This window comes from Oncorhynchus mykiss, chromosome 17 (genome assembly GCF_057628025.1).
Source record: "Oncorhynchus mykiss isolate SJ-2025 chromosome 17, ASM5762802v1, whole genome shotgun sequence".
In the NCBI taxonomy this organism is placed as follows: Eukaryota; Metazoa; Chordata; class Actinopteri; order Salmoniformes; family Salmonidae; genus Oncorhynchus; species Oncorhynchus mykiss.
This window is the reverse complement of record NC_143038.1, coordinates 5698983-5843161: the sequence shown is the minus strand read 5'-3', so window position 1 is coordinate 5843161 and position 144179 is coordinate 5698983. Positions and strand designations below refer to the sequence as shown.

General features: G+C 42.4%; 2 protein-coding genes across 7 annotated transcripts in view; one reads left to right on the top strand and one right to left on the bottom strand.

Annotated features, from left to right (window-relative positions):
* The first annotated feature begins 53971 nt into the window (after nucleotides 1-53971).
* On the top strand, nucleotides 53972-117129 carry LOC110493538 (E3 ubiquitin-protein ligase NEURL1). The gene is made up of 6 exons (XM_021567875.3): nucleotides 53972-54249; nucleotides 71287-71552; nucleotides 74120-74441; nucleotides 100444-101166; nucleotides 110822-111001; nucleotides 113124-117129. Exons 1-6 carry the CDS (start codon nucleotides 54216-54218, stop codon nucleotides 113378-113380), a joined length of 1782 nt encoding a protein of 593 aa, XP_021423550.1. The 5' UTR covers nucleotides 53972-54215; the 3' UTR covers nucleotides 113381-117129.
* Nucleotides 117130-120388: 3259 nt separating this feature from the next.
* LOC110493536 (SH3 and PX domain-containing protein 2A) overlaps nucleotides 120389-144179 on the bottom strand; it is a 122180-nt gene continuing 98389 nt past the window's right edge. For 4 of the 6 annotated variants that reach the window (XM_036949458.2, XM_036949460.2, XM_090204634.1 and 1 more), the window contains 8 exons: nucleotides 143305-143418; nucleotides 140552-140635; nucleotides 133625-133742; nucleotides 131614-131776; nucleotides 131158-131437; nucleotides 130612-130661; nucleotides 130385-130504; nucleotides 120389-129407 (listed from right to left, as the gene is read on the bottom strand). In XM_036949458.2, the coding sequence (XP_036805353.2) occupies nucleotides 127329-129407; nucleotides 130385-130504; nucleotides 130612-130661; nucleotides 131158-131437; nucleotides 131614-131776; nucleotides 133625-133742; nucleotides 140552-140635; nucleotides 143305-143418 (3008 nt within the window). In that variant the 3' untranslated portion in view covers nucleotides 120389-127328. Of the gene's footprint in view, nucleotides 129408-130384; nucleotides 130505-130611; nucleotides 130662-131054; nucleotides 131070-131157; nucleotides 131438-131613; nucleotides 131777-133624; nucleotides 133743-140551; nucleotides 140636-143304; nucleotides 143419-144179 lie in introns of all 6 variants that reach the window. The other 2 variants (XM_036949459.2, XM_036949457.2) reach the window with 1 other exon arrangement.

Genomic DNA, 144179 nt, shown 5'->3' with positions numbered 1-144179 from the left:
AGACTGGTTTAAAGACAGGTATACAGACAGGAACAAAGTGTGTGCACCAAACGCTGATTTGACTCGTGCACCAAACGCTGCTTTGACTCGTGCACCAAACGCTTCTGATTTGACTCGTGCACCAAACGCTGCTTTGACTCGTGCACCAAACGCTTCTGATTTGACTCGTGCACCAAACGCTGCTTTGACTCGTGCACCAAACACTTCTGATTTGACTCGTGCACCAAATGCTTCTGATTTGACTCGTGCACCAAACGCTGCTTTGACTCGTGCACCAAACACTTCTGATTTGACTCGTGCACCAAACGCTTCTGATTTGACTCGTGCACCAAACGCTGCTTTGACTCGTGCACCAAATGCTTCTGATTTGACTCGTGCACCAAACGCTTCTGATTTGACTCGTGCACCAAACGCTTCTGATTTGACTCGTGCACCAAACGCTTCTGATTTGACTCGTGCACCAAACGCTGCATTGACTCGTGCACCAAACGCTTCTGATTTGACTCGTGCACCAAACGCTGCTTTGACTCGTGCACCAAACGCTTCTGAATGAGATAGACACATTATGCCAATGTGACAGGGATATTACTAGACAGAATAACAGTCTCTGTCAAACCAAAACCTAGACACAATACTGACGTTTTGTAGTCACAAATTATCAGTGGTGGGAAAAGTTCCTAAGATACCTTCAGAGAGCTGGACTCAAGTAAAAGTGAAAGTCGCCCAGTAAAATTTACTTGAGTAAAAGTCAAATGTAATTAGTTTTAAATATACTGAAGTATAAAAAGTAAATGTAATTACTAAAATATACTCAAGTGTCAAAAGTAATAATAGTATAAATAATTTCATATTCCTTATATTAGGCAAACCAGGCATGATTTTCCTCTTTTTTTATTTACTGATAGCCAGGGGCACACTCCAACACTCAGACATAATTTACAAATGAATAGTTTGTTTTTAGTGAGTCCGCCAGATCAGAGGCAGTAGGGATGCCTATTGATGTTCTCTTGATAAGTGCGTGAATTTGACCATTTTCCTGTCCTGCTAAGCATTCGAAATGTAATATGTACTTTTTTGTGTCAGGGAAAATGTATGGAGTAAAAAGTACATTATTTTATTCAGGAATGTAGTGAAGTAAAAGTAGTCAAAAATATTGCGGCTTGGCAGGGTTGTGTTTCAGAGGACGCATGGCTCTCGCCCTTCGCCTTTACCAAATCTGTAGCGGAGTTGCAGCGATGGGACAAGACTGTAACTACCAATTGGATTTCACGAAAAAGGGGTAAAAATAAAAAATAGTACTTTCAAGTAGTTTTACTTAAGTACTTTACACCACTGTAAATTATACATGATTAAATTGAGCTCCGTCACGTTCTTTCCGCCTCATAAACCAATGTAAAGAAGTTACATATATAGGACTGCATGTTGCATGTTATTTATAGCATGTTGCAACATGTATCATGGTACGTTAATACTGTAGCTAGTTTCTCCTCCCTGTGTTGTAGTCATAAATGATAAACTACAGTACAATGTCAACGGCGTTCATGTGTCGAGATACGGTACTGTACATTCCTGCATGTCATGGTACATAAATAACACAATTGTGTAGCTAAGGCTAAATCCCTATTTCCTCCACCCAACCTAGTGTCAACCTTGCCTTGTTGAGGTCACACTCTTTCTCCAGCTGGTATGATCTGGGCGCTGCTTCTGGGTCTTGTCACAGTAGTTCGTGATCTTCTAGTCCTGGTTCTTCTTGGAGAAGCTTGTGGAGCTTCACCGCAAACAGCTGTACCCTAAGACAGATGTTTGCATAATGGATTATGAGCGGATGAGAGGGTTTGGTGTTGTGCACATTGTTCCCATTGAGAAAGTCCAATTAAAGTAATCAAGCAAGACCTGCAAACAACAAAACAGGAAAGCATGGTCAATAGAGGATGTCATGGAGCAGGAGGCTAAGACAAGGAGAAACAAGTACAAAGAAATCACTGGTCACTTTAAATGGAACACTAGTCACTCTCATAATGTTTACATATTGTTTCATTCATTTCATACGTGTAGTTCTTGTCCAAATATTGATATATTTCTTAATTCCATTCTTTTACTTTTAGATGTGTGTGTGTGTGTGTTGTTGTGAATTGTCAGTTACTACTGCACTGTCGGAGCTAGGAACACAAGCATTTCGCTGCACCCGCGATAACATCTGCTAAATACGTGTATGCGAGCCAATACAATTTGATTTGATTTGATATGTATCCTACTTTAAACTACAATGATGTCATGAAATACATTTTCCCACGTCATTCTTTCCCCTCAAATCCTTAGATTTTTCCTCTTATAAGAAATATCTTTCCATGACAAATCAGTTCAGAAGGGGCCTCTGTCTCGCTCTTAGCATGAGAGTGCGTAGTGCAGCGTATCCTCAACATATTAAAAATGAATACTCTCCTAATTTCCTCATAAACAATAACAATGCAATATTCAGGAGATCCTCATCAGTCAGAACACTCTCCTATTCCCTCCTCATATTAACCAATGAAAAGGCAATGATAGTTAATATTATTAGAATTATAGAGGGTAGAAGGCTTGAAATGGCCACCACAAGTATGCTAGCGTTATATTCAAACTCAAAGTACAGGTTTGTGAATGACATTTTCTAACAACACAAAATAGGTCATATAGCCTTACTAAGTGGAAAGCCATGGTACATGTTCACACATGAGGCTTCGGAAGTATCGTCGGAGGCGCGTTTAACATTGATGAGACTGTGTGTGTGCGATACATTATCCGATCTGACACGAGACCCCATCAGGTGTGTTATAACACGTCAGGAACAACCCGTTAGACTGTAACAGTTCTGTCATGGAGCGATGCGGGAAGCCAACGACCATCTCAGATCTGACAGGAACAGGCGAAGAGGTGTGACATGGTTCGCACACTCCTCCACCAGTTCTCGATAGTCAATGCATTGTTCAGTGTTGTGTTCGGTATGCACGAAATGGTGGAAATAGGGTCCAAAACAGAGAGGGTACTGTGTGAACTTGTCCAATTAGATTGTGATTCGTGGGGGTAACTGGCACATCCACAGGGGGTACTTGAGAAGACCAATGAGACCATAGGCCTACTGGTAAAATGCACGTGAGGGTGTACTTCAGGAGTACTCCGGGCAGAGCTAAATTCAGTAAGTGGTAGAGTAAGCGAAAAAGGTTGGGAACCACTGCAATAACATTTTGTTACGTTGTGCCCCAATGAGCATCACCCATTTTGTCTCTTTCCTCTGATTTCCCGCATCAGTTTGTCAATGGCTTTTGTGTTGATCTCTGTCTACCTTTTGGGTAAGTGCATTTATGGTAAAAACACATTTCATATTCATATTCAAAGCCAGGTTATTTTGATAATTGTTACTTTTTTATCTGTTTGAAATGGGAGGCACAATATGCAGATGTTCACCGCTTTGCGGCAGAGCACCAAACCCATACTCAATAATCACACAAGTGAGGAGACTGTACTTTTCTGGTCTTGAGGTGAAAGAGTCCAAGCGGAGGAGAGAGAGAGAGAGAGAGAGAGAGAGAGAGAGAGAGAAAAAGGAGAAGAAAAGGCATATGAAGAGAGAGGAGAGAAAAGGGGAGACCGAGAGAGATGGAAAGAGAGAGAGAGATAAATACATAGAAACAGGAAGAGGGGCATGCAGACACATAGAGAGAAATGGAAAAGTAGGATAGAGAGAAAAAGGGAAAGTACTGAGCATTGCTAAGTGCATACAGTGTCAGTAAGCATGAGCGTCAGTTTTGTCCAGAGGAGGCTGGTGGGGGGAGTTATAGGAGGACGGGCTCGTTCTAATTGCTGGAGTGGAATAAATGGAACAGAGTCAAACGTGGTTTCCATAGGTTTGATGTGTTTAATACTGTTCCATTTATTCCATTACAGTCATTACAATGAGCCCGTCCTGATATAGCTCCTCCCACCAGCCTCCTCTGGTGTTGTCAAAGCAAATGCACATTCCATGTTCTCCCATCCTGTGGTCCCTGTGTGGTGACTGAGATCTCCCACCCCTCTGTGAGTTCCTTTTCAATCCATCACTCCGAAGGTAAATGATTAATGTGACACCAGCTTTTTAAAACATCATCCATCACATGTCAAACAAGCCAGCCCCCACACACGACTTAGTGTGGGGACCCCAACAGTCCCACCTGATTAATCACATAGTCGTCTCTTCCTTAAATCATAATCACTAGCTATCATCATGTCAGTAATGAGTCATCATCACAGAATTATTGTTGTTAGTCTCATGTCAGATGCCATGTTTTGGGTTACTGTAAAAGTACTTTGTGACGACTGCTGATGTAAAAAGGGCTTTTTAAGTAAATGTTATTGACTTATTGATGTTTCTGTTTCTCTTTTTCAAGTGCGACAGAGTGAAATTCTGTACTTTGTTCTTAGAAGGGCCCTGAAACATGCACGCCAACACTCAACAACCAACGAACATAGTCGCTGAATGAAGATGTCAGAATGGTGTCTCACTGTCAAAAGGAGTGCTTCTGACAGAACAGAGTGAAACAGACACAGAGGATACGTTTAACTGTCAACCCAACCGTGTGCGTGTGCGGGTGTGCGTGTGTGTGTGCGTGTGTGTGTGTCCTTGTCTCTCCAGGCCAGGTACTTGGTTTTTAAAATGTCCTTTTGCTGCTTGGTTCCTCTTCCAGCTCCAAATCCCCTTTTGTATGTTTGCCTGTCTGTCAAATCAAATCTAATTGTATTTGTCACATACACATGGTTAGCAGATGTTAATGCGAGTGTAGCAAAATACTTGTGCTTCTAGTTCTGACAATGCAGTAATAACCAACGAGTAATCTAACCTAACAATTTCACCACAACTACCGTACACACAAGTGTAAAGGGATGAAGAATATGTACATAAAGATATATGAATGAGTGATGGTACAGAACGGCATAGGCAAGATGCAGTAGATGGTATCGAGTACAGTATATACATATGAGAAGAGTAATGTAGGGTATGTAAACATTATATTAAGTGGCATTGTTTAAAGTGGCTAGTGATACATTTTTTACGTCCATTTTTCCATCATTAAAGTGGCTGGAGTTGAGTCAGTATGTTGGCAGCAGCAACTCAATGTTAGTGATGGCTGTTCAACATTCTGATGGATAGATAGAAGCTGTTTTTCAGTCTCTCGGTCCCTGCTTTGATGCACCTGTACTGACCTCGCCTTCTGGATGATAGCGGGGTGAACAGGCAGTGGCTCGGATGGTTGTTGTCCTTGATGATCTTTATGGCCTTCCTGTGACATCGGGTCGTGTAGTTGTCTTGGAGGGCAGGTAGTTTGCCCCCGGTGATGCGTTGTGCAGACCTCACTACCCTCTGGAGAGCCTTACGGTTGAGGGCGGAGCAGTTGCCATACCAGGCGGTGATACAGCCCGACAGGATGCTCTCGATTGTGCATCTGTAATAGTTTGTGAGTGATTTTGGTGACAAGCCGAATTTATTCAGCCTCCTGAGGTTGAAGAGGCGCTGCTGTGCCTTCTTCACCACGCTGTCTGTGTGGGTGGACCAATTCAGTTCGTCAGTGATGTGTACACCGAGGAACTTAAAACTTAGTACCCTCTCCACTACTGTTCCGTAGATGTGGATAGGGGGGTGCTCCCTCTGCTGTTTCTTGAAGTCCACGATCATCTCCTTTGTTTTGTTGACGTTGAGTGTGAGGTTATTTTCCTGACACCACACTCCGAGGGCCTTCACCTCCTCCCTGTAGGCTATCTTGTTGTTGTTGGTAATGAAGCCTACTACTGTAGTGTCGTCTGCAAACTTGCTGATTGAGTTGGAGGCGTGCATGGCCATGCAGTCGTGGGTGAACAGGGAGTACAGGAGAGGGCTCAGAACACGCCCTTGTGGGGCCCCAGTGTTGAGGATCAGTGGGGTGGAGATGTTGTTACCTACCCTCACCATCTGGGGGTGGCCCGTCAGGAAGTCCAGTACCCAGTTGCACAGGGCAGGGTCGAGACCCAGGGTCTCGAGCTTGATGACAAGTTTGGAGGGTATTATAGTGTTTAATGCTGAGCTGTAGTCGATGAACAGCATTCTCACATAGATATTCCTCTTGTCCAGATGGGTTAGGGCAGTGTGCAATGTGGTTGCGATTGCGTCATCTGTGGACCTGTTGGGGCGTTAAGCAAATTGGAGTGGGTCTAGGGTGTCAGGTAGGGTGGAGGTGATATGGTCCTTGACTAGTCTCTCAAAGCTTCCTGTTTTAGTCTCTGTCTATGGGCTGGAAGCAGCCCAATGGAGTCGTGGTCAGCTTTTCTGAAAGGAGGACGGGGGAGGGCCATATATGCGTCGCGGAAGTTAGAATAACAGTGATCCAATGTTTTACCAGCCCTGGTAGAACAATCGATATGCTGATACAATTTAGGGAGTCTTGTTTTCAGATTAGCCTTGTTAAAATCCCCAGCTACAATGAATGCAGCCTCAGGATATGTGGTTTCCAGTTTACATAGAGTCAAATAAAGTTTGTTCAGGGCCATCGATGTGTCTGCTTGGGGGGAAATATATGCGGCTATGATTATAATCGAAGAGAATTCTCTTGGTGTATAATGATTGTGAGGAATTCTAAGTCAGGTGAACAGAAGGACTTGAGTTCATGTATGTTGTTATGATCACACCACGTCTCATTAATCATAAGGCATACCCCCCCCCCCCCCCCCCCCCCACTCCTCTTCTTACCAGGAAGATGCTTGTTTCTGTCGGCGCGATGCGTGAAGAAACCAGCTGGCTGCACCGATTCTGTTAGCGTCTCTCGAGTGAGCCATGTTTCCATGAAGCAAAGAACGTTACCGTCTCTGATGTCCCTCTGGAATGCTACCCTTGCTCGGATTTCATCAACCTTGTTGTCAAGATACTGGACATTGGCAAATAGTATGCTCGGGAGCGGTGCGCGATGTGCCCGTCTCCGGAGCCTGACCAGAAGATCGCTTCGTCTGCCCCTTTTACGGCGTAGTTGTTTTGGTTCGCCGGCTGGGATCCGATCCATGGTCCTGGGTGGTGGGCAAAACAGAGGATCCACTTCGGGAAAGTCGTATTCCTGGTCGTAATGATGGTGAGTTGACTTTGCTCCTACATCCAGTAGTTCCTCCTGACTGTATGTAATAAAACCTAAGACTACCTGGGGTACCAATTTAAGAAATAATAATAATAACACATAAAAAAAAATACTGCATAGTTTCCTAGGAACGCGAAGCGAGGCGGCCATCTCTGTCGGCGCCGGAAGTTTGTCTGTCTGTCTGTCTGTCTGTCTGTCTGTCTGTCTGTCTGTCTGTCTGTCTGCCTGTCTGTCTGTCTGTCTGTCTGTGTAACTACATCTGGGTGGCCACTCTCATCTTCCTTGGCCAGGCAATCTCCTGACACATCCGATTCACCTCTTTCTCTTTCCTCTAGGGACGGGGGAAAGAGGGTAGGTAGGGAGGGAGAGAGAGACAGAGGGAGAGAGACCGGGGGAAGAGGGTGAATAAGAGGGAGAGTGGAAGAGAACAGAGGGCAAGAGAGAGAAATCATTTGAGGGAAAGAGAGTCAGAGAGAGAGGGGGAGTGAGGGGGAGTGAATAAGAGGTATTTATTGTGTTGCTGGCATTAGGGCTCTTGTTCAATTTTCTTTGTCTCAACTCAAGGAGAGACCTTTCCATTCTCAGGAGGATTTGATAGAGGAAGACAAGTATTTTACAGTGGTTTGGGGAACTATTCCGTCCCTTCTTTTTTACATCCCTCCCTTATCTCTGTCTCTCACCCCTGTCTCTCCCTCCCTCCTCTTGTTCCCCAATCTCTCTCCCTCTCTGTCCCCCTGTCCCTCCTCTCTCTTGTCTTTCTCTCCCTCTCTCTCTAAGCCTGGGAAATCACATCTCCACGACAGCGAAAATGACAATGATTCTTCAAGCAAGAGGAGAACTGTTTATCTGAAATCAGGATGCATCTCGTGGTGTCAACATGACAAAGGCTTTGCCATGTGAGAATGCTATGCCGATGTCCGTCTGCTATAGTTTTCACTTAGTTGCATATGTCTCATTTTAAACCTAAGAAGAGTCAGAATGTTCATGGCATGGATAATGTCATGCTTCAACATCGTGTATGTTTCATTTCAAATGGCTGCATCTTTGTAGCCTGATAATGCTGGCAAAGGGGGGGGGGGGGGGGTATATAAGTGGAAACTTTCGAAGTTTACCAGTAAACCACCAGAATGGTGGTATCTTTCAAGTATTTTATGTGATCTTTCACAAGACATCTAGTGGCCCTTTTGGGTTCTTCTGATTTTTCCAGGTGTCTGTAATTATCTCTGCCCTCTGTGTGACCTAATCTCAAGTCAAAAATATGAAATAATTCAAGAAAATTATTTTCTAATAAAGAAATGTATGGAATAATTGGAAGGCAGAGTTAATTGAAAATAATGCCATTGTTGATTAGATGCTTTTTTCATTAATTCAGCTATTTTCTCTTGAACCAAATGGTCTATCCATTAGAAACTCATGGACAATATCAGATATAAAAAATGTATACTATTTATGAATACATTATTTTCAATTATTACCAAAGTTACTGGTAACTTGGTAAAATACCAGTAGCTTTGCAACCCTAAGCCTGATGGATGGAGATTAAAAGTGTTTCAGTGCTGATGTGCTTGACGTGATGAATTGTGTCTAGCCAGTGCCCCCTTGTGCTTGTGTTAATATGTGCATCCCATTCCTATGATAAATAACAATTTGATTGAATATCACATCAAGAAAGATACTGAACATTTAGGACCAAAATCACAGTCTCTAGACTGACGTCCAACTGTAGGTGCTATCTTTATAGACATGTCAAAGAATAGACAGATAGTCATTTCTAGTTCAGTAGGACAGACAGATAGACATGTCTAGTTCAGTAGGACAGACATGTCTAGTTCAAGAGGACAGACAGATAAACATGTCTAGTTCAGTAGGACTGACAGATATACATGTCTAGTTCAGTAGGACAGACAGATAGACATGTCTAGTTCAGTAGGACAGACAAATAGACATGTCAAGTTCAGTAGGACAGACAGATAGACATGTCTAGTTCAGTAGGACAGACAGATAGACATGTCTAGTTCAGTAGGACAGACAGATAGACATGTCTAGTTCAGTAGGACAGACAGAGAGACATGTCTAGTTCAGTAGGACAGACAGATAGACATGTCTAGTTCAGTAGGACTGACAGATAGACATGTCTAGTTCAAGAGGACAGACAGATAGACATGTCTAGTTCAGTAGGACAGACAGAGAGACATGTCTAGTTCAGTAGGACTGACAGATAGACATGTCTAGTTCAGTAGGACAGACAGATAGACATGTCTAGTTCAGTAGGACAAACAGATATACATGTCTAGTTCAGTAGAACAGACATGTCTAGTTCAGTAGGACAGACAGAGAGACATGTCTAGTTCAGTAGGACAGACAGAGAGACATGTCTAGTTCAGTAGGACAGACATGTCTAGTTCAGTAGGACAGACAGAGATACATGTCTAGTTCAGTAGGACTGACAAAGAGACATGTCTAGTTCAGTAGAACAGACATGTCTAGTTCAGTAGGACAGACAGATAGACATGTCTAGTTCAGTAGGACAGACAAATAGACATGTCAAGTTCAGTAGGACAGACAGATAGACATGTCTAGTTCAGTAGGACAGACAGAGAGACATGTCTAGTTCAGTAGGACAGACATGTCTAGTTCAAGAGGACAGACAGGTAGACATGTCTAGTTCAGTAGGACAGACATGTCTAGTTCAAGAGGACAGACAGATAGACTTGTCTAGTTCAGTAGGACTGACAGATATACATGTCTAGTTCAGTAGAACAGACATGTCTAGTTCAAGAGGACAGACAGATAGACATGTCTAGTTCAGTAGAACTTACAGAGAGACATGTCTAGTTCAGTAGGACAGACATGTCTAGTTCAAGAGGACAGACAGATAGACATGTCTAGTTCAGTAGGACTGACAGATAGACATGTCTAGTTCAGTAGGACAGACAGATAGACATGTCTAGTTCAGTAGGACTGACAGATAGACATGTCTAGTTCAAGAGGACAGACAGATAGACATGTCTAGTTCAGTAGGACAGACAGAGAGACATGTCTAGTTCAGTAGGACTGACAGATAGACATGTCTAGTTCAGTAGGACAGACAGATAGACATGTCTAGTTCAGTAGGACAGACAGATAGACATGTCTAGTTCAGTAGGACTGACAGATAGACATGTCTAGTTCAGTAGGACAGACAGATAGACATGTCTAGTTCAGTAGGACTGACAGATAGACATGTCTAGTTCAAGAGGACAGACAGATAGACATGTCTAGTTCAGTAGGACAGACAGAGAGACATGTCTAGTTCAGTAGGACAGACAGATATACATGTCTAGTTCAGTAGAACAGACATGTCTAGTTCAGTAGGACAGACAGAGAGACATGTCTAGTTCAGTAGGACAGACAGAGAGACATGTCTAGTTCAGTAGGACAGACATGTCTAGTTCAGTAGGACAGACAGAGATACATGTCTAGTTCAGTAGGACTGACAAAGAGACATGTCTAGTTCAGTAGAACAGACATGTCTAGTTCAGTAGGACAGACAGATAGACATGTCTAGTTCAGTAGGACAGACAAATAGACATGTCAAGTTCAGTAGGACAGACAGATAGACATGTCTAGTTCAGTAGGACAGACAGAGAGACATGTCTAGTTCAGTAGGACAGACATGTCTAGTTCAAGAGGACAGACAGATAGACTTGTCTAGTTCAGTAGGACTGACAGATATACATGTCTAGTTCAGTAGAACAGACATGTCTAGTTCAAGAGGACAGACAGATAGACATGTCTAGTTCAGTAGAACTTACAGAGAGACATGTCTAGTTCAGTAGGACAGACATGTCTAGTTCAAGAGGACAGACAGATAGACATGTCTAGTTCAGTAGGACTGACAGATAGACATGTCTAGTTCAGTAGGACAGACAGAAAGACATGTCTAGTTCAGTAGGACAGACATGTCTAATTCAGTAGGACAGACAGATAGACATGTCTAGTTCAGTAGGACTGACAGATAAACATGTCTAGTTCAGTAGGACAGACAGATATACATGTCTAGTTCAGTAGGACAGACAGATATACATGTCTGGTTCAGTAGGACAGACATGTCTAGTTCAAGAGGACAGACAGATAGACATGTCTGGTTCAGTAAGACAGACATGTCTAGTTCAGTAGGACTGACAGATAGACATGTCTAGTTCAGTAGGACAGACAGATAGACATGTCTAGTTCAGTAGAACAGACAGAGAGACATGTCTAGTTCAGTAGGACAGACAGAGAGACATGTCAAGTTCAGTAGAACAGACAGATAGACATGTCTAGTTCAGTAGAACAGACAGAGAGACATGTCTAGCTCAGTAGAACAGACAGAGAGACATGTCTAGCTCCGTAGGACAGACATGTCTACTTCAGTAGGACAGACAGATAGACATGTCTGGTTCAGTAGGACAGACATGTCTAGTTCAAGAGGACAGACAGATAGACATGTCTAGTTCAGTAGAACAGACAGAGAGACATGTCTAGCTCAGTAGGACAGACAGATAGACATGTCTAGTTCAGTAGGACAGACAGAGAGACATGTCTAGTTCAGTAGGACTGACAAAGAGACATGTCTAGTTCAGTAGGACAGACAGATAGACATGTCTAGTTCAGTAGGACAGACAGATAGACATGTCTAGTTCAGTAGGACAGACAGATAGACATGTCTACAGTGCCTTGCGCAGGTATTCATCCCTCTTGGCATTTATCCCATTTTGTTGCCTTTACAACCTGGAATTAACATTTTGGGGTGTTTGTATCATTTGATTTACACAACATGCCTACCACTTTGAAGATGGAAAATATTTTTTATTGTGAAACACACAAGAAATAATAATAAAAAAAACAGGAAACTTGAGCGTGCATAACTATTCACCCCCCAAAGTCAATACTTTGTAGAGCCCCCAGAGTCAATACTTTGTAGGGTAATTGTTCTGCTGGAAGGTGAACCTCCATCCCAGTCTCAAATCTCTGGAAGAGTGAAGTTTTCCCTCAAGAAATTCCCTGTATTTTGTGCCATACATCATTTCTTCAATTCTGACCAGTTTCCCAGTCCCTGCTGATGAAAAACATTAAAGTGGTCCTCTGGAAAGATACTCCAATCTCCGCTGTGGAGCTTTGCAGCTCCTTCAGGGTTATCTTTGGTCTCTTTGTTGCCTCTCTGATTCATTTATCTTGGCCAGGTCGCAGTTGTAAATCAGAACGTGTTCTCAACCACCTGGTTAAATAAAATAAAATACAAATTTAAAAAATGCCCTCCTTGCCTGGTCCGTGAGTTTTGGTGGGAGGCTCTCTCTTGGCAGGTTTGTTGTGAAGCCATACTCTTTCAATGTTTTAATAATGGGTTTAATGGTGCTCCGCGGAAGGTTCAAAGTTTCTGATATTTTTTTATAACCCAACCCTGATCTGTACTTCCCCACAACTTTGTCCCTGACCTGTTTGGAAACCTCCTTGGTCTTCATGGTGCCACTTACTTGGTAGTGCCGCTTGCTTAGTGGTGTTGCAGACTCTGGGGCCTTTCAGAACCGGTGTATATATACTGAGATCATGTGACAGATCATGTGACACTTAGATTACACAGTGGTGGACTTTATTTAATTAATTATGTGACTTCTGAAGGTAATTGGTTGCACCAGATCTTATTTAGGGGATTCATAGCAAAGGGGGTGAACACACCACTTTTCCGTTTTTTTTTTTCATTTCACTTCACCAATTTGGACTATTTTGTGTATGTCCATTACATGAAATCCACATAAAAATCAATTTAAATTACAAGTTGTAATGCAACAAAATAGGAAAAACACCTAGGGGGGTGAATACTTTTGCAAGGCACTGTATACTGTGATCACTACATCCTATGGATTTGGATACTGCTTTAAAGCAAATATCTGCAGCGTTAGTAAAGATGTGATTAATACATGTTGATGATTTAATTCCTGTGCTATTTGTAACTACTCTTGTAGGTTGACTGACAACCTGATCCAGGTTGCAGGCACTGGTTACAGTTTGAAGTTTTTCCCTCAGAACAGGGCAACACGGCTGGCCCTTGGATGTACACTGAGAGCTAATATTAATAATATGCCTGTCAATCTCTCCTGGCTGAAAGCGGAGAAGAGATTGACTTCATCACTACTTGTACTTCTGAGAGGTATTGACATGTTGAATACCTCTCATGCATACTCCGCAAGACATGCCACAAGAGGTCTCTTCACAGTCCCCAAGTCCAGAACAGACTATGGGAGGCACACAGTAGTACATAGAGCCATTGATTACATGGAACTCTATTCCACATCAAGTAACTGACGCAAGCAGTAAAATTACATTTAAAAAACAGATTAAAAAAACACATTGTGGAACAGCGGGGACTGTGAAGCAACACAAACATTGGCACAGACACACACACACACACTATACATACTAATGGATTTTGTACTGTAGATATGTAGTAGTAGTGGAGTACAGGCCTGTGGGCACACAGTGTGTTGTGAAATCTGTGAATGCATTGTAATGTTTTAAAATTGTATAAGCTGCCTTAATTTTGCTGGACCCCAGGAAGTCTAGCTGCTGCTTTGGCAGGAACTAATGGGGATCTATAATAAACCCCAGGAAGAGTAGCTGCTGCTTTGGCAGGAACTAATGGGGATCCATAATAAACCCCAGGAAGAGTAGCTGCTGCTTTGGCAGGAACTAATGGGGATCTATAATAAACCCCAGGAAGAGTAGCTGCTGCTTTGGCAGGAAATAATGGGGATCCATAATAAACCCCAGGAAGAGTAGCTGCTGCTTTGGCAGGAACTAATGGGGATCTATAATAAACCCCAGGAAGAGTAGCTGCTGCTTTGGCAGGAACTAATGGGGATCTATAATAAACTACAGGAAGAGTAGCTGCTGCTTTGGCAGGAACTAATGGGGATCTATAATAAACCCCAGGAAGAGTAGCTGCTGCTTTGGCAGGAAATAATGGGGATCCATAATAAACCCCAGGAAGAGTAGCTGCTGCTTTGGCAGGAACTAATGGGGATCCATAATAAACCACAGGAAGAGTAGCTGCTGCTTTGGCAGGAACTAATGGGGATCCATAATAAACCCCAGGAAGAGTAGCTGCTGCTTTGGCAGGAACTAATGGGGATCTATAATAAACTACAGGAAGAGTAGCTGCTGCTTTGGCAGGAACTAATGGGGATCTATAATAAACCCCAGGAAGAGTAGCTGCTGCTTTGGCAGGAAATAATGGGGATCCATAATAAACCCCAGGAAGAGTAGCTGCTGCTTTGGCAGGAACTAATGGGGATCTATAATAAACCCCAGGAAGAGTAGCTGCTGCTTTGGCAGGAAATAATGGGGATCCATAATAAACCCCAGGAAGAGTAGCTGCTGCTTTGGCAGGAACTAATGGGGATCTATAATAAACCCCAGGAAGAGTAGCTGCTGCTTTGGCAGGAAATAATGGGGATCCATAATAAACCCCAGGAAGAGTAGCTGCTGCTTTGGCAGGAACTAATGGGGATCTATAATAAACCCCAGGAAGAGTAGCTGCTGCTTTGGCAGGAACTAATGGGGATCCATAATAAACCCCAGGAAGAGTAGCTGCTGCTTTGGCAGGAACTAATGGGGATCCATAATAAACCCCAGGAAGATTAGCTGCTGCTTTGGCAGGAACTAATGGGGATCCATAATAAACCCCAGGAAGAGTAGCTGCTGCTTTGGCAGGAACTAATGGGGATCCATAATAAACCACAGGAAGAGTAGCTGCTGCTTTGGCAGGAACTAATGGGGATCCATAATAAACCCCAGGAAGAGTAGCTGCTGCTTTGGCAGGAACTAATGGGGATCTATAATAAACCCCAGGAAGAGTAGCTGCTGCTTTGGCAGGAAATAATGGGGATCCATAATAAACCCCAGGAAGAGTAGCTGCTGCTTTGGCAGGAACTAATGGGGATCTATAATAAACCCCAGGAAGTGTAGCTGCTGCTTTGGCAGGAACTAATGGGGATCCATAATAAACCACAGGAAGAGTAGCTGCTGCTTTGGCAGGAACTAATGGGGATCCATAATAAACCCCAGGAAGAGTAGCTGCTGCTTTGGCAGGAACTAATGGGGATCTATAATAAACCCCAGGAAGAGTAGCTGCTGCTTTGGCAGGAACTAATGGGGATCTATAATAAACCCCAGGAAGAGTAGCTGCTGCTTTGGCAGGAACTAATGGGGATCCATAATAAACCCCAGGAAGAGTAGCTGCTGCTTTGGCAGGAAATAATGGGGATCTATAATAAAACCCCAGGAAGAGTAGCTGCTGCTTTGGCAGGAACTAATGGGGATCTATAATAAACCCCAGGAAGAGTAGCTGCTGCTTTGGCAGGAAATAATGGGGATCCATAATAAACCCCAGGAAGAGTAGCTGCTGCTTTGGCAGGAACTAATGGGGATCTATAATAAACCCCAGGAAGAGTAGCTGCTGCTTTGGCAGGAACTAATGGGGATCCATAATAAACCCCAGGAAGAGTAGCTGCTGCTTTGGCAGGAACTAATGGGGATCTATAATAAACCCCAGGAAGAGTAGCTGCTGCTTTGGCAGGAACTAATGGGGATCCATAATAAACCCCAGGAAGAGTAGCTGCTGCTTTGGCAGGAACTAATGGGGATCTATAATAAACCCCAGGAAGAGTAGCTGCTGCTTTGGCAGGAACTAATGGGGATCTATAATAAACCCCAGGAAGAGTAGCTGCTGCTTTGGCAGGAACTAATGGGGATCCATAATAAACCCCAGGAAGAGTAGCTGCAGCTTTGGCAGGAACTAATGGGGATCTATAATAAATACAAATACAAATCAAACTGCTCAAAGCTGATAACTATTGAACCAAAATGATGTAGTGCCTGCATAGTCACTGTAACGTATGGTTTGAGAACTGCTGAAGATTACATTTCTATATTTTGACCTCATAATCGCATCAATTTGACAATTGATGTTGTAAGGTACAACCAAATCATATATACGGATGTGGCTGTAAATACTACATCAACATTCTCCATCAGCCAGTGTGCTTCAATAGGACAAAGTGGAAAGAGTCACTCTATGTGCTAGCATTTGGGATTATAGTGTAGTGTATAATGCACTGCTGAAATACCTGCGTTGTATATTTAAGCAATAAGGCCCGAGGAGTTGTCGTAAACGGCCTATATACGACAGCTAAGGGCTGTTCTTTTAGCACGACACAACGCGAAGTGCCTAGACACAGCCCTTAGCCGTGGTACATTGGCCATATACCACAAACCCCCGAGGTGCCTTATTGCTATTATAATCTGGTTACCAACGTAATTAGAGCAGTAAAAATACATGTTTTGTCATACACGGTCTGATATACCACGGTTGTCAGCCAATCAGCATTCAGGGCTCAAACCACCCAGATTATAAAACAACATATTCCACTCATTATCTGAATTTCATTGATACCCTGTAAGCTAATGCATTTCAAGCAGAGACAGGTAGTACTGTATCAGTTGACAAGTCAGGTAGAAAAGGTGATCCATGGGGCAGAAACGGCATCCAACACTGTGTTACGTTTTTACAGTGGTCAACTGCTTGACAACACCCCTGTTTCTGAGTATTTATCCTATTATATATCCTACTATATAAGGATAATGAAACTGTAAGACCCATTTTTCTCAACATGCTCACAATACAGGCAACTCTTTGTGTTCTGCCCATCTCTTCCTAATTGCATTGGCTCGGGAAAAGGTGACTCGGCCGTCTTCGGCGACTCTTGGGGAACCTCGGGTCGCCTCAGGTTCTCTCGGCAACGGGGCCATCGGGGACTTTCGGGATGCTTCGGAGGCGAGGTGGAATCCTTGGACGGGCGAGCGAAATCTAATCTCCTCTCCCTCCGTCGTTCCTGTAGTCGACCATCGGTCCTGATGGTCAAGGCGATGAGGGAATCGAGATCCATCGGTGTGACAATCTGATTTATTGGTGACTAAACAAAAAAGATGTATGAAACTCCAATCAAATGTCCGGAAAATAACATATGGGGTATTACAAGTGTTGTCAGCTTACAGTTTTGTACTTAAAGATTTGAAAATATAACACTTATAACTGAAAAATGTGATTGGAAAAAAAACTGTAATCAAACTGAAATTCCATCACACATCTCCACAAACAGAGTTGCCTAAGGCGAGAGAATGCTAGGTTATGCACAAGTGCACAAGGAATTGAATTGCATTAGAAGTCCTTGAAGCTTTCAGAATAAGTCAAATATCTTTAAATTCCCACTTTCCCCAAAAAAGAACAGTTTTTGAATTGCATAGCAACTTTATTCCCAATAAAGCACACTACTTTTGGCCGGAGCACTATGGGCACCCTTATGGGCCCTGGTTAAAAGTAGCATACTAGAAAGGGAATAGGGTACCATTTGGAGCAAATATAGGGTGTGTGGAAAGCAACCTAAAAAACAACCTTGGGTTCCCAGAACCCTTATTATGTAAGGTCCTGCTGCCATGATGTTTTGATCCGCAGTAGGCAACACTTTGAGAGGCATCTCTCTGTGGATGGGGCTTTCATCTGTGAAGTCTTCTCCAGACACACACACACACAGATGAGAAATACACACACACACACACACACACACACACAGGGGCACATACTCACACACAGAAGCAAAGATCCACACACACACGCTCTCCTGGGTGTGTTTTCAGTGAGTAGGCCGCCTTACCTTCAGGTTGGAAACCCTTTGTGCTGATTGTCGAGGGACAGCTGAGCAGCTCCATACTCAGGGCGTTCTGTTCTGTGTGTGTGTGTGTGTGCGCGTGTGCGTGTGCGTGTGTGTGTGTGTGTGATGTAATTTGGTGTTTCTCTCTTGCAGCTGCTCTATGTCCTTTCTGGATCGCTCATCGAGGATCTGCAAGGGGGTAAAGGGGGCACAAGTCTAATCCGAACTCCCAACAGCGTAGATGTACAGTTTCATTCCATTGAGTGTAGGTAGATGAGAGAAAGGCAGAGGAACAATGTGCCTGTGTGTTTAAAATGTGTTTGACAAGCAGCAATGCAAATGTGTCAAAATATTAGTCACAAAGGACAAACACCAATTGAAAGCAACTTGCAAATGGCACTAAACACGAATAACGAATGCAAAAGAAGGAAAATGTCAAAAAAATATTTTAAAAAAATAAGATGTGCTGTATTCACACTGATACAAGCCAAACCATGGCAATGGCTTGAGCATTTATCAACATCCAATTTGGCAGTGGAAACCAGGCAGAACCAATGGGCACCAAAGGCCAAGTTGGCACTCCCTGGCCAGTCTGTGCCCATGTGAACAGACTGGAGGATGGAGGGATGGGAGAGGAAGGGGAGAGGGGGTGAGAGAGAATGTGAAAGGAGAGAATAGGAGAGGAGGGGAAAGGAGAGAGAGAGAGCGACAGCCCTGGTTGTGGTGGCCTCACCTGCTGCTTCCACTCTGCTTCTGTTTCCTCTCTGCTGCCTGCTGCTCCAGCCTCTTCTGCAATAGTTGGCTCTAAAGGTTTGGCTCTGTAGCCTACGGATGACTGCTTGGTGCCCAGGTAGGTCCATGTGCAAACGGCTGCTTCCCCTCCTTCTGCTCTGTCTCCTTCCGCTGCATCTTAGACAGACCTAGGTGGTGTGCTAGAGCTGTGGGTGGATGGACAGAAGATTTAAACAGGATACATATATTTTTTTAAGTAGACAATGTAGCCTAGCAAGTATTCTGGCAAGCAGGCACTGAAGTGCAATGTCTGCTAAGGCCCTGATCTATTTAGAGATGTGAAGAGGTCTGTCTACTGTACCACAAACAAAGCACTACAGGTTTGAAGTTGCAACAGAAGAGGCATTATCAACCATTGCATGGCCAGGATCCAGATAACTGTCCATGTTTCTGTTTCTAGTCATAGTAACGTACGTGAAAGGAAAAATGCACTGTTCAAGATGCAATATTGTATTATATATTTGATTTGCTGACCTCAGTTGGTTCAGCTGAGAAGAAACAGCCCTATGCTTTAGCCTTATCTCACTATCCTTGGTAATAAAATCATGCACACAGCACTAGTATGCGCCTGGCATACCTGAGCCTAAGAAAATCTGCATAAACCAGTGCATTAAAATAAGGTGTGGTTGTTTATCTAAGCTTGTAACTTAAAGGGCAATTCTGTCACTTTTCAACCTCATATTCATCATCTCCATCACCAAACCACTGTCTACCAGTGGTGTAAAGTAACGAAGTAAACATACTTTAAAGGTACTACTTAAGTAGTTTTGGGGGGTATCTGTACTTTCTTTACTACTTATATTTTTGACAACTTTTACTTCACTACATTTCCAAAGAAAATATGTACTTTTTACTCCCAAACATTTACCCTGACACCAAAAAGTACTTGTTACACATTGAATGCTCAGGCAGGACAGCAATATGGTAAAATTGACTGGGGGACTTTCACTTTACCTTGAGTCATTTTACTTCTACTGACATATGACAACTGAGTACTTTTTCCACCACTGGTGTCTACATATTGGAAAACACCATGTTTCTATAATCTGTGGTTAAAAAGATAAGAAGAAAGGTCCCCAAAAAATGCTTCTCTGTGACTTCACAAGGTCAGATTAAAAGTTTTTTTTTTTTTTAAACAGTGATTTTCCAAAACATGCAACAAGTTCCTAGCCCAAGGGAGTGCATTCTTTTCTTGCTCCTCACATCACCGCAAATCTCAAAGTGTTTGAAAATAACTGTTTTCAAGTTATGTAAATGGTTGTATTGAGTGTCTGAGATATGTTTTTTTTTTTCTCTCCCAATTTCAATAACATTGCCCGACTCCCCAATGGACTCAGGAGAGTCGAGTTACGCGTCTTCCGAAACATGACCGACAAACCACGCTCCTTAACTCTTAGAACTACCCATCCCGGATCCGGGAGAATTGTCATCAACTACACTAATTAGCATAGCAAAAAATATCACTAGAAAATATTCATATTCATGAAATCACAAGTGAAATATAATGAAGCACAGCTTAGCCTTTTTGTTAATCACCCTGTCATCTCAGATTCTGAAATTATGCTTTACAGCCAAAGCAAGATAAGCGTTTGTGTAAGTTTATCGATAGCCTAGCATAGCATTATGTCCAGCTAGCAACAGGAAGCTTGGTCACGAAAATCAGAAAAGCAATCAAATGAACCGTTTACCTTTGATGATCTTCAGATGCTTTCACTGACGAGACTCCCAGTTAGACAGCAAATGTTCCTTTTGTTCCATAAGGATTATTTTTATACCCAAAATTCCTCCGTTTGTTCGTCACTTTATGTTGAGAAATCCACCGGAAATAGCGGTCACGACAGCGCCGAAAAAAAATCTAATTATATTCATAATATCGACAGAAACATGGCAAACGTTTTTTATAATCAATCCTTTTTGTTTTTCAAATATCTATTCGATAATATATCAACCGGGACAAATGGCTTTTCAGTAGGAGCGAGAGAAAAAATGACTAGCTCTGTCTTTTACGCAAGAATCACTCTGAGAGCCCTCAGCTGGCCACTTACGCAATGTAGTCATTTAAGCTCATTCTTCAACATAAAGGCGTGAAACTACGTAAAAAGGCTGTAGACACCTTAGGGAATACATAGAAAAATGAATCTGGTTGATATCCCTTTCAGTGGCCAATAGGGGTGCATAGGAAGACAACGGTTTCAAAACATGAGTCACTTCCTGATTGGATTTTTCTTAGGCTTTCGCCTGCCATATCAGTTCTGTTATACTCACAGACAATAGTTTGACAGTTTTGGAAACTTTAGAGTGTTTTCTATCCTAAGCTGTCAATTATATGCATATTCGAGAAATAGGCGGTTTACTTTGGGAAAGTTATTTTTCCAAAAATGAAAATAGTGCCCCCTAGTTTCAAGAGGATTATTAACACCCGCCCGTTTAACCAGCAAGCAGCTGCACCAATGTGTCGGAGGAAACACCATTCAAATGATGATCAGAGTCAGCCTGCAGGCACCCGGCCCGTCACAAGGAGTCAATAAAGCATGATGAGCCAAGTAAAGCCCCCGGCCAAGCCCTATGGGACCCCCGGTCACAGCCGGTTGTGACAGCCTAGGATTGAACCTGGGTCTCAAGCATTGCAGTGCAGTGCATTAGACTCCGGAGGCCCAGATATGTTTTTTATTCTCTCGCCTTAATATAAAATAGATAAATTAAAATGTTTTTACCCTTACTTTTGTAATACCTTATCATTCAATATATCTGTCTTTTCTTAATGTGTCATGCCCTAAATATACATAATACGCCAGGTATTCATTGTGATGCATCAACCATCTTTCAAGTAAAGCTTTAACCATTTTCCATGTATAGTCTTTTTCATTTCCTAGAAGGAATTCAAGAAAAATGTTCCCAAGCTTGCTGGTGATGGCCATATAAATAAGAGCAATCAGGGTTCGCTACATAATTAACATGATTCTCTTCTCTGCTCAAAATTAGCCTACTGAATCATGCAAGTTAGTGCTCTCATAGCTCAACACTAATGACAACCTGCACCATAACCATGACAATTAAGCTACACCTCAGCGACTCTAGCTACTTTTTTCGCAATGTAGACTTTGGTTAAAAGTGAAAAGTTGGTTGTCTGATTGTCTTCCTGGGACAACATTAGCTCGGTAGTGACTGGCAGAGTTGGTGCTCTTTGCCGGCGGGCAGGGCGGTGTGTTCATTCATTATTGGAAGAACCGCCTTTATGCACAAACCGAGGAAATATTTTCCACGGGCCCCAATAAAATAATAAATCAATAGGCTACATGACCTAAATGTCAATGTCTTAACTTTTACTAATTGTAACGGTCCGCTTGCGCTGTGATGTCAGTCTATATTTAGTTGTAATTGTTTTTACACTAGATGGCAGTTTTACACAATTCATGGCTTGGTGATAGATATAGCATCTCCATGTTTTCTCATCTGAATGATTCATTCCTGCGATATTTGTTTGTATGTTGCCATTTTTCATAAATCATTTACTTAATTCCATTCAGTGGGGACATGGTGAGTTTTCTTATTCCCATATGTTATTAACAAAGAGACATGTTTTTGCCTTTGCAAATTTGTATTTCTATTTTTCATGAATCATTTACTTTTGTCGAACTCATAACTTTAGGTGACGGTTGTAGGCCTACAGAGAAAATACCGTCCAAATCTATAGGAAATAGGTGTTTCACTTCCAACTGCTCTCTCCAGTGTTCTAAGCACACGCAGCACACCTGGGCTGCCGCTTGTCCCACTTTTAAAACGGTGTATTTGATCTTTGGATGACATGTCCGCAACAAAATAAGTTCTACTCTTTTGTCAAAGGCAAAAGTGTAGCATGTACCCTCTTCAACACAACATGGCAGCTTCTTTAGAAATTCAACTAAATTTCACTAAAACCACTGGAGCTCGAGCGCACATCAGGACGGTTGAACATAAATCCAACGTGGCTAATAACGTCTCCGGCATCTCAACCTTGCATCAGAAAAGATTTCAAAGACTTCCGAGCTCTCAGAAAGGTCAGTAACTATTGAGAAATGTTATATTCAGTTGTATATTTTTTTAATTTACCACTTTATAGCAAACAAATTAGATCTAATATATATATATATATTTTTTTTTTTACCGTGAACACACATATAAGTGGCTCTAACGTGAGCACCCTCCATTAGCAATGGGAAAGTAGGCCTCTCGTCTAGGCAACACGAACACAAAAATGGCCAAAATGCATTTGGAAATCAGGAATGGGCAGGGATTATTCTGAATGGATGGATTTATTTGAATCCATACTCCCATAGATAATCCCTGCATGCCATTCCAGTCCAGTGTGACTAGTGGTGTGGTGCTGAAGAACAGCGCCTGTAGCAGATCGCTACAGGTTAGCTGTCAAACTCAACACTCAATGGTTGTATTAAACATTAAACTCGCATGGTCTGGGGGTTTTAGCAAATTCATTAGACTGTAATCACAATCGACTCCACACTTCACTCTATTCATTATACACAAAGCGGCCTACTTTTACTTTACCTCTGCGTAATGTAGGTTTATGAAATGCACTATTTGAATGAGGATTCTATTATACTCGTTTCTGTTCTGGGAGACAATAGCAATTATTGTCAGGGTGGGCTTTCAACCCTTGGTGCATCCTACTTCATGTGTTTTGTGTTCCAGCTTGGTTAATAATAATTACTGTGCCAACAGCAGCGTTTTTAATAATTGCAACTGGCCATTAGATTATAGTAATTATATTGAAATTAATGGGTGATAATAAAAAAAAAGTGTCATTGTTACCAGGATTAATGTGATTACAATTACAAGAAAAGGAATAATCCACTCAAAAACTATTTTAATCATTTTTTGTTGTTGTATTTCTCCACTGTTGATACAGTACAAATTGTTTTGCATTTCAGCAATCACATTTTCAAGATAAAGGACTTTAAAATGCTAATTGCAACTTCATGATGATGTAAAATGATGATGTAGCCGGTTACAACAAGCTTTTTGAAAGTCCTATATCTTGAACACTTGATTGCTGACATGCAAAACATTTTATTTCGTTAAGTGCACACTTGAAAATGCATTTCCAATACAATTATCCCATAGATAAAAGCAGTGGTGTAAAGTACTTAAGTAAAAATACCTTATAGTACTTCGTCTGAGTGTTGGCTTTCAGTAAATAAAAAAACAAGAAAGTCGTGTGGTCTGGTCTGCTTAATATAAGGTATTTGAAATGATTTATACTTTTAATTTTACTTTTGACACTTAAGTAAATTATAGCAATTCCATTTACTTTTGATACTTAAGTATATTTTAAACCAAATGCTTTTTGACTTTTACTCAAGTAGTATTTTGCTTGTAGACTTTCACTTTTACTTGAGTAATTTCCTATTAAGGTATCTTTACTTTTACTCAAGTATTATAATTGGGTACTTTTTCCACCACTTGATAAAAGGACAGGGAAATGCTACACTAATGGAGAATAAACAGTTTGTAGGGGTCTATTGTGTTTGTGAGTGCCAGTTGTATTTCAAAATATATATTTTTGCACTTTCTCACTTGGCACATTTACAAATGAAGACAGAGTTCCTTTTTTAGCGGAAACGAGATGAGAGACGTCAAGGCCACACAATCGAGTGGCTAATATCACACACACACACCTGTGGGGCATAACCTTACTGTGGGAATAATTGAGTGGATACAGCAGCGAGACATTCAGAGCTGTGTGTGTGTGTGTGTGTGTGTGTGTGTGTGTGTGTGTGTGTGTGTGTGTGTGTGTGTGTGTGTGTGTGTGTGACGTTTGTGTGACTCACTCAGTTGAATGAAGCAGGTAAATTATGTTGAAGTAGCTCTCAAGGGTAGTCTGCAATAGATCATAAAAGCCAACAACAAATGGTTGTGGTTGTGGTTGTGGTTGTTTACAGCAATATGAGTATAGACTACCAGTGGTGGTTCAGCTGTACATTAATCCATTTGTTAACCATCTGGTTCTGTCACAAATCAAAGCAACATAATTGTCTCAACACACATACGCACACAGAGAGAGACAGGGAAAGAGAGACAGACAGACACATAGACACACACACACTCCAATCCACACAAGCAGCCCTTTCTGGTGCCCTTTAGACTGTTCATCCAGTGTGTAATACTGTAATGTGATGAAAGCCAGTTTATTTCCACAGCCCCCTCTTTAACCCACTACTATACTACATTTGGATTAGGCAGGCAGCTGAGCTGAGAGAGTGGACAATTCAAAATGGGACTGCAACCAAATTGATAATCGTGTGTGTGTGTGTGTGAGTGTGTGTGAGTGTGTGTGAGTGTGTGTGTGTGTGTGTGTGTGTGTGTGTGTGTGTGTGTGTGTGTGTGTGTGTGTGTGTGTGTGTGTGTGTGTGTGTGTGTGTGTGTGTGTGTGTGTGTGTGTGTGTGAGTGTCTAATCACCAGAAACATACAGTAATTGCCTCTTGTACATCCGAAGGACAAACTATTTTTTTAAATCTGAGCAACCAGTATTTGTATTAGCCTGGTCCCAGATCTGTTTGCTCTGTATACAGGCAAATTATGGCCATTGAGCTCAAACAGCACAAACAGATCTGGGAGCAGGCTATGTTTGTACTGCACACAGAACACAAGGCAAGGGGAGCACGAGAGAGTGGCCCATTATGCTTTCAGCCACGTCTCCTTGACGACCAGGCTTAACATGAAAACGGTTCCCATGGCGATGGTTGCTAAGTGTGATCAGCGGGAGGTAATAATAGATCTGGAGGTGGATAGAGAGATCTATGTTAGTCAGACCAGCCATATTGGAAATGAACAATAGATGTACGTTTCCAATATGGCTTTGTGTCAGAATGCATTTACTATCATTATCTTCTGAATCAGCTGTGATTTGCATATAGGCCCATGCTGGTAAATGCTGATTGGGCAGTAAATGATGACACACACACACACACACACTAAGAACTCGATTCAACCACTTGATTTATGTAATTTCACTAGGGGTAATGGGTTGGTGGGGGTGGATGGAATAGCAGTATGGTCTAGTGTATAGCCTATGCTCTATAACAGGGGTGTGCAACTACTGTACATTCAGCCGTGGGCCGTATTTGTCAGATCCGATGGTAGGGGGGCCGAAACATAATAACAATTTGTACACTGCAAATTGACCACAACTAAGCCCAAAAATAAATTGTATTTGAAAATAGTAATACTTTTTTACCTTGATTACATTGAGACACAGTCACTTATCTCTTTTTTAAATTTATTTGTGGCAATATTTGGGAACAGAATTCCTAATTGAATCATATTTTTGTTGAATTCACAATGAATTCACAGTAAAAAAAAAAAAACATACAAAAAAATATAATAATTGGGAAAGGGGAAAAACACATCGCTGCCTGCTTCCGACCCCTGCTGGATGCTCAAGTCTAGTTTAGTCTATGCTGACTCAGAGAGATAGAGATCTGTGGGTGGGGGCGGGGCCAGCGTTATGGGTGGGCCTTAGGGGACCTGACCAACCCTATGGTACCTCCTTGCCCGTCCAAATAAAATATTGACATTTTGATAATTTATTCCCCATTACATATTTCACCAGTAGTCCTAGTAAGTGTACTGTTAATTCCCTTAATTTGGTTACAGTAAATGTTCTGTTCATGCATCTATTAATTACAGTCATTTACGTTCTCATTCTTGGTGGAAACATTGTTTGCGGAGTTCACAACCTGCTACACTTGTGAGGAACACATTTTATTTATTTCATAAGCATAATTTACAGGTAATATGACCATATTGACGAGACTTGTAAACTACAGTGCCTTGCGAAAGTATTCGGCCCCCTTGAACTTTGCGACCTTTTGCCACATTTCAGGCTTCAAACATAAAGATATAAAACTGTATTTTTTTGGGAAGAATCAACAACAAGTGGGACACAATCTTGAAGTGGAACGACGTTTATTGGATATTTCAAACTTTTTTAACAAATCAAAAACTTAAAAATTGGGCGTGCAAAATTATTCAGCCCCCTTAAGTTAATACTTTGTAGCGCCACCTTTTGCTGCGATTACAGCTGTAAGTCGCTTGGGGTATGTCTCTATCAGTTTTGCACATCGAGAGACTGACATTTTTTCCCATTCCTCCTTGCAAAACAGCTCGAGCTCAGTGAGGTTGGATGGAGAGCATTTGTGAACAGCAGTTTTCAGTTCTTTCCACAGATTGTCGATTGGATTCAGGTCTGGACTTTGACTTGGCCATTCTAACACCTGGATATGTTTATTTTTTAACCATTCCATTGTAGATTTTGCTTTATGTTTTGGATCATTGTCTTGTTGGAAGACAAATCTCCGTCCCAGTCTCAGGTCTTTTGCAGACTCCATCAGGTTTTCTTCCAGAATGGTCCTGTATTTGGCTCCATCCATCTTCCCATCTATTTTAACCATCTTCCCTGTCCCTGCTGAAGAAAAGCAGGCCCAAACCATGATGCTGCCACCACCATGTTTGACAGTGGGGATGGTGTGTTCAGCTGTGTTGCTTTTACGCCAAACATAACGTTTTGCATTGTTGCCAAAAAGTTCAATTTTGGTTTCATCTGACCAGAGCACCTTCTTCCACATGTTTGGTGTGTCTCCCAGGTGGCTTGTGGCAAACTTTAAACGACACTTTTTATGGATATCTTTAAGAAATGGCTTTCTTCTTGCCACTCTTCCATAAAGGCCAGATTTGTGCAATATACAACTGATTGTTGTCCTATGGACAGAGTCTCCCACCTCAGCTGTAGATCTCTGCAGTTCATCCAGAGTGATCATGGGCCTCTTGGCTGCATCTCTGATCAGTCTTCTCCTTGTATGAGCTGAAAGTTTAGAGGGACGGCCAGGTCTTGGTAGATTTGCAGTGGTCTGATACTCCTTCCATTTCAATATTATCGCTTGCACAGTGCTCCTTGGGATGTTTAAAGCTTGGGAAATCTTTTTGTATCCAAATCCGGCTTTAAACTTCTTCACAACAGTATCTCGGACCTGCCTGGTGTGTTCCTTGTTCTTCATGATGCTCTCTGCGCTTTTAACGGACCTCTGAGACTATCACAGTGCAGGTGCATTTATACGGAGACTTGATTACACACAGGTGGATTGTATTTATCATCATTAGTCATTTAGGTCAACATTGGATCATTCAGAGATCCTCACTGAACTTCTGGAGAGGGTTTGCTGCACTGAAAGTAAAGGGGCTGAATAATTTTGCACGCCCAATTTTTCAGTTTTTGATTTGTTAAAAAAGTTTGAAATATCCAATAAATGTCGTTCTACTTCATGATTGTGTCCCACTTGTTGTTGATTCTTCACAAAAAAAGACAGTTTTATATATTTATGTTTGAAGCCTGAAATGTGGCAAAAGGTCGCAAAGTTCAAGGGGGCCGAATACTTTCGCAAGGCACTGTATGTTTATGAGCAATGAGAATGTGTCTGGTTTCTCTGTCCTGGCAATGTGGAGGAAGCATGCACGCCTGAGCACGCGTAGAAGTACCTGGCCTGCTGCTCGCAAATGTAGGAAAGTGTGCATTTGAGGATGTCTGATTTGAATCTGAATGTCTTAACTCGCCACATCCAACATTAATAAGCTGAGCTTCGGAGTCATTTCTTCTTCACCTCACATAGTAAGTCAACACACAGACATGAAGCAGAAACAGGAACAATGACGACTGGGGAAGGAACCAAAGGGAGGGACATATAAAGGGCAGGTAATCAAGGACGTGATGGAGTCCAGGTGAGTGTCATTATGTGCAGATGCGCGTAACACTGGTGACAGGTGTGCCCCATAATGAGCAGCCAGGTGACCTACAGGCCGGAGAGTGACAATTGTGAATGATAATAGTTCCTCACGGTAGTTGTGAAAGAACAAGTATCATGATATGACGATCCCATATAACCAGTGGAAACATCATAAATTAGCTGAACACTTTAACCTTGCGCAAAAACATCTGTCTGTCCAAAGCTCACTGGTGCAGGAAGCTCTGAGGGGCCCAGAATAGACTAGCTGATACAATGTTGCAAGTCCGCTATCAACGGCTTCAGGCTGGACCCAGTTGATTTATTTCATACAATGTTGCACTTCACTAGCAGATAGATCAAATCAAGACAGATAGAAAGGGAGGTGGACAGGCCGAGCAGAGAGGTGAATGCCACTGACATAACCTGAATTTTCATCAAATTATTTTCTACTGGTTTTTTTTGTCGGCTTTAAGCCTATGTATTTTATTTAGTTGACTATGAAAGTTACAGGCCTAGGCTACTGGCCCATAGGCAGTGATGTGGTGCTATCTTTAACGGTAAGGGAGAACAATTTAAATTGTAGGCTATCGAATAGCCTATTATTATAGAACAGGTCTCTCCTACCCTGTTCCTGGAGAGCTACCATCCTGTAGGTTTTCACTCCAACGTCAGTTGTAACTAACATGATTCATCTTATAAACCAGCTAATTATTAGAATCAGTTGGTCTAGATTAGGGTTTGAATGAAAACCTACAGGATGGTAGCTCTCTAGGAAGAGGGTTGTGGTGCTCTATTATGGAATACAGTGGCTTGCAAAAGTATTCACCCAAATTGGCATTTTTCCTATTTAGTTGCCTACAACCTGGAATTAAAATTGATTTGGGGGGGGGGGGGGGGGGGGGGTTGTATCATTTGATTTACATAACATGCCTACCACTTTGACGATGGAAAATAATTTTTATTGTGAAACAAACAAGAAACAAGACCAAAAAAAATAACTTGAGCATGCATGCATTTGTAGAGCCACCTTTTGCAGCAATTACAGTCTCTTGGGTATGTCTCTATAAGCTTGGCACATCTAGCCACTGGTATTTTTGCCCATTCTTCAAGGACAACCTGCTCCAGCTCCTTCAAGTTGGATGGGTTCCTGCTGGTGTACAGCAATCTTTAAGTCATACCACAGATTCTCAATTGGATTGAGGTCTGGGCTTAGGCCATTCCAAGACATTTAAATGTTTCCCCTTAAACCACTCGAGTGTTGCTTTAGCAGTATGCTTAGGGTCATTGTTCTGCTGGAAGGTGAACCTCCATCCCAGTCTCAAATCTGAAACAGGTTTTCCTAAAGAATTTCCCTGTATTGAACGCCATCCATCAGTCCTCCAGTTCTGACCAGTTTCCCAGTCCCTGTCGATGAAAAAAATCCCCACAGCATGGTGGTGGCAGCATCATGTTGTGGGGATTTTTTTTTATCGACAGGGACTGGGAAACTGGTCAGAACTGAAGGATTGATGGAGATGGTGTTCTCTGGGTGATGAGAGGTGTAGGGTTTGTGCCAGACGTAGCATTTTCCTTGATGGCCAAAAAGCTCAATTTTAGTCTCATCTGACTAGAACACCTTCTTCCATATGTCTAACTTTCCAGACAAAGTTAGACAGCCTTCATTTCAAAATAGTCCATCATTACTGTCAATTGTGAATGATACTTCTTCATGTTTTACAGATGAAACTCCATCTACATGCCAATCATTTGGTTGATTTCAATCAGTTTCATGGCAGTAGCCTATGCTTCATCTTCAATTACTTTTTCGTGAGCAAATTACAGCAGATGGTGTGAACAAACTACATTTCTGAAATGTTTTCAATCAAAGCCTACATTCTCCCTAGTGGTGCACTCTGTTGAGTTTGTTTTACTGTTCATCTTCTGCTATCCATCCTAAAATCTCATTCTCATTAGGAGGTGTTTTTGTTGTAACAGTAACATTATAGGACTACTATTCTATGCTATTATATTCTGTTCTGTTATGTAAAATACTAATTACTCGTTACATAATCTCTCACGGACAGATTCTCGAGAACATGAAACGGCAAGAATCTGTCAAGGCTCAAGTAGATTACCAGCAGCAGTAGTTCCTGGTTTGAGGTTTTTGTCATTGATTACTTGGACAAATCAGGATTGGGCAAAGGCGACTCTAAAACTGGTGTTATGATTTTCAAGCCCGTGTGCAGATGATAAACTTTTTCCACTAGATTCCACAGCCATAAAGTCAAATTTGCCTATATCGTAAAAAATTGTATAGCTATTTGGCCATGATGAAACGGGTGAAATTAGCGGAAGGGAGTTTCCATTTGGAAGGGAAAAAACTTCAATTCCTTCCTTTAAGTAATCACTTACTGACTTAGTAATCACTTCCTTTAAGTAATCCTTCAGGTAATCACATTTGTTAACAGCATTCCCAGAAGTAAAACAGGAAATGACAAAATCGTTTTACTTCCAGGTCACCAAGATGAATCTTTATGTAATCTTGAGAGACATTGATTCAGCTTTGATCTAATTTTACTAAACGAGCCTCATTGTGAGAAGTGAGAATGTTCTATTTGTAATAATAATAATACTAATAAGTGACGAATGTGGTCAGCAACAGATGTTGCTGATTGTTATTTTAAATTGGAGCGTCCCTTCGTGGCTCTAAATGAACAGCGCCAGGATCGCACAATGATGTCAAAGAACTTGAACCAACTTACGTTGCTGAAGGACAGCTGAATGTTAGCTCTGCCATTTGGCCAGCTGGGCTCCTGAGTGGCGCAGCGGTCTAAGGCACTGCATCTCAGTGCTAGAGGCGTCACTACCGACCCAGCTTCGATTCCAGACTGTATCACAACCAGCTGTGATTGTGAGTCTTATAGGGCAGTGCATAATTGGCCCAGGGTCATCCGGGTTTGACCTAGGTAGGCCGTCATTGTAAATAAGAATTTGTTCTTAACTGACTTGCCTGGTTAAGTAAACACAAGTTCAGGAAAAAACTCTAATTTGCATAATAGGCCTATGACTACATGGTATAGCTATTTCTAGTCTATAGCCTAATGTAAATACAAATACATTTGGGCTTAATATCATTGCACTATTTGCGAGGAGAGCTTTAGTTGCGAGTAGAACTTTCATTGTATTTTGAGCGTACACTTTGCTGTGTCATAAAAAAAATGTTGATTTGATTAGCTTGAACACATGGTTAGAATATACTCTATTGCAGAATAAAAGAAAACAGAGGAGTATCAATTCATTGAATTTATTTACTTAGAGTAAATCATCTAATCAATTGACTAAGTAGTGAACGTACTGTAAGTCATTACTATATACACTGCTCAAAAAATAAAGGGAACACTTAAACAACACAATGTAATTCCAAGTTAATCACACTTCTGTGAAATCAAACTGTCCACTTAGGAAGCAACACTGATTGACAATAAATTTCACATGCTGTTGTGCCAATGGAATAGACTACAGGTAGAAATTATAGGCAATTAGCAAGACACCCCCAATAAAGGAGTGGTTCTGCAGGTGGTGACCACAGACCACTTCTCAGATCCTATGCTTCCTGGCTGATGTTTTGGTCACTTTTGAATGCTGGCGGTGCTTTCACTCTAGTGGTAGCATGAGACGGAGTCTACAACCCACACAAGTGGCTCAGGTAGTGCAGCTCATTCAGGATGGCACATCAATGCGAGCTGTGGCAAGAAGGTTTGCTGTGTCTGTTAGCGTAGTGTCCAGAGCATGGAGGCGCTACCAGGAGACAGGCCAGTACATCAGGAGACGTGGAGGAGGCCGTTGGATGGCAACAACCCAGCAGCAGGACCGCTACCTCCGCCTTTGTGCAAGGAGGAGCAGGAGGAGCACTGCCAGAGCCCTGCAAAATGACCTCCAGCAGGCCACAAATGTGCATGTGTCTGCTCAAACGGTCAGAAACAGACTCCGTGAGGGTGGTATGAGGGCCCGACGTCCACAGGTGGGGGTTGTGCTTACAGCCCAACACCATGCAGGACGTTTGGCATTTACCAGAGAACACCAAGAGGGGCCGCACAGCCCTCCATGTGCTCGCCAGAGGTAGCCTGACTGCCATTAGGTACCGAGATGAGATCCTCAGACCCCTTGTGAGACCATATGCTGGTGCGGTTGGCCCTGGGTTCCTCCTAATGCAAGACAATGCTAGACCTCATGTGGCTGGAGTGTGTCAGCAGTTCCTGCAAGAGGAAGACATTGATGCTATGGACTTCCCCGCCCGTTCCCCAGACCTGAATCCAATTGAGCACATCTGGGACATCATGTCTCGCTCTATCCACCAACGCCACATTGCACCACAGACTGTCCAGGAGTTGGCGGATGCTTTAGGAGACCATCCGCCACCTCATCAGGAGCATGCCCAGGCGTTGTAGGGAGGTCATACAGGCACGTGGAGGCCACACACACTACTGAGCCTCATTTTGACTTGTTTTAAGGACATTACATCAGAGTTGGATCAGCCTGTAGTGTGGTTTTCCACTTTAATTTTGAGTGTGACTCCAAATCCAGACCTCCATGGGTTGATAAATTTGATTTCCATTGAAAATGTTTGTGTGATTTTGTTGTCAGCACATTCAACTATGTAAAGAAAAAAGTATTTAATAAGAATATTTCATTCATTCAGATCTAGGATGTGTTATTTTAGTGTTCCCTTAATTTTTTTGAGCAGTGTACAATTGCAGAACACTTGTACAATTTGGAGTGGTGTATTCATGCATCTCAATAAACTATAACTTAAATGCATTATTACCTCCAATTTGGCCAAATTCACATTTCTAATTTCCAACCCTGACGTACAAAGCTAGAACGAGCCCTGCGTCTCAACCAATAGCCAATGGTAGGATAAATTGTAAGCTACCCCAAGCTTGAGACTCACGCACCACCTATAGTCTTAATAACACCCATAAAAAAAATGTGTGCTCGCACGCGCAATCACATGCACACCTATGAGGTCCCGTAAAAAAAATCCCCCCTATGGAAAACAAATGCCCGTCCAACTGATTCATTCTGGCGACGACCCTGGGCAGGTGGATGTACCCAGACTGATGTCTCTAAGCTAACAGACCCCCGAGGTTGACCATGCTCTCTTCACCTCAGGCTCAGAGCCTCTGGGAATAGCAGAGAACACTCTAGGAATGTGTGAAAGTGTGGCAGGAAGTAACTGTGACAGGGAGTAGAGGAGAGACTTCCCCGGGGAGACTATCTGTCTTTGTTTAAACACACACACACACACACACACACACACACACACACAGCAGCTTGGACAGGTCAGGTATTAGGACACGCACGCGCGCACACACGCACACACACACACAGAGGCTGAAAAATGACATGCAAATGTATTCTGGACCATGTAACAAGTTGTAGACTGATCCCTCTGGGGAAACAACACTTTACTTCCAGTCCACTTCTCTCTGTCTGCATCCCAAATGGCACCCTATTCCCTTTATGCTGTATTACTTTTCAACGGAGCCCATAGAACTCTGGTCAAAAGTAGTGCACTAAATGGGTGCCATTTGGAAGGAGCATAATATTTATCTGGAGGGTAAAGTCATGTCTGTTTTGGATAGAATGATTCATGTCTAAATAAGTAATAATATCTCAGCTAGGAGACATGCATTGGACACTTTTAGGTGGATTGGGAAAGCATTAGAGGGTAGTGCCAGCCAGGATGAGTAAAATATGTAGGCATATTCATTTCACTTAATAGCTGAAGGCAGGTTGCTGAAAGAGCTTTCTACTTCATTAAGCTGAGCAGGTGTTTGGTGATGTCCAGTTGTTCAGTAGGATAAACAGGTGACACTAGTACGACAGCGGCAGTCAACACCACTAGCAAAGCCGTTCCATATGCGTATAGTCTATATGCTATTTTACACTCATATATAACCACTATGGGGTCAATTAGGTTTATGTTGACCTTTAAACTGCTGCTGTACTCCTCTGTTATAGTGCTTTCCATTGAGTTGTATCCAAGGCTGTTTAGTGATACCACCAGAGAGAATGAACGGTGGGTAGGCAGCTCCTGTCTGAATGAGTGTATGTCATCGCCCTTTCATTACAGCTAATTAACAGGGGCTCGGCCCTTTATCCCAGATGTTATTACTGCTGCTGGGGCACCGGAGGGGCATGGCTGTTACTGTACCCACACACACGCACACACGCACAGACACGCACACACACACACACTCACACACACACACACACGCACACACACACGCACACACACACACGCACACACACACAAACGCACACACACGCACACACAAGCACACGCACACACACGCACACACACACACACACACAGTGCATGCTGTTCTACTCAACTGTTCATTGTAATATCTATAGACTCAGGGCATACTTGGTCAAGTTCCATTTTATTCATGAATTAATCAAAACATAACCTTTCTAGTCATTGGAGAGTACTCATTTAATAGAACGTTCTTGTTTATGATTACTGTGGCTTGAGCAATCAGTGAGACACAGACCTACTAACGGATAAGTGGGGTTAAAATAGCTTGGAAATGCTACAGACAAACAAACCACTAATAAAACATTATATATTTATATTCATATCTCATCTAAGACCATTATGTAAACCACATTACAACTATATTTTAACCATTGCATTTCAATTATTAACCATTATACTTCAATTATTAACCATTATACTCAATTATTAACCATTATACTTAAATTATTAACCATTATACTTCAATTATTAACCATTACATTTAAATGATTAACCATTACATTTAAATGATTAACCATTACATTTTAAATGATTAACCATTACATTTTAAATGATTAACCATTACATTTCGATGTCTAAATGGACCTCATTTCAAACAATGTACTGGGCATTACAGTTTTCTTCAATCGATTCGGTGCTATTTTCAAGAAGTCTGTGGTGGATTTCCAGAACTTCACGCAGAAACGCAGAAAGTCTCATATTCAAAACGTTGTATTGTGCGTTCATACTAAGACCACATGCGTGTGACAATTGTACCAAAGTGATTGAAATAAACCGTAAGGCCAAGTGGCGAGCTATGTTATTGACTTAACCCCAAAACCATAAAATGACCACGACCACAGTGACCTACGCACAACCAGCGACCTGTAAATAGCATTTACATCAGTGTTAAGCAAGCGGACTTGTTTAACCTAACAGTGATGCTGCTACAAAGATATGCGATTGATGACGCCAAGGGACCAACCAAGACATCCGAACATAGCCAGTAACTTTCCATTCGAAGTCGTGCTCTATACACCTTCTAGCTACACTAGAGTTTAACCCTAACCTGCTTGACACCAATACTACAGCAAACGTCCAAGCCCAAATAACAAAGAATGGTTAAACGTCACTATTTTGACATATTCTAATGAGACCGTGTTGACGCAGAAATAATACCATATTTTATACTTCTCCTATATAATCTACTGTATATTGTAACCATACATACATATTCATAGCCATACTGTATGTTCTGTTGCCTGTTAACCTTGAGCTATCAAGGACATTTAGCTAGTTGTCACGCACTCTGAGGTCAATAGTTCACTCTATGACACTGACATATGGCTTCATATCATTAAAGGTAATAGGGACTGTTGAATTCAGGTCATCTATAATGACTTCAGTTCCTCTTGGTGGCACTATGGACACTACCGTCCTCTCTTCCTCCCCTTGCTTGTATGACTCTAGCTGAATGATGGTGCTAGATAGTGCTACAGCAATAGCCAGCCTTGTGACTGTTATCTGAGTACACAGGTGTATTTACAATGGGTTGTAAAAGTGGGAACTTTGGCTGTTAAACTGTTTAAACTGACAGAAGCAGATGGTACAGTAATATGAGACAAACAGCTTAAGGTCCATTTACAGATATAGGATCTTCATTTGAGCCAGTTTGCTACAGCAGGAAAATAATCCTGCAGGAATAGGAAATTATAATTATTATATGGATTGTAATTCATGGAAAAACATTTGTAGGGGTTGATACATGTTAGGGCAAATCAAGTCTGACATTTAAAAGTGGAAAGTACAAAATTTAGAAGCCTTTTAAAACCTTGAAAACACTAGAAGTCTGCATTTCTTGCTGTGCAGGGAAATTCTCATCAACAAAAGAGTGATCAAATTAAGATTCTACATCTGTACAATGTAACACCATAGGGTTCATGCCAATGGTTCATGCCTTGTTCATTGGAAACATTGTCATCGACAATACAATAATTGATGTATTGCACACTATATATTCAAAAGTATATGGACACCCCTTCAAATGAGTGGATTCAGCTATTTCAGCCGCACCTGTTGCTGACCGGTATATACAATTGAGCACACAGCCATGCAATCTCCATAGACAAACATTGCCAGTAGAATAGTCTTACTGAAGAGCTCACTGACTTTCAATGTGGCACTGTCATTGGATGCCACCTTTCAAACAAGTCAGTTCATAACATTTCTGCCCTGCTAGAGCTGCCCCGGTTGACTGGTCTGCACGGATCCCTTACCTCAACCCCATCGAACACCTTTGGCATGAATCGGAACGTCGACTTTGAGGCAGTGCTAATAGCCCAACATCAGTGCCTGACCTCAGCGTTGCTCTTGCGGCTGAATGGAAGCAAGTCCCTGTAACAATGTTCCAGCATTCCCAGAAGAGTAGAGGCTGTTATAGCAGCAAAGGGGGAGGGACCAACCCCATATTAATGCCCATGATTTTGGAATGAGATGTTCAACAAGCAGGTGTCCACATACTTTTGGTCATGTAGTGTATTTTGAATTGCTTGATGGGGAAAAATCCACAAAGTATTATGAAGATTTTACATAGTATTGGAGACAGTACCTGACTGGATTGCAAGAACAAGGGCATACAGTGTACAGTAACAATCCAATATCTGAAAGGGCCAGTTGCAAAGTCAGAATTGAATCTATATGGAGTGCTGAGTAACAAATGGATTCCTGTGTGTGTTTCTCATAGTCAGGTGCAGTGGTGATATTTGGTGGGACTGCTGCCACAAAGCTCTTGCTGACAGTTAGGAATACTATACTTCCTTGGACATTCTTTCATTCTGGATACTAAGTTGACATGTCTTTCAGATATTCTTTCAACATTTCTACTATACTATACTCCAAAAGCCAGTTTCCATACTGTACAGCAGCAAACTCTTTGCTTATTATCATGACAGACATGGATAACAACACGCTACAGCCCGGACAGATTTAACCACTACACTAGACTAACTCCTTGCCAATGCACTCTCTGCAGTTCCCCATGTGACTGCCCTTTCTGTCTTTTCATCTAAGACTACCGTTGCTTTTGCATCAAATGATTTGAGTGAGTTTTCGGAGAAGGAATGATTGAATTTGCTTGGTATGTTGTCAGCCCATGAATGGCCTGTGTTGTGTGTGAGATAGAACTGTTTAATCTGTGCAATTTCCAATTTGGTTATCCGTGAATTATCGAATAAAACTGGACATGAGACATTTTTGCGGAGAGCTCTGGAAAGAGGAACTATTGACTGAGAGTAGTTGTTGGCTTGTCCTAAAGTAACCTGATACTAAAATTTTTCATGAAACATGTATTTTTCCAAAACCACATTATTAACAAGATAACGAGCCATGTATGTATGTTTATGCTCATGATAACATAAAGGATATTCTTTTCAGAGTGAACAAAAAAAAAACTTGGCAAAAACACCAATTAAATCATTTGTTCAGCATTTCAAGTCATAACAGTGTTAGAAATGGAATGAATTATAGTTTTGAGGAGGATTATTCTTTATAAATGGAAGCACAGAGGAGCAACAACATGACAAGTAAGCTGACATGATGTCATCAGCTAAACATGCGATACAGATGTAGGATCTTGATTTGATCACTCATTTGTTGACTTGAATTTTCCTGCACGGCAGGAAATGAAAATGTGTAGAATATCCAAGAGTTAAAAAGGCTTCTAAAGTTTGTTATTTCCACTTAAAAATGTCAGATTTGATTTGCCCTAACGCAAAATCTATCAAGCCCTACAAAAATTAATTTTTTAAGTTTAAAATCCATTAATTATAAGCCACATAATTGTCATTTACTGTTGCTGGACAGATTATTTTCCTGCTGTAGCTAACTAGTCAAATTAATATCTTACATCTGTATGTCTCTTATTGGTTTGAAATGTGGTTTTACACACGCTTGACATCACACCTCACTGAAAACATTCCAACCGTGTGAGGACATAACCCATGAGCAAGGCAATGAGTATCCCTGACCATGTGACCTGACCAAGAACAACTCTGGGCCTTATGCAGACCAGAGGTCAAACTAACCCGAGACTGCAGTCCACAGTCCCTCACAGTGAACCAATAGGTGCAACAGAGACAGCATGTGTTTCAGCAGGGCCTAGTAAACTTTTTTATTCTGTCCAGTGGCTCTGTCATACTAGATGTTGTCAGTGAGGACAAGTATCTGGGGTTGATTGTTAATGAATTTGTGGATTACAATGTGTCTGTTAAGTACATCGCTAACCATGTGAATGATGCCCTCGGGTCACATTATTGCAAAGTGTAAATGCATGGGTGTGCTACCTTTTAAATGTTTCAATAAACTGTTTGGTGCTAGCTATTATGAATTATGATGCAGCAGTATGGGGGCACAGATATTTTACTCTACTTGTTTTTAATGCTGTTTTTAACCATGCCTGCAGATTTGACCTTGTTGGTGGGTAAATACTAAATGCTGCGATTCAAGGCGATTTGGGCTGGAAAACTCTATTGCATCACCAGTGGCTATGTTTTTTTTAAAAGTGGCTGAGATTTTGCAGCATGCCAAATTAATGTCGATGTAAGCGTGTATTTTTATGTGCTCGTGATGTTGCAACTGCAAATAAACGTTTTCCATGTCAAAGCCTTTTTTTTAACTCCTTCCATATGACTCACTGATACGAATAGAGAGAATTCTAGAAATGACCGTAATGCTTTTGAATCAGCACTTTTAAAGAACATGCCGGAAAGTAACAAACCTACTGCCTTGTTAAATGCACTTTCGGGACAGAACCCTATGAACGTATCGTTGTATCCAAGCAACATGGGAAGGTCATGGGAAGTTCTTTGGCAAAATGTAGATGTGGCGTTGGCCCCTCTCGCTATTGAGACTGGTCGATACACAAACGGTCCCCTAGATAAAGGTGTCCAGGTTGTACTTTCTGTAACTATGGTTCCTTTGAAACTGAAGTGCATGCCTCGCTTTACGGTGGGTTATACAACGAAATTATTTATGATCTTTTTTGTTCAGCAATGACATTTTTAACTGTATTAATTATATTAAATGACGTGCAATTTTATCAGGTGTGTACAGAACCAGTCAAAAGTTTGGACACACCTACTCATTCAAGGGTTTTCTTTATCCTCTACAGGATGGGTGTCCCTATACCGGGATGGTTGAGCTAACGTGCGCTAATGTGATTAGCATGACAGTAAACTAACAGCAAACTTTCCAGGACATAGACATGTCTTGTATGGGCAGAAAGCTTAAATTGTTGTTAATTTAACTGCACTGTCCAATTCACAGTAGCTATTACAGTGAAAAAATACCATGCAATTGTTTGAGTAGAGTGCACAACAACAAAACTTTTATCACCTCAACTGGTTTGATACATTCACCTCTGAAGGTAAATAATGTACTTATATTCAGTAATCTTTCTCTGATTTGTCATCCTGAGGTTCCCAGAGCTAAAATGTAGCATAGTTTTGTTTGATAAAATACATTTGTATATTCAAATGTAGTGACTGGGTTCTAACGTGTGAACCCCTGCTGTCTCTGGCTCCACACCCACCAACACCCGGCCATTTAGATGTGTGAAAGTTAGTGTATAAGCTAATGATCCATCATATATGACATTCCTGGGAGTGTGTAAACTTACATTTTGTATTATATCATACCATCATACCATATAATTTTTGTATGTTCTCTACAGTTATGTACTTGAAAATGTATCCATTGACCAATTTGGTACATTTGGGGCAGACTTGATACTTTGCTCACACACTACTGCCATCGAGTGGCCAAAATCTAAATTGCGCCTATAATGCAATAATACATTATGGCCTTTCTCTTGCATTTCAAAGATGATGATTGTATTATCTTTTACCAGATCTAATGTGTTATATTCTCCAACATTAATTTCACATTTCCACAACTTCAAAGTGTTTCCTTTCAAATGGTGTCAAGAATATGCATATCATTGCTTCAGGTCCTGAGCTACAGGTAGTTAGATTTGTGTATGTCATTTTAGGTGAAAATTTAAAAAAAGGGTAAGATCCTTATTAAGAGGATATTTTTCGTATGTTCTATTTTGCAAAGCTGTCATCAATGTAAAAGGTGGCTACTTTGAAGAATCTCAAATATAAACTCTCTTTTTATTTGTTTAACACTTTTTTTGGTTACTACATGATTCCATATATGTTATTTCATAGTTTTAACCAGTTAGAGCTCTAGGGGCGCTATTTCATTTTTGGATAAAAAACGTTCCCGTTTTAAGCGCGATATTTTGTCACGAAAAGATGCTCGACTATGCATATTCTTAGTTTTGGAAAGAAAACACTCTGAAGTTTCAGAATCTGCAAAGATTTTGTCTGTAAGTGCCCCAGAACTCATTCTACAGGCGAAACCAAGATGATGCATCACCCAGGAATTAGCAGAATTTCTGAAGCTCTGTTTTCCATTCTCTCCTTATATGGCTGTGATTGCGCAAGGAATGAGCCTACACTTTCTGTCGTTCGCCCAAGGTCTTAGCAGCATTGTGACGTATTTGTAGGCATATCATTGGAAGATTGGCCATAAGAGACTACATTTTCCAGAGGTCCGCCCGGTGTCCTTTGTCTAAATTTGTGCGTAATCTTCAGGTGCGGTCATTTTCTCCTGGGATTCAGGAGAGAAAGCATGTTTCCAAGAACGATGTATCAATGAAGAGATATGTGAAAAACACCTTGAGGATTGATTCTAAACAACGTTTGCCATGTTTTCAGTCGATATTATGGAGTTAATTTGGAAAAAAGTTTGCGTTTTGAGGACTGAATTTATGGATTTTTTTTGGTAGCCAAATGTGATGTATAAAACGGAGCTATTTCTAATACACAAGGAATCTTTTTGGAAAAACTGAGCATCTGCTATCTAACTGAGAGTATCCTCATTGAAAACATCAGAAGTTCTTCAAAGGTAAATGATTTTATTTGAAGGCTTTTATGTTTTTGTTAATGTTGCGTGCTGGATGCTAACGCTAATGCTAACGCTAAATGCTAACGCGAAATGCTAACTCTAGCTAGCTACTTTTACACAAATGATTGTTTTCCTATGGTTGAGAAGCATATTTTGAAAATCTGAGATGACAGTGTTGTTTACAAAAGGCTAAGCTTGAGAGATGGCATATTTATTTCATTTCATTTGCGATTTTCATAAATAGTTAACGTTGTGTTATGCTAATGAGCTTGCTGATAGATTTACACAATCCTGGATACAGGGGTTTTTTCATAGCTAAACGTGACGCAGAAAACGGAGCGATTTGTCCTAAACAAATAATCTTTCAGGAAAAACTGAACATTTGCTATCTGAGAGTCTCCTCAATGAAAACATCTGAAGTTCTTCAAAGGTAAATGATTTTTTTGAATGCTTTTCTGTTTTTTTGTGTAAATGTTGCCAGCTGAATGCTAATGCTAAATGCTACGTTAGCCATCAATACTGTTACACAAATGATTGTTTTGCAATGGTTGAGAAGCATATTTTGAAAATCTGAGATGACAGTGTTGTTAACAAAAGGCTAAGCTTGAGAGCTAGCATATTTATTTCATTTCATTTGCGATTTTCATGAATAGTTAACGTTGCGTTATGGTAATGAGCTTGAGTCTGTATTCACGAACCCGGATCCGGGATGGGGAGATCAGAAAGGTTAATGTCTTCACTATTATTCTACAATGTAGAAAATAGTGAAAATAAGAAAAAACCCTTGAATGACTAGGTGTGTCCAAACGTTTGACTGGTACCGTGAATGCCGGCGCCAAAGCCTGCCACCTTATACCCCATCGAAGACGTTTCTTTAGAAGTGCCTAATTGTCCTTTTATCCACTGTACTTTGTTTTCGTTTGATGCGGATGCGTATAGATGGTGTAATGCCACCTGTACCATGGTTGACTGTGATTGTTTTTAATTTCTCAATTTGATTGGGCCACAATATCTGCATTTTGCATAATTGTATCATTGTGGAGTGACAGTAAAAAAAGTTCTCTAACTCTCTACGTTTATTCTGATAGAGATCTGTCCTCCATTGATTTAGTGACACAGATTGTTTGTAACTAGATCTATATATTTTTTTTTTGTATTTTTATTTAACTAGGCCGGTCAGTTAAGAACAAATTCTTATTTACAGTGACGGCCTACCGCGCCAAACACTAACCCGGATGACGCTGGGCCAATTGTGCACCACCCTAGGGGACTCCCAATCACAGCCTGTTGTGATACAGTCTGGAATCAAACCAGGGTCTGTAGTGACGCCTCTAGCACTGAGATGCAGTGCCTTAGATCACTGCGCCACTCGGGAGCCAAAATTTACGGTTAAATAATTTGCACCTGGCAAAATTGGCATGGAGTTTGATAGGAAAGTGAATGTGATTATTCTTAGCAGGAGCTAGGTAGGGAAAACAGCTCGATAGAAAGAACTGCGTATGTCTTTTTGTTAAGGAGTTTGATCAAATCAAAGAGACAAGAGATCCGTGAGGACGGAGTTGGGACTTGACCTAACCTGGTATTGACTGATCATCCACAAACCTCCCTCTTGATCTTCAGTTGAATCTCACAATTGACCTTGATGGTTGTACAACCATACTCTGGACCCTGATCTCTCTTTTGACGAACATATCAAGACTGTTTCAAGGACATTTTTTTTTCCATCTACGTAACATTGCAAAAATCAGAAACTTTCTGTCCAAAAATTATGCAGAAAAATGAATCCATGCTTTTGTCACTTCTAGGTTAGACTACTGCAATGCTCTACTTTCCGGCTACCCTGATAAAGCACTAAATAAACTTCACAGTGTCTCCCGACCCCTCCTGTCTCAGCCTCCAGTATTTATGCTGCACTAGTTTATGTGTCGGGGGGCTAGGGTCAGTCTGTTATATCTGGAGTATTTCTCCTGTCTTATCCAGTGTCCTGTGTGAATTTGTATGCTATCTCTAATTATCTTTCTTTCTCTCACTCGGAGGACCTGAGCCCTAGGACCATGCCTCAGGACTACCTGGCCTGATGACTCCTTGCTGTCCCCAGTCCACCTGGCCGTGCTGCTGCTCCAGTTTCAACTGTTCTGCCTGCGGCTGTGGAACCCTGACCTGTTCACCGGACATGCTACCTGTCCCAGACCTGCTGTTTTCAACTCTCTAGAGACAGCAGGATGGGTAGAGATACTCTGAATGATCGGCTATGAAAAGCCAACTGACATTTACTCCTGAGGTGCTGACCTGTTGCACCCTCAACAACCAATGTGATTATTATTATTTGACCCTGATGGTCATCTATGAACATTTGAACATCTTGGCCATGTTCTGTTATAATCTCCACCCGGCACAGCCAGAATAGGACTGGCCACCCCTCATAGCCTGGTTCCTCTCTAGGTTTCATCCTCGGTTCTGGCCTTTCTAGGGAGTTTTTTCTAGGCACCGTGTTTCTACACCTGCAAGCACTTTGAGATATCAGCTGATGTAAGAAGGGCTATATAAAATAAAAAAAATGATTTGACTACCGTTTCTGTCTCTCTTATGGATATGTGTGTGATTTTTCCCTGTGTTTCTCTGTCTGTTTCTCTCTCTCTCTCTCTCTCTCTCTCTCTGCACGAATAGAATGCATTATTCATTTATTCATCCACATGTAGTCAGGCATTGCATAAATGGCTCAATGATCAAACACATGCCGTGTGTCATCGACCAGGCTCTGCACAATGTGCCCAGAACAGGTCATGCAGCTGAGAACAGCATGAAGCCATATTAGTCATAATATGTATTTTACGCAGACCACAAGTTTGTTTGTCTTACAGGAAAGAACATTGAAACAATTGACGGCATGATTTTAATGATGTGTTTTGTTATTCAGGAACACTATGGGGTGGATGGGTTCAGTGTAGGACATAAGCTGTTTTTTGTTGTTGTTGTGTGATTCGTTCGCTTGATCAGTCTGCAGAGGCACCTTACATGAGGGTTGTGTGTGTGTGTGTGTGTGTGTGTGTGTGTGTGTGTGTGTGTGTGTGTGTGTGTGTGTGTGTGAACTCTTGTAAGGCTACATCAAAGCTAAAAACAGAAAGACTTGCATGTTGTCAGTTGCTTACCAACAACCCGAGAGACAGTCTTGCCTCGGGGGTGGATGGCAGTGTTGTGGTCAAAAACATACAGTCCCCTGTGTGAGTGAGTCTAAAATCTCTCTCTCTCTCTCTCTCTCTCTCTCTCTCTCTCTCTCTCTCTCACACGCACATTCCCTTCTGCTCTCTCTCTCTCTCTCTCTCTCTCTCTCTCTCTCTCTCACACACACATTCTCTTCTGCTCTCTCTCTCTCTCTCTCACACACATTCTCTTCTTCCCTTCTTCTCTCTCTCTCTATCTCTCTCTCTCTCTCTCTCTCTCTCTCTCTCTCTCTCTCTCTCTCTCTCTCTCTCTCTCTCTGTCTATCTCCTCTCTCTTTCACTTCCACATATCCCCAGCCTTAGGGGAGAGTAGGCCAATGCGTGACCATAGCGAGAGCTGTCACACACAAACACAGTCATAGAGTTAGTCTACGGTCAACATAGAAAGGAAATCAACACTATTATGCCAACAGACAACGTAGATTTATGGATTATGTCAACACTTGACTGGTCAAATGGTACCAAACATTCACTCCATTGGTCAGCTGTAAGTATTGAGTCTCTATAACATAAATGTTAGTTGAAATGTGAAAAGAAGATAAATGTAATTCATTTATTTGTAAAATATACAACTCGACTGATCTATCGAGATCTTCTTTCTCGCAGTGAAACACCCCTCAGTGTCACCATAAGTCTCTTTAAGCCTGGCCGGCATGCTAAATACCTCTCTCTCGCTCTCTCTCACACACACTACTCTCTCTCTCTCACACACACTACTGTAACCCTCCTGTAACTCTCCCATGGCCATGCTGTGGGTGACAGCTGGCAGTAGAGCCGGGATGAAAACTCCCTGAATAAATATGTAATCCACTGCTCACATGGGCCACAGCAGATTATTGGAAACACTACAGCGCAGTGCTCAGTGGTGAGAGAGAGAGAGAGAGGCAGCGAGAGAGAGAGAAATAAGGAGAGAATTAGAAAGTAAGCCCGAACGCCCTTTACCCCTAGAGAACAATATCACTCCTCCTCCCCATCCCAACCCCTAAGAGGCTCCCATTGAAGACTAAACCTGGGCTCCCTAATAGCTACAGCATTCTGTGTCGTACAGGTCCTATCTGGCCCGTTCATTCTTCCTTATTAGCTTCCTATATGGGACTTTTCCCATGGTTCTCTATTGCAGTGGGAAGTGTCTGACTGTAGTGACTGTTCTGCTGCGACCCTGTTATCCCTCTGACCGCCCTATCCCAGGGTGATTAAAGTCAGCTCTGATGTAATCCACACACACACACACACAAACACACACACATAGACACACTGTGACGGTTGCATTTCTAGGTTACGCCGCTTTTATGACAGAATATGCCCCCTTCTAACCCTCCTGCCGAGAGGGATCATTTTAGGGGAAAGTAGAAATGCAGTCAGTTTTCAGTTGTCATACAGTTCCCAGATACCCACTCTGTCTCAACTGTGGAGTGTACAGATAGGTTGTATTTTAGTCTGTAGAATCCACACATACACACATACACACACTCAGCCACACACCAGCAAACACACCCCCCCCCCCCCCTCCGACTAAGTCCTTGAAAAAGTGACTGATTTACATCAAAACAGGACAACAGGACATGGGAGTACCCTCCTGAATCACCCCCAAGTCCTCATGATACTTTGAGACCGTCTTCTCTGCCCTTAAGTGAGAGGCCGCTTCCACTCGTTTACGGTGACTCCTTCTCTCTCTCTCACGTTCTTCCCTCCTTCCCTCAAGCAGAGAGAGAGAGAGAGAGAGAGAGAGAGAGAGAGAGAGAGAGAGAGAGAGAGAGAGAGAGAGAGAGAGAGAGAGAGAGAGAGAGAGAGAGAGAGAGAGAGAGAGAGAGAGAGAGAGAGAGAGAGAGAGAGAGAGAGAGAGAGAGAGAGAGAGAGAGAGAGAGAGAGAGAGAGAGAGAGAGAGAGAGAGAGAGAGAGAGAGAGAGAGAGAGAGAGAGAGAGAGAGAGAGAGAGAGAGAGAGAGAGAGAGAGAGAGAGAGAGAGAGAGAGAGAGAGAGAGAGAGAGAGAGAGAGAGAGAGAGAGAAAGAGGCAGACAGACAGACAGACAGACAGACAGACAGACAGACAGACAGACAGACAGACAGACAGACAGACAGACAGAGAGACAGACAGACAGAGAGAGAGACAGAGAGACAGACAGAGAGACAGACAGAGAGACAGGGATGAGACGTCTCCCTGTGTGTTTGTGTGCATCCGGCAGCGAAGACCTGATACACACATCAGCTCCTACCAATTAGTGCACTGGGAATAGAACCATACCCTGAAGAAATGCCCCAATCTGCCTCTCTGCCTCTTGCTACTGTTTCTTTTTCCCATTGGGGGCCTGGGCCAGATGGGGCCCTTGACAAATCTTTTGGTGGCCTTTCCAGGGCCTAATTAAAAAAGCTGTTGTTAAATAACTATTAGAAACAGTGACTGGATGCTGTTGCTGTTGCTGCATCCAAGGCAATCCTCTCTATGGGACAAATGCCATTGTTGGCTTTCACAAGACAGTCACATCGTTTCCCTTCCTGTTGATCTGGTCTCAGATCAAATCAGTTTCAATGACGTTCCGAAGCGTGGATGAAGGAGGGGATCAAACCAGGGGAGAGATTAGTAATAGAGATAGATAGAGTGATAAAGGAGAGGAGGAGGAGGATGAGGAGGAAGAAGGAGAGGCCAAATGAGGAGGTGCAGTCACAATCATACAGAGGGCCAACTCGAATCGCCATCCACCAGCCAAAGTTAACATGGGGCCTGCGGGTGCCAAGAAGTATACACACCGATTCAACACACACACACATACACCCCCCCCCCCCCCCCCCCCCATCCCCCACCCGACACAGATACGCTGATTCAACGAACGGGGATTTCAAAACCGCTAATTCAGCGCGGTCACTGATTAATGGAAAATGTCATCTTTTCAAGCAAATGTATGAAAATATGTTTCCCGGTTGGAACATCTGTTCTGCATTACACTATTGTAACGAACAACAAACACTCTATTATGATCGGAACTGCAATTTAAAGCTGTCTTGGTATATTTGGTGAGGAATTACAGCCCCATGTATCTAGTGTAGGCCTAGTGGGAAAAGGAAAGAGGACGATGTAGGGCCTTTGTGGTTTTAGTCTCTACAATACTAGGTTCCTGCAACAGTTAACCTCAAACGTGTGTTTTGACACTGTTTTGATAATAATATGTGTCAATCAAGAATTTCAGTAATTCAGTTGATTCGATTAAACAAGTTACTTAAATACGTTTGATACAGTCACACATGACTGAACCTTGGGCCTTAGAATAGGTACTGTACTATATTACGGAGAAACAAGTTATGTCCCAAAGTCCTTCCGTCCACTAAAACCCGCACACTGTTTCCGTAACATATTTTGAGATATCCCTCCACACCAACACATTTCACTGTAGCCCCATAGGCATGGAAGTGACATTCTCTGTTGCATTGCCGGAGACAATACGCCGTTTCTTAACAGTAATCCGCCTGGCGACTCCGCACGATATTAAAGAAGACTGACAGATCTTATTATCACCTCTCCACTTCCCTTCCTTCACTCCTGATGACAACTATGTTACACAAGACACGTAATCGGCTCAAACTTTCACCTTCGCTAATAAATGTCACGGAGTCGTCCGCCCTCTCAGGCATGTTGGATGGTGGTGTAATATACACTGACAAGACGAGGGTTTAGGGTTGATTGTATTATGGTGGGATATACCACATGCTGTACTGATTGAACCCTAAGACACTGTGCGAGGCCAAATGAAGAGGTGCAGTCACAATCATACAGAGGGCCAACTCGAATCGCCATCCACCAGCCAAAGTTAACATGGGGCCTGCGGGTGCCAAGAAGTATACACACCGATTTACCTCTGAGCCCCATTGATTTTCTGGACGAGACAGAAATCATGCAAGAAGGATAATATGGTTTCCCCCTGATCGAACGACTGGGATGCGTTTCTAGCAACCAAAAAGCAACCAAAAGATGAGAAAGTATGAATTTGCTTATAAATTTGGAAAATCTACAGTAAATGTGTGCTTTCACTGCGTCGTCTATTATTTCCAAGATAATGTGTTTAACTCTTACTTTTACACTGGCTATAATTTGTGCTGTTATCTTATTGAGTTGTCTTGGTTATCCTTACATGATTACTATGATCACCGACTTGATGTCTGAGTCAAATTAAGCGATGTACAGGTAACTGCCAGAATAAAGGAAACACTTCAGTAAATGAGGGATACAAAGTCTATTGAAAGCAGGTGCTTCCACACAGTTGTGGTTCCTGAGTTAATTAAGCAATTCACATCCCATCATGCTTAGGTTCATATATAAAAATGCTCAGTTTCCCATTATTTTGACTATCGTGGCTAGAAGAGATCTCAGTGACACTGAAAGAGGGGTCTCAAAGGAGCATAGGGGGTTTAAAGAGAGAGAGTGTGTGTGTGTGTGTGTGTGTGTGTGTGTGTGTGTGTGTGTGTGTGTCACCAGATCTCAATCCAATGAGATCAACTCAAGCAACGGCACTTATGGGAGATTCTAGAGCTGCACTGAGACAGTTTTCCACCACCAAAACACCAAGTGATGGAATTTCTTGTGGAAGAATTGTGTCGCATAATTCCAATAGAGTTCCAGACACTTGCAGAATCTATGCCAAGGCGCATTGAAGCTGTTCTGGCAGACTGTGGTGGCCAACGCCCTATTAAGACACTTTATGTTGGTTACCTGTATCTTTCAGATCATATGATGTTGTAAAATATTAAATTGCGTTTATCTATTACCATATGGTTTTGCTACAATAAAATAATTTTTAATGTTCCGTACATAGTGACATAGCTACATAATGTTTACTTGATAGCCATTCCATTTTTCTCTCTTTCTCTCATCCCCTCTTTCTCAGATCATATAATGTTGTATTGTTACTTCGTTATATGTTGCACATGGCCCAGTGATTGGACGCTGGAGGCTGGCTCTGAAAAGGGGTAATGTTTGCACCACACACGTCACACGGCCCTCTCAGAGTCAGACAATACGTTCCGCAGGAGACCAGGTCCAACGTTCCCCCTTAAGCATCTGCTGTCCTATTCCATTTCACCAGGCACTCAGGGATAGGTGGCAGACAATGTTCTGTGTGTGTGTGTGCGTGTGTGTGTGTGTGTGTGTGTGTGTGTGTGTGTGTGTGTGTGTGTGTGTGTGTGTGTGCGTGTGTGTATGTGTATGTGTGTGTGCGTGCGTGTGTGTGTGTGCGTGCATATGTGTGTGTGTGTGTGTGTGTGTGTGTGTGTGTGTGTGTGCGTGTGTGTGTGTGTGTGTGTGCGTGTGTGTGTGTGTGTGTGTATGTGTATGTGTGCGTGCGTGCGTGTGTGTGTGTGTGTGTGCGTGTATGTTAGGTCAGGAGGTGGGAGAAGATGTGTGTCTGTATGTGGAGGGCAGGATTATGCTAATATAATAACCCAGGCTGCAGCAGAATGCCACGTTTTTCTTGGAAACATGTCCGACTGGTTTCCAGGTGCCATTAAAATGATGTGCTGACGTTTGTTCAGCTATAGTTTGACATCATAAAGGACCGTCTGTTCTTGATCTATCAAACTGTTCTAGATTTGGTACAGACTGGTAACAGAATCGACTGATCGACTGATCAAGGTACAGATACCTCCCACAAGGTTAATTAATGTCCCCTTATTGTAATATACCAGATAACGTCATCAACTGAATCAGACACTTTAACACAGCGATGAGGCCTGATCCTTGTATTGGAAATGAAAATCATCAGTCAAACATCGCCAATCAATTCCCACAGATACCCTCATATCTTTATTTGTTTGAACCTTTTCACCGGTAGTAGAGATGGGATATTTGATTTGCAAACAACCAAACTGCCAGAAGCCAACAAACGTGTTTGTTCTTGTAGCATAACTAGGAAGCAGACAGTTAATGATCAACTGACATTCTGTTAGCATACAGTGTAACTTAACACTGTGCATGTTCCCCTTTAGGTAGTGTGTGTGTGCGCACGTGCGCACGTGCGGGCGTGCTTGCATCTTTGTCTACACTAAGGCTAATTTCCCATAGGAAGTATTAATTTTAAACAAATCACTAGGCACAGTCAAACACATTGACCTGAGACACAACCTCAATATCTTTTAGATAATTAACAAAGGCAGAAACTAATCAAACTAATCACCAAAAATACCTATTAATGATTTCTTCCTTTTTATTTTATTTGAGAATGACAGATGTACTGAAGCCAGTATTCTCAACCCATATTCCCATTACTATGGACATAAAATTCTCACCATCTGTAGTCTGGTGCAACCACAGATAACGAACGCACAATGGAGTAGTCATAAATCCTAAACTCTGTGTGTGTGTGTGTATGTGTGTGTGTGTGTGTGTGTGTGTGTGTGCGCATGCGCGCGCGCGTGCGTGCGTGTGTGTGCGTGTGTATGTGTGTGTGTTTGGCAATCACTGCTGAGGCTAAACAGGACGTAGCCCAAAAATATGTTGTGGGATAGGACGAACCAGGACAGCTGGTGTACTTACTAATGGAACGAGCCAGGGCTGTCAGGGCTTACCCTCTGAGTCAAGACAATAAGGAGCATAAAGCTTTCCCAAAGACACTAAAACAAAAGTGGGTTTCTGTTGGAGTGTGTGTGTGTGTGTGTGTGTGTGTGTGTGTGTGTGTGTGTGTGTGTGTGTGTGTGTGTGTGTGTGTGTGTGTGTGTGTGTGTGTGTGTGTGTGTGTGTGTGTGTGTGTGCGGGGGAGGGGGGGGGGGGGGGGTCGCCAGATGAGAGTGCCTGTCACGCCCTGGCCTTAGTTATCTTTGTTTTCTTTATTATTTTGGTTAGGTCAGGGTGTGACATGGGGGTTTTATGTGTTTCGTCTTGACTAGGGGTTTGTACGTTTATGGGGCTGTACCCTGTCTAGGTAAATTGTATGTCTTTGGTTGCCTAGATTGGTTCTCAATTAGAGGCAGCTGTCTATCGTTGTCTCTGATTGGCAACCATATTTAGGCAGCCATATTCTTTGTGTATTTGGTTGGGTGATTGTTTCCTGTGTCAGTGTTTGTGCCACACGGGATTGTTTCGGTTAGGTCACGTTTTTGTGTTTGTGTTCACGTTGAGTTTTTCTTATTAAAAACCATGGACACCTACCACGCAGCGTATTGGTCCGATCTTTGTTTCACCTCTTCAGAGGAAGAGGAAATCTGCCGTGACAGTGCCTGTAGGTCAACATCCCAGAACCAGACCACTTTTATTTATTTTACAGAGTCATGTAAGGATACGGTATTTACACCCGGATTCACAAAGAACCCAACTTTACAGACTTGGTCATGTAACAGATATAGGACTGAGGGCCATGGTCAAAGAGGCTCACTTAAAAGATTAGAATGGCACGCATGGAGGAGGTCTTGTCCTTAAAAACAGGAAGACAATGGACAGAAGTGATTTTCGCCGAGCGTCTTCATGAATGTCAGGAAATTGAAGGAAGTGTTGAACCGGTGTTGAACTGTTATTAGGCTACATTTAGCATCTATCTTTAAGAAGACATGACGGCCTACAAGGGAAAGCCAGCAGGAAGTCGGTCCGAGTCCGTTTATGGAACCTGGTTTTTGGTCAAGCTTGGCGTGTTCACCCTAGGAACTAGCGCGACCTCAATTGGTGACATGACAAACAGTTGAAACTGAGCCCTGTCAGACAACACCAGCTTTCCTCATTCACTCACACACACACACACACATTCTTACTTATTTCGGCCCGGTGGTCCTGTGGGAGCATCCAGGCCATTGAAAACTCCTCTCCAATTCATTCCACCCATTTAATTAGGACTCCATGCATTTATGTTTATATTCAAAATGTGCACACCATGTGTGAGTATGATCTACAAAAACGAACCTTCGGTTTGCGGCCCTGATTTAGTTGAGATTGAAGTCACCATCTCGCCTCAAGTGTTTGTTATGGTTACGTAGCCGTAATCGTTAAAGGGGGAAATGGTAAATATTATTGTCAGCATGATTCAATGGTAATGTTTTCAACTCAAACAAGAAGGGCTTAGCTAACCAGTTGTTTTCATCACTCTCCTCTGAATACTCCAAATGGAACCTTTATGACACCACCCTCACACAACAATGCCATGTCTCACTGGGTAAAATGAATAGAATTCCCCAGCATAGATTGAAATATCTTATTTTGAACAGTGCTGGCTCCATAGAATTGGGAATTAGAATACAGTAGTCATTTAATAGGCTCTATAAGGTTGGTTCAGTCAATTGCAATAGCGGTGGCACGTGTCAATCATGAATGATTGATTGGAGGGGGATTTTTCATTCATTGTACAACTCAGAAGGTCAAGATAGTAGGCGTATATGCGTTCAACTATTCTTAACGTTGGTTGCCTTCCCAAGATCCCCCACCACCCACCCCAACCCCCGATAGAAGCCTTTTCATTCACCCTTTTTGCCAATATCACTTACATCTGTCACTCCTAGTCATTCACAAAGCCATTATCACCCTTAAGAGATATCTAAGCAGCGAACATCCTTGAGGCTAATGTAAACTACTCCGAGGCGGAGGGGCTCCGATGTCACCGTGGATACGTGATGACAGCTTAAGTCAGAGGCGTGACTCTTGAGGGGTCACCCAGGCTGTCTGCCAGGGGCAGAGGGGCCCCGAGGCACACCAGGAAGAAGAAGGGACTCCCTTGAGGTGAAAGGCAGAGTGCTGAGGGTAAAGAATGTGACCACTTGGTTCCTCTGCCCTACTCTGGACCCAAACATAGTGTGGTTACTCATGAGAGAGAGGGGAGGACACTGTGAGAGATAAGCCCATAGAACTAGAGCTCCAGCATAGCCTATAGCTCTCACATAGTCTGCCTATGTCCACACTCTCCATTGTATACTATGCACATCTTCGTTTTAGATTGACAGTGCTTTAAAATGATTTGCAAGACAAATTCTCTCCGGAAGGCAACGCAACGTTCGATTGTATTTTATTATATTCTATTCTAGGGTAAAGCCTACCCTGAAATTGTCCAAGTGTCCATGTTACTCGTATCCTTTATGATTTGTTGGAAACTGGCAGCGAGCGCGTTAATAACGCTTTGTCTTGACTCCACCTTTTATGTAAATGTCTGTGTGTGAGTGGGGCTCAAGGCACTGAGAGCGCACAGTGAATGGAGGAGCAGCCTTCACTACCGCTCTGCTTGGTGCTTAGGGGTGCACTGTGTTTATATTCCAATCGGGAGAAAGAACGACCGCTCTGGATGTAGCCTCCAATCATGTTGTCGGCGTTGGATTGTGCATCAACACCGCAAGTGTTTGAATATTGAGAGCTGGGATATAAGGGCTGCCGACTGGAATTGTAGCCATGGGAGGCCAGATAACGCGAAATGCCTTGTACGGTAAGGAAAAATAACATTTAGATACACTCATAGATCACGTCACCATTGCTTATACTGTACACACTGTAGGTTATAGTTTCGTTCAATTTGCAATGCAATGGAGAATAGATGGAGAGTGCAATTCCTGTCGCGTAAAATAACGTTGCGTGTGTATCAGGTAGGCTACCCAAATTCTGATGTCACACAGATGTCACACCAGAGACAGTTCATTATAGACATTTGCATACATTTGCTAGGCTACAGAAGGCTATTCCCCAGTATATATATTTCCCTTTGATCAGTGTTAAAGTAGAAATACAAACATTCAAGCTTTTCCTTTAGGTCGATTGGATACATTTTGTATTGATGGCAGTTAAATCATTTATAACAATTTATAGGAAAACCTGCTGATGTCATTATTCGTCTATCATCCCTTGTCCGTTTCCACGTTGATACCATCGTTTGCGTACTTCCTCAGTCGCCTTCTGTTGATGATAGTAACTCCAGACGCAGTTTGTAAGAAAGTTGCGAAAGTTGCGGGATCCCCCCCCCCCCCCAGTATATTTCAGTTGGCTCACATTGGTGTGGGGGTTTCCCACACTCTGTGCACTGGGGGAAGTCAGTCATATCCAGCTGTGCTGTTAGTGGGCCAACCAAACCAATCAATAAATCAATTTGTGTTTACTGAATGTGGGCTATCACAGCTTAGCTCATCCTCTGCACAGCCTTATTGCCATGTCCCAGAATTACAGTAAATGTCTCTGAAGAACAACATTTTAAAGGATTCCGTGGGCCTATGAAATGATATTTTAACAATAAACATGACATGTATTCATTGCACTTGGACCCTTCAGTGCAAGGGGAAACAAGTCAATTGCTGCAAGGCTGTAATTCAGAAAACACTGCATCGTTTATCATTGAGCGTGAGCTATATGTTCTATTATTCAAGTCTATGGGCTGTCACACATGTAGGTCAGAACACATCTAATAACACATACAATCACATCCACCCAAGTAATGTAATAAATACAATTTTTATTTTTTTATTTAACCTTTATTTAACTTGGCAAGTCAGTTAATAACCAATTCTTATGTACTGCCTTGTTCAGGGGCTGAACGACAGATTTGCCCCAACTCTCCAACCACTCAGCTACCTGACGCCTCAATATACAGTTGAATAAAGACACAGTGCTGCTGCAATGCATTGGATCAGGTTACTAAAGGCCTTGTCTAGATAACACATGTTGACTTGGTTGTCTGGACCTGTAGCTGTGGAGTGGCTTACCTCCACCATACGGACATCAAGTCCCTCACAGCCTCCCAGGAGTCAGACCACCTGATCATTAGGTCTAATTAAAGCCCATTGATGAATCCAATTAGGTAGATAAGGACACAGTAGTGCCTGAGACAACAGGACAGGACAGCAGAATGTGTGTGTGTGTGTGTGTGTGTGTGTGTGTGTGTGTGTGTGTGTGTGTGTGTGACTTCTCACTGTAGGATCAAGGTCAAAGGCCTAGTTTCTTGGTTTTACACTGCTCTTGCGGTATCTATATGAAAGGCGTTAGCTGAAATCTAACTTTCGGTACGATTTTAAGTGAAGGAGTTTCTGTGTATAGGCTAGCCTTTCACCCTTGATCGTGTGTGCGTGTGTGCGTGCGTGCGTGCGTGCGTTCGTGCGTCTGTGTGTGTGTCACTGTGTTTTTAATGAGGTTTGAGTGGCCCTAGACTTTGAGTGTAAGTTAGTACATTCTTTAAAATAGAACTGCCACTGTGGATAGGAAGAGAGGAAGAGAGATACTGAAGAGTTGAGTTGAGATGAGAAATCAATGTTTAATAAGTGGGCCAGCCTTTCACCCTTGATCGTGTGTGTGCGTGTGTGTGTGTGTGTGTGTGTGTGTGTGTGTGTGTGTGTGTGTGAGAGAGAGAGAGAGAGAGAGAGAGAGAGAGAGAATGAATGTTATCCTCTATTGGAAGCTCAGTCTCCAAATACGAGCTGCTGATTGGTGTGAATGTCTTATCAATGTTCTGTATCTCACCTTGTCCTGCGAACATAACATTTAATTTGGATATAGTCATGGGACAGAAGAGATGCACACAGATCACTCATCATGCAGAGGCCAAGAGGCTGTTCATGATTAACGGCTAAAGGCGTATTACACATATCGTCTGTATCAAGTCGAGAGAGAGAGAGAGAGAGAGAGAGAGAGAGAGAGAGAGAGAGAGAGAGAGAGAGAGAGAGAGAGAGAGAGAGAGAGAGAGAGAGAGAGAGAGAGAGAGAGAGAGAGAGAGAGAGAGAGAGAGAGAGAGAGAGAGAGAGAGAGAGAGAGAGAGAGAGAGAGAGAGAGAGAGAGAGAGAGAGAGAGAGAGAGAGAGAGAGAGAGAGAGAGAGAGATGAAGGAAACAAGTAGGAGTAGAGAGAGGGCAGTAAGACAGGGTCTACTAACAGAGTAGTGCCCAGTGTGTTTAATCATGGCCTCTTGCCATGGTGTGACAGGAACATATGTCTAGGGGGTCAAGTGGCATTGGTGGGTCACACACACACACACATATACACTTTGTGACAATGCACATACCCCTGTTGTCGTCATATTCCTCTTGACTTGACAGGTCACCTTCGAGGCGGCACATAACAACTTTGTGTGTGTGTTTGTGTGTGTGCATTTGTGCGTCAGTAAAAATAGCATCCTGCTTGCAATCAATATACTCTCACCAGGCTCCTCCACAAAGCACTACAAATCTCCTGCGGACGAGCATAGAGTCATTATATTGTCATATCGAATCGAAAATGGTTATTACTTATTGCAGCTGCGTAACACTGTTCTCTGGGGGAATGTGGCAACATGGGTGAGCTCAGGTGAGCGACTTAGCGAGACGAGAGTCCTGACGTGAGATATTTATTAAGTTGGACAGCTCACCTTGCACTCTCAGGCCGTCATGACACCATGATGATGGTGTCTAAATTATTTAGCTGACACAGTCTCGGTTGAAGCAGAGGGAAAGGCTATTTGAGAATGGAGCTAGCAATGTCGGTACATTTAGCTTGTGTTGGTAGTACATTTTGTATATATTTTGTGTGTTATCTATGGAATTGCGCACAGGAATAGTTCTCCTCTTTATAATCGTTTTCCTTTTGTTATCTTGAAAATCTTTTTATCTTGAAAACTCTCGGGCCTTGCATCTATCAAGTGCAAATCAATGGTGTTGTCATGTCGTTGCCTAGCAGCAGACGAGGTAGCCTAGGTTACCACAAACATATGAGCTGCCATGGCTCCCAGTTAGAAGAGCCGTAGAGCATAAGGCAGCCATAGCTACAGTATCATTGGCAGTATTCTCTTCCTACCTGTAAACCCAGGAGGATAGTATTGGGTTTTATGCACTTGATCTGTATCTCTGTCATAGCAGCTGTCATTCACACATTTACACTTAGTAACCTCAGCCTCGTATACCTCAGTCTAACTTATATTACCAATATGTTGTTTACACATTTACACTTAGTAACCTCAGCCTCGTATACCTCAGTCTAACTTACATTACCAATATGTCATTCACACATAAACACTAGCAACTCCAGCCTCCAGGAAATGAAATTGCTTGTCTATTACAAATTGCTTGTCTATAATAAATTCCTTGTCTATAACACAAGTTGCTTGTCTATAACACAAGTTGCTTGTCTATAACACAAATTGCTTGTCTATAACACAAATTGCTTGTCTATAACACAAGTTGCTTGTCTATAATACAAGTTGCTTGTCTATAACACAAGTTGCTTGTCTATAACACAAGTTGCTTGTCTATAACACATATTGCTTGTCTATAACACAAATTGCTTGTCTATTACACACTTTGCTTGTCTATAACACAAATTGCTTGTCTATAACACACTTTGCTTGTCTATAACACAAATCGCTTGTCTATCACATATATTGCCCAGGCTCTGTCGCAGCTGAACGCAACCGGAAGGTCCATGGGTTGATGCACAATTGGCCTAGCGTCGTCCGGGTTAGGGAGGGTTTGGCTGGTCGGAATAATACCTGTCTCATTGCACACTAGCGCACACTAGCGACTCCTGTGGCGGACCGAGCGCAGTGCACGCTTTGCTGTGGGTCTCAGTTGATGTTAGACACCCTGGCAAGCTCCATTGTCCCTGCATTCTTAGAATCCTGCTTGCCCTATGTTGCCACAGCGATTCTGTTTATGGCTTCATTATGCTTTGATTGGCACATTGTGCGAGGATAGTATGACACAATACCCGTTTTCTTGTGGAATCATAACTGTGTATTATAAGGAGAATAGTATTATGAGGACTAATACCATGTGTATTAGGAAGACATTATAGTATTATGAGGACTATTACCATGTGTATTAGGAAGACATTATAGTATTATGATGACTAATACCATGTGTATTAGGAAGACATTATAGTATTATGATGACTAATACCATGTGTATTAGGAAGACATTATAGTATTATGATGACTAATACCATGTGTTTTATGAAGACATTATAGTATTATGATGACTAATACCATGTGTATTAGGAAGACATTATAGTATTATGATGACTAGTACCATGTGTTTTCTGAAGACATTATAGTATTATGACTAGTACCATGTGTTTTATGAAGATATTATAGTATTATGAGGACTAGTACCATGTGTTTTATGAAGACATTATAGTATTATGATTAGTACCATGTGTTTTATGAAGACATTATAGTATTATGATTAGTACCATGTGTATTATGAAGACATTATAGTATTATGATTACTAATACCATGTGTATTAGGAAGACATTATAGTATTATGATGACTAATACCATGTGTATTAGGAAGACATTATAGTATTATGAGGACTAGTACCATGTGTTTTATGAAGACATTATAGTATTATGATTAGTACCATGTGTTTTATGAAGATATTATAGTATTATGATTAGTACCATGTGTTTTATGAAGACATTATAGTATTATGATTAGTACCATGTGTATGATGAAGACATTATAGTATTATGATTAGTACCATGTGTATTATGAAGACATTATAGTATTATGATTAGTACCATGTGTATTATGAAGACATTATAGTATTATGATTAGTACCATGTGTTTTATGAAGACATTATAGTATTATGATTAGTACCATGTGTATTATGAAGACATTATAGTATTATGACTAGTACCATGTGTTTTATGAAGACAATAGGTTTGGGCGGTAACCAAATGTTCATATGTGACCCACCACCTTGATTCGGTCCTATGTAGCAACATTTGAAATTGTTTTTTTTACATTGATGAAAGTCTAGACTCGGGGCTAGAAAGTTGTATATCACACACTGCAGTTGAGGAACAATGGGAAATGAATTATTCTTTGAAAATTGCTAAACGTTTGGTACACCGACTGGAGAGCTTTTCTTTATCTGCACCGGTTTAGCCGTAGCCCCCCCCCCCCCCCATGTCTTTAAGGATTCACTTGTGAGGCCATATACTAAACATGAAAGGCTCTGAAGTTACGAATGGACAATCTGACAGCACAGTCGCACTCACCAACACTCTGGATAACATAACAGCCTAACCAGCTCTGCTAAGGCGAATGATGTTCAGTGAGCTGTTCTCTCTCCCTTAGATGTCTGGAAGTAGCTGGCAAGTTAGTACAGAACGCCCGGATCAACCCTTAAAGACATGGGTGGAGCTAAGGCTTAAGAGGGTGTGAACAATGCTGAATGGGAATAGACAAAGAAGTGCTCTCTAATTGTAGTACCAAAACAATGTACTAGTCAATGATTTCCACTGTTGCCGTCTTTTGGCATGGCTGGCAAGCCTATTCACAGCCTAACCTCAATCTACCCTACAGTACATAAGCTGTGTGTGGCAGGTCAGTGAGTAAGGTAGTGTAGTAAACAACCAAAGATAAGATGAAGAATTAAAGTGGTGAAAGTAGGAGCAAAAAGTAGTAGTAAAAATACACTGTCTAGTCCTTGGCCTATATCCTGATCTGACTTTGGTGCAGGCCATGTTCTTCTTCACATGACCGTCTCTGGTAAACAAACTATATCAAGTAGAATCAAAGTTTACTTGTCACATACAGAGGATACAGAAGGTGTAAACGGTACAGTGAAATAAATGGTTACTTGCATAGTGGAGTCTTTTGTTCAGACCCATAATGCCAACCCATACTATCATGCACGATTTTGCAGGTAACTAAAGTTAACCAACTTGGTTCAATGTTACCTAGCTAGCTAACATGAGGCTATAACTAGCAATGCATATGGCTTTCAAAGATACAAATGATATGACTACACAGCTCATACACGTAACATTAGCTAGCAAGCCAGCCAGCTAACGTAAGCTAGCTAACAGTATGCTTTAATTAACTTGCAATGAAAACGACTTTATCTCCAAACGTATTGCACAAGTTGACTGCAGGTATTTACTTAAAAAGTAGGTACAAATATTTTTATTTGGATTCATGTGTGAGGCCATGTACTATGAAAAACGTAAAATAAATAGTTTCAATGGTATTGACGGTATTGAAAAACTATCCCGTGGCTATTTCTAAATACCCCAGTTTACGATACACGGTATACCGCCCAAGCCTAGAAGACAATAGTATTATGATGACTAGTACCATGTGTATTATGAAGACAATAGTATTATGTTTTATGTGGACAATACCATTTTGAGGACTCAAGTGCAATCATATGAATGCCCGTTCTAACTGAAAGATACAACCAGGAAGTCATTACTCCAACGTCAGTTAGTTCTCCTGAACAAATATTTGAATATTTATTCCAACTGATGGAACACTATTCACATGATGTGCCGTTACACTGTCACTAACTCGTGCAGTGTGTAGATAAGAATGACATTCCCTCGTAGATACATACAGTACATGCACTAAATAGGGAATAGGCTGTCAATTGAGACGCAGCCCCTTCTCAGTCTAGATATACGTACAACTACAGCAGGAAGATTAGTTTACACTTTTACAACGATGTTCATTGAAGGATGACAAGTCTTAGTCACACAGAAGCCGTGTGTGTTTCCGACAGGGATTAGACTTGTCATTACTGTGTGGTCATTAGCGAAATAAGTCCTCGCCTGCGCGCGTGCACACACACACACACACTTCTCCAGGCTACGGAAGGAGAACCACAGTATGCACAATGTTTATCCATAAAGAGACATCCTTGACCTTTGGGAGAGAGGGAGAGAACAGTCATGTAAGGATTTTAAATGGACACAGACATATGCGCGCGCGCGCACACACACACACACAAACACACACACACACACTAATGAGGATGTTGCTGTGTTATGGGAGGCAGCTTCCGGACTAGTAGGTTAAATAGAGACATTTTGAAGCCATGACGGTCACAGTGTGTGTGTGTTTGTGTGTGTGTGTGTGCGTGTGTGCGTGTGTGTGTGTGTGTGTGCGCGTGTGTGTGTGCGCGTGTGTGTGTGCGCATGTGTTCATGCGTGTGTTTGTGTGTGTGACAGAAACCAACTTTGGACACGTTGCTGGAGCAACTACAAGATCTGATAGGAGCACCTTATCCCTACCTACAGTGCATTTGGAAAGTATTCAGACCCCTTGACTTATTCAAATATTTTTCTTATTTCACAGCCTTATTCTAAAATGTATTAAATACATTGTTTTTCTTATACATTTTCACACAATACCCCATAATGACAAAGTGAAAACTGTTTTTTAGAAATGTTTGAAAATGTATTAAAAATAAGAAACAGAAAAACCTTATTTACATACAGTGCTGTGAGAAAGTATTTGCCCCCTTCCTGATTTCTTATGTTTTTGCACATTTGTCACACTTAAATGTTTCAAATCATCAAACAATTTGAAATATTACACAAAGATAACCCAAGTAAACGCAAAAAGCAATTTTTAAGTGATGATTTTATTTATTAAGGGAAAAAGCTATCCAAACCTTCATGGCCCTATGTGACAATGTAATTGCCACCTAAACCTAATGACTGGTTGTGCCACCCTCAGCAGCAACAACTGCAATCAAGCGTTTGCGATAACTGGCAATGAGTCTTTCACATCGCTGTGAAGGAATTTTGGCCCACTCTTCTTTGTATAATTGTTTTAATTCAACCACATTGGAGGGTTTTCGAGCATGAACCGCCTTTTTAAGGTCACGCCACAACATCTCAATCGGATTCATGTCCGGACTTTGACTAGGCCACTCCAAAACCTTAATTTCGTTTTTTTTTAAGCCAATCAGAGGTGGACTTGCTGGTGTGTTTTGGATCATTGTCCTGCTGCAGAGGTACAGCTTGAGGTCACGAACTGATGGCCGGACATTCTCCTTCAGGATTCTTTGGTAGAGAGCAGAATTCATGGTTCCATCAATCACAGCAAGTCGTCCAGGTCCTGAAGCAGTAAAGCAGCCCCAGACCATCACACTACCACCACCATATTTGACTGTTGATATGATGTTCTTTTTCTGAAATGCTGTGTTACTTTTACGCCAGATGTAACGGGACGCACACCTTCCAAATAGTTCAACTTTTGTCTCGTCAGTCCACAGAATATTTTTCCAAAAGTCTTGGGGATCATCAACAAGCCTTTATGTTATTTTGGGTCAGCAGTGGTTTTCGCCTTGGAACTCTGCCATGGATGTCATTTTTTCCCAGTCTCTTTCTTATAGTTGAGTCGAACACTGACCTTAACTGAGGCAAGTGAGGCCTGCAGTTCTTTAGATGTTGTTGTGGGTTCTTTTGTGCCCTCTTGGATGAGTCGTCGCTGCGCTCTTGGGGTACGTTTGGTAGGCCGGTCACTCCTGGGAAGGTTCACCACTGTTCCAAATGTTCTCCATTTGTGGATAATGGCTCTCACCCTGGTTCGCTGGAGTCCCAAAGTTTTAGAACTGGCTTTGTAACCCTTTCCAGACTGAAAGATGTCAATTACTTTGTTTCTCATCTGTTCCTGAATTTATTTGGATCTTGCTTTTTGAGATCTTTTGGCCTACTTCACCTTGTGATTTCTTGATTCAACAGGTCTGGCAGTAATCAGGCCTGGGTGTGGCTAGTAAAATTGAACTCAGCTCCAAATAATGTGATTAACCACAGTTAATTCATGATTTAACAAGGGGGAGCAATTACTTTGTCACATAGGGCTATGAAGGTTCGGATAACTTTTTTCCCTTAATAAATACAATTATAACTTAACTGCATTTTGTGTTTACTTGGGTTATCTTTGTGTAATATTAAAATTTGTTTGATGATCTGAAACATTTAAGTGTGACAAATGTGCCAAAAAAAATAAAAAATCAGGAAGGGGGAAAACACCTTTTCCCGGCACTGTAAGTATTCAGATGCTTTGCTATGAGACTCCAAATTGAGCTCAGGTGCATCCTGTTTCCATTGATCATCCTTGAGATGTTTCTACAACTTAATTGGAGTCCACCTGTGGTAAATTGAATTGATTGGACATGATTTGGAAAGGCACACACCTGTCTGTATAAGGTCCCACATTTGACAGTGCATGTCCGAGCAAAAACCAAGCCATAAGGTTGAAGGAATTGTCCGTAGAGCTCCATGACAGGACTGTGTCAAGGCACATATCTGGGGAAGGGTAACAAAACATTTCTGCAGCATTGAAGGTCCCCAAGAAAAGAGTGGCCCCCATCATTCTTAAATGGAAGAAGTTTGGAACCATCAAGACTCTTCCTAGAGCTGGCCGCCGGCCAAACTGAGCAATCGGGGGAGAAGGGCCTTGGACAGGGAAGTGACCAAGAACCCGATGGTCACTCTGACCGAGCTCCGGAGTTCCTCTGTGGAGAAGGGAGAACCTTCCAGAAGAACAACCATCTCTGCAGCACTCTACCAATTTATGGTAGAGTGGCCAGACGGAAGCAACTCCTCAGTAAAAGGCACGACATTCCGCTTGGAGATTGCCAAAAGGCCCCTTAAGGACTCTCAGACCATGAGAAACAAGATTCTCTGATCTGATGAAACCAAGATTGAACTCTTTGGCCTGAATGCCAAGCATCATGTCTGGAGGATAACCTGGCACCCTCCCTACGGTGAAGCCTGGTGGTGGCAGCATCATGCTGTAGGGATGTTTTTCAGCGGAATGGACTGGGCTACTAGTCAGGATCGGGGGAAAGATGAACGGAGCCAAGTACAGAGAGATCCTTGATTAAAACCTGCTTCAGAGTGCTCAGATCCAACAGGACAACAACCCTAAGCACACAGCCAAGACAACACAGGAGTTGCTTCAGGTCAAGTCTCTGAATGTCCTTGAGTGGTCCAGCCAGAGCCTGGACTTGAACATCTCTGGAGAGACCTGGAAATAGCTCTGCAGCGACGCTCCCCACCCAACCTGACAGAGCTTGATAGGATTTGCAGATAAGAATGGGAGAAACTCCCCAAATATAGGTGTGCCAAGCTTGTAGTGTCATACCCAATAAGACTCAAGGCTCTAATTGCTGCCAAAGGGTCTGAATGCTTATGTCAATGTAATATTTCAGTGTTTTATTTTTAATACATGTGTAACAATTTCTAAAAAGCTGTTTTACTTTGTCGTTATGGGTTATTGTGTGTAGATTGATGAGGGGGGAAAAAACGATTTAATACATTTTAGAATAAGGCTGTAACGTAACAAAATGTGGAAAAGTCAAGGGGTCTGGATACTTTCCAAATGCACTGTATATGTACACACAGTATCTACCTCAATTACCTCGTATCCCTGCACATTGACTCAGTACTGGTACCCCGTATATATAGCCAAGTTACCGTTACTCATTGTGTATTTATTATTATGTGTCATTCCTTTCTATTATTTCTCTATTTTCTTTCTCTGCATTGTTGGGAAGGGCCCGCAAGTAAGCATTTCACTGTTAGTTTACAAAGCATGTGACAAATAACATTTTATTGGATTGAAATACCCCTTGTGTCTCACATTCCTCTCTACCTGCTTCATATAGTTACCTCTCTTGTGTACAGAAAGAAATCAATCAAACTGGACACTTAACTTAGGCTCCTAGCTCGCTTTTCGCCTTTGAAAATAGCTCGGTAACAGCTAATGAATCATCTTTGGCTAATGGAATCAAATTGAGGTATTCATCACTATAAACAATGTTTCAATGCAGAGCTTGAATAGGAGAGTGGCTCCATCTGTGAACTATGTCCTCACACAGAACATCACCGAAACAATTACCATAATTGGGCTTTTTCAGCTCACTATTATACTGTAAGAATTGTACCCTCAACTCGAAATATACACTCTCAGAAAAAAAGGGTTATTTGGCTGTCCCCATAGGAGAACCCTTTTTCGTTCCAGGTAGAGCTCTTTCGGGTTCCATGTAGAACCCTCTGGGGAAAGGGTTCTACATTGAACCCAATACTGTTCTACCTGGAACCAAAAAGGGTTCTTCAAAGTGTTCTCTTATGGGACAGCCAAAGAACCCTTTTAGGTTCTCGACCTTGTTTTCTAAGAGTGTAACCAATGGCAGCGAGATCACAAATTAGGCATGTGAAATCCTATCAACACCATGTATGAGGTGGAAGGACCTGTTACACATGACCAGACTTGGAGCTTCGTAATCATCGGCATCATCACCCAATATGCTTCCATCCTTCCACAGATGTTACTTGAGGTCAAATTGTAGGCATTGGGAAATGTTGATTTATTTAACTAGACAAGTCAGTTAAGATGGAACTCCTGATCACGGCCGGTTGTGATACAGCCCGGGATCAAAACGGGGTTTGTAGTGACGCCTCTAGCACTGAGATGCAGTGCGTTAGACCGCTGCACCACTCGGGAGCCCACCTATTGAGAACTGGAAGGGCAATTCTCTGGGAAGGTTGGTCATTCTGAATAACATCCCTCACGTGGTACAGACGTAGGATCTTAATTTGATCACTCTTTTGTTAACGATCATTTTCCTGTACTGCAGGAAATGCAAACTTGTAGTGTATTCAAGGTTTAAAAAGGCTTCTAAAATGTGTAATTTCCACTTTTACATTTCTAACTTGATTTTCCATAATATAAAATGCATCAACCCCTACAAAGAAAATATTCATCGATTATAATCCACATAATAATTCACATTTCCTGTTGCTGCAGGATTATTTTCCTGCTGTAGCAAACTGGCTCAAATTAAGATAGGACATCTGTATTGAGGCACGCAAAGATCTTCAGGCAGATTACAAGTCCAGCTAGAGAGTGATAAGGTCAAACAGTCTTTTCCCCATACACCTTTTTTCCATATCTTTGTCTGGTAATGCTAGGACTGGTCAGTGTCAGTTGGCATGGAGATATGCAGATCTAGGATCTTAATTTGATCACTCTTTTGTTGCATGAAATGTCTTGCATAACAAGAAATGTAAACTTGTAGTGTATTCGAGGTTTAAAAAGGCATCGAAAGTTTGTAATTTACACTCTGAAATTCCAGACTTGATTTTCCCTTCACGAAATATGTATCAATCCCTACAAAAATGTCCATTATTTATAATCCACGTAATAATTCACGTTTCCTGTTGCTGCAGGATTATTTTCTTGTGGTGCGAAACGCAGGTTGGAATTTTTCATCATGAATATTCTTCTGGAGGCAGCTCTGCAGAGTGGTCACTAGCTGGCACAGCTATAAAGTCATAAAACCACACTGCTACTGTATTTCTACTTGGGATATTGCTTTTCAACAGTAAAAGTTCAAACATCGCTCATCATTCAAACTGCCCCTAATGCCTATCCCCAACCTCAAAAATGGCCTTCAGCGATGTTTGAACTTTTACTATTGAAAAGCAATATCCCAAGTATAAATACAATAAAGTACAGACAGTAAAGGGTAAAAAAAAAATATATTTCTGAGCAAACGAGTGTTTTTTAGACACAACTGAAAACTTCAAGTAGTAGCGCAGTCTAGGAGTTGGTCAGATGGGAATCTGTGACGTCATTGGCCTCCACCCTTGCATTGAGGAGCAATAGAGAACAAAAGAGGAAAGGCCCACCCGCCACTTGTGTTATGTCATGACATACCTGGACCACCTATTGAGATGTGCTTTTTGTTAAGTAAATCAGGTGTTGAATGAGGTGAAAAGGAGACTGGAGTGCCTCTTCAAATTAAGACCGAAAAGCTAACCGCTGGGCTATTTAAAGGGAAATCGCTCAGTTCTGCATCCAGGACAAGACCAATGACAAGAAACGTCAACCTGCATTAGAAACTGTTCAAATTAATATCCTACATCTGTAGGTATTGACAGACAGCCTTTCAGAAAGCATAAAACAGAGCTATCCTTTATGGAAAAATGACTTTCAGTCAGATAGGCCAAGATGAGTTTGGAAGTATTAGTGATCCTACTGTAGCCTACAATGCTGTCCTGATAAACCATAGCACTAAAATGCTAATATCATTCATGTGTTGTCTGCTAGCAAACAAATAGCATCTGTCCGTATCAAGCCTGAGCCGTTCCCGCAAATCTAGCCTTTGACGCAGGGACTGAGGGTTGCTAAGGAACATGAATTCACACTTAACCCCTGTTTCCCTCAACCAACAGCTGCGGCTCTCCTTTCGCTAGTTGTCGCTAATGCATTCAGTTCAATCTGGCCTGACACACACGCATACTGTACACACACACACTGTCCAATCTGCTGCGACCATGTGTGCCCCATTCAATGAATCCTCTCCCTTTGCCCCTACGCTAAGACAAAGGACATGATGGGGCCTGAGTGAGTAAGTGATTGTATAGGCTAAACACTGGGAGTGTGTATCTATTGATAAAGTAGTGTCTTCCTCCCAAATGGCACCCTATTCCCTTTTTAGTGCACTCATTTTGACCGTGCCCTATAGGGCTTTGGTTGAAAGTAGTGCACTGTGTAGGGAATAGGGTACCATTTGGGACTAGCTGTTATGTAGAATGCTGTATACAGGCCTTATCAGTAATTCCCAGAACCTCAGTTGCAGTTGCAGCCTTTGTTGAGGTTATCAATGGTAAAAAAAAGTAGAAGAGCTGGGTTATTGTGATTTGTACAATTTGGTGAGGACAACCAAGAGGCCCTGATTTGAATATAGAATAGAACCAAAACACAGTTAGCTAATTGAAAGGGCACAACAGACTAATATCCCATTCACATGACATTATATACACTGTGTCTACAAAACATTAGGAACACCTGCTCTTTCCATGACATAAGCTGATCCAGGTGAAAGCTATGATCCCTTATTGATCTCACTTGTTAAATCAAATCACATTTTATTCGTCACATGCGCCGAATACATCAAGTGTAGACCTTACAGTGAAATGCTTACTTACGAGCCCTTAACCAAAAATGCAGTTAAAAAAAAGGTTATGAATAAGAGATAAAAGTAACAAGTAAATAAAGAGCAGCAGTAAAATAACAATAGCGAGACTATATTCAGTGTCAATGTGCAGGGGGTACCGGTTATTTGAGGTAGTATGTACATGTAGGTAGAGTTATTAAAGTGACTATGCATACATGACAACAGTGAGTAGCAGTGGAGTAAAGAGGGGGTGAGGCACTACAAATAGTCTGGGTAGCCATTTGACTAGATGTTCAGGAGTCTTATGGCTTGGGGGTAGAAGCTGTTTAGAAGCCTCTTGGACCTGGACTTGGCGCTCCGGTACCGCTTGCCATGCGGTAGCAGAGAGAACTGTCTATGACTAGGGTGGCTGGATTATTTTTTAAGGCCTTCCTCTGACACCGCCTGGTATAGAGGTCCTGGATGGCAGGAAGCTTGGCCCCAGTGATGTACAGAGTTGTTCGCACTACCCTCTGTAGTGCCAAATCCACTTCAATCAGTGTAGATGAAGGGGAGGAGACAGGTTAAAGAAGGATTTTTATGTCTTGAGACAATTTAGACAATGAACTGTGTATATGTGCCATTCAGAGGGTGAATGGGCAAGACAAAATATTTAAGTGCTTTTGAGCGGGGTGTGGTAGTAGGTGCCAGGCGCGCCGGTTTGAGTGTGTCAAAACTGCAACGCTGCTGAGTTTTTCACACTCAACAGTTTTCCGTGTGTATCAAGAATGGTCAAAGGACATCCAGCCAATTTGACACAACTGTGGGAAGCATTGGAGTCAACATGGGCCAGTGTCCCTGTGGAACACTTTTGACACCTTATAGAGTCCATGCCCTGATGAATTGAACCTGTTTTGAGGGCAAAAGGGGTGCAACTCTATAGTAGGAAGGTGTTCCTAAAATGTTGTACACTCAGTGGAGGCCTCACATTATAGCCAGACCAGTTGAAGGAGCCATGAACTTGAAACGAGACGTGTGTCTTTGAGAGCATGGCTGGCTGCTGCAGTGTAGTAGGTGACTTGGGACCGATTTTTAGAACCGCCACCTGCTCCCTGAGTCATTGGTAAACACATTCATTCACTCTGCATCTTATTCATTACCAGTAGTCAGGACTCAGGCACACACTCATATTGAAGCTTTCTTATGCAGATGGTCCTAGTGAGGCACTAATGGACTAAATTACCTATTTAGATGTAATTCCTAATAGTCATGATAATACTGAAGCTTTCCGTTGCAGATCCTACTGATGTGTTATAACAGATGTGGCTGCACTAGATAGAAGTGAAATCCTATGGTTTGTTCCTGGTGCACTAGGTTCTCTATCTACATTATATTTCCAGATAGTAATCAAATCATGTAGTTTGTGCGTCCCTGAGTTTGTTTATAAGAGTCATATGATATATTGTACCGTACTGGAGCTTTCCTAGTAATGCAGTTCCTAATGATGTGCTAGAATATCTATTTGGATTCCATTACTAGATTAAATCATGTAGTTTGTAGTTTCCTGTCCGTTTGTACTTCCCTGTACTTGTTTATATGAGTCATATGATGAACTGTTTCCTTTTTCCCGAGACAATATGAGGTTATTGGACACCCCCCTCCTTATATGAATAAATAATATTCAATTAAACTCAAAGTACATTTACACGTGGTTTATACTATAAACATGAATAATATAATAGTATTGTATTATATTCTACACTGTACGGTAATGATGCTTAATCCTAACTGAAAATGCCACGTAGTCACTGACTCAGCCTTGGCATCAATACTCACAAAAGGATGATAATGTTGGGTCAGAGATGGTGCACATCAACCACTAACTTTATTTGCCAGTCCTAAGTTCATAAGGTCAGGCACAAAGCAATGAACAGGGAGGAAAATGTAATTTCCTACTCAAACATTGTAAAACGTTAAACAACAGCATGGGCAATTGGTTTTCGCTGGAGGATCGACGGGATTACTGAGCAACTGCTGTTTATGTGAATCAAACAAGTCAGATTGTAGTAAGAGGTGAACTAGTTATCTGATGGGAATAGGCCTAGAAATCCATAGAAGTTCCCCATAGGCACAGATCTAGGATCAGCTTTAGCCTCCCTAAATCATAACCTTTGCCATAAACTTGGGGAAACATGACATTGTGCTTAGATCGGCATCGTGGGGCAATTTCCACATCCTAATACTGTATGTGACAATCATCCAACTTCAACTTCAGCAAGAACTAGACTTATTCTAATGAGTGTATTAATATTCAATTCAATTCAAATAACTTTTATTTTCTGGGAGGGAACTTCATGGGGGAAAACAGGGAAATGTCCCATTCACATGACATGATATAGGCCTCACATTATAGCCAGACCAGTTGAAGGAGCCATGAAATTGAAACGAGACGTGTGTCTTTGAGAGCATGGCTGGCTGCTGCAGTGTAGTAGGTGACTGGGGACCGATTTTTAGAACCGCCACCTGCTCCCTGAGTCATTGGTAAACACATGAATTCACTCTGCATCTTATTCATTACCAGTAGTCAGGACTCAGGCACACACTCATATTGAAGCTTCCCTATGCAGATGGTCCTAGTGAGGCGCTAATGCACTAAATTCTCTATTTAGATTTAATCCTAGATATTTCCTGGGAGAGAACTTCATGTGTGGTGATGAATGGTACTGTACATACAAGACGCATAACAACATAGAACACAACAAAAACATACTGTATAAAGGATTAGAAGGGTTTGAATATCATTCTGATGGCACCCCTCTGTCTATCCATCAGACTCTCTGGGCGGTCCGTTCCCCTCCACCACCCACCGATGCCACCACAAGCCCAAGCGCTGCCTGCCCATCCAGCAGTGTGGCGTTGTGGGCGGGGGCCAGAGGAGAGGCCTGGCCATAAGTCCCTTGCTCTTCCACCCGAACACCAAGGGCTCCCAGATTGCCATGGACCTGGCCCAGAGGACCGTCAAGAGGCAGGCCAGCTTCTGTAACGCCATCACCTTCAGCAACAGGCCCGTAGCGTTGTACGAGCAGGTCCGGATCAAGGTATGTAGAGATTTAGATGGACACAACACCACACCCAATGAGGTTTATTTACAGTATTCAAAGTATTCTAACAATGGTAGATTAATTTTATTTGTTTATTTTATTAACATTTTCAAGAAGAAAAAAGCCCATTCCTCAGCAAGGTCCCCAATCAACATGTTGAACTGCCAGAGAGGCACCCGAACATCCAGTTGTAGGGAACTTTGTAGGTTGTTCTATACATGGTGGGATGCTGCTCAAAAGATGACACAAGATACGGAGAGAGATACTAACACGGATCTGTACAATAGGTGAGACTAGCTTTGATGGCTACAGTATCTGATGTATGCACGGTATATATAATGTGGACACACCAAGTCAGAATGGTGATGCGAACACACACACGCGCACACGCGCGCACACACATACACACACACACACACACACACACACACATCTAGCTTATGAGCTTGTCTAGGTAAATCCTTCTTTCAGTCTACTTCTGCTTCCCCCTCCTGTTCTTGTGTCTCCCCAAATAGGCTAAGCGGGTTTCCATCTAACAAGCCAGCATGTCAACCCAGTCAAAGCACAGGGTCAATACTGCTTATGTGGATGTGGCTTTACTGGGTGTTGGTAAAACAATGATGAGTGAATAGCAGCAAGCACAACAGTTAATTCAGCCAGGTGCTCTAAAGCAGTGGTTCCTAAACTTTTTTTTAAATATATAGATTTGCAAGAAAATGAACTTTAAAACGGATCATTTCTCTCCTCACCCCTTGACAAAATGTGTAGAAGTGCAGGAAATAAGTTTTAAACCTGCAATATTTTCTCTCCGCCAACAAGAAGGGTGTGAACAGTTTGTGTCATGAACAATGCTTGTGCCTATAGAAATAGACATTGTTCGCTCGCGGGGGAACGTGTGATGTTCCCCAATGCTGGAATGGGGGCCTGAGTGAAAAAGTTTGGGAACCCCTGCTCTGAAGTACACTTAAACTTCAAGAGAATTTAGGCAATTGTCTTACATAAGTAATATTTAGGTACAGTTCAGGGTTTCCATTAACCGGTAAAAAAAAAAGAAAGAAAAGCTGCTAAAACATTCTTGGCTCCGGCCAAATGTCCGGGGGAATTTTAGCCTGTTCACTGATTGAAATACCAGTCGCTGTAGCGTGTGAGCTGCTGCTACAGCTCATCAAACAGCTGGTTCGTTGGTGCTGGAGTGAAACGTGCTTTTATAAGCCCAATCATTGTGCAACAATTCTAAACGCAATCGCCTGTTAAAAACTGTTTTGATGGCCACGATTTAAAAAAGCTACTATTTTTATTTCTCAGCTGGTAATTGATTTGCGCTTCCCATTCGCCATTCAAGTGCATAGGCAACTAGGCAGGCAATAGCGTGTGACACACCACTTTGCAATGAGCGGAAGGCAGTTTGAAACCTGAACGTTTTACTACAGTACATATAATGAGGCATGTCTTACCTGGCTTCGAAGTAGCCTAGCCAAAATCCAACCAAATTTACAGGCAATTATTTTATAAAGACTTCCATATGCCATTGAAACCAGTAGCCTATTTCTCTCACGTTGTATTGGTTTTCAAATCAACTTTATTTCATTGTCCAGGAGCCAAATGCACAATCCTAGTCATATTAACAACCCATGCTAGTTGTTGCATCTTTATCTCCCTTCAAAATTTCTCATGAAACCGCTCGCATGTGCGTTGTGCTTTTGACAACTGTGTTTTCCTGCTAATAGCATTACGAAACTAACATTTCCACGTATCCTACTGCCTTGTGCGGAGTGCTGCGCTTATAATGTGAAGACTAAATAATGTATCAACATTTTAAGCTAAATATTCTGATCAGTTGCATGAGCCTAATTTCTTTTTACATTTTTGGGGATGTAGCCTAGGTCTTCTAGTTGTATGAATTTGAGATCTATCGTCCCACAACTGTCCCAGATTTTGTTTGGAATAGCTTACTTCTTTCACACAGAACGACAAGCTGTCCAATAGAATAGGTGCACTTTTCAACTATGGGGGATAGCAGATTGACATAGGCTAGTGATAATGCTGTTCATTACTCCTGTTGTTAGCTGAGGAAAAGCAAATGTGGCAGTTATTTTCAAATTGCGCATCGGAATTCTGTAAGAAGGACGCACGCCATTGCATCCTAGAGTTTCATGGTCTGTTGAGATGAATTACCATCATCTAAATGGGATTTCTGTCACTGTGGGTGGACTCCCTAATCAGGTTACGCACCCAATGCATATTGGTCCGGTAAATGTCTTCAATGTCCTGTAAATTAAAATGCTGCCTGTCAACGGCCTGCCACCATATATTACTAATGGAAACCCTGGTACACTTACTGTATACAACCAACCAAATTGGCCCATTACTTGCTTTCTTTTGCAACCTGTCAGCATTGTATAGAAAATGGAATCTCATTGACAGACAATACACAAAGGGAACCTTCAAACTTCAAGGCAAGATTTAGACTTCCTTATAAAGTATAATCCTAGACCTTACACTCTTATGCTACCACAAACTGCTGTAAGACCATCGACCTATCATAGTCTGTCCTCCTTCCACAGATCACTAAGAAGCAGTGTTGCTGGAGTGGAGCTCTCCGTCTGGGCTTCACGGCTAAAGACCCGTCCCGTATCAACCCAGACAGCCTGCCCAAGTATGCCTGTCCTGACCTGGTCTCCCAGAGTGGCTTCTGGGCCAAGGCACTACCTGAGGAGTTCGCCAACGAAGGGAACGTCATCGCCTTCTGGGTGGACAAGAAGGGCCGGGTCTTCTATAGAATCAACGAGTCCAACCCGATGTTGTTCTTCAGTGGGGTGAGAACAGGAGAACCGCTGTGGGCACTGATAGATGTCTATGGGTTGACCCGTGGAGTGCAACTGCTAGGTATGTTAAGAAAGCATGCATGCACACCTACACATACATCTCCATACCATTCCTCACTTCTAGCTTCTTGGTAAGGTGATGGACGAGGAGAGAATTAGGAGGTACGGTTATGGGATTTGGTGATCACCCATGCCTTTCAAGGATGTCTTTACGGTGAGCACCATGGTCATACAGAATGTGATGGTGCATTTTGTCCACTCCAAAGTCATATTAGGTATTTTAACATGTTTACCGACTGTAAACATAGTGTCTACGGACTGGGAATGAAATATATTTTCTTATGGTGGATGAGGTTAGTGATAGTTATTCTAACCTAATGTGAACCCCTCTAAGATCTTTACAAATGCTATCTATATATGACAAACATTTGGCCCTAGTATTTTTAGCACCACTATAGCACATGGGCTGCAAAATAACTGCCCTGCTGTGCATTATCGAGGCATGCAATGCAGCATAACATATATACCATAGAGCTAGACATAGCATAGCCTAGTGTTAGCCAAGTCTTAGCATAAATACCATAGCGATAGACATAGCATGCGATAACCTAGCGTTAGCCAAGGCTTAGCATACATACCATAGCGATAGACATAGCATGCGAGAACCTAGCGTTAGCCAAGGCTTTGATGTACCCAGGGCCTATGGCACACTGTGCATGTTTCTGTTCTCTAGGGATTCAATGTGTCAATATTGTCATCCCCCTTATGTTAAAAATAGACAAGGGGTTAGGTCACATGTTCCATAGATAGCCCATTTGATCCTAATTGCGAGCCGTGCCAATTGACAGGAGTACAGCGGTATCTCCTGTCTCGGGTAGCAGAGGGGTGGGATGTTTTGTGTTCACCGTGTGATGTGGGAGTCGTTTTATCTGAAGTCCCCCCCCAGTCCCCCCACACTCCTAGTCTTGACGGGAGGCAGCGATGACAAGTAGCGATAGAAACCTAGCTGTATTCCTCAACAGACTAGCATGGGACTCCAGGGAGTAGCAACGTTAGAGAACGCGGACGTAATTCGTTGGCCCAAAGTTCACATTGTCGTCTCGCATTACCGTGACGCCTCGCACTCTCTTCTATAAGTCACTTGGGGAGACCCCTGGCTTCTTGGTAAACCGTATGCTGCTCGGAGCGCTGTTACAATCGCTCTCTTCAGCCCTAGTTAAATCAACCCACAGCGTTTTACAGTCAGGCTATAGCTAGGGCAGCCTAGGGTACAGAGCTCCTATAGGTCCTCAGGGGGCCTTCTGACTAACATCTGCCCTCAACATACTGGTCACTTACATCTGAACTGTAATAGTCCTAAAATGTTCTTCCCTAGATTTTTTGTGGGACTTTGGGAAAAAGTGTATTGTCCTGCTTTAGCTTTCCACCTACATCCAGAATAAATACATCATGTTTACAATTAAACCAGCATCCTCTTATCGCTCTGTATGCATAGACATGCAGCAGTCTAGTTATTGTTTTTCTGTACTGTAGGCCTATGCATTCTTATTTAGGTGCAGTAATCTCTTACTGATTTACATGGAACATTCTATGGTCGCCTTATTATGGTTTTGTGAAATTTCACATGTAACAGGAATGAACATGGGGCTTATATTTGTTTCCACCTACCACACACAAACCTCCAGGCTGCCTTCACTTCATATTCCCTATCAGAGGTGGTATCTGTCAGACCAAATCACTTTTTTCCCAAGCCTGCCACACGCATTATGTTACATATTCTATTCATTTAACTTAATGGCTCCACTGCACTGTACATGCGCCAGGACACGTCTGTTTTGCTGCTACTGTAAAGTCTAACACAAAACTGTGAGCTATTTTAAAACCCATAATTACACACGGTCTCTCACACACACACACACACACACACACACACACACAAACACACACAAACCGTCATTTACTATCTTAGCTCCAAAGTGAACACACGTGCCTACTTCAAAAAGTGTATTTTGTCCTTTGATAACATCGGTTAAAGTCCCAAGGGTTGTGTTGAGGTCAGCACAGAAGGTTAGGATGACAGGATGACAGCAACAACTTCGAGGCCTCCGATTGGGTGATGCATGATAGGTCCCTCTGTAAGTATTGTGTGATAGGCCCCCTGCAAGAGATGCCTTCCAGACACATTTTAGGGGTTATTACACTTGGCTTAGTGTGATGTAGTGTTTTCCACACCTCCAGTTGGGTGATGAGCGTAGTTTAAGATCCAAGCTGTAGCTAATGAAACCCAGACAGGCAGAATTATGGGATAAATAAATCTAGCTGCTCTGGTGTTGGCAGCTTCATTCCTCATACCCACACAGGCACACACCTTCTACGACGACCAAGAGAATGGCGATGCACTGTTCACTGCCTGCCTGTCTGTCTCTTTTTTAACTATCTCTTCTTAACTCTCTTCTTAGCTATCTTCTCTGTCTATCTCTTCTTAACTTTCTCTTCTTAACTGCCTTAACTACATACCAACAGCACTAACATTTAAATGACTTCAAACGTGATACATTATCAGTCCTGTAGTGACTCCATGTCTTTCGTGTGCATCATGACCAATAAACAAACAAAGTTGACGAGAGCATTGAACTTAACCTCTTGAAACTCTGGGGGCGCTATTTCATTTTTGGATGAAAAACGTTCCCGTTTTAAACAAGATATTTTGTCACGAAATGATGCTCGACTATGCATATAATTGACAGCTTTGGAAAGAAACTGACGTTTCCAAAACTGCAAAGATATGATCTGTGAGTGCCACAGAACTGATGCTACAGGCGAAACCAAGATGAAATTTCAAACAGGAAATGCCCCAGATTTTGGAGGCGCTGTGTTCCAATGTCTCCTTATATGGCTGTGAATGCGCAAGGAATGAGCCTACACTTTCTGTCGTTTCCCCAAGGTGTTTGCAGCATTGTGACGTATTTGTAGGCATATCATTGGAAGATTGGCCATAATAGACTACATTTACCAGGTGTCCGCACGGTGTCCTTTGTCAAAATTGGTGCGTAATCTTCAGCTGCAAGCATTCTTCCATGGGATTCAGAGGAGAAAGCAGACTTCCACGAACCATATATCATCGAAGAGATATGTGAAAAACACCTTGAGGATTGATTCTAAACAACGTTTGCCATGTTTCAATCGATATTATGGAGTTAATTTGGAAAAAAGTTCTGCGTTTTTTTTTTTTTGTTTGTTTTGTTTTTTTCGGTTTTGAACAAAACGGAGCGATTTCTCCTACACAAAGAATATTTTTGGAAAAACTGAACATTTGCTATCTAACTGAGAGTCTCCTCATTGAAAACATTCGAAGTTCTTCAAAGGTAAATTATTTTATTTGAATGCTTTTCTTGTTTTTGTGAAAATGTTGCCCGCTAAATGCTACGCTAGCTATCAATACTGTTACACAAATGCTTGTTTTGCTATGGTTGAAAAGCATATTTTGAAAATCTGAGATGACAGTGTTGTTAACAAAAGGCTAAGCTTGAGAGCTAGCATATTTATTTCATTTCATTTGCGATTTTCATGAATAGTTAACGTTGCGTTATGGTAATGAGCTTGGGGCTGTATTCACGATCCCGGATCCGGGATGGCTAGTATCAACAACACCCGTCCTGCCTGTCACATTCTGTTAAAGGCCCCCAAAGCACACACATCCCTGGGTCGCTCCTCTTTTCAGTTCGCTGCAGCTAGCGACTGGAACGAGCTGCAAAAAACACTCAAACTGGACCGTTTTATCTCCATCTCTTCATTCAAAGACTCAATCATGGACACTCTTACTGACAGTTGTGGCTGCTTCGTGTGATGTATTGTTGTCTCTACCTTCTTGGCCTTTGTGCTGTTGTCTGTGCCCAATAATGTTTTTTACAATGTTTTGTGCTGCTACCTTGTTGTGATGCTACCATGTTGTTGTCATGTTGTGTTGCTACCATGTTATTGTCATGTTGTGTTGCTACCATGCTGTGTTTTCATGTGTTGCTGCCATGCTATGTTGTTGTCTTAGGTCTCTCTTTGTGTAGTGTTGTGGTGTCTCTCTTGTCGTGATGTGTGCTTTTGTCCTATATTTTTACTTTTAATCCCAGCCCCCGTCGTTAGGCCGTCATTGTAGATAATAATTTGTTCTTAACTGACTTGCCTAGTTAAATAAAGGTTCACTTGAAAAATGTAATAAAATTAACGTGTACTTGGTCGTTCCACGAAATGAGTGCCTTTTGCTTCCCTTTGATGTGTTAAGTAGAAAGGATGCACCAATATTGAATTTCACTCACCATCACAATTTAAATGCTGTCACTAACCACGCTTCCATCCAACCATTTCATACAGATAAATTACCTGATGCATGAAACAAGTGGGATAAATAACCGGGCTGATGGAAACATGAAATGCTGGTTTAATTTTATAAATGTACAATTATTTAAATTGTTCGTTCGACATGGTGGGATCTTTTTGTGTCTGTAAAGTTAATTATGCGAGAAATGGCGGTGGAAACGACTTCATGCGCAAATATTGACATATTAACCATCATATAGAAGTAAACTTGGGAGTCACGCGATGATATGTTGTGCGGTCCTCCCACTACGACTCGGGAAAGCATGCAGTTTATTAGGCTGCAGATGAAATAAGTTATGATGAACTTCACAGGGTGGTGAAAGTACGAGGTGAGGAGCTTGATGCTCCTTTCCAATAAATATCGAGGGTCTTATTCTGGTGACATGATGATCGATGCTTGGCTGCCCTTTGACAAATATAAATAATATTGCTCTTTATCCATAATAATGTCATCATGTAGCCCACCCGTACTGTATCTGCAAGCTGTTGGCTAGAGGAGCACATGTGTCAAGACCAGAGTGGGCACATTTTCTATATAACGCAGCAGTTTTTGTGACAGAACCATCAGTAGAGTTGAAAGGGGCGATGGAAACCCATTGGAATTTAATGAGAAAGGTTATTTTTATGTGCACGACGTCATCACACAGAGCCTTTAATCCACAACAAGTCAGTTTGATGGAAACACATCTCTGATGGGAAAATGAGATGGAAACCTAGCTACTGACAATGTTTCGGCTTGGTGGCCAAACACATGATCTGCATTGATCCATGTGTGAAGAGTAATCTAGGAAGCCAAATGATTAAACACTTTGGCCAACCTGTAGCTTAGACGTCATAGCCATTCATTTCTGGAACACTGTCAGTCATTACATGCATTTTAGTAAGCCCTAGACTTTTTCCACATTTTTGTTCTGTTACAGCCCTTTTTTTTGTCACTAGACTACACACAATAGACCATCATGTCAAAGTGGAATGATGTTTTTCTAAATGTTCACAAATGAATTAAAAATGAAAAGTCAGTAAGTATTCTACCCCTTTGTCATGGAAAGCCTAAATAAGTTCAGGAGTACACATTTGCTTAACAAGTCACATAAGAAGTTGTATCCGCTCACTTTGTGTGCAAGAATATTGTTCAACATGATTTTTGAAGGACTACCTCCTCTCTGTAAGGTCCCTCAGTCGAGCAGTGCATTTAAAACACAGATTCAACCACAAAGGCCAGGGAGGTTTTCCAATGCCTCGCAAAGAAGGGCATCTATTGGTAGATGGGTAAACATAAATCAAAAGCAGACGTTGAATATCCCTTTGATTACACTTTGGATGGTGTATCAAGACTCCCAGTCACTACAAAGAAACAGGCGTCCTTACTTTCTCAGTTGCCGGAGAGGAAGGAAACTGCTCAGGGATTTCACCATGAGGCCAATGGTGACTTTAAAACAGTGACAGAGTTTAATGGCTGTGATAGGAGAAGCTGTAGGATGAATCAACAACATTGTAGTTACTTCACAATACTAACCTAATTCACAGGGTGAAAAGAAGGAAGCCTGTACATAATAAAAACATTCCAAAACATGCATCCTGTTCGCAATAAGACACTAAAGTAAAACTGCTCAAATATTGGCAAAGAAATCAACTTTATGTCCTGAATACAAAGCTTTATTTTTGGGGCAAATCCAACACAACACATCACTGAGTACCACTTTTCATATTTTCAAGCATGGTGATGGCTGCATCATGTTATGGGTATGCTTGTCATCGGCAAGGACTAGGGAGATGTTTATGGCAAAATGAAACAGAATAGAGCTAAACACAAAAAAATACAATTAAATACATTTTAATCCTACTTTGTAACACAACAAAATGTGGAAAAAATCAAGGGGTGTGAATACTTTCTGAAGGCACTGTATATGCATTTTGAATCATTAAATGCATTTTTAGCAAAGATGCAAATGTGCATGTATTTAAAATACATTTTGTATTGAGGTCAGCACAGAACAATAGTCTTAAAGCCTCTGATTGGGTGACTAATGAACAGACCCTCGGTAGGTATCGTGTGATAGGCCCCCAGCAGGTGATGCCTTCCAGACACATTTTTGGGGATATTATTACACATGGAGGAGTGTGATTGAGTGTTTTCCACCCCTACAGTTGGATGATGAGTGTAGTTTAAGATCCCAGCTCTAGCTAATGAAACCCAGACAGGCAGAATTATGGGCTAGATAAATCTAGCTACTCTGAGAGTGACAGCTTCATTCCACACACACGTGGATTGAGAGAGACACACACACACACACAGACACATACACATTCACACACACACACACACACACGTCAATGACGACCATAGAAATTGAGATTTGCTTGCCTGCCTGGCTGTCAATCTATCCTCTCTCTTAACTGCCTTCTGCTTTTTGGCACCATTAAGCTCACCTTCCCCGGCAATATATGTAGCCATAAACAAGTCCATATCTTTATGGCCCTGGTATTTGGGAAAGGTGATAGCGTGACACTTCCTGCCAGAGCCTCCTAGGTAGGAACTGATCCTACACTGTTAAAATTAAGTGCTTTGTAACACTGAGCTTGCGACCATCTTGAAGGAGACGAAACCTTAACAGTGCAGGAGTATTGAATCACATCATCTTGAGATGTTTTGAAGTATTACATGGTGTGTTGTAACACCACTAAATCAAGCATGGTGCAACACCTTGCCAGGGACTGGGAGCACTCACAGAAAATATTTAAAACATTATTTTGGTGTTTCAAGTTCTGTTTATTGCAGAAATAGATCCCTTCTCTTTTGGTGTAGTTTCCTCTCCCTAAAGCTTCTAAACACCATTATGATGTTTTCAATCCTGTCTAGTGCAGAAGTAGATCACTTTTTCTGGAGTGTCTTATTGTTTAACTTTGTTTATGTATTTGAAAATGTGCCATTTTATAAAATTTTGGCTGGCATTGTCGGACACAGTGTGTAGACCACCAGACCCAACTGAAGGTTGAACTGCACGAATTTATGATTCTACCTTTGCCTCTTTCATTAAAGGGGCGGCAGGGTAGCCTAGTGGTTAGAGTGTTGGACTAGTAACCAAAAGGTTGCAAGTTCAAATCCCCGAGCTGTCAAGGTACAAATCTGTTGTTCTGCCCCTGAACAGGCAGTTAACCCACTGTTCCTAGGCCATCATTGAAAATAAGAATTTGTTCTTAACTGACTTGCCTAGTTAAATAAAGGTAAAATAAATAAATAAACAGTAATGAATGTTATTTATTTATTTTACCTTTATTTAACTAGGCAAGTCAGTTAAGAACACATTCTTAATTTCAATGACGGCCTAGGAACAGTGGGAATGAGGTGCAGTCCTCATTGAAAGTCATTTTGCCTGACTGTTTTCAAAACTGTTCGTCATGATCCATTACACCTCACAACGAGCTTAACACAGAGTTTCCTTTCTTCAAACATTCATACGACGTTGTGTGGGAGAAAAAAAAATCACAAAGTTTGAATTACCCACAATCCTCTTTAAACAGAGTCAAGTGGCGAGATAGGAAATGCAAGGTGATTCAAACCAAAGACTTCCAGTGAGTTCAATCACTCAATGTTCTCTTTCTTTGGTTGTCCTCATAAAATACACTTACATTTTCACCAACATTTACAACGTTACACAATTAATAAATAATTGAAACGGCTTGCATGCATTTTGACACTTTATGGCGACAGTTCTGAAATGACAGAGGGGATAGAGATGGGTGGGAGAAACAGATTGAAGGGTTGGAGCGGGTCATTTAACCCTGGTCTTTGGTGGGGAGAGGAGTGACTAGGCAAGGTGTGTTACCACTAGATCATTTCAATTCACCCCAGAATAATTTCTTACAGTGTGGCTGTGTGGTTGAGCGGGTAAAATTTCCAACGGAATGTACCATCTTACTGCCTGTCCCTTTTCCAAGCTGACTAAATAACAATAATTCTCCATAGTCTCTTATCATCGATAAATACAGTGCCTTGCGAAAGTATTCGGCCCCCTTGAACTTTGCGACCTTTTGCCACATTTCAGGCTTCAAACATAAAGATATAAAACTGTATTTTTTTGTGAAGAATCAACAACAAGTGGGACACAATCATGAAGTGGAACGACATTTATTGGATATTTCAAACTTTTTTAACAAATCAAAAACTGAAAAATTGGGTGTGCAAAATTATTCAGCCCCTTTACTTTCAGTGCAGCAAACTCTCTCCAGAAGTTCAGTGAGGATCTCTGAATGATCCAATGTTGACCTAAATGACTAATGATGATAAATACAATCCACCTGTGTGTAATCAAGTCTCCGTATAAATGCACCTGCACTGTGATAGTCTCAGAGGTCCGTTAAAAGCGCAGAGAGCATCATGAAGAACAAGGAACACACCAGGCAGGTCCGAGATACTGTTGTGAAGAAGTTTAAAGCCGGATTTGGATACAAAAAGATTTCCCAAGCTTTAAACATCCCAAGGAGCACTGTGCAAGCGATAATATTGAAATGGAAGGAGTATCAGACCACTGCAAATCTACCAAGACCTGGCCGTCCCTCTAAACTTTCAGCTCATACAAGGAGAAGACTGATCAGAGATGCAGCCAAGAGGCCCATGATCACTCTGGATGAACTGCAGAGATCTACAGCTGAGGTGGGAGACTCTGTCCATAGGACAACAATCAGTCGTATATTGCACAAATCTGGCCTTTATGGAAGAGTGGCAAGAAGAAAGCCATTTCTTAAAGATATCCCTCAAATGTGTCGTTTAAAGTTTGCCACAAGCCACCTGGGAGACACACCAAACATGTGGAAGAAGGTGCTCTGGTCAGATGAAACCAAAATTGAACTTTTTGGCAACAATGCAAAACGTTATGTTTGGCGTAAAAGCAACACAGCTGAACACACCATCCCCACTGTCGAACATGGTGGTGGCAGCATCATGGTTTGGGCCTGCTTTTCTTCAGCAGGGACAGGGAAGATGGTTAAAATTGATGGGAAGATGGATGGAGCCAAATACAGGACTATTCTGGAAGAAAACCTGATGGAGTCTGCAAAAGACCTGAGACTGGGACGGAGATTTGTCTTCCAACAAGACAATGATCCAAAACATAAAGCAAAATCTACAATGGAATGGTTCAAAAATAAACATATCCAGGTGTTAGAATGGCCAAGTCAAAGTCCAGACCTGAATCCAATCGAGAATCTGTGGAAAGAACTGAAAACTGCTGTTCACAAATGCTCTCCATCCAACCTCACTGAGCTCGAGCTGTTTTTCAAGGAGGAATGGGAAAAAATGTTGGTCTCTCGATGTGCAAAACTGATAGAGACATACCCCAAGCGACTTACAGCTGTAATCGCAGCAAAAGGTGGCGCTACAAAGTATTAACTTAAGGGGGCTGAATAATTTTGCACGCCCAATTTTTCAGTTTTTGATTTGTTAAAACAGTTTGAAATATCCAATAAATGTCGTTCCACTTCATGATTGTGTCCCACTTGTTGTTGATTCTTCACAAAAAAAATACAGTTTTATATCTTTATGTTTGAAGCCTGAAATGTGGCAAAAGGTCGCAAAGTTCAAGGGGGCCGAATACTTTCGCAAGGCACTGTATTTAAGCTATAAACCACTTGCATTTATAAACCATTGATTTGATGAGAAACACAGTTTTTGTGTTTTGATGCTGCCTTTAAGAGAGTGTTGTTTTCACAACACTCTCTTAAAATCACCAATATTCAGGTGATTAACCACTTTGCGTGTTTCAGAGTACTTCATTTCAGTTTTAAAGCACATTCTGTGTATTAAAATACTTACATTGGGATTACATTCAAACACCCTCCAAACACCAGATCTCAGCTTATGTGCACAACTTTTCATGGTCTTGTTACACAATCATGGTGTTTTGAGACTTTCTATTTTTACAGTGCAAGTAGGAACTGATTTACTGTTTTAGGCCTTTAAAGCCACAATATGTAACTTTTTGGGCGATCCGACCAAATTCACATAGAAATGTGAGTTATAGATCTCTCATTCCCTTTGAAAGCATGTCTAGAGGATGTAGATCTGTTCTATGTGTGCTGTTTCTATGCTTCCTGTTCTGAAGTTTCGTTTTTTGCATTTTTTACTTTCGGTTTTGTACATCAGCTACGAACAGCTGAAAACACAATATTTTTGGTTGTGGAAAATATATTCCACAGCGGTTTAGATGGTACCATGATTCTCTACACAATGACTGCTTGTTTTGTCACAAACTGAAATTAGGCAAACTATTAGAATTTTAGCAACCAGGAAATGGCGATTTCTGCAGAGTGGATCTTTAACTGGGCAAATGCAATATCTTCTGTGTTGGGGCAGAATAATGAGCCTGATGCCCCTCAGAGGCTTTACAGGAAAAAGGTTGTTTCATAAATATAAATGGAGCTCCGGTGCTTCATGGCTGTCTGTCACATACCGTTCACGTGTGCAATGTTTATGCACGTACAGGCGCAGAGGCATACAAGTATGAACACAAACACACACACACACACACACACACACACACACACACACACACACACACACACACACACACACACACACACACTTGAAGTGCAGTAAGTACTGTACAGTCTTTCACTATGCGTCAACATAAACACACTGTATGAATTACAGAATTTCTCTACGGAACACAACATAAACACACTGTTTGGATTATAGAATATCTCAAAGTAACACAACATAAATATACTACATGAATTTTAGAATATCTCAAAGTAACACAACATAAACATACTGTATGAATGATAGAATATCTCAAAGTAACATAGTTCTCAATGATCTCAACGATTGACAGGTCAGCCTAACCTCTCTCTCTCTCTCTCTCTCTCTTTCTCTTTCTCCATCTCTCTCTCTCTGTCTGTTTTTCTCCATCTCTCACTCTGGTAGAAAATCAGAAGGTAATAAACTTTTCAAAGGAAGGGAACATTCTGTTACTTTTCAAATGGCCCTGAAAAAATGTTCAAAGTGTGTGAGTGTGTATGTTTTCATACTCGATCACATTCAAAAGCCGAGCTGCTCTGCTCCTTGACCTGTTTAAAAGTTTTCGATACAAGTAGATTTGACTTTCTCCCATTTTGGCTCAACGTATTGTTTATACTGTAGGGCAAATCACCAGTGATTGTGGAATGTGCTCTTTTCTAAAGATGTCGACAGGGGCAACAGTGAAAAAAGAGCCCGATGTTTTGACACGGGGGAACACAAGCTGTGAAAGCTTGACGGATGAGGTCGTGAGAAATATGGGTGCTTTTGTTTATGTCTTTCGCGAATGTGTCGGAGAAATGTCGCTTATCTCTGACAAGGTGTCACAATGTCTATAAGGTTGTCCGAACCTTGTAGTAGTGTGTGTGTGTGTGTGTGTGTGTGTGTGTGTGTGTGTGTGTGTGTGTGTGTGTGTGTGTGTGTGTGTGTGTGTGTGTGTGTGTGTGTGTGTGTGTGTGTGTGTGTGTGTGTGTGTGTGTGTGTGTGTGTGTGTGTGTGTGTGTGTGTGTGTGTGTGCCAGCATTAGGACATGTGTGAAGAATTAAAATATGCCAGGTCTGATACGGGAACATATTAAAATCTTTCATATTGCTCTGTTGTCTAGTTGACAGCAGGTTAGAAACCTGATGTCTCTTCATGGTTATACAGCATCTTTCATATTGCTCTGTTGTCTAGTTGACAGCAGGTTAGAAACCTGATGTCTCTTCATGGTTATACAGCATCTTTCATATTGCTCTGTTGTCTAGTTGACAGCAGGTTAGAAACCTGATGTCTCTTCATGGTTATACAGCATCTTTCATATTGCTCTGTTGTCTAGTTGACAGCAGGTTAGAAACCTGATGTCTCTTCATGGTTATACAGCATCTTTCATATTGCTCTGTTGTCTAGTTGACAGCAGGTTAGAAACCTGACGTCTCTTCATGGTTATACAGCACCTTTCACGTATGAGTTGTTGTGCTGAGGTATCAAATCAAATTTGATTGGTCACATATACGTGTTTAGCAGATGTTAATGCGAGTCTAGCGAAATGCTTGTGCTTCTAGTTCCGACAGTGCATTGATATCTAACAATTAATATCTAACAATTTCACAACATATAACCAAAATACAAGTAAATCTAAGAAAGGAATGGATTAAGAATACAGTTGAATTCGGAAGTTTACATTCACTTAGGTTTGAGTCATTAAAACTCATTTTTCAACCACTCCACACATTTCTTGTTAACAAACTTTAGTTTTGGCAAGTTGGTTAAGACATCTACTTTGTGCATGACACAAGACATTTTTCAAACAATTGTTTACAGACATATTATTGCACTTATAATTCACTGTATCACAATTCTAGTGGGTCAAAAGTTGACATACACTAAGTTGACTGTGCCTATAAACAGCTTGGAAAATTCCAGAAAATGATATAATGGCTTTAGAAGCTTCTGATTGGCTAATTGACATCATTTGAGTCAATTGAAGGTGTACCTGTGAATGTTTTTCAAGGCCTACCTTCAAACTGCCTCTTTGCTTGACATCATGGGAAAATCAAAATAAATCAGCCAAGACCTCAGAAAAAATTGTAGACCTCCACAAGTCTGGTTCATCCTTGGGAGCAATTTCCAAATGCCTGAAGGTACCACGTTCATCTGTACAAACAATAGTACACAAGTATAAACACCATGGGACCATGCAGCCGTCATACCGCTCAGGAAGGAGACGCGTTCTGTCTCCAAGAGATGAACGTACTTCAGTGCGAAAAGTGCATATCAATCCCTGAGCAGGTTTGCAACTTGCACATGGGGACAAAGAATGTACTTTTTTGAGAAATGTCCTCTGGTCTGATGAAACAAAAATAGAACTGTTTGGTCATAATAACCATCGTTATGTTTGGAGGAAAAAGGGAGAGGCTTGCAAGCCAAAGAACACCATCCCAACCATGATGCATGGGGGTGGCAGCATCATGTTGTGGCAGTGCTTTGCTGCAGGAGGGACTGGTGCACTTCACAAAATAGATGGCATCACGAGGAAAGAAAATTATGTGGATATATTGAAGCAACATCTCAGTCATCTTCAGTCAGGAAGTTAAAGCTTGGTCGCAAATGGGTCTTCCAAATGGAGAATGACCCCAAGCATACTTCCAAAGTTGTGGCAAAAATGGCTTAAGAACAACAAAGTCAAGGTATTGGAGTGGCCATCACAAAGCCCTGACCTCAATCAATAAGAAAATTGTGGGCAGAACTGAAAAAGCGTGTGCGAGCAAGGAGGCCTACAAACCTGACTCAGTTACACCTGCTCTGTCAGGAGGAATGGGCCAAAATTCATACAACTTATTGTGAGAAGCTTGTGGAAGGCTACCCAAAATGTTTGACCCAAGTTAAACCATTTAAAGGCAATGCTACCAAATACTAATTGAGTGTCTGTAAACTTCTGACCCACTGGGAATGTGATGAAAGAAATAATAGCTGAAATAAATAATTCTCTCTCCATTATTATGACATTTCACATTCTTAAAAAAAGTGGTGATCCTAACTGACCTAAGACAGGGAATATTTACTAGGATTAAATGTCAGGAATTGTGAAAAACTGAGTTTAAATGTATTTGGCTAAGGTGTATGTACACTTCCGACTTCAACTGCATGTCAGAGCGGCATTGGACTAAGATACAGTGGCATAGTATAGAGTGCAATATATACTTATGAGATGGGTGATTCAATTATTTACACACAATTAAAGTTACTAAGATACCGTACAATAGTATAGAGTACAGTTTACACATATGAGTGACATGCCATGATATCTTGTTATGGACGTCACAACAAAACACAAGGCTTGTCCGGTCAAATTTAGCACTCCATACACTGAAGTCAGACAATGTATGATATATAGACTTGTCCTTATCTATAAATCCAATAAGCCAGAACTTTTATATACAGTACAGATCATTTCAGACATCGCAGACAAACAGAGTGTCAGGTATGCGTAAAATGGCTGTAAGGGAGTCAGGTGCAGGAGAGCAGATATTGGGTAGCCAACGGAGCCTTTTATTAGGGCGAACCAAAAGCACACGGCAAAGTGAACACGAAGGAGGAACAGACGCTCTACCCGCGGGCGGGTGGTCGACGACTGCCGGAAGCGGCGGGTGAATTCATCCAATCTCCTTCTCCCCACACAGCGTTGGCCCACTCCAGAGCTCTCCCCGAGAGGCACGAGACGAGGGCGGACACCATCTCCCTTCCCGAAGGAGCTGGATAAACGGTGCCCAGGTAGAGGTCCAGCTGTAGTAGGAAGCCTTGGCACCGTGCCGCCGTCCCATCATGCTCTCTGGGAAGGGCGAGACGCATCCCACTGGAACCGGGTACAGGAGGGACGGGGTAGTGATGGAGGAGGTACTGGACGACCTCTCTGTCTCTCCCAGCGATCCCTCGTCTGACAGACGCAGTCCATGGCGGTGCCGAGATGGTGAATCAATGCCGTGTGTTCCTGGACGTGCTCCTCGACTCCGCTACCATAGGTACCTGCTCCTGCTGACTCCACAATGGGTGTGGTATTCTGTCAGGTATGCGTAAAATGGCTGTAAGGGAGTCAGGTGCAGGAGAGCAGATATTGGGTAGCCAACGGAGCCTTTTATTAGGGCGAACCAAAAGCACACGGCAAAGTGAACGCGAAATAACACGAAACAGAATAAACAATACCACACAAAGACATGAGGGAAACAGAGGGTTAAATACACAACACATAATGAGGGATATGAGAACCAGGTGTGTGGGAAAACAAGACAAATGGAAAATGAAAAATGGATCGGCGATGGCTAGAAGACCGGCGACGTCGACCGCCGAGCTTCGCCCCAACAAGGAGAGACATCGACTTCGGCAGAAGTCGTGACATAGAGGCTCTTGCAGTGTAGTTCACTGTGTCCCTGTTTGGAGTTAACACAATTTAAACCTTTGTGACCAGCTGTAGAGAATTACTCTATTAACGTAGGTATTAATGACATATGAGATCTGGATGGAACCAGTCTGCTTGGGCTGGGTTTTGCTGGCTAGTACCACGATGCATATGTGATATTTCGTGGTGCAGCTGTGTAGTGGCACAAACTAATGATTAGTAGGAGAGCTGGAGGGAGGGAGTGAGAGAAAGACGGAGAGAGGAAGGGTCAGAGAATGATGGGAGGAGTGAAAACGTGGGGGAGTGAGGGAGAAAGTGAGAGAGCGGGAGAAGGATAGAGAGCGGGAGAGAGAGAATGAATGAGTGGGAGAAGAGAGGCATTAGTATTGAAGAACATTCATCAAAGCAAGCTAATTCACTATTTTGCTTTACTCTCACTGCAAACTCACAATGTTTACACTTACTTTTACCCCAAGGATACTGAGTGAGTAACTATCTAGAGATGTCGGATCTTAATTTGAGACAATTTGCTACAGCAGGAAAATAATCCTGCAGCAACAGGAAATGTGAATTATTATGCAGATTATAACTAATGGACATGTTGTAGGGGTTGATACATTTTTCGTAAGAGGAAATCAAGACGGAAATTTGTAAGTGGAAATTACAAACTTCAGAAGCCTTTTTAAACCTCAAATACACTACAGGTTTTACATTTCAGGAGTGTTCTCCTGCAACAGGGTGATCAAATTAAGATCCTACATCTGTAATAAAACAAATGACGATTCCAATGGCAACGAGAAGAGATTGACAACTGCTGAGAGGTCGGCCAGGTTAGAAACGCAAAAAAATAGATGACACGTGTCACTGACGTTAGGACTTTCTAAAGGAATATCTGCAATATGTCCTCAGCCTCTTGACTGATGGAAAATATATCCTATTATTGTTATTATCAAGATGTTGCACCGAGAAGATGGATAGTGAAGTAGAGCTTATAGGACCCTTGGTTCCTTTGCCATGTTTTGGACCTATCGTCCACTGTGTTCTCGGTCCAATCTTATGACTGAGGTAATATGAAGTCATTTGGAACAATAGAAGTCATTGAGGGACGTTATCCGAACGTTATCCAAAACCATAGACACAGACCACGGGAGGTTACTGGTTACGGTCCACCGAGGGTAAAATGGTTATTTGATCATTTGAGTGTTTTGACTGGCATTGAGGTTGTAACTTTGTGGTTTTATGCGTTCACACTGGAAATGTATTGTAGAAAGAGCCGTTTGAATGTCACAACGGTCTCCGCATTCAAAATACGAATGAATTGTCTGGCTGTGTTTATAGACCTAAATGTCAAATGTACTGTAGAAGGCAAGGTCATTGTTTTTCAGTGGTTTGGATAGACAGAGAAAAAAGATTCTGTATGGTTTGGCAGTAAAACCAATTTGAGATTATGTTGACTGAGTTTAATACTAATTTCCTATTTTATAGGACATTTTGAAGTCGATTAAACCCACTGGACAAAAACGGGTTGAATCAACGTTGTTTCCACGTCATTTCAACAAAACAATTCAATGTGATGACGTTGAACCAACGTGGAAAACTGATTGGATTTGGAAAAAGTCGTCAACGGAAAAGGAATGTTGTCCTTTTTTTCACCAAAAGGTTAACCTAAATCCAATAACACGGTGAAATGTTTTGTTGTTTCCGGATTTAATTCACATCAGTTGACATCTCAACCAAATGTAAATCCAAACTAGACGTTGAACTGGTCGTCTGTGCCCAGTGGGAAGACACCAGAGGTGTAATGCCAAGATTTATGTTGTCCTTTCTAACGTTGTACTTCATGTCTTTCATGTCCTAAAATGGACACCGTACAATGGACTACCCCCCTATTATGAAGTGTGAAGGGAATCAACACAATTTATATATAGCCCTGTCTAAACATAAGCATAGAAGATTGCAAGACAATACATTAAATCCGAGTCAACGGCAGTCTGTTACATTGGCTGGAATTAATTCCCCCCTTTTGACCCCATAAATTATTAGCCAAATAACAGCTCTGTCCCCACCACAGTCCAGACCTGGGTTCAAACACTACTCTAAATGACTTCAAATACTTTATCTGCGCTTAATTGAGTTTGACTGGCTTAATGGAACCAGCAGAATAGCCTCAAAACTGCAAACCCTGCCCATCTTGCACTGCAGGCAGTTAGAGCAAACACTCAAAAGTATTTGAAAAATTGTGAATAGTACTTGAACCCAGACCTGCCACGCTCTGGTTGGAGCAGTCGAGGAGGAGGAAAACTGACTGAGAGGGGCTTTAATATAAGAACCTTATGATGGAGTTATTCATCTATTAATGCTTAGGCCCCGACCACTGATTGGTTGAGAGATGCTGCACATGCTGAATTTTGCTGATGACCTAAGGGACCGGGGCTTCTGGGGCTTTTGTGACTTATGGAGAGCGTTTGTGCCTGGGCTTTTGTTTTGGAGCCATGTGGCGTGTGTCGCCTCACAAAAGGCTGTTGATCTTTCCAGCCTGGGGGTACGAAATCGACCTGCCGGCGAGGCGAGGGAGCGACTGGCCCAAAGCCAGGGAGTATCAGGGTATACGGCACCATCCCAAACATCCCTCAAACCCTTCCTCGCTGCCTCTCTCTCTCTCCACTCCATCTCTTTTCTTTCTCTCTTTCTATCCACTCACTGTTTCCCTCTCTCTTTCTCTCTCTCACTCAATCACTCTCTCTCTTTCTATCCTTCTTACTCACACTATCCTTCTTTACCTCTCTCAACCCCCTCTCTCTTTCTCCAACTCTCTCTCTCCACCTTTCTCCATCCCTCTTTATCTCTCCATCACTTAGTCTCTCCTGGAAACCTCAAACACGGGCACTCTCCTCCCCATCCTTCTGCGTCTCTCCCCATCCATCCCCGCCTGTTTCAGCTGTGCAGATCTACTTCTAAAAGAACACAGCTGTGAGCTGCTCTCCTTCCCCCCTACTCCACTTCTCCTCTCCTCCTTTCAGTCGTGTCCCAATCCTCCACTCCCATCAGTCTCTCACATCTTGTGAATCCCTGAGAGTTTGTGAATAATGCCAAGCTCTGAGAGAGAGAGAGAGAGAGAGAGAGAGATAGAGTGGGAGGGAGAGGGAGAGGGAGAGAGGGGGGGGGAGAGAGAGAGAGAAAAAAAGCCAGATGTATAACTGTGCAAATCCCACCTCTCACAGGGAGAGCCACAACGTTGGCACGTTCCCTCTGCTAAACCCACATAAGAAATACTACAGTTGACTATAGAATACTATAATACTCACTATAAAATTATGTAGTAAACTGTAGAATACTATACTACACACTGTAGAATCCCTCTATCATGTGTAGTACTTAATATAGAATGTTGTAGTAAATACAACAGTATTATCCACAAGAAACACACTGTAGCAAACACTACAGAAATAACCACAAAAACACTACAGTCTGCAAAAACACTACACTTTTTAAACTATACTAAATACTACAGTATTTAATTTCAATATACCCTGCCCATTCCCCTCCCCCATATCACAATATATGCCACCCATAAGTAAGAAACCCCCTACATGCCACATAAAGACCATATGTTGTGTTCCCTAAAGGTTATAGAAAAGAGCATAAGTGCTGGACTATTTTTTCAGGCCTTTTCCAGGCCTTTTTCAGGCCTTTTTCAGGCCTCATCTACAGCTACTGGAAAAGGTCCTCTTTTAGTGTTTCTCCAGTAGGTTTCCTCGAGGAGAAAGCCTCCACTTATATGTCAAAGATTATAAAACAAGAACAAAATAGTAAATACTACAGTAATGTCCCCATAAACCCTACAGTAATTACTACAGTATACTACAGTCCACAAAATAACTACAATAAATACTACAGTATACTACAATCTGTCAAAACGCTACATTGATTACTATAGTATATACTACAGTTATTTTACTATAGTATTTATACTATAGTTAACTGTAAATTCTACTGTATACTACAGTAAATACTATAGTATTTTTTATGTGGAAAGCTAGCAAAGCCACTAAGCCAGCCAGCGTATCCCTCTCCTTCTTCTCCCTTTCCTCCCTCCTCTTCCCCGTACACACACAGCATTAGTAGCCTGCTAGCTTCACTGCCATTCCCAATCAAATGCTCAGAGAAAGAGGCCAAACTCCCCCCTCACCTCCCCCATTTTGTATATTTGTTGGTTTAGCCCAACAGGTGCTGTGTTTGGTTCTCAATTGAATGTGTTTGGAATTTTAATACGTTTTTTTCTCTCTCTCTCCTAGTGTATTGACTACAGCTGCCTCGCTCTGTGTCCCCATTACAGTTAGTTTCCTTAACAAGGTTAGATTGGGATGGCCTGTGTGTGTGTGTGTGTGTGTGTGTGTGTGTGTGTGTGTGTGTGTGTGTGTGTGTGTGTGTGTGTGTGCGTGCGTGCGTGCGTGCGTCAGTGAGAGGCCAGAGTGCCCACTTTGTTTGAAGCGTCTTTCAGAGAGCTGCAATTGCAAATCTGTGCCCTCGGCCAATCGGCCAATGAGAACGCACATCTGTGGGCAGCCTATCTGAAAAGGACCAATGGGGACAAAGGGGTTTGTCTCTAGCTGAAATAGCAGGTGCACCATGATGAGTGGGCAGCAGCTGGTGCAGTTACACGCATACACTCACACATACACACACACACTCCACTTTATCAGCATAGGCACAGGGTCCTTCCCTCTTTTATCTTCCCTCTCATATTCTCCTCCCTCTCTCCGTCTCACTAGGGGCACAAAGTAAACATGCACTGCCGTTTAGAACTGGTCGACAGAGACCTCCTTTCATGAAGAATTGGGCCAAAGCCTAACATCTTGAAACTGTGTTCATAAATGTCAACATTCAGCTCGGCAGAAAAAAATGTATCCTTGTCAAATCTCATAGTACATCTTCATGATGGTTGCTGTATTTGTTATAGTGTAAGACTAGCTCTTGGCCACGGTAATAGCAAGTTCCTCTACTAAGTAGAGGATCGTATGAACGCTCTGGACCAGAGCTAGCCCCAAAGAGAGAGAGAGAGAGAGAGAGAGAGAGAGAGAGAGAGAGAGAGAGAGAGAGAGAGAGAGAGAGAGAGAGAGAGAGAGAGAGAGAGAGAGAGAGAGAGAGAGAGAGAGAGAGAGAGAGAGAGAGAGAGAGAGAGAGAGAGAGAGAGAGAGAGAGAGAGAGAGAGAGAGAGAGAGAGAGAGAGAGAGAGAGAGAGAGAGAGAGAGAGAGAGAGAGAGAGAGAGAGAGAGAGAGAGAGAGAGAGAGAGAGAGAGAGAGAGAGAGAGAGAGAGAGAGAGAGAGAGAGAGACCATCGTGCCCAAACGCCATGCCTCCCTCATGTCTCTGGGGTCCTTAGCTATTCCTCATCATGCCAAACGTCTATCCCTAATCCAATTCAGGACAGAGCTCTGCAGTAATGAAAGAAAGCCACACGCAAGAAACCCAGCCTAAAACCCCAAACAGCAAGCAATGCAGATGTAGAAGCACGGTGGCTAGGAAAAACTCCCTAGAAAGGCAGGAACCTAGGAGGAAACTTAGAGAGGAACCAGGCTCTGGGGGGGTGGCCAGTCCTCTTCTGGCTGTGCCGGGTGGAGATTATAAGAATACATGGCCATTTAAAGCCAGATTGTTCAAACGTTCATAAATGACCAGCAGGGTCAAATAATAATCACAGTGGTTGTAGAGGTTGCGACAGGTCAGTACCTCAGGAGTAAAGTCAGTTGGCTTTTCATAGCCGAGCATTCAGAGGTCAAGACAGAAGGTGCGGTAGAGAGAGAGAGCGAGTCGGAAACAGCAAGGCCAGGACAAGGTAGCACGTCTGGTGAACAGGTCAGGGTTCCCTAGCCGCAAGCAGAACAGTTGAAACTGGAGCAGCAGCACAACCAGGTGGACTGGGGAGAGCCAGGAGTCATCAGGGCAGGTAGTCCTGAGGCATGATCCTAGGCCTCAGGTCCTCCAGGAGGGGAGAGAGAGGGTGAGAGAGAGAATTAGAGGGAGCATACTTACATTCATACAGGACACCAGATAAGACAGGAGAATTATACCAGATATAACAAACTGACCCTAGCCCCCGACACATAGACTATTGCAGCATAGATACTGGAGACTGAGACAGGGGTGGGTCGGGGGACACTGTGGCCCCGTCTGACGACACCCCTGGACAGGGCCAACCCACCCACTTTCCCAAAGCACAGCCCCCACACCACTAGAGGGATATCAACAGATCACCAACTTATTACCCTGAGACCAGGCTGAGTACAGCCCACGAAGAGCTCCTCCACCGCCCAAGCCCGAGGGGGCGCAAAACCGGACAGGAAGATCACGTCTGTGACTCAACCCACTCAAGTGACGCACCCCTCCTAGGGACGGCATGGAAGAGCACCAGTAAGCCAGTGACTCAGCCCCTGTAATAGGGTCAGAGGCAGAGAATCCCAGTGGAGAGAGGGGAGCCGGCCAGGCCTTGCCGTTCACCTTCGCACCCCTGGGCCAGACTTCACTCAATCATAGGACCTACTGAAGAGATGAGTCTTCAATAAAGACTTAAAGGTCGAGACCGAGTCTGCGTCTCTCACAAGGATAGGCAGACCATTCCATAAAAATGTAGATCTACAGGAGAAAGCGCTGCCTCCAGCTATTTGCTAGAAATTCTAGGGACAAAAAGGAGGCCTGAGTCTCGGAGAGATGCTGTAGGTAGGAGTGTCGTTTCTCTTTGCTTATTTGAACTGTTCTTGACATAATATGGACTTGGTCTTTTATCAAATAGGTCTATCTTCTGTATGCCAACCCTACCTTGTCACAACACAACTGATTGGCTCAAACACATTAATAAGAATAGAAATTCCACAAATTCACTTTTAACAAGGCACACCTGTTAATTGAAATGCATTCCAAAAAAAATACCAAAAACATTGTCTCAGGTCAGTCCTTAGTTGTCTCATATCTGTTTGGGATTGTTATTTTGGATGAAGTACATTTTGTATTGCTTTTAAATCTTTTAAATAAATTGTTATCTTATTAACACTTTGTTCTAGCTAGCTATTTGTGTAGTTAGCTATCAAGTAAACACAATGATATAGTGCATTCCATTCTACCTCATGAAACTGGTTGAGAGAATGCCAAAAGTGTGCAATGCTTTCATCAAGGCAAAGGGTGGCTACTTTGATAATATTTTTGGTTACTACATGATTCCATATGTGTTGTTTCACAGTTGTGATGTCTTCACTATTATTCTACAATGTAGAAAATAGTAAAAATAAAGAAACCCTTGAATCAGCAAGTGTGTCCAAACTTTTGACTTTGTACTGTATATTTCTTCATTTTTGGTCCGCGGGCCCCAGTTGCCCATCCCTGGTCTAGAGAGTGAGAATTCGTCCAGCATTGGAATCAGGGCTGGCATTGGGGATGTTAGAAGTAAGTATGCCTGAGCTACGCACATGCGATCACACACAAGTACTCCCACCGCCAAGGGAGAATCCCTTACCTTCCCCAATCATTTGGCTTAAGTATGTTGCAAAGTGCTACGATTTGTCTCCTTGCCTCGTTAGGAAATACTTAATTGAAGGTAGCCCCTCTGCATTCGACTGTTTGGGAAATGAAAAGTTTAAAGAAATATAAATAGATTTTGATAATTGTATTCATTTACATAGCCTGTCTGTGGCATCCACTAAGTGCCTATTGGACGCTACAGTAGGAGAGGACAGAGGAAGTAGGAAACATCAGATTAAATAAAGAGCTAGCGGTAGTCATCTGTCTCTCTGCTAGCCTCGGGCGCTAACAGTGTTAACTGCACTGTGTGCTTTTTGGGCTGTTAGTTTAATGGTCGATTAGCAGTCACTGAGACGAGTGCACTCTTTTTCAAGGCAATGTTCCATCCATGTTATACTCCCAACAAAGATCAAATAGAACAATTAAAGTCCCGTAGTCTCGTGATACATTAATACCGTCAGTTTCCAGAGCCGTCTGTGCATTAGCCGCTAATGCTAATTGACACTTGAAATGACTTTGAGGCAAACTGGGCTGCCATCTTGGTTTTGAAGGCGGGAATTGATCAAGGGATGGCAGTTGGAGGATGATCTACGTTGAATCAGCACTGCCAAACGGAGGATCACACACTGTAAGGTGTCTTTGTCCTCTGGTCTTTTGATAGACTGAATGAGCACCTATAACCCTAATGATGTCCTCTGTCAGTCACACACAGTATAGTATGTAACGGTAGCAAGTGTGGCTCAGTTGGTAGAGTGTGGCGCTTGCAACAGCAGCGTTGTCGGTTTGATTACCACTGGGAGGAAGTGTGAAAATGTATGTATACTACTCTATGTCACTCTGGATAAGAGCTCATGCTAAATAACTCAGATGTAAAATTAGTATAGGACGTCAATTGTTGCGTTTTAGTCGACCACAGAAATATTCCCTTACGGTGCCTCTTTGAAATGATTTAGTGAAGTTTGATTGAATGATCTGGTATTGGGTAAGAGTTGGAGCTGGTTCCTGGATCCTGGTTTGACTCTTAACATTTATTGCAGCCAGCACAAAAACAGAAACCTCGCTTTTTTCCCTGTACAATCTGGACATAATCTTCTTAGTGAACAACAAGAAAGACGAAGGTCTGATAATCTCGCCGGCTTGGTCAGCCTGACAGGTCGCAACCGGTTCTCAATTAGAATCTCCTCAACGCATTTGACAGCATAGGTTCTCTGGCCGTTGTTAACACATTTAAATGTCATACCGTTCATCACACTGAAGTGCACAAGGAATGTACACCAAAATTCCAAATAGCTCACAAATGGACAGCAGAGTCTTTTCTGGCACACATTCAAATGCCCTACATTGCCTTGCCAGCCATTAACATTTGTACGGTGTCCATATTAGGACAAAATAAATTTGAATGCTTTCCGAGTGGAAGATAATCCCACAGGGTCCCTTTCAGCCCATTCAGATTGGACAGGCTAAGAGAGTTTAGCTTTCTGTGGTTTCACTGCTGTTATTAGCAGACAAACACACACACACTCAGGCCGGCTGTCTGGCAGGCCTCATGAGAGTAGTAATTAAGGGGGTAAGAGGTTTATCTATGTCCAGAGTTGGCCCTGGCCTCTAAAAGGCTTTCTGGGACAGGCCTCAGAGGGAGCAGGGGGTGAAATGGGCCTGGCTGCAGACTAGACCTCTCCCGGGAGGACTGGTAGATGCTGGCTTTTATCCTCTCTTTCTCTCTCTCTCCCTCTCTCTCTCCCTATCTTTCTTTCTGTCAGTCTGTCGCTCCCTCGCTCTGAAATGATGGGGTGTCCTATCTCAAAACAGGGGGTCACTCGCTGTCATTTTCCGGTGGTCCCGCTTTCTCTCTGTCTCGTTCTCTCTCTCTCTGAGTGATGGGCTCTCTCCCTATCTTCTGCCCTCTCCGAGGAGGTGGTCAACAATGTCATTTTCTTTCTCTTGCCCTCCCCCACTTACCTTGCTATCCATCTCCCCAATCTCTCTCTCTGTCCATCAACAAAGGTGGTCAGTCTCGTCACTCATTTTCCTTATCCACTTACAACCCTCTGAGCAATGACAGTCCCTCTTCTTTGTCCCTCCCTTTCCCTCTCCCCCCTCCCTCTCTCCCTCCTTTTTCTCTCTCTGTCTGAGATCATTAGTCGCAACGAAAATGAGAGTTTCTATTGGAGAAATTCAGGTACTGTAGGTGCCTCCCCGTTTTGTTACGTTTGCTTCCATTTTGGTTCTGTTCCGCTCCTATTGAAAACACCCCAGGGCTAATTCTCCCAGTGCTGGGCTGATGGGGAGTGTGTGGGAGGGGGGGGGGTGGGGGGGGGGGGGGGGGGGGGGGGGGGGTTGCACATTTAGAGACCTTATTTTCAGGCAGGCAGCTGCCCAGCAGGGTTGAGTGGGGAGGGGGGAGACTATAAGCAGGGCATTCTCTCTCTCTCTGTGTGTGTGTGTGTGTGTGTGTGTGTGTGTGTTACTACTACCTGCCCTACTGTGCGAAGGGGGACATGTGTTGGCAGATATAAATGGCTCACTGTAGAAGGATGTTACTGTACTATACCCTGCTGGAAATGCAGAAGGAGGGAGCTCCACACACACACACACACACACACACACAGACACACACACACACACAGACACACACACACACACACACACACACACACACACACACACACACACTGTCTCACAAACACACATTTCTTTAATAGTATCATCCAAGGCTGGTTAATTAAGCACTTTGTCCTCCTCATGTGAAAGGAGCTGATTCTGCTCCCTACTGATACTAAAGCACTCAACCAAATCTGTAATTTTTGAAATTTAATTTAGCTTTAAACAAGCGAAATGACACATTCCTCTGCTGCTGTACCAGCTAATTAGCTATATCCTACATCTTGTACTAGTTAATAACATCCGCCAATTTAGGCCTTTTCTTTCGTGCTTGGCTTGTGTCTCTCTTCCTTTTATTTTCTCTCTCTGTTCCTCTCTGTTTCTCTCTCTTTTCAATTCAAGGAATATTCCAAGGTTGGCAAAACAATACATTGCGACAGAAACGGCTGTATAAACTGTCAAATAATTCGAACACTAACAAATGACAACACAACAACATTACAGTATTATTATTAGTTGACTCTCCCTCATTTTATCTCTTTGTCTCTTTCTCAGATATAATGGTCTCTCTTTCTCTTTATATTTCAGCACAATTTACAATGATTATAGAAACTAAAATTGCCTTTCTCTCGCTCTCTCTCTCTCTTTCCCTCGCTCTCCCTCTCTCTCTCCCTTCTTTTTTTCTTCCAGAGAGTGAGATGGTCCCTCCCGACTTCCTCCGTCCCCGCTCCTTCACCACCGTACGCTCCTCCTCTCTCCGCCGCGAGGCAGATGAATCCCGCCTCTCTGTCAGCCTCTGTGACCTCAACCTGCAGCAAGTGGACGGCTCTGGCCCAGCCCACCCACATAACCACGCCCATCTCCACCTGGCCCCTCCCTCCGCCTCCTGCCCCATCCCCCAGAACTCCCTCAACACCCAGCAGTCCTCTGTCCTCCCACACTCCCTCGAAAGCGACCTCCATTTCCACGCCCTCCGCGGTGCCCACATCAAGACGCTCGACGAGCAGACGGTGGCGAGATCCGAGCACGCCAGAGAGGAGCGAACGCTTGTCTTCACTGACCGGCCACTGCGTACCGGCGAGACCGTGTTTATCAAGGTGACCAAGTCGAGCCCAGCTAGGTCGGGATCGCTGTCCTATGGCGTGACATCATGCGACCCCGCTGTGCTGCGCCCTAGCGACCTGCCCTACAACCCGGAGGCCTTAGTCGACCGCAAGGAATTCTGGGCTGTATGCCGAGTGCCCACGCTGCTCCAGAGCAGTGATATACTGGGCTTCCTGGTCAACCAGGAAGGGGAGGTGATCTTGAGCCACAATGGCACCAATGCGGGGATGCAAGTGTGTGTGGACAACTCCCGGCCCCTGTGGATGTTCTTCGGTCTGCATGGAGCCGTCACTCAACTCAGGATACTGGGTAAGTCAGTATGACTGTTATGCTATACTGGTAATTGCCAAAATAAAGGAAACACGTGTGGTGGCCCAACGGCCTATTAAGACAATTTAGGTTAGTGTTTCCTTTAATTTGGCAGTTACGTGCACTTAGAGTACTTCTCTCTACTACTACTTGTATACTCTATGTGGGTGGGGCCAGGAGTTTTTCCTATTTATGTTACCTGACTAGGGAAAACTCCAGGCCCTAGCTATGGATTGTAGCGGCTAGGGGACTTTTCCTGATCGGGTCACATGGTCAGGTACTGGCCTTAAATGCTACAGTGTCTACAGTACTACAGGCCCTAGGAGGATGGAATCTGACATGGTGTAAACTTTTTCATTTATCCATTTATGATCGATCGTCAGTCAGGGATTTAGTAACAAGGGCCCCACCCGCATCACAGAGCTCAGAGATGTGCACTTATGTCATGTGCTTCAATACAGCGCCTTGACACAGGAAGTCAGATCCAAATGCACTTCCAGAGGCATTAATGGAGAGCAAAGTAGACGCTGTCTCACGACCTGCCACGATAATAACAGGAAGAGAGGGAACAAGTGAAAGGAGGAGTGTGGGAGCCAGACCCTGCAACCTAGCGGCCCCAACACGTCTTCTCCTGTCTGTATGGTGTGTGACCTGTATGTGTGTGTGTGTTTGCATGTGTGCGTACGTGCTTGCGACCCACTCACAGCGGGGGAAACATGTCTTCACGACGGGACACACGCTACCTCTCAGCAGTATGCCAAGAGCCCCCATGCTTGATTACACACTCTAAATACAGATAATGAACATGAAGTGGGAAAGATAAGTGGGTGGGCGGGAGGCCGTCCGCTTCATTTGCAATATGCCAAACATAATGTATTTCTGCTGTGGCAGGCAGGTGTGCCTAAAGTTGCTACAACTGTGCTTTTAGACTGTTTGGAGAGGTGAATTGCTGAGCTCTTTATACTTATTGACTTACAGATGTAGGATCTTAATTTGAGCCAGTTTGCTACGCAGGAAAATAATCCTGCAGCAACAGGAAATGTGAATTATTATGTGGGTTATACTACAGAGAAAATCTAGTGTGAAATTTCAAAGTGGAAATGACAAACTTCAAAAACCTTTTTAAAACTCAAACCTCCTGCAACAGGGTGATCAAATGTAGATCCTACATCTGTAGGCCCCCTATCAAGCCAACTGGTGCACAAGGTCCCTCTTTACATAGTCTGTGAAAAGGGTAGACAAACGGTCAAAACGAAAAAACAGCGAATGTTCACTCCTATATCCTTCTATGACATAATGGCTTTTTGTATTGAGCCATAATTAAATGCTAATTCAAATTTGGCAGAGCGTTTCGGGAGATTGGACAAGCGGAAATGTTTAAATGACACATCTTTGTTAGGTGTATCATGTAGAAAGACAGGTAAGGTTGAAGCCCTGTCTTATTTTAACAGTTCAATTACGAAGCCACACAACCAAATCAGGCACAACCTCATCAACGTGTCATCATTGTTTTGCTTCTCAGGACGAATCAAGCGACGGCTAAATATATCCCTATCAGTAAGGAAGGGAGGGAGGGAGGGAGAGGGAGAGGGAGAGAGGGAGAGAGGGGGGGAGAGAGAGAGAGTTAAATAAACTACACCTTACTGTGCTGATATATAATGCGGACATGGTATTTTCATTAAGTGCTGCTTGTTTGCTCACCTGTAAATTGCCCTCATACTAACATGCTTTTTCTCCATGCAGCCAAGGAGGTCACAGCAGTTAGTGAGGCATCGACATGCCCTCATGCCGCCCTGTTAGCACTGTTCTCATTATATTACATTACACAGCCGCCATTTTTGGATCTGGTCTGCTCCATTAGGCACTTTGGAGACACACAGGGAGGTGGCTGACAGCGCGATCAATGAAAGCCACATCAATACATTACACTTAGGGCTGCAGCGCACACTACACACTGTCTAAGGCTGGAGTGTGGCTCTGGGGTATTGATAGATACGACAACTGTAGTGGCACTAAGCCAACAGTCAATACTATGGGCCTACATGAAAACTGCACAGGAAATGCACACCTATGGGGTCTTTTCACCATGCATTTTTTACTAGGAACTCGTTAGCTGCAAAGGGAGATGGTGTTATGGTGTTGTGGTTTGTTCTGAATGTCTGTTGTTACTAGTACATTACCTGTGCTTTTAAAAACGTTTAGCTAGAGCACTACGGGTACTTTTTCAGGTTTTTGCAAGGAGTTCAAGGAACTTCTCTTGTTGCTAAGCACTGTTGCCAGGTCGTCTGTTATCAGACAACAGAACTGCCTGAATACTGCTGAGTTTCTTGAGGCACGGATCACCTTACGAGGAGTTTACGGCAACATGAAACGGCTGCTCTAGGCACTACAATCGTTCATCAGACAAATCTAGGAATTCCTTCTAACCTTGATAGATAGTAAATCACCTTTATGTTCCAATTCTTCAACGTTAGGAAGTGTCTTGTCTGTTTATGTGACGGCAGGTCTGAATTTGTTTTATAGGCTTTCAGGTTTACCTGAATTTGTCCCGTGGGGCAGCGTATACATTTGGGAGTGCTCCTTTAAGCTGGCTTAAGCTGTGTGTGTTGCGCACTGACATGAGGTCCACTAATTCCTGAGCTCCCCTAGTGGGGGAGTGCCCTTGGTAGGGTGAGTGAACACTGAAGGTCAAGATTAGGGCTCCTAGCTAGCATGCTCACTAAGAAGCAACAATTGGATATTCAGAGACAATGAATGAACACGTGAATGCATGAATTCATTAATGATTGAGCAGTTAATTAATGAATGATTAAGAGTAATGAATACATGAATGAATGGATGAATGGATAAACAAATTAATGAACACATGAACAAATGTGGATTATAATCAACGTGGCTTATAATCAACACGACACGTTTTAAATGTCCTGCATAGCAGGAAAGTTGTCCAGCAACGGAGTGATCAAATGAACATCCTATATCTGTAAATGGGGAGGATGATGGTGTGATAGTGTTGGAGGGAGGGAGAGAACAGCAGTAGAGAAATAGGACACTATTACTCTGACCCTCTCCCCATACATTATAGATTCCATTAGAATGTCAGCTCGTTCACGCTCAAGTGAACAGTCTCGCCCGCCACCCACAGCTATTCCAGCCACTGTAATTCTTTCTTTCTTTCTTTCTTTCTTTCTTTCGTTCTTTCTTTCTTTCTCCCTCGTTCTTTTCTCCCTCCTTCAGACTGAAACATTGAAACATCCTTGGGTCTGACATGGTTGGCCGTTTATTCACCTTTCCTGCCATCGCTCTCTCGCTCCCTCTTCCTCTCTCTCCCTCTCCCCCTCTCCCTCTCACCTTCTCTCACTCTTCTCTCACTCTTCCCTAGCAGTTACACACACACACACACACACACACACACACACACACACACACACACACACACACACACACACACACACACACACACACACACACACACACACACACCACACACACACACACACACACACTTTCCATGACATAGACTGACCAGGTTAAATCATATTTTTCAAGCCTTGAGACAATTCAGACATGGATTGTGTATGTGATTGTGTATGTAGGGTGACTGGGCAAGACAAAAAATGTAAGTTCCTTTGAATGGGGTATGGTAGTAGGTGCCAGGCACACCGGTTTGTGTCAAGAACTGCAACGTTGCTGGGGTTTTCACGCTCAACAGTTTCCCGTGTGTATCAAGAATGGGCCACCGAAGGACATCCAGCCAACTTGACACAACTGTGGGAAGCACTGGAGTCAACATGGGCCAGCAATATTATGAAAGCGTCCTTAATGTTTTGTACACTCAGTGTACACATACACATACACACACAAACACACGCACACAGCCCTACAAAGATACTAACATCTGATAGAAGGGATGTTACGATGTCAGGGCTATAAACACCTGGATGTTGCAAAACATTTCCAGCACCAGGGCACTGATAAAACCACTCCCTTCATTTCGGGCCAGATAATATCCTGTCTCTCACACACACTCTACACGCGCCTGCAAGTATGTATAGTGTAGAGAATCATTGTACCATTTAAACCACTGTGAAATATTGTTTCCATAACCAAAAATATTGTGTTTTCAGCTGATTGAAACTGGTGTGAGTAATAGACGCAAAAAAAACAAAACAAAGCACAGGAAGCATATAAATATTGCACAACCACTTCTTAGACTTGTTTTCAAACAGAATGACAGATCTATAACTCGCATTTCTATGTGAATTTAGTCAGGTCAACCAAAAAGTGACATATTGCAGTTTTAACTATATATACAGTATCTACTATCCTATATATAGATTTGACAAATTACCATTGAGAGCCTAAATGTAGAAAATGGTGCTGACAACAAACTTAAAGACCACCCATATACGGTCGCCAAACCTTTCAAAGCTCTTAAAGTTTCTTTGGATATCGTGTTTCAGAAAGCTCAATGGATGTAGAAAGATAAGCAACCACTTTACAACCCCAGTCTCCTCTTTTCCTCCTCCCATCTTCCCCTCCTCCTATTCATCAGTCTACCACTGAACAGATCCCTAGAAGGAAATCCCACACTCCTCTTTTAAGATGTAGAGACCTATGATGACCTAAGGTCATCCTCAGTCACAACCATGACTGTAGGGCCAAGCGGCCATTTTGAAGCCACAACCCCATCGAGGTGCTTGCGACAGTGTGTGACCCAGTGTTGTTGAGTCAAAGTAGGCCAGTCTCAGTGTCACATAGCCCACATTCCTCAGAATCCTCCCATAGCAGACTGCTTTAGAGGATCTGGACAAACATACTCTTCTTAATAAACATCTGTGTCCCAAATGGCACCCTATTCCCTATATAGTGCACTACTTTTTAATAGGGCTCATAGAGCTCTGGTCAAAAGTAGTGCAGTCAAAAGTAGTGCACCACATAGGGAACAGGGTGCAATTTGGGAGGAAGGGGGAGTGAGCTGCCACAGCTGTCCACAGTCCCTCTCTAAGTTAATCTGGGAGTGAACAGGAGGATCGGGGCTGGGCTCCACTGAACATAGGTCAGCTGCTGAGGACAAGCCAGATAGGGGATCACAATGGGAGAGATGGAGGACAGAGAGCGGATCGGCACCACGACCACACCTCTGGGTTAGAGTCCATAGGGGGACCTGTCAGTGCAGTAGTAATGTGATCATAGGGGGACTCTGAATAGTAGATGTAGTGGTAGTTTATAAGGAGGATAAGGTGTCCATACGAACTAAGTATAGTTATGGGAGTGTGCGCTATACATAGTCATTCTACAAATGACCATCTAAAAACACACAGCACAAGCACACACACACACACACACATCACACACACACACACACACACACTTAGACATACACACACACTGAGGCACCAAGAGCCTAGGGGCACCAGAGCAACCCTCTACACAAACAAACAGCCCAGGTCTTAGCCCTCCTCTTCAACTACACCAGCATATACAGCCCCATTTAGAAAACCTCCAAATGACTTGTGCAGTACAGGCTAACACATGACGTGATGCACCATGTCAGTCAGTCATCAGGTAACAGAGATCAGTATTACTGCCAACATGGGTCCTAATGCATTATGTTAGCATTGTCGCAGAACCAAAATGGCCACCTAGTCCAGTGGTTCCCAACCAGGGGTACTAGGACCCCTGGGGGTACTTGGCCTATCCACAGGGTGTACTTGAGAAGACACATGAGACCATCGGCCGACTGATAAAATGCACGAGTGGGTAAATTGAGTTGGTGGTACAGTAAGCGAAAAAGTTTGGGAACCACTGGCCTAGTCGACAGCCTCTCCAGTGTTCGTGAGCATAGAAAGACCGCAACTGGGTAGCCATTTTGGACCTGGCCATAGATCAATCGCTCCCACTGAGATGCCAGAAACGGTGGCCGGTCGCCATGTTGTCAGCTGATGGCAGTCTTAATGATGGACCACGGGCCACACACCAGACGACTCATTTTTCACATTCTTCCGTCATGCCATCCAGAAAAAGACATCAGCGCGCGCTGAGAAAGACCATGGAGCTCCTTCCCAGTTACCACAGTCCCCATAGGCTTTGATGAGCTATTCCTCCTCTCATCCCTCGTGTCTTGAAGTAACATGTTATTGAAATGTTCAAGGGTTCAATGTAGTTCATTGTGGCTTGTTTGTCTCTGTTGTTGCTGATGATGTCCCTATTTTTGGATGTTGTGGCTTTAGGGCGAAATGGTTGACGATAGCCATTTCCATTGTTCCTAGCGAATTAGCAAAGCTTTTAATACTTTTTTGTTTTTAATTATGACACATACACTCAACAAGACAGACAATTTTCGTAGTAATTTACTGAACATTAAATAGTCATTCTGTTAGTGCCTACTTAAACCAAAAATGAAACAATTGGCCTCATATTACAACTACTGCGGGTCAGCGCTAGACTAACAATGCCTGGATGCATTCAATATGTCTACCTCCATAAATACAGTCTAGAAAAAAATGACCTTTGTTTTTGGTGTAGTATCACTTATGATTAGGTGATCCCCCCCCTTTATAAAATCAACAGTGACACTCAATCTTGCTCAGTCTATTTAAATTATTACTACTCAATCACTATCAACCATTTAACTAACCAACCGTCAACCAATGTTAAGGAACCACTTGGTCCTTAGATACTTCAAACATGTTTTTCTGATGTATCCTCTTTCATCAATGTACAGGCATGTACTGTATGTCTGACGTATCCTCTTCATCGATGTACAGGCATGTACTGTATGTCTGAGGCAGCCAGGGTCGCATTCCGACTTTCGGTAATGTGTCCATGTCCGTGACTTTGAAACCCATTATGTCATGTTAATCACACTGGGGTCTCTGAAACATGACCCCTCACCTTAGGCATCACTGGCATCCATATATGTGCTTCTTAAACGTGGACTCTGAATTTTGTTTCCCTGCCTTCACCACAGAAACAGGGGATGTAAAAAAAAAAGAGTGGAACGTGACAAACCCCCAACATATCTCCCTAAACTTCACGCTAGAAATCCCCAAAAGTGATTGAAAAGCCATTCACTTCAATAGGATCATAAGATCTATTTTTATTTTTTTTTATTATTTCACCTTTATTTAACCAGGTAGGCCAGTTGAGAACAAGTTCTCATTAACAACTGCGACCTGGCCAAGGTAAAGCAAAGCAGTGCAGTGCAACAAAAACAACAACACAGAGTTACACATGGAATAAACAAAGTACAGTCAATAACACCAAAGAAAGTCTGTACACAGTGTGTGCAAATGAAGTAAGGAGGTAACGCAATAAATAAGCCATGGTAGCGAAGTAATTACAATTTAGCAATTAACACTGGAGTGATAGATGTGCAGATGATGAATGTGCAAGTAGAAATACTGCGGTGCAAAAGAGCAGAAAAGTAAATAAAAACAATATGGGGATGAGGTAGGTAGATGGTTGGATGGGCTATTTACAGATGGACTGTGTACAGCTGCAGCGATCGGTAAGCTGCTCTGACAGCCGATGCTTGAAGTTAGTAAGGGAGATATAAGTCTCCAACTTCAGTGATTTTTGCAATTCGTTCCAGTCATTGGCAGCCGAGAACTGGAAGGAAAGGTGGCCAAAGGGGGTGTTGGCTTTGGGGATGACCAGTGAAAGATACCTGCTGGAGCGTGTGCTACGGGTGGGTGTTGCTATGCTTTGCTATACATAGCAAAGACTTATAGATGACCTGGAGCCAGTGGGTTTGGCGACAAATATGTAGCGAGGACCAGTGAACAAGAGCATACAGGTCGCAATGGTGGGTAGTATATGGGGCTTTAGTGACAAACAGATGGCACTGTGATGGACTATGTGAGGCTATTTTGTAAATGACATCGCCAAAGTCAAGGATCGGCAGGATAGTCAGTTTTACGAGGGTATTTTTGGCACCATAAGTGAAGGAGGCGTTGTTGCAAAATAGGAAGCCGATTCTAGATTTAACTTTGAATTGGAGATGCTTAATGTGAGTCTGGAAAGAGAGTTTACAGTCTAGCCAGACACCTAGGTATTTGTAGTTGTCCACATATTCTTTGTCAGAGTAGTGATGCTAAGTCCAGAGTAGTGATGCTGGACGGGCGGGCAGGTGCGGGCAGTGATCGGTTGAAGAGCATGCATTTAGTTTTACTTGCATTTAAGAGCAGTTGGAGGACACAGAAGGAGTGTTGTATTGCATTGAAGCTCGTTTGGATGTTTGTTAACACACTGTCCAAAGAAAGGCCAGACGTATACAGAATGGTGTCGTCTGCATAGAGGTGGATCAAAGAATCATCCGCAGCAAGAGCGACATCATTGATATATACAGAGAAAAGAGTCAGCCCAAGATTTGAACCCTGTGTCACCCCCATAGAGACTGCCAGAGGCCCTGGCAACAGGCCCTCCGATTTGACACACTGAACTCTATCTGAAAGGTAGTTAGTGAACCAAGCGAGGCAGTCATTAGAGAAACCAAAGCTGTTGAGTCTGCCGATAAGTATACAGTGATTGACAGAGTCGAAAGCTTTGGCCAGGTCAATGAAGACTGTTTTTTATCGATGGTATTTATGATATCGTTTTGGACCTTGAGCGTGGCTGAGGTGCACCCGTGACCAGCTTGGAAACCGGATTGCATAGCGGAGAAGGTACAGTGGGATTCGAGATGGCCGATGATCTGTTTGCTCACTTGGCTTTCGAAGACTTAGAAAAGCAGGGCAGGATGGATAGAGGTCTGTAACAGTTTGGGTCTAGACGTGTCTCCGCCTTTGAAGAGGGGGATGACCACGGCCACTTTCCAATCTTTAGGAATCTCAGACGATACGAAAGAGAGGTTGGACAGACTAGTAATAGTAATCATTCATCTGTCTACAATTGTACTGTGTAGTAACTGTATAGCACACTTAGAGAAAAAGCCCTCTGATCTTTGTAGGCCTATGTCTTCATAACATACCAACTCTTCTTTCAGATTCAAATAAGCTTTATTAGCATGAATGAACAAGGCCACTGTTGCTTAAACCAGTTGAGAAAATGACACCAACAATAACAATAAAGTAAATAAAAAAGTATTGTAAGGGTGATTAGAGAACGGGGGAAAATATATATATGAGATAAATATTATATAGAGAAAGAAAGATTATTATTACTATTTTGATGTATTTATTTTATTTATATATTTTTTTATGAATATAAATAAAATAAATACATCAAAATAGTAATAATAATCTTTCTTTCTCTCGGTTCTTTATGATATAGGATCATTCTTCAATGTAGAACCTACTGAATAGTCCACTTACAGTACTAAAGGTGCCTATATTTGAGGTGGCTATTAGTTGAGGTGTCTAATATTTGAGGTGCCTATATTTGAGGTGGCTATAGTTGAGGTGGCTATATTTGAGGTGGCTATATTTGAGGTGGCTATATTTTAGGTGGCTATAGTTGAGGTGTCTAATATTTGAGGTGCCTATATTTGAGGTGGCTATAGTTGAGGTGGCTCTATTTGAGGTGGCTCTATTTGAGGAGGCTATAGTTGAGGTTGGCTGTAGTTGAGGTGGCTATAGTTGAGGTGGCTCTATTTGAACTCTATATGCTTTCATAACAATCTCTTTTCTCTCTGTCTGTTCTCTGGCTCCAGGTTCCACACATCTCGGGGACCAGCCGGCGCGTGCTCCCTCCATCCCCAGCTCTCCCTCCTCCTCCCCCCACACCCCCAGCGCCCTAGCCCTGGCCCTGGGTAGTGGAAGCTCCGACCCTGTCCTTAACGGAGGCCTGGGAGGCCCCAGCTCCGCGGCCTACTGTGGTGGCTCTGCGGGAGGTCTGTACCTTTCAGAGCCACTCTATTAATCAAACTATCAAACCCACTGCAGGGGGTTAAGAGAGGAGAGGGGGACACTAGGTAGCAGATGTCCTGGGTGGTGAGTCTGTTCGGTAGATTGCTTCTCGTGCTGTGCAGCGGGAGGACACAATGTCTCGTCTACTGTTGTAGTTAGGTAATGTGAGGCTGCCTTCACAGTAGAACAACAGTGGTAAAATGGGTTTGTACTGTATTTATTGTAAGGAATGTATTGATCAACACTGTAGATTAGATCCATTACATCAGTTCATACACTACCGGTCAAAAGCTTTAGAACACCTACTCATTCAAGGGTTTTTCTTCCTTTTTACTATTTTCTACATTGTAGAATAATAATGAAGATATCGAAACTATGAAATAACACATATGGAATCATGTAGTAACCAAAATGTGTTTTAACAAATAAAAACATTTTATTTTTGAGATTCTTCAAATATCCACCCTTTGCCTTGGTGACAGCTTTGCACACTCTTGGCATTCTCTCAATCAGCTTCATGAGGTAGTCACTTGGAATGCATTCAATTAACAGGTGTGCCTTCTTCAAAGTGAATTTGTGGAATGTCTTTCCTTCTTAATGTGTTTGAGCCAATCAGTTGTGTTGTGACAAGGTAGGGTTGGTATACAGAAGATAGCCCTATTTGGCAAAAGACCAAGTCCATATTATGGCAAGAACAGCTCAAATAAGCAAAGAGAAACGACAGTCCATTATTACTTTAAGACATGAACGTCAGTCAATACGGAACATTTCAAGAACTTTGAACATAGTTTCTTCAAGGGCAGTCGCAAAAACCATCAAGCGCTATGATGAAACTGGCTCTCATGAGGACTGCCACAGGAATGGGAGACCCAAAGTTACCTTTGCTGCAGAGGATAAGTTCATTAGAGTTACCAGCCTCAGAAATTGCAGACAATTAAATGCTTCACAGAGCTCAAGTAACAGACACGTCTCAACATAAACTGTTCAGAGAAGAGGGTGTGAATCAGGCCTTCATGGTCAAATTGCTGCAAAGAAACAACTACTAAAAGACACCAATAAGAAGAAGAGACTTGCTTGGGCCAAGAAACACAAGCAATGGACATTACATCGGTGGAAGTCTGTCCTTTGGTCTGGAGTCCAAATGTAAGATTTTGGTTCCAACAGCCGTGTATTTGTGAGTGAATGGATGATCTCCATATGTGTATTTCCCACCGTAAAGCATGGAGGAGGAGGTCTTATGGTGTGGGGGTGCTTTGCTGGTGACACTGTCTATGATTTATTTAGAATTAAAGCACACACCCAGCATGGCTACCACAGCAATACTCCATCCCATGTGGCTTTTCCTTTATTTAACTAGGCAAGTCAGTTAAGAACAAATTCTTATTTACAATGACGGCCTAGGAACAATGGGTTTACTGCCTTGTTCAGGGGCAGAACGACAGATTTTTACATTGTCAGCTCAGGAATTTGATCTAGCAAACTTTTGGTTACTGGCCCAACACTCTAATCACTAGGCTACCTGCCGCACGGGCTTACTGGGACTATAGTTCGTTTTTCAACAGAACAATGACCCAACACACCTCCAGGCTGTGTAAGGGCTATTTTACCAAGAAGGAGAGTGATGGAGTGCTGCATCAGATGACCTGACCTCCACAATCCCCCGACCTCAACCCAATTGAGATGGTTTGGGATGAGTCGGACCGCAGAGTGAAGGAAAAGCAGCCAAAAGTGCTCCGCATATGTGGGAACTCCTGGTTGAGAGAATGCCAAGAGTGTGCAAAGCTGTCACCAAGGCAAAGCGTGGCTATTTGAAGAATCTCAAATATAAAATATATTTTGATTTGTTTAACACTTTTTTGGATACTACATGATTCCATATGTGTTATTTCATAGTTGTGATGTCTTCATTATTATTCTACAATGTAGAAAATAGTAAAAAGAAAGAAAGACCAGTAGATGAGTAGATGTTCTGAAACTTTTGACCGGTAGTGTACATGCAGAAAGTTCTTTCATTAGTCTATTGATTACTGACACCCCTAACACATGCTCTCTCTCTTTTTCCCTCTCCCTCCTTCCCTCCCTCCGTCACTACCTCCCCCCTAACAGGAACGACCCCCAGCTCGCCCGTCAGCCTCCCCAAGTCGCCCACCTTCCCATCAGGCAGCGGGAGAGGGCCCGGGTGGCCCACAGGCGATGAGTGTTCCATCTGCTACGAGAACCACGTGGACACGGTCATCTACGCCTGCGGTCACATGTGTCTCTGCTACACCTGCGGCGTCAAACTCAAGAAGATGTCCAACGCCTGCTGCCCCATCTGCAGGAGACAAATCAAAGACATCATTAAGACCTACCGTAGCACGTAGGGGGCCTTTGAAGCTAAGGGCCTCGTAACTGAGGGCCCAGGCCTAAGTTAATGGGGAGAGGAGGAAGACGTTGGGGAAAGACTTTGATAAACTATTAAGATCAGGGTAATGGACAATGAACAGTTCGCTCTGGTACTTTTGTGTGATGGATTTTGAGGAAGAATCTTGGTTTTTGTTTCAAATACCCATTTTTTGGTTTGCTGGTAACAGTTAGTACACCTGCACTGCAAAGGTCTCTTGCATTTCCACTTTCCCTCTGACGCAGTGTGTGACGGCTTTTGAAGTGGCGGGTTTGCAACCGCGGCGAGAACTTCCTCTCTCAACTACACGTTTTCATTCTTCTTGCTCTCTCCAAGGATTCAGGAAGTTTCAGACTTTGAGGAAAGAGAAGACGTGAAAGTACTTTTTATTTTGTTGTTTAAGCCACTTCCAGACGACTGCCGCTCGTTTGCATGGAAGCAAACCAGGTGGTTTCAATTCAACGTTTTTGGTCTTGAGATCATGTATTTATGTTGAAGAGGAGAAGGACTGTTAAGTTCCAACATTTGCTTCTTAACTTGACTCAAATTTGTCTGTAAAAAAAACCAACAGGCAAAATGTCTACCCTTGTCCAGAGATAGTTCTTTATTAACATAACGTCTCAGTATGACACAACTTCTGTCTGTGTGTTACTTAGGCAAACTGCAGAGGAAAAGAGAGGACTTATTTGTTGCTCAAGGGTTGTGACCGGAAAGGGATGCATTTCTGCAGTAGTCATAGGATTCATCAATAGGAAGATGACTGCAGTTGTATAAAGTTGTGAAGTATAGGGGCGTAAGTATATGACGAGTGAAGGAGTGCTGTATCCCCTCTTGCTCCTATACAGTAAGTCATATATTCTCAACCAAATGTATTCGTGTGGTAGTTCTATAGCACATTCATTGGTGGTAGCTGTCCTGTTGCGCTAGCTCGCTATCTGCTTGCTCTGCAGTGTCGTATGTTGCACTGAAGTCAGTACTGCGCTCTCGGAAATGCCCCATCAAGAAAGGAGAGGATACATATTATTTTACACAATACATTTAAACAGCCATCAAAACCATGTCACTGGCAGCCTCAGCTCCCAATCCAATCCCAGAATTTGTACTCACATCACGTGACTGGAAGCAGGAAGTGAAAGTACATTTATTGGGTGTTCCTCAGGTCCAGCTGTTAACGCCCCAAAATGGTGACAGTTTACGCAAACACCAGCCCAATGCACTGTGATTGTTGCCATGGTAATAGCGTTCAACGTCGATCCGACACAGCTCCCTGCCTTAATTTATGAACATTTACTTTGTTACCAACGGATGTGTGATTAATAATGCTTTGTTTCTATCCATATTTTCCACCAAGACCCCTTACTAAATACCAAATACGATGTTGTGTGTCAGAAGAAAAGCTTCAGAAACAGGACTTCAGAAACTCAGAGGATAAAAAGCACATGAAACAAAACTGAGTTGATCCTAACTTATTTTTATAACTCAAAAGACTTACTGGTCAGAGGTCATTTGCATCACAGACAGTCAGTAATATGTACACAACCCTAAACCCTATCACGGTACTATTCTAACATCTGGGTAGTGCTTCCACCAGCAACAAATAGCCTTCACAGTTACATACATTAATGTAGGGTAATGAGAGGTAGATGGGAGTTCCTCAATGTTACAAGTTGATATACAGTCAGTTACACGTGCTGTCACTTACCCCATATGACTTTTGTCACTTTGGGGCGAATCCTAATTTATACTTAAGTCGAATTATCACTCAGTCTCCCATTGACATCAATGCAAGACTACCTGAAAATGTGATTTTGTAAAAGTAAGACTTTTCCCCTTTATGATCAGTATGTGTCATGTATCCCATTGAAAATCCCCTCGTGCTTGTGTGTACTGGAGCTATAGGCCATAGCTTTCTGCCGAGAGCTGAAAAGGCAGTTTTTTATCACGTTTATCTTGCATCGTGGTGTAATCAATAGATAATCGACAGATGAATCTGGAATGTAATGCTGCGACAGTATTTGCCAGCTCTCTGTGTTTGGGGCAAATACTGACAGATGTTTCGTATACATCCTCTTTACACTCACAAACAGAACTTTGTGTTTTTATGATATTATATGCTACTGCTTGAAGTGTTCATTCACATTTTGAATGTTAATTTATGTTTTAAAATGAGAGCAAATCGTTTTATTGGTGTGGTTGGTAGTATCGAAAGAGAAAAAACATATTTTGTCAGCTTTCCTTTTCGATTAATAGTCATGATTGTAATTTTTGTTTTCTGGTTGATTGGAACCATGAAATAATCAGCTATTTCTACTTCTACTCTGTATCCTAAAGCCAGGAACGATATTATCTTGTACCTTCCACCAATACATAGGACTCCCTGCAGTATACAATCATAACACCTCGTTGCTTTGGGTAAAAGACAAGCACAGATGAATAATTTTACAAACCCTGAATATTCAGACGCTGAATTTGTTTGTAATTTTGACGTTGTTGTTTATGCCTCCTTTCGAGTCCAAACCAGGTTTGTTTTTATAGCTCTTACCAAGTATATAGTTTAAAGGCCGTCGTTGTATGGCTATGTTAAATGTCACTTTATATGAATCCTGATTGTACTTTTTAAATGGTCTAGTCTATAGGCATTCTCTAGCATATTCTATCACAGTAAAGTTTGTGCTGATACTAAGTGTCCGACGAAATCCGAAATCCAATAAAAAAGTAAATGTGTTAATCCACCTCGTAATTTGCAATGTCTGTGGTAAACGCACTTCATTTCCCCTCATTTCCCCTTAATTTCCCCTTTTTTTTACAGTTTTCTTTTTACTGGCCCTTTATCCAAGGAATTTAACCCACAACCACTAATGTAAACAATAGTCATTGAACATACGGTCATGTCATAAATGGCATACCGTACATTGACAACCTATAATAACGTTAAAGTTAAATAGCATGCAAAAAAAAAACAAGGCACCTAAATTGCTGCCTATCATATTTATTGAGTTACATACAGGATTAAGTGGTCTGACTCATGTCAGTACTCAGTGGCTTAAAGTTCAGCCCTCCACACAGATACTATTACTAGGGCCCAGAATTGTTCCTGACCTAGTGACCTGGAAAACTCAGGGCCCTAACTATAACACCAACCAGTTGCGGTGTGATACCAATTTACCAAAAAATACATTTTTGGTTTCTCTCCTGATTGTTTGTCGACCCGGTATTGTATCTATCTTCCATTGAAGTGTTTGTATCTCAGATCCTACTGTACTTGGGTGTTTGCTTTCTTCTTCTAGCTTCCTCCATTTTAGAAAAACTTCTTCAGATATTACTAGACAGGTTTCACCTGGGTAATATACTTTATTTTCTGTCTTTTAGTTGTTTGAGTTGATTGTTCACGCCGTCCTAGTTAGTGAACCTAGGGACCAATAGAAGACAAGCTAAAAAATCAAACGCGACATCGCAATCTCCTCGGCCATCATTTCGACAGTTCAGTTCAGTTCAGAGTTCAGGGGTCGATCAGAACGCTACACATAGAAACGTAACATAGGCTAGGTCAACCACGATTGCTCCTATTTTCCATGATATAGAAGAATATATGTTCTATGTTGTGACTCATCCATTGTTTAAGATACTTTGCAAACCTGTCTTTATTTGAAAACTAGTTTCCAAGTGATCTGTTTGTGAGCTATGTGAGTCGGACGATTGTGTCAATAAACTTTCCAGGCGTGTTTCAAAGAAGTGTCTGTGCCGGCTTTTCTCATAGAACTTGAATAGAACATAAATGACAAAAAAAATGTGATTACAAGTTAATTCTATATTTTCTATCACATCTCCAATATCTTAATATGATTGGACTATCTCCGATACGTATCCAACTATAACATGCACTTGATGACAAATTCTTATTTATTATATTATATCCATACTCTTGATTTGAATTAATCCAGTAAATGTCTCTTTTTTTTTTTGTTACATTTATTTAACTTTTGTTTAACCTGGAAGGGCTCGTTGAGATTTACACTCCTTTTCAAGAGTGTCCTGGCCAAACTACAGGTAATCTAGTAAAAAAAACAACCTAGAATTCACAAGAGTATAGCAAAATCATAGAGAAGGCCAGCCACCCTGGTGTAGAAAGTGCAGTGGTGCGTAAGGGTTTTGCAGTTTAAAATACATCTCAGTGCTCCATGGTAAAGGGTGTCAATTGATCTCAAACACTGAGAGGAAGCATTCACATATAAAATATCCCCATAGTCTAGTATATGTAGCTGATACTAGCCTCCTGGATTCAAAAGAAAATCAGGCCTTATTCCTAAAATAAAATCCCAACTTCAATTCTTTTTTTTAAATGTACATTTTTGAATATGCAATTTAAAAGAGAGGCCGTCATCAATTAAAATGCCAAGATATTTCTATGAGGTTACTGTTTCAATCTCATTGCACTGACAGGTAGTAATAGGTGAAAGGTTCAGAGGTATATTTCTTGCTTTAGCAAAAAAACATTAGATCGCAGTGCTAGCTGTGCCACTAGAGATTCTGGGTTCGAGTCCAGGCTCTGTCGCAGCCGGCTGCGACCGGGAGACCCATGGGGTGGCGCACAATTGGCCCAGCATCATCCAGGATAGGGGAGGGTTTAGCCGGTGGGGGGCCGGGAGCAGTGCATGCTGACACGGTTGCCAGGTGTACATTGTTTCTTCCAGCACATTGGTATGGCTGGTTTCCGGGTTAAGTGGGCATTGTGTCAAGAAGCAGTACGGCTTGGTTGGGTTGTGTTTCGGAGTAGGCACGCTCTCGACCTTCGCCTCTACCAAGTACAGAGCCCTGGGGCACACCATTACAGACAGACAATTTAACAGACATGAGCCCATCAAATTGAGTGCACTGAGTTCTATCAGGCAGATAGTTAGCAAACCATGCAACTGCATGTGCCGAAAGACCAATGCTCGACAGTCTCTGCCTTAGAATAGCATGATCAACTGTATCAAAAGCCTTAGAGAGATCAATAAAAAGTGAGACACAGTGATGTTTTTTGTCAAAGGCTTCAGTGATATCATTTAAAAACCTTCATGGCTGCTGCAATTGTGCTATGCTTCTTCCTGAAGCCCAATTGGTACATTGATAAAACAGAGTTAGTATATAAAAACTATTAGCTGTTCACTAACAAGGGTTTCAAATAATGTTACAATCCATTGATTAAGATTACTGTCATCCCCCAGCCACGCTGATTGCATGGATCATGAACACAGTTTCTGTCAGCATAGTCGTAAAACACACAGGAATCCAGACCTACACAACCCTGACCTTCTGTGCTCCAGTGGACCTTGGTGCTTTCGGTGGTATGTGATTTGGGGCACCTGTTACATCATGTGTTTTGGACGGCCCCAGCTGCCTAGGTGGTTTATGTTCAACCGGGGTCCTCCAGGGGACACCAGGCTTAGGGTCAGGGGTTCCAAGCACTGCAGGCAGCTACCACCTCACCTCAAATATCCCTCTGATGTCCCCAGATATACATATGTCTGTCAGTAGTGGATTAATAGCATGTAAGACATGGTAATATCTAGGAGGAGGAATGAAGTCTGACAATAATCTAGACGATATATATCAAATCTGTCATCAAGGTGTATTAGTATCCCATGACTCTGTTATAAACTGATGGGTCATAGTTAATGTCCATAGGTAATACTCTGTGATGATGAATTGAATGTTCATGTGTTTAAAAACGTTATTTTGAATACATGCAGTCCTTATACCTGCTTTACAAAGGCCCTTGAGGTAAGACCTTTACAAATAAACAGCTAAAAACCGCAAACCATGAGCTCAAACTCCATTCTGACTCCTCCAGCGAAGGCTGAAGAGAACAGACCAGTTCAAGATTGCCATCTAGTGGATATATATATAAATAGTTCCACTGACCAATGAGAATCTGTTTTGGCGATGGGTCGTCCTATGGGAGCTTTCCTCAGCTGTCGACACTGTCTCACTTAAATATGCCATCACCGTCACACCTGAAGATGACAGTGACATGGAATGAACAGAAGCACTAAGACCTTTACTTCAATATCTATCTGAAATATTCCCAAGTGGTCTATGTGCAACCAAAAGGTGGCAGAAACATTGTCGGCCTCTAAGTGTTTGTTGCGTCTTTATTTGATACCTGTCATTCTAGAACCTTCCTGAAATACTCCAATACAGTCTTTATGTTGGACATGATGTCTCTATGTATTAGTCCTCCCACAGCTGTTAGCCTGAGTGTTACATTCTCTTCACATCTCCCATAACCACCCATGATGTGATGAATGCTCTAGCCTTTAGATGCTGAGGGTAACTTGCACATGTTCTGTTGAACGCAATCGTTTTGTGGGGATTCGGTGGGGGTTGGGTGGTTGTCCTAACGGGAGGTAGGTGTGCACATTTTCCGTGTTCATTTAGGCGTATGCGATACATCTTTCTACATGTGTATAGATGTCAGGATGCCGCAGCATGATTTTTTCCCCCTCCATCTTTCTCATTTGCAGTAGGTAGGGCTCTACCATACTAGTTCATCTTCATTTTCTGCCCTTACAATTTTTACAGTTCTCTCATAACTCATACAATATACATCTAAAACAAGATTTTAACAAAAATAATGATTGAACAATCCAAGTCTAAATATACTTATTCTGATTTATACCATACAACAAATGAAGATATATGTATCATTCAATAAATGTACTGTCACCTACAATTGTATGTAAAAGTTATACATAAATCTAAATATGAATGTATTAGCCATATCAGCTCAGTTGGTCCTGTGTGGCTCAGCTGGTAGAGCATGGTGCTCACAATGACAGGGTTGTGGGTTCTATTCCCACGGGGGACCAGTATGGGGGGAAAAGTATGTACTTTTGCATCTGCTAAATGACTGAAACATTTAATAATAATACTACTGCAAATATTCTGCTTCATAATGTATGTCGTGTGAATGTTCAGGCTAACAAATGAAAACAGAGAGGCAACATGAACTAAACAAAGATAATACATTTAATAGTGTTTCTCATTAGGGCAATGCAAGATACAATGTAAACATGAACGAGACACAACAACAACAAAAAGGTTTTCAAAATGAGAACGTTAAAAAAGGGACGGCCCTGTTTTCAAAATGAAACGCTGGCACACAGACCAATTCCTACGTTTCCCGTTGAAGAGTAGACTGATTCGATTATTTGTACATTTGCTGTACTTTCACATACACTTATTGACTTACTGATGCAAAATCATGACATGTCCTGACATGTCCTGCTGCTTTATCGCTTCGTCGCGCGACATTACATTTTGTCACACCGAATGACTCACGTCAGTGACATTTACAAAAGGAATCCGTTTCTCTTGAACTCCAACCTCCCATGACACCTTTATTTTGAAAACAGGACTAGTCTCTAGAGTTGAACACAAATGTTGCATGAGAATAATGCAAATTAAAAAAAGAGAGAAAAACAAATATTATAGCAACTCCTTTGGTCCAACTCGAAGCACTGGTGGTATGATGTAACAGAGTTGACATGCTGGTAGTGGGTCATTATTGTTTCAAGTTTGGGTATAAGGACCTAGACGGTTTACAGAGCATAGGTTTAGAGAGTATAACTTTGGTTTGAGGCCTTGTCTACAAATTGGGTTTTTGTGACAGTGTTGGAGATTTGCCACACTACCTTCTACTGTAAATAGGAATTAGACTATAACTGGCGTCACTGATGAAGGCCTTATCTTAGGTAATAACAAGACTTTTGACTACGCCAACTAAAATGTATTCAGTGACCCCTCAAATGACACACATCTTTATCTGACAAATCCTCCCTCCAGAAAATATGGATGTGGCAATAAATATGGTCCATATTGGTACCCATACAAAAAAAAAGCAAGGTAGTTCCAAGCAGTGTGAGCAGTTATTGCTTAGTGCGATGTGACATGATGTATCTGTCTGAGGGGAAATTAAAGAGAGTATAAAGTAGTAATTAGAACAGGAAGTCAAACAGTGAGAGTCTCAGCACGGCAGGAACCACAAAAAAAAGAACCAGCATGCTCTATTCCTCAGCCATGCAATACATTAGCATTCTAAACAATGCCCCAACGCCACCTGTTGTGTTAAGCAATTGTGTTAAGTAACACTTGGCGTAGTCGGCAGTCCCATTCCACCTGTCTGAAGAGTTACCATCAGTTCTAGCACTGAGTAAGCTTTTATCCCTCTCCTTTTCTTCTTATTTTCTTTCATTCATTGACTTCCTTCATGAGCAAACAACTAAAATTTCACTCTAAAAAAGTTATGTTCAACATACCTACTAAAAACAACCCTTAGGTTAAACACCTCGCAACCCTTTCACAAACACCTACTACTAACTTTCTCAAAACATCACATCTCCTACCACCCTAACCTACCCCTTCTCTCATTAACCTGACTCTCCAGCCTCTCCCTTCACACCAGGAGAGAATATGCCATCAGACAGAAGTTGAAGCTTCACCACAGCAAATGATATAAAGCTGAATAAATCAGACACATGATTAATATGCCACCCGCTAAAAAGCTGGAGAGAGACAGAACGAGAGAGACAAAGAGTGAGAGCATCTATCCATCTTCGACAGCCACAATCTCATTCGTTTTAGATTAGCCCCTCGTGGCTGTGTTTCCCCGCTATCAGGACGCCACCGGCGCGAGACTTACTGGGCTTCAAAACTTTAACTACCGCAATTAAAATGGTGTTTTGATAATGAGATTTCACCGTCACGCATCGTACATGGATTGTTCATTAGCCCAAGCTGTGGGTGATGGGAGAAGAGGAGGAAGGAAGTATGATGCAGTGTTATTCATTGTCTCTGATGGAAGCTGTTGCTACTGGTTTTAACGGAAGTCTAGTCAGCATGAACAGAGGAGCACAATGTCCACAACTGTATCCAGCTCCTCTGTCTCTAACTCTCTCTCTCTCTCATTATCTCTGTCTCGTTCTCTCATTCTTGCCATGTCATCTACATTCCACAATCTGATCCATCTCAGGTTTCCCAACTCATCCCACACACAACCAACCTCATCCCTGACCTCCTCCTATCTTTCTCCTGAACTCACCTGCACGCAATCCATCTCATCACAGTGCGCACGTCCTCTCTCTCAAACACACCAACACACAACATCTCACATCACGTGCTTCTACGACCCAAACCTCATACACTAGATGCACTCAACATATGCAATCTCTTTGTTCTTCCTACTCCAAGTGACTGGGAACTACAAGCTTTGGTTGAGGCGAAAGAAAGAAAAAGAACATGGCAGAAGTATGGTGGAATAGGCCAAAGCGTGAGCAAGGAGGCACTAGTAAAGGAAAAGTAGAAAAAAAGAGCTGTGAGGAGAAAAGCCATTCCGGCTGGTGCTATCTAGGATTACTAGGCTTAAGGGAAGGTCACGCTCGAGAAGGCCCGCCAATTTGTTAAAATAAAAACAGAGAAAGGAGACAGGGGCAGAGAGTCGAGGCAGTGTGGCGTCAGTAGGGACGGTCTCACTTGGCTGAATTCGCAAATATGGGAGAGGCTCTAATCTATTCTCTCCGACATGAATGGCATCCCTCGTCGTTATGTGCGTGTGTGGCCCCTGCATGGGTGCTACTTTACCACAAATCTGTGGCACCCTCCACCAAAGTTAAAACTCAAGGGTGTGTGTGTGTTTCTTCCCTATAAAACCCACTGGAGGGGAAAGGAAATGAACTGAGTCCTTCCAAAGCCGGGAAGCACCTTAACTGTTATGTGGGGATAAGTGATAAAAAAAATCATCTGTAGAGGAAACTTTTAAACCAACCAGTTTTAGTGGACCTCAAGAACATCACTGTTGTAATCTGTGGACAAAGAACCAAACCCATGTAGTATTTTCTCTCTTTCTCCTCAGAAGATTCTAAACATTCTGAACATGGTCAAGTCTGAAATGAATTCCCATGGGGCTTAATCGAGGACATAAAAAAGTGTTTTCTTATATTTGGTGGTAGGTATAGGTTTGGAAGTGGATGGATTAAACTACGATGGCCCTGTAAGTACACATTCCCGACAAGACTACCGCTTAACAGCTGACATTACGCGGTTGACATCTGCGATGGTTCCAAATGTCACTTTTGCCATGGAAACAGGGTTGAAGAGGCCGGCATGGCTTGTGTTCAAATGGCATGGAGGCATCTGCGTACTGTAGGTGGAGGAGAGAGACTCTCCAAGAACAAAAACATTTTGTTCAGGCACAAACGTGACAGCTCGAAGGCAGTCTGGTGAGTACCTAGAGGCCCTCGATGCTGACACAACTCTTACCTCTGTGGATCTGTGGTAGAGAACAGCTAGATGTTAACGAGGTCGGAACCCGGGTCATTGGGTTCTGCCGGTGCCATTCACAGTCCACTAGCCACGCACGCTAGCCAGGAGGAAGGACCAGAAGGGATTCTTACGTGGCCATTGGTTAAAAATCCTGTCCATCATGTCACAACATTTTGTGCTGTAGCTCAATGGAAGTAAGCCTCTCCAATGGGATTGGAGAAGGTTCAGTGCCATTAGCAGCTGTTGCTCTTTTGAAAAAGGCTATTTTAAAAAAGCAGTGGACCTGAAATGAGTCATGACCTAAAGGTGTTTACATGACAGATGATGGCTTGAATTGATTAAGGGATATACAGTATATTTTTGGATCATATCTCCTTAGACGAGAAAGGTAATGTTGATCATGTTTTTCTATAGCTATGCTTTTTAAAGATGCCTATTTGTATTGCACATTTCCTCATTATTATATTTCTGAAAGATGTTCAAATACAATGGGGTGAAAACGAAAAACAAAGAAGAGAAAATGATATTTTTGACCAAAACATTTAACAAATTATAAAAATAAAAAAAATACATAATACTGAATATGAAAAAGACGAGCTTGACACATTACAATTCCCTTGTAATTTGCAGGCGCAGGCAGAGAAGCCATGTAAATTGAGCTCAATTAAACAATAGCGATATGCATTAATATGTGCTGAAGCGAAATGTTATGGGTGATTCAACACGTTTACATAATGCCTTTGTCGAGGGGAGGGAGATGGGTTAGGGGTTCTGTATCAACTGTAGTTGTACTATACATAGACCTAATTATTGATTTCCATTGCTTTACATGGGATATGATGGGTGAGATAAAGAGCATTTTACCCTCCATTTGTGAAGCAGAACTAACTTCAGCTTCTATAGATCTGTATGCAAGGGCTTGAAATTCATACCAAATAGACTGTAGAAATATCAAAAAATTATACAGTATATCACACATTATTGACTTTTGTACTAGGTTGCGGGGTCTAGTCCAGTCTAGTGAGGCAGTGGATAAATATTTGATTGTCAAACCACAAATGGGAGGTAAAAACATTAGTTCAAAATAAATAAGATTTGAATCAGGCATTACGTACAGACCAATAAGGAGAAAGGAAGTGTCCATGATTCTGCTAGTTGCAGCACACAGCATGGGGGGGGGGAAACGTCATTTAGAAGGTTGGAAAAAAAGATAGCCAAATACAATAAAGTGAACTAAAAAAAATGATAAACTACAAAAAAAAAACCTGATTAACTCTTAGCTGCATTAATATTTGAAAACATTAAATTATGTACAGGCATTGTGTAGTTGGTAGTTTCACTGACCAGCAGTGCATTTGGTATTGCATTGTAACTGCCGGTTTGTAGGGCAACAGGAAAAAGTGTGTTGCAGTAGCATTCGTCTCCCACAAGAGAGTACCATGTACAGTATCCAATTATTATATTGTGAGGAGCATTGGCATCCTCCAATGACTTAGATATTTTTCAACTCAGGAGTTGAAAAACTTGAGGTAAAAAAATATGCATATTAAATAGTTAAAAAAAAAAATCAATAAATAATATGCTGAGTATTTCAACTGCATCCTTACATTAATGCACTGTAAACAAGTGTTAAAGTGCATTAATTCACAAAAAACGGAACTTCAATCTTCATTATTGTCTATGTGTGATCACACTGTAACAACAAAAAACAACTATGGTTGGCTAAAACAGATATAACTGCGATCGAGCAGGTACAATACTTTGTTTAATACTATAATACTGTCCAGCAGAAAATGTCATGAAAAGTTAGTGTTTAACCTCAATTGAGAAGCTCACACACTGTTAGAAAAATATTTCAGCAGTCTTGAACACCAGCCAGTTGAAATAGTACTTCATTTGGATTTTCAATTGGGGATCGTTTTGAAGTAATATCAGTATTGAGTTTGGGGAAAACGTATAATTAAATAGTAACTCAAAATAGTCCTGCAGCACTATTCTAAATCCAGTAGATACCAAACTACTTTTAAAGAAAGGAAGTAAACATAAACTCCATTGCATACCACATAAACCAATACTGCACAGCAATATCCGCATATTTCAACATGCTTTGATTTGGGTTCAGAAAATCCAGATGCCCAGATGTTATCAAAACATATATTTTTTTAAACTTTGTTTTAGGTATTTTTTTGAATACACTGTATTAGGCTATTTGTGCCCATAAATAAATAGAACATCTACAAAATAGCCAATGAAATGATATTCTGCATTGGTTTAATCACATTGTGGGCTCGAGGCTGGGATTTAAAAAACATTATTAAGCCATATTTCCAGTACTTATTTTCTGTGCAACTGCAACTGCGATTGCTACACTGTATACAGTAAAGCGTATATAAAAAGATATTTGTCTGGGACTAATACAGACAACTTAGTGTGTAAACGTATTGTGTAAAGTAATATCTTGGTGGTAGGTAATTATTTTATTTTTTTACTGAAAAGCACCTTAAATTGGATTTTATTCCCCCAATAAGTATACTTTAATTAGATTTCAAGCTTGACAGATTTTGGCTTTATTTGCATGCAAGAATCTGTAGGCTTGGTTGAAAATATAGAATAAGAAGTGGGACTACAAAAACAGGGTGAAACTACAAAGTTCGTCGAATTACGTGTACCTCAACATAGATATTCCATTAGTGAAACTTCAGAGATCCGAATATCCGAGAGGAAACTTTGACTCTTTCCAATTCTGGGCTGTCGGTGGAGTGTTACACAAGAAAGCAGAAATACATCTCCAAGGACAGACAAAAAGACACACAGAGACACTAAAGAACAAAACATACAATAATGACTAAAAAAAATAATCAAAGGATTAGTCATTTTAAGTGAGTCAATTGTGACTCACTGAGAGTCACTGATATCTCTCCCTTTCTCTTGTTTCTTTCTTATTTGATTCTGAACATTCTACTACAACACTCTAGATTGATCCTATTCGCTCGGTAACGTTCCTAAAACACTCCTACTCAAGTGATTCTCTTGAACGTTACAAAAATTATTTTGGGGGTATTCATGCTCGTAGGCCTATGGCACTGTCATACATTTGGTAATGATGTTGATTCACCGATGTGTTCCGTCCACTTCTTCGAACCCCCATTCAGTTGATCATCTACAAAAAGGCACCTATTTGGCATTACAGTCAGAAGGGCAGGTATAAGGCTTGCCATCATTGCCCAGCTATCTTCTCTTTCTAATGTAAACCCCTTCTAGAAGGTGTCGTGTCAAATCGCATCGTTCCAAAGTTCCAAAAACATATTTGTGTTTCTAACACTTGGGTTGGCCAACCCCATTTTCAGTCTCTCGTTACATCCCATATCGCACACAAAAATCTGGACTTTTAGTCTTTTATGTGTACATTTTAGTAAACCAGAAATAAAAGTGTCTCTTTCTCATTATAAGGTTAAAACAACATTTTTTTTTTAACATAAAGTATTTCAGAATCAATTATTTGTTTACATATTTGGAGCATATTGCTTGTGGTAGCTCTTGTGGGGTAACATTCTTATGGAGTGATGTCATCACCAGTATTCTTAGTGACATCATCAAAGGGGGGAATTGTTATTATTATTAGGCCATTACTTTTTCCTCTCTAGGTAGTTGGAGGGGACCCAGCCCTTGCGGGGATGCAGGGCATCTTGGACCTTGCAGTACCACCACCCGTTGGGGTTCCTGTCTAGAACCTCCAGGCAGGTGCCCTCAGGGAAGCCCATGGTCTCATCGTCCCCCCGGTAGTCAGCGATGGAAACATATACCTCCCTCCCCAGGTTGTTATGGATCAGCTGGCTCTTCTCGATAGGCTTGGGCCTGACCGTGGAGACGGGGATACCATTACGCTGCACAACAACCCCAACCCTGCTCAAGGCGTCCGTCCCGCCACCGGCGCCAAATCGTTCCGCCGAAGACCCCCTGGTGGTGATAGAGCGCTCTGAGGGTCTCGATCGGGTCTCGACTGTGACGGGTTGCGCACGCACAGCGTTGAAAGAGGAGTTACGGCGCACGCCAAGAGTAGCGGAACCGGAGCGGTACTGGTCGGTACGATACTGGTTGTGGGCGGCCAATGACTCATTCCGCCTCAGGGAACTTGTCATGTAATGTTGACTGACCATGGCGGGCTGTGGCGCAGACACGAACACGGACTGGGGTCTGACGGCAGACTGCGGTCTCACCCCACCGTTCCTCATTCTCGCGGCTCCGTTAACCAGCACAGCCGGCTTGGAGAAGCCCCCAGGAGGCTTGGAGGGGATGGGGGGAGTGTTCCTCGATCTCAGACCCCCTGGCGTGTTGTGTACCTGGTGGTGGTTGGTGAGTCCCTGGAGGTTGATGTCGTTGAGTGCCAGCACGCGCTGCTCATTCTTCTCCAGGCTGTTGGACTTGCTCCCGGTGCCGCTGCCCGACCCAGAGCGCTGCCCGTCAGACTCGGACCCACCGCCGTCCCTCCCTTGGCGGATGGGCTCCAAATAAAAAGTGGGCGCCCAGCCTTCCTTGTCCCGCCAACGAATGTACCACCAGCCGCTCTCCTGCCTCTCCAGGACTTCCACCTCCACCCCAGATGGAAAGCTCAGCTCTGACTCCTGGACCTTGTCGTAGGCGTCTGTGGTCCGGTATAGGTTGAACCCTTCCAGATCTGAATCTCCCCGGCTCCCTTTGGAGTAGATGGAAGAGAGGTCTGAGGTGCTGTTGAGGGAAGAATGGGAGTCCTCCGACGAGATGACGGAGGCCGTCTCTGAGTCTTTGAGCCCATGGACGGTATGCCGGAGCTGACCCGTGGGCCTCAACTGGCGTCTCAGGGAAGTGATGTCCATCCTCTCAGGGCACTGTGGCTCTGACTTGGTGGTGAGCAGAGGTTTAGGCCTCACCGAGGGCTTGAGCTTGGTGGAGGGGCTCTGGCCTATCCTTTGCTCCACCGTCCGGATGCCTGGAGGTTTCCTGGAATCTCTACCCGATTCGTCTGAGGACAACCTGGGGCTGGTGTCGGCTTTGGCTAGGGACTGGCTTCGGCTCAGCTCCGGGGCGATCTTCTTCAATGGCTTTCCCCCTGCTAGAGGTGAAGACCCTGAGGGTTTGCGGGGTACAGTCGAGGAGTGGTAGATCCTTGGGGAGTTGGAACCACCGCAGCCTTTGGCCGAAGCCCCTTCATCACCACTACTGCGCCTGAAGCCATCGTTCTCATAGATACATTCTTCCTTGGCCATCTCTTCAACGGACCTGAAGGACCTTCTTCTATAGCTGATAATCACAGGGGAGGTCTTGCAGACCGGAGGAGAACTACGGTACTTCTCACAGACCACGCTGTTGATTTTCACCTCCAGGGGGCGATGTATTGTCTCTCCCTTCAGGGAATCTGTGTCCGACTCGCCCTCGCATCCAACAGCGGGAACGTCGTATTCCGGTTCCTCATACACTGTGGGCCGGCTGGGGGATTCTGGGGCTTTGGAGGATGAGGAGATGGAGTGACTGGGTGAGGGTGATGGTGTCTCTTCTGAGTCTTGCTTTTTGGTGGGTGGAGCTGGGGGCGGGACTTTGGGGCGTGTAAGCGTGCTGGTTCGTCGGCTAAGGTTGGGTTTCTTGCGTTTGTCGATGTAGGAGCAGGGGGCCCAACCCTCCGTCTCCCCGATCTGGACATACCACCAGCCCCCGGAGTTCTTCTCTATGACCTACAGAGAAGACAGGTGGGAAGATAACCAACAGTCAGACACACTTGATGGAGCTATCACTTTATAATCAACATTCAGCCTCACTTGAACTTCACACTGATGAAAATAGTATTTTTAACAATGGGTCCTGATCAAAAGTAGTGCCCTATAAAGGAAATAGGGTGTCATTTAGGAAGTAGACAATGTTTCTCATACATGTAGATCTCTTGAGCATTGCAGTTATACAGATGTAGGATCTTAATTTGATCACCCTGCTGCAGAAGAATTTGGCATCTATAATGCACAGGGAGAGGGTCAGAGTAATAGTGTCCTATTTCTCTACTGCTGTTCTCTCCCTCCCTCCATCATCCCCTCCACTATCACACCATCATCCTCCTCATTGACAGATGTAGGACCTTCATTTGATCACTCTGTTGCAGGATGGCTTTCCTGCAATGCAAGACACTTACAACTTGTAGTGCATTTGAGATTTTAAAAGTCTTCTGAAGTGAGTAATTTCCACTTTGAAATTTCAGACTTAATTTCCCCTTAAGAACAACGTATCAACCCCTACAAAAAAAACATGTAGATTCATTATAATCCACATAATAATTCCAATTTCCTGGCTCAAATTACATCCTACATATTCTGGGTATCATTCTTGGTGCGACGGTTAGAGAAATCAAAACAAAAGCTCCTTTCTTCTAACGTGAAATGTCCACCCTGACATCCAGCTGGCCTCTATACAGTACGTTGCCAGCATTATCAAAATGAACAGACCGCCAAGGCCATATCTATGAAGCTTCAGCAGCTGTGTCTCTGGTGAGCTGTCAGTTGTCATTAATATTCCATGTGCTCAGACAGATTTCAATACCAACATATGTACAGCGGTTCTGAGCATAGAGATAGATCATATAGACAGTAGCCTATCCATCTATCCAGAAACGAAATATCTGTGTATATATACTGTATCTATCTCTAAGAGTCTGGGTGCTTACGTCAGCTTTTTGTCCTCCACGGAAACTGATGCCATCAGAGATGCAGGACTGGAACTCTGCGATGGTGTAGTACTCCGCTTCCACAGTAGGGGGCTCTGGTGGCTTGGGTAACTGGAAGCCCTGCACAAACAAGACGAATGGAATAAGAAGCAATCTTGAGTTCAATGTTCTATGTTTATGTTTTAAAAAACGTTTTCTGATACATACTGTATTTGAGAGTGACTTACCAGATTTGTTTCTCTTCTAGGAGGAGGTTTTTGTCGGAGGTTGGGAGAGCCTAATGAATGGAATCATAGATTAGCATCATTTACTGTCAAATGTAGAAATGATAGAAGTGCAATTAGTAGTCTATTGTACACACATAACAGACGAGTACAAACCTTAGTATATCCGTAAAACCCCAATCAAAATGTTATATCACCCAGCACTATATATGTTTTTATTGCATTTTATTACACCCAAATATTAGTCACACAAATATATCCCAGCACCCAAATATTAGTCTAATAGGTATATATTAGCACCCAAATATTAGTCAAATAGGTATATATTAGCACCCAAATATTAGTCTAATAGATATATATTAGCACACAAATATTAGTCTAATAGATATATATTAGCACCCAAATATTAGATTCACACTATACACCTTCGTCTTTCCATGTCTTACCTATAGCCTCAAAGCCTATGTAAGAAGAAAACAATATTTTACTTCCGTCAAGTAAATAGTCTAATTTGAATCACCATACAACTCCATAATCGATGACACTCACCTATCGACACCCTGTGTGGAGCGACACGTGCTACAGCAGGGGAACCAGGTTCCGTCTTCCCCTTACTGTCCTGTAGAGGGCCACTAGCACCAGGGCCCAGGCTAGGACTGGAGGTACCCATCCCAGATCCAGAACTCAGCCCAGGACTCGGACCTGGGCCAGGGCTGGGGCCGTGGTCAGGGCTGGGGTTATAACCTGGGGCATAGGGCATGGGCAGGCTGATCTCACTCTTGGAGATGTGGCGCTCAGGACTGGTGGAATCTCCATCCGTTTGGACATCCTTCGAATCAAATCAAACTTTATTTAAACTGCATTTTTTACAGTAAAAAAAACCCCAATACAATAAAAGAGATATATCGAACAAAAGCTAATAAATAAACTTAAAAAGTGCTTAAAAAAAGCTAAAAGTTCAATCAAATGAAATCTTAAGTTGAAAGCAAAATCTTAAAACCGTACCTTCTCACTGCTGGACTTCTTCTGGAGCAGGTTGCTGATCTCCATGATGTTGCCGATGATCTCCACAGGGCCTGTCAGGGTCTTCTTCCTACCTGGGGATGAGAAGTCCTCCTTCATCTTATTCAGGTATGAGGCCGGGGCCCAGCCCTCCTTCCCCAGGTACCTAGCAGCAAAATAGGGGAGGAAAATGGAAGTTTACTCACCGGTCAAATAGTAACCCTTACCGGTCAAATAGTAACCCTTACCGGTCAAATAGTAACCCTTACCGGTCAAATAGTAACCCTTACCGGTCAAATAGTAACCATTACCGGTCAAATAATAACCCTTAGGGTTACTATTTGACCGGTAGGAGTTACTATTTGACCAGTAGGAGGTTACTATTTGACTATTTGGTCAAATAGTAACTCCTACCGGTCAAATAGTAACCCTTATCGGTCAAATAGTAACCCTTATCGGTCAAATAGTAACCCTTACCATTCAAATAATAACCCCTACCGGGCAAATAGTAATCCTAACCAGTCAAATAGTAAACCCTACCGGTCAAATAGTAACCCTTACCGGTCATATAGTAACCCCTACCGGTCAAATAGTAACCCTTACCGGTCATATAGTAACCCCTACCGGTCAAATAGTAATCCTAACCAGTCAAATAGTAACCCTTACCGGTCAAAAAGTAACCCTTATCGGTCAAATAGTAAACCCTACCGGTCAAATAGTAACCCTTATCGGTCAAATAGTAACCCTACCGGTCAAATAGTAAACCCTACCGGTCAAATAGTAAACCCTACCGGTCAAATAGTAACCTATACCGGTCAAATAGTAACCCTTATCGGTCAAATAGTAAACCCTACAGGTCAAATAATAACCCCTACCGGTCAAATAGTAACCCTTATCGGTCAAATAGTAACCCTTATCGGTCAAATAGTAACCCTTACCATTCAAATAATAACCCCTACCGGGCAAATAGTAATCCTAACCGGTCAAATAGTAAACCCTACCGGTCAAATAGTAACCCTTACCGGTCAAATAGTAACCCTTATCGGTCATATAGTAACCCTTATCGGTCAAATAGTAACCATTACCGGTCAAATAGTAACCCTTATCGGTCATATAGTAACTCTTACTGGTCAAATAGTAAACCCTACCGGTCAAATAGTAACCCTTACCGGTCAAATAGTAACCCTTACCGGTCAAAAAGTGCATCTTGTGTTGACTACAAAGTCATTACAAGCAATACACTGTGATTGACAAGTATTCAATAATTATTTACGAAGTCAAAGGGAGTCTTTATTTTGTTTATTCTCCCACTGACTGTCTACGACCACTAGATGTCCTCATACACATGAAAGAACATAGACTGATTCTGAGCAGAGCAGTAGAACACTGTGGTGTGAGCCAGTAGGGGGGGGGGATAATGTATGATGGATAATGGATAATGTATGAGAGATGTAACAGGACTGTTCTTCAAGCCAGAGCAGAGTAGCATGTGGTAATCATCAGCTGGAGAGTGGAGCTCACAAGGCGTTCGGGGGCCATGAGGAAGCTACAAACAACAGGCCAGGAAATGCACATTTACTGAGTATACAACACACTCTGTCTCTCTTCCACCAACCAGGTCACACACAACGCATTCACCGGATCTCCAACGAGCCACATATGTTAATGGTTTACCATACCATGCAACCGATGAGATGGACCTCTGCCTTGATCACAGTTCCGAAAATAATGATAGGGGACTCATTTCATTAGAGTGTTAGAAAATGTACTTTAACTTTTGGCCCGATTCCAATATGATAAGTCACTTACTTCTCTAGCCTGTAGGCCTTGTTGAAGGGAGTGAAGGATGTAATTGTAATTGGAACTGGGCCCATCCAACATAAAATCACTAATAGGTGTACATTCTTAACTGGAGCAATGTTCTCCGTTGGCTAAAGTGCCAGTCACTCCATGGTGAGGACCAATCAGAGGAAGCCCTGCACAGTAAGAACCAATGGGAGGAGGTGAAGCTCACCTGATGTACCACCAGCCCTCCAGGTTCTTTTGGATGACCTCCACGGTGACCCCTTTCTCAAAGCCGATCTCGTCCTTCCCCTGGCTGGCGTACGGCTGCACCGTCGTGTACTTCTCTTCTACTCGGGTCGATGGAAGGAAGGACAGAGAAAAAAGGAGAGAATCAACATTTCTGTTCAGTAAATCCCAGTCATGAACCCCTTGGAAAACTCCCATTGAATATCCCAGTCACGAGTTATCTACTGCAACAACCAAAGTATTTCAATCAATTAATGTTCTCTTAGAAAGCAACACAGAGGTAAAAGTATCGGGAATCACCCAGTTAGCCATTTTATCTGTTTTGTTTTTTCAAGCCCGCATGGATACTGTATCCATTCCAATCGTATCCTCCAATACAAACACAAACAGCACCCACTACTGGCCAAGCCTCTCATCACATCCACAACACTCTCAAACTCTTCCTTATCACAGCTAGAATGTGACAGAGGCAACCCAGCCAGGACCCACTGTGGACCCATAATAACCACCGTTGAGCGAACAACACAGCAGACTGGATCCATTTGAAATGGCTGGAGAGCTGCAGAGATGCAGTATGGAGCCGGGGCCTCCCTGTTGGAGATAAGGAACCTGAAGCTCTCAGATCTTTATCAGGCTACACTTGGCTGCCCAGAGCCAGATAAGGGAAATCCCAGCGGCCACACTAGAGTGGGATGATCCATAGGGGAATTAAACTACTGTGGGAAAAGCCAAGTGTAAGTATGAGGGGTAGTAGTGGGGGGGTAGATAGATAGGGCCACTTTAAGCAGCTGTTGCTTCAACGGGTTGGATATACAGGGGCATGGGAGGGAATGGAGATATAGACAAGGGAGAGAATCGGAGTTGGTCCGGTGAGAATGGCTTGTGTCTCAAATGATCCCCCATATTGCCCCATAGAGTGAACTACCTTTGACTATATCAATAGCAGTGCAATATGCAAGAAATAGTGCACTATAGGACGACTATAGTGTCATTCTGGACACAGCCAATGTGTCCCTTGGTGGGATGGGGAAGTGAAACAGGAGGAACGGGAGAGGCATTTCAGAGGTGTGAACGTGCGTGTGTCAGTCTGTTTACAATGGGTGGGGTGTGGTGAGGTTTTAGTGGGAACACATTCTACTGCTGCCTGTCATTCCAGAGGGAGCTGAAGGGCTTGGGTCAATTATAGAGAGCTGTAAGGAATGTCTATGGGGTTTTTGGACTAGGTAGCACAGGGAGTGTTCGTAGGGTGGGGGTGGGTGTGTGGTTGAGGACGTCTGAGTACTTGGAGTGGAGAGGGAATACTGTGTGGGTTTGTGACAGTGTGTGTGTGTGTGTGTGTGTGTGTGTGTGTGTGTGTGTGTGTGTGTGTGTGTGTGTGTGTGTGTGTGTGTGTGTGTGTGTGTGTGTGTGTGTGTGTGTGTGTGTGCCTGTGAGTGTGCGTGTGTATTCAAACATACGTATCATGTGTGTGAGCATGCTCTCTGGACATGTACTGTATGCGTACGTGTGTCTCACACTGTCTTAGTGAGTGTTTGACCAGTCAGCTGGGCCCAAAGCCCCAAACAGTGAGTTGAGAAGGAGGTTATCAGCACACTGCCATAAATCACGTTAGACTCTGCTGTAACTGATCCTGTTCTCTAGACATACAGACAGAGGAACAGGGTTGAGGAGACTGGATAGAGTGTTTGACCTAATGACTCGCCCTGTCAACAACACATGAGGTAATCGATGAGGTGAGGTCATCCTGCTGTCACTAGCCAATCAACACCTATGGATTTCATGGGACCAGCCAATCAGACTGTACTGACCTAACATTGGGTCAGAAGAATTTGTGGGTTTGACCGAACAATGCAATAACAAGGGATCCATTTGTTTTTCTTGGGAGTATTTCTGGCGATAAAGTTACCAAAGCTAGACCCATTGACCTGAGGTAGGGTCAGAGTAAGTGGACAATAAAACAATAACAAAGCGATCCATTTAGCTTCCTCCTTTGTCTTCTTTGGGAGTATTTTGCCGATAAAGTGAACAACTTTAGACCCATTGACTTGACGTAGGGTAGGAACAACAACAAAGTAATCCATTTTTGCTTCCTCCTCTGTGGTGTTAATCCATAAGATTTAGCACCTGGCACTTATCTTCCCTCCTTATCTTGTTTACTATCTCGTTTCCACGGTAACTAAATCCTTGACTCCACGGGAAAATGTTATATTTCTCACAAATGGGTCAAGTATTCCATTAGCAAAGAGTGTTTCTGGGTAGTTTCAGATGAGTTGTTAAGAAGACAATTCATTAATATTGTACGATTAGACTCCCTACTTTCCTCTCTCTAACTCATGCATGCTTCTTTCGCGAATCTTTCTTTAATTCCTCTCATCCTCTCCACTTTCTCAAATCTCTTGCAATAAGGTTGAGCAGGAGGTGGGTAGAGTATTTATGTAATCGTGGAAAGATACATTAAGAAAGAGTGTCCATGTCTCATGACAAGAGTGCATCTTCATAGAGCGAAACCATGAGATACAGTATTTATCCATTACTTATCTCTATGGAGAGAACACTCAGGGTAGAGTAATTCTAAGTATTCTTTATGGTCAATGATCATGTCCCTGATCCCCTTAACTCTACTTTTAGCTTCCTAGAAACTAGTGCTGAGCGATTAACTGACGTCGGTTCAATTACTTGAATTCCATTCCATTTTTTTTTTTTTTTGTGAGCCCAACACTCCATTTCTCCAGTGAGAAATCGAATAATAATAAATCAAGTCAAGAACTATGTGGGACGCCTGGCTGAAGGGAGTTGTAGTTTTCATTAATCAAATTTTCAATCTAGTTCTGTGCAGAAATTTGGTAATTAACAACGATGACCATAATTCATTGCACCTGCTCTTTTTGGTGCAGACAGAGATGGATGCACTTTTACTGTACACAGACAGCATAGACTGCATGAGAGAGGAATGTACTCAATGATGAGAGAGGGATAGAAATAGTTTGTGAAGGTGTGCCTTATCTACTTTGAAGACTAGTCAAATTATTTTGTCAGGCAGCTCTGCTGCATACTAGCTTAGCTAAATAGGATGACTAAAGACAGTACAGTATGGGGAGAACAGAGATAACTTTGTCTGGCTGTTTGGCTGCTAATGCCTGAGCAGAGATGAGATGATGACTTTAAGAATTAAAGATAATAAAGTCATCAAATAAAAACAAAGTAATATACACAAGTGAAATATTATTTCATAGTGATTTTTTATTTTTCTACTGATGTCTACCCAATGGGGACCTGACAGAGACAATGGAATATTTTCAATGTTTGGGGAATTGAATGTTCACTATTTTGCGTTTTGTAATGTCCATTAAAAACCTCTAAAATCATTCTAATATCATTATTTCACAACGAATTTAATATTTAAAAAAAATAATTGAAAACCATTCTTACATTTTTTTAAATAATCGAACAGAAACCGACCCGACCCCAAAAAGCACCAATCACTCAGCACTGCTAGAAACGGTCTGTGCATGCTGCCTCAAAGCGCCCTATCTGTGCTGCCTGATGCAAACATGCCTCGTCTGGCATTCATAATGACCACAGCCAGCAGCATTTTCATGGTGGGATCATTTTGTAGGGTGGAAACAAGGCCTCTAATCAGAAGTCATAAATGAGGTAGCATGCAGCAGTGTTTCTGATGGTGCTGAAAGCAACACTGGACTCCAAACTGACCTGAGACCCTGGCTGTTAAAATGTGTCAGCCTCAACCGGGGACAATATATCACTACTGTCTGTTTCTGCTGGTTGATGTCTCTAGTACAGCATCCTTACACAGGCATGTACTGTACGTTGACCCGAAGTCTCAAGTGAAGTCATCTGGGATATTGGATATGATGATGATATAGAATATTGATTTCAAGTACAGTGAAATGCCTTTCCCAACCATTCAGTAATCAATGTCAGTAGTACTACAACGAAAATATATGACAACGCCTACTAATTATGCCTCACGCAATGATTGTCCTGATTCCTTCATGGCAACAGTTACATCAGTGGCTCACACTAGAGGCCGAACGGGTGATAAACGGGTGATAATTTAACAAGCGCATTTGCGGAAAAAAGCACTGTCGTTGCACCAATGTACCTAACCATAAACATCAATGCCTTTCTTAAAATCATTAAACCTGCATATTTAGTTAAAATAAATTCATGTTAACAGGCAATATTAATTAGGGAAATTGTGTCGCTTCTCTTGCGTTCAGTGCAACAGAGTCAGGGTATATGCAGCAGTTTGGGCCGCCTGGCTCGTTGCGAACTGTGTGAAGACCATTTCTTCCTAACAAGGACCGTAATTAATTTGCCAGAATTTTACATAATTATGACGTAACATTGAAGGTTGCGCAATGTAACAGCAATATTTAGACTTATGGATTCCACCTGTTCGATAAAATACGTAACAATTCCGTATTTCACTGAAAGAATAAACTTTTTTTTCCTCTAAATGATAGTTTCCAGATTTTACCATATTAATGACCTAAGGCTCGTATTTGTGTGTTTATTATATTATAATTAAGTCTAATATTTGATATTTGATAGAGCAGTCTGACTGAGCGGTGGTACGCAGCAGCAGGCTCGTAAGCATTCATTCAAACAGCACTTTCCTGCATTTGCCAGCAGCTCTTCGCAATGCTTGAAGCACAGTGCTGTTTATGACTTCAAGCCTATCAGCTCCTGAGGTTAGGCTGGCAACACTATGGGTGACTATAACAACATCCAATAGTCAAAGGTATATGAAATACAAATGGTATAGAGCGAAATAGTCCTATAATTCCAATAATAACTACAACCTAAAACGTCTTAACTGGGAATATCGAAGACTCATTTTAAAAGGAACCACCAGCTTTCATATGTTCTCATGTTCTGATTAAGGAACTTAAATGTTAGCTTTTTTACATGGCATATATTGCACTTTTACTTTCTTCTTCAACACTGTGTTTTTGCATTATTTAAACCAAATTGAACATGTTTCATTATTTATTTGAGACTAAATAGATTTTTATTTATGTATTATATTAAGTTAAAATAAAAGTGTTCATTCAGTATTGTTGTAATTGTCATTATCACAAATATATATATAATTATAAAAATCGTCCGAATAATCGGTATCGCCCTTTTTTGGTCCTCCAATAATCGGTATCGGCGTTTAAAAATAATAATCGGTCGACATCTAGCTCACACACACACAGAAGTGGATCCATCCACTGTTATAGGCTCCTGCCTGTGATTAAAGCCAGGCTTCAGTATGGGCTACTGCCCCACATTCACACTTTCCACCAGCCTATTCCAGCCCCCCAGTCCTCCTGCTGCTACTCCTCTGAGAGAGCTAGCTACCTAATTGTAACTGCTTCGCTCAGCTCTGGCTGGAGACTATGGTGAGGCTCTGGCAGCCCATATTAGTACATTCACCAAAAGTATCCAAAAGAGCTGGATGTAGTCATCACATGGAAATCGTTGGCTGAGTATTGAACTAGTGTTTTTTTCTCCTGTGCAGTATAAATAGGACCTGGGGGTTTTCCTGACCATCTGAATAGGAAAAACGATGTCCTATGTTATAGATTAGTAAGACTACAACTAGGAAGTGGAGTTTTTCCTGGTCAGGCCATGTGGTTAGGAAGAACGCCTGGCCCGAAAGTATATAGGTCATCGCAGGCCTGTATAAAATTCCTCAACACAGGTACTAACTCATACCATCTGACACAAGTTCCCCCTGTGTTGGATCAGCTCTGTTGAATCACTTATGTTTATTGTCTCTTTGACTGGTCTGGGATCAGAGTTAAGCTATACCAGGTGAGTCACGCCCCATGTATGTTATTGGGAGCCTGGGAAGTTATATGAGTCCCAGGTCAGTTTCAGTAAACAAACAGACAAAAGACAGAGCCAGGTGGGGTGAGTGGGTTAAAACGTATCCTATAACCAGATGGCTGATCTCTCCTGGTCTTATTAGAGGGATGAGAAATTATTCTGGTTCTAGGTAGGGGTAGTCCACAGACACAGATCTAGGATCAGCCTCCCCAAATCCTATCTATATCAATGACAGAGAACATCTAACTGACCTTCAATCAACATATATAGTAACTTCATCCTTCAATATAGTGACTACTTTTTGATCAAATATGGGTAGATGTAGCCTTTTAATAGCCACAGATCTAGGATCAGCTTATCTTCCCCAGATTCCAACCATAACCATTTGAGGATAAATGCAAAGCTGACCTTGGACCAGTTTTGATTAGATACTCAACAGCAACTCTCCATTGAGACATGTTCCAGTATTGCAGTGGCCAGGGGATCTTGGCAACGTGATACATTCAAGAGTGTGAGAACATATCTTTACCAATAAATGTTCACTAAAAACCCAGTCATTAAAATCGAATGGTTCTGAACCTGGAGGGAGTTGTATAAGTACATGAAGTAGCACTACACACAGTAATGTTTAGAACAGCTATTAGCCAACAAGGTTGTTACTGTCGTGCTGTCTGAATCAAATACCCCTCATTATATAATCTGTTTAATGTTAGTAAATGATTCTGCGTAGCAAAATTAAGAAATAATTATCTTTCTAAAAGTAGAGAAAAATGTGGTAAATTTAACTCCGGGAACTGAAATCTACAGGAACACCCAATGTGCTGTTTGTGATGTTGGGGGTTAAGCTGGAGTTGTTGTTGGCTGACTGTCATGGATTTAAAATGAGTTTTCTTACGATGAAGGAATGAGTGTGTATGTGTGTGGTTCTGAGAGAGGCCACTTGAGAGTGTCTGTGTGCTTGTGTGTTTGTGTGTGTGTGTGTGTGTGTGTGTGTGTGTGTGTGTGTGTGTGTGTGTGTGTGTGTGTTTGCGTGTGTGCATGTGTGTCTGTGTGTGTTGACTGTGTTCACCTCGACTCTGCTGGCGGTTCACTATGCCCCCCAAGGTCCATCTGCGGTCCAGTCTCTTCAGATGAGCCTTGCGTCTCTTAGTAACTGATGAAGGGATGGATGGAGAAACCAAAGAAAAACAAAGAAACGTGAAATTAAGAAGCGTATTACAAAATGAACGAAGGCAAAAAGCCGTCGTTAGTTAGTAGGATGGTGAAAACATTACATGGAAAGCCAGCAAATGAACGGTGTCCATTTTAAAGCTATGCATAGTAAATCACATGATTTGTAATAGTGTAGTAGCAAATGGTTTTGCAGAAAGAATTGATACTCATTGTTGTCGTGATAATCACTATCTGTCTTCGGCGTTCACGCGCACGTTTCACAGTCAAGCAGCTAAACTTCTTAAAGGGTGTGTATTTCTGGGGACTGAGTTAAACGGACATTATAAAGGACGAGTGGAATCACAGATATCCCGAGGACAGTGTGAACTAGGTCATAAACACAGAGATGTTTCCTTACGAGAGACAACTGCCCAGAGAAACTATCCTTCACGACGTCTGTCACCGAAAGACCGAAAGAGAACAAGCCCCACATTAAAAGAGGAAGCAATGATCATATGAATAGAATGAATAGAAAGGGTGTCTCCATTCATTACAAATAACTCGGGTTAGCGCTTCCAAGCCTGTTCTATTCATTCAATCTCTATGACAATGATGACGTGATGTATCATAGAAATATCATGTAAAGAAGGCGTGTCTCTATTCATTACAAAATGCCAGGGTTAGAGATCCAAGCCCGTCCTATTAATTATATTTCTATAGCAATGATTATGCAGTATCATCCAATCTAGTATGTCTGGAATACTGAAATCTGTTGGTCTTCAAGGTTCTCACCACAACGTATTTCGTATTCAAGAAGGCCAATCCCCATACATAACGTTTCGTGTATCTGGGACCTTTCAAATGGTCACAGACATGCTACAGCTGTGTGGCATAGTATCCAACCAGCCCCTAGTATACTGTACACATGGTTTAAGATTTCCCAGCAAACGACATCTGTGTCCAATGTCTCGCTAATAGGTTTTCTAGCAACTGTATAGGAGAAAATAGATAAGAGTAAATCTCCATGTTAGCCTGTTAGGCTACCGTAACAGCTTGCTAAGTCCTCTGGTAAACTGTTCCGTTCCAGTCGCCCTTATAAGCAGGGACACCTCTTGCAACACCACTGACTTACAGTGAAGTAAAACAGCCCTATATGATACTCTCCAACTCGTTCCTTTCTGATGACTCGCAGTTATCCTCCCTTCCTTAACGCATTCCCCAGGGAGACATAAACCAGAATTTCAGAACAGAGGAACGAGTGATGAGGGAGGACAGAACGAAATTACTGTCATCTCTCCCTTCATAATGGAGGGAAGAGGAGGAGGGAGAAATGGAGGAGTGAGGAGAGGAGGACAGAATCAAATGACTCTCATCTCATCTCTCTCTCTCTCTGTCTCTCTCTCTCTCCCATTGACCTCCTAATTGAAATATCAAATTGGGGACAGCCACAAAGGCCAACGTTATTTCAGGGTAATTCCAATAGACCAGACCTACCAGGCCCTGTCGTCCCTCCTCAGTGAGCTAGCTACAGTCTGCTATCGGTTTATATGACAGCAGACTGGGGCTTAATGAGTATGGGGGGGGGAGACAGGATAGTTACTAGAGATATGAGATATGCAGTGGTGTGTGAAAACTGAGTAGGCAGGCTCTAATGGGGAAGGTGTTGATAGATGAGTGTTTTGCGGGATGGGAGGGATGTGCATGTGGGGTGTGTGTCTGCATTTCCTCTCTGCGCGTGTCTGACCCAGATCCCTAGGTATTTCCAGGCTCCAGCCACATGACCGTCTATTTCCTTAAAGGCTGTCACAGACTTTCACTACCAGCCCAGTATGTCCCCCCCTCTCTCTCCCTCTCTCTCTCTCTCTCTCTCTCTCTCTCTGTGGAGTGACTGCAGTCTGCATTAAGGAGAGCTGGGGGCCACGGCAGCTGCAGAGGACCTGTCATCACATGCTGGGATGTGGCGTGCCAGTTTACAGTGTAACAGCGCCATGGGCCAGCGCGAGGATCATAAAGCAATGTGTCTTAATGAGGGACAGGGACAGAGCCTTACATACCCTGGTGGCAGTCTATGACACACGAAGCATTACGGCATAATGATCACACTATACCAGGTAGTTTCCATGGGTTACTAAAACTGATGGAAAACAGAGGTAATGTGACTTTAACGGTGGGGGAGTGTATGGATGTGTGTATGTCTGTGTGTGTGTGTGTCTGTGTGTGTGTATGTCTGTGTGTGTGTATGTCTGCCTGCCTGGGTGTAACACACAGCTAAGGCGCTACAGTGTCATTCCGAAGCACCAAAAGGGAAGGGAGCTTATTCTCTAGTGATGAAATATGCCCTCCAAACAGTCAGACTAAACATTACTGCAAAAAAAAGAGGTCATGACAAAACTCATTGAAAAAGTAGTGAAGGAATTTCCTTTGGTGCCAAAATATCCAGCCTGACGAAAACCCTGTAGTTTGAACAAAGGGCATTTGGCTGGGTTTGTTACAGTGTCTGGTCCTCGAGGTTCCTGCTGTCCTAGCACAACTATTAGTTGTCATACCTAAGGCCTTAGTAACGATTGTAACGATATTTTGCAGGAAGAATGGCTGGTGTGTGTTACCTAAGGCCTTAGTAACGATGGTAGTGATATTTAGCAGGGAGAATGGCCGGCGTGTGTGTGTTACCTTCTCCTGTCCTGACGGTGCTAAGTTCCAGGTCGTCTCTAGTGCCGTTCTGTGAGTCCAGGTATGTGGCCGGCACCCAACCCTGCTCCTCGGCTGTACTGACGAACCACCAACCTACAACAACGACACACACACACACACATTAGTAAATTACAATAACTGCTCTACATTCCCAAAGAACTCCAGAATTGATTGGGTGTTAGTGTTTTTCTTGGTCCAGGCTTTCATTTATATCGGCTACATGGGGAACAGTGAAGTGATGTAACCAGGGAACTTTTCACCTGTTATCATTACAAAACCACCAGACGTTTCAGAGTAGCGCTACTGACTGACCATGGATCAGTTTTTCATTTGAATTCATAATGATTGAGATGATATGGACAAGGAGAACCTGATCCTAGAGCAGCACTCTAGGGTTAGGGTCATGTTTTTTTCATATATGTGCCCGGAGTGCAGAGGAAAATGGACACTTAAGGATCAAAGAGGTAGAAGTTGTCCCTGAACCACAGATCTAGGATCAGATGACCATAACTGAGTTCTAACCTGAAACCATCAAAGGGATTAAATAAGAGCTGACCCTGTATCAGTGCAATGGTTAAGGCTGGACTTGAATTTAGTCCCCCAAAAAATCCTAGTCTAGTATTTCGAGAGGTGTTTGTGGGACAATAAATATTTTTGATTCGAATTGACTCGACCTAGACCTGATTGAATGCAAAAACACATGTCGAATCGGGAACCAAACCAAACCGAAACTCACAAAAAGAGAGAGGAAAAGAAGCCATCGATCCCTCCCTGACAGATAGCATGTGTCTTTGTGTTTTAGTTCTGCAGCAGTAGCACGAATCCAGATTCTCCGACGGTCTATTCTGTTTACG

Excerpts from the sequence above, each read along its gene's own strand:
- LOC110493538 (XM_021567875.3), top strand. The coding sequence starts at position 54,216 with ATGGGAGGCCAGATAACGCGAAATGCCTTGTACG. Across the intron at positions 54,250-71,286 it reads AACGCGAAATGCCTTGTACG|ACTCTCTGGGCGGTCCGTTC; the intron begins GTAAGGAAAAAT and ends TCTATCCATCAG. Across the intron at positions 101,167-110,821 it reads CACTCAACTCAGGATACTGG|GTTCCACACATCTCGGGGAC; the intron begins GTAAGTCAGTAT and ends CTCTGGCTCCAG.